The 127,140-nt window shown below is 46.0% G+C and overlaps 2 pseudogenes; one reads left to right on the top strand and one right to left on the bottom strand.

Moving 5' to 3' along the window:
* Window positions 1–29,685: 29,685 nt before the first annotated feature.
* LOC104565962 (ras GTPase-activating-like protein IQGAP2) lies at window positions 29,686–66,256 on the top strand (annotated as a pseudogene).
* On the bottom strand, window positions 41,951–44,714 carry LOC104565961 (proteinase-activated receptor 3-like; annotated as a pseudogene).
* Window positions 66,257–127,140: the final 60,884 nt, after the last annotated feature.

The raw sequence follows: 127,140 nt of genomic DNA, 5'->3' as shown, positions 1-127,140 counted from the left end.
GTCTCTTCCGAGCCCTGTTGGCATTTTCTGAACCTTCAACAGATCCATTCCTAAAAGGCTCACCTGCGAGCCCATTTCTGAAAGGATTCTCATTTGGGACAAACTAGACTTTATCAGAAACCAGTTATTTGATGACTGAATGCTTTAGGAAGGCCCCTTCCTCTCCCTTTGCTTGCTTTGGGAAGTTGCTGGGAGTATTTTAACTGCTTCTTGTAGCTACGATAGGCAATTTTTTTAAAGGAAAGGTCTGAAACAGTGAGAGAGTCTACTGATCTGCAAGGTCTATTGCATTCTGCCAAAGAGTTTCCAAAGGCAATGGGATCTTGTGTTAGCTCAAGGCACCTGAAACAGATTGATATCAGCTCTTATATATTGAAGAGAAAAGAGGCACTTTCTGTCAGAATTTAATAAACACCAAATTCTTATCTAAACATTTTAAATGAACATTTCCCAGAAATATTCATATTTTTGGCTACTTCTCCTTTTAAAAGGCTAGGTCATATAGTAGCAAGAGCAAGAATGTTGCATAAGCCAGTCTATGGAAAAATAATAAAATTTTGATACTGCATTAACAAAAGGGTTCGCTTAAAACCATCTCCAATAGCTTCTCTTGATAAAAGTGAGTTCTCTCTGGATTATGTTCTTGTCAAAGGTTTACAATATGAAATTACTGAGAAAGCATGTTTTTGACTGCTGTGATTTTAAATGTCAGAAATTTCATTTACCACTTAAAATAGAAAACATCTATGAAACAAAGAAGAAAAAGGGTTCACAAGCTTTCTGGGTGCCTTAAGTAAGTTGTGCAGGGCTATCTGGTCACCCCAAGGTCCACATAAATTGCTTTGCTCCTAAGGATAAAGGCCAAGCTCTCTCTTGCTGCCTGGTCACGCTGCAGGAGCTACCCTGACACCAGTGCTATAGGTGATTTACACCGATGCACAAAAGGCAAACTAGGACTCTGTGACTGCTGGAGGGTCTACATTAGTCTAATGCTTCCTTTGTAAAAGGCAATTCTGTTCAAAAGAATAAAATATATGGGTGAAATCTTGCTCTCCTTTGTCTTTTTATCACCTGGAGCTGAAGGGCAATTTCTCTAGCATAAAGGTAAAGACCTTGTGGCTATTTATATTGAAATTAAGAGCAGTACTTCAACAAGCTGTAGTAACTGAAATGTACAGGAAGGGCTGTAGGATTTGGTTTAGGATTGCAGGGACACAAGGTGAATCCCTGAAACAGGCATTCTCGCCTTGTGCAGCAACTACTAGCAGTTACAAAACTGATTCCTTCTTTTCTTAATCCAAGGGGAAATAAAATTGAGTGCAAGTAGGTGAAAATTGGTACTAAATTCTGCAGCAAGACACAAAATCTCTGGATCAGAGTTGCTATTTTTCATGCACTTGTACAACACCCTGAGGTATCCTGAGGTGCCTGGCTTCCATATACTATAAAAATGGTAGATAATATAGATGGTAGTGCAAATTATACATCAATTTACTATGAGTCAACTTGGCATTGAGTGTTGTGCATGGGAGTAAAAGCTGAAATCACAAAAAAACAAAACAAAAAGAAAGTTGAGGTTCTCATATTCTATTTTCATCCTCTCTACTAAAGGATTTCACACCATCTTAACTCCTTTGTAGGATAAATCCAGTTTGCAAACATCCTATGTGCAGTCGCGAGCCTGGGTTTCGACTACTTTATAGCAGGCCAGGAGAAGAGCACATCAGCTTGCAGTAAGTTATGAGCAAGCTATGAGTTGTGTAACACAGAACAATCTGAGACGCTCTGTACTTAAGGTCCAGGAGCTGAATGTGGATCCCACTGAAATGAGTGGAGCTTTTCCATTTTGGCAGGCAGGCATAGAGATGAACAACAAATCTGCTAAAGAGAAGGGGTTGCTCCATGGAAATAAGATGTTCCAAAGGATTGTATAATTTAAAATATAATCTTATTAAATATTTAAAAAATATAGTGAAGCTATGAGTACTTATACAGTCCATCCATTAAGTTTCTTTTGATTCAAAAATAAGATGTTTTTAATGATATATCTGAAGTTCTAGCTGAATCACCAACATAAATCCAAAATGTTCAAATATTCTCTGGTATAAAGCGATTGTGGCCATAACTGGAAAAGGATTAAGTCCAAATGCTGTCTTTTTTTTTTTTTTTTTTTTCCCAGAATTGTCTGGACCAGCTCTAGCAAACACCTCCACACAATGAGATGCCATTTTGGGGATTTATAAGCATTCAGCAGCCCACAATTATCATGTTCTTATTGAAGGTCCCCCTAGGAATGCTCAATACCTCCCCGTGATCAGTTTTGCACATATGGGGCTCTAATTAAATATATATGTGACTAACTGCTCACCAATGGTCATGACTAGATACGTCACTTCAGGTTTTTGAAGGACATTTATTTTCTACTCTTTTTACTTCTAATGATGTCCTGTTATGTCTGTATTCTAAAACCTCACCCAAATAATTGTCAAGACAAATACAGAAGTGCTCAATAAGCCTTTTCCAATGTCATATAATTAACATTATCACTAGTTCACGTGTTCACAGAAAGCCAGTTTGTTAAGATTAGTCTCTTTTCTGGGCAGTATCATTCATCTAATTTTTGTCTTGAATATTTTTTTCCAACTATACAGTTTTTCAATTAGTTTTCATTCTTTGATATTACCTTTTTAATGTTAGGAATGCTTAGTTTCCAGAATGGGAAAACTTGTATTAAAAAAACCTCCCGAAATCCAAATTATTTCTAATTTTGGAGTGCCGGAGCTTTTAGAACCAAAACTGATCAACTTGCAGTGGCGCTTCAGAGTTTTACACAGGTCTCTATTTTTAGAAAGCACATCAGAATACTAATGCAAATGAAAAACTGCGGACAGAACACACTGTATAGGAAACATCCTCCTAAAAGATCTCTGAATTCTGCTGTTTCATAAACATATCATTACAATGTGTGTCTTTAATTAAATATTACCTAGAAGCATAATAGGCATCTATTGTCTGTGACAATCTAACCCTAAAATGGACCTGGGTGTTCTACAAGAATTGACAGAATTTGATTTAAATTAATCTTTTTTTTTTTAATAATAAACATGTGTAGCTACAGTTGATTTTATCTTCCTCCTAATGATTTATGAATTATTGGACTAATTTTATTTATGCCTTAGATCAAATACATAAAATATAGGAGCATATATTGAAGGAGATGGTGGGAAGAAAGGATTCAGTTTTCTTCATCTAATGGTATTTTTCTGAATACAGATAATGGCCACAACCTCCAAACTGAGAATTTTGTTGCTATGAGCAACAACAAAAAAAGTATTCTCCCATTACAGTTCCAAGCCCACAGAGATCTCATCCAAATGGTAGTTTGGAAAGGTAGAAAATATCAGAATTCAGTTAATGCCAAATTTTGCTCCCTAGCACTGGACCCAGAAAATAGTACCTCCTTGCTTCCATTTGAAATTTTCTGGCTGATTTTAAATCCAAGTATTTTATTAGCTTCCATAGCCCCAGCATAACATTGGGATGTCCTACTCAGCTACCCAGCATCTTTATTGCTTTGCAAGTTCCAGTCCTTGATCATGGAAGTATGAGCTACATTTGTGGCTGACAGACGGATGGCCTTACTGTCCAGGTCTAGTCTGTCAGATTGACACCATTAATAGAGGTATCGCACAATAATGGGCCCCAAAACACAAGTTAGCTTGTCTGGGAAAGAGTTAAGGTTTTATGGAACATAGAATGGTGTGAAACCCGTTGTTCAATTTTCTCTTGTATGGCCTTTGACTCCTTTTCCAAAAAATGCTTGCATTTAATCCATATTAACTGTTGACATTTGCAAAATTATTTTTGCAAGGTAGGGAGCTCATTAAATTTTATAGTTATTGACAAGGCTACTAAAAGTAAACTGAAAAGGGATGTAGAATTATCTGAACGTGTATTTATATAGTTAACTTTGGGTAATAAAAACAGAATCCCCTCCTGACAGCAGTCAGATCAGGATTTCCAACACGTTTATTAGCAGGAGCTAAGCGTGATGACAAGGCAGGCGGAGGCAGCCACCTTGCCAACATGCAGCATGGGATCACGGGACCCAAACAAGGCCCAGGGGTAGTAGCGAGATCCAGCCCAGAATCCAGGTCGCCAGGCAAGACCATGGAGTGACACAAGTGGTGGCCAAACCAGGGAGTCAAGTCAGCAAGTGAGAGGATCAGGTCTGGGGACAGCATCCAGACCAGCCGTGGTCTGATGACAGCCAGCGTGGCCCACAGTGGCAGGTGTTGCAGTTCAAACGGCGCGGTGACCTGGTTCAGGGACGGCACAGCGACCACCCCCAAGCCGCTCGGACCATCAGCTCGCTGACACCAATGTGGTGGACGGCAAATGGCCTTTATTGATGGGTAACAAGGTGTTATATAGCTTGGTTTACAACATCACATCCGTCTGCTTACACCATAAACTAAACACTATTGGCTATTAGGGGCCCTATCTTTCCATACAGCACGATATCTTCCGGCCGCCGGACCCTAACTATCTGCAACAACTTCCCCCCTCCCTATGCATAACAAAACTAGCTAAAATACAACTATCTTATTCTTACTTATTCTTATTACTATCTTATTCTATTCTTATAGTGTATACCAATCTTAAAATTATATATCATAAACTTGACATAAAACCTAAGGCACAAAGAAGAAGGCGCGTAGAAGGTAGGGGATGACAGGTAATACCGGGGTGTAGGAATAGGGTGTACCTTGGGATAACTTGGGGGTAATACTGAGTGGATATATTCTTAAAGCAGTTGTCGGTGTTCTACTAACATGATGTTAACCTTCTCTAGCTGATTCTTGACAAACGGCATGAGCTTACTCAATATACAGGGTCCAAAGATTAGCGTCATCATGATCATTGTGATCGGCCCTATCAAGGTGGATATCAGGGTGGTTAACCACGGCGAACCGGTGAACAAATTTTCGTACCAGCTGCGTTTGGAACAGGGTTCAATGGGTGCTAGTTGGCAAGGCATGGCACTGAAAACTGGTGGCCCTGTAGTTATTTTTGTACTAATTGTTCGAGATTGTTCGATCTGTTCAAGCACCCCATTTAAAGGGCTGGTGTGACTCTACCTGTCCTATAGTGACAAGCTGCAAAATTAAGATAACGCAAAGGCATCGCGGCCCCCTCTTGCGGAGGCTGTTTTGTTGTTTTCTGGATTTGGTCAGCGTGGAACTCACAGGCTCGGGCGGGACGCTTGTCACCGGGGCATAGGGGTTATGGGGGTGTCCGATGATCCGGTCCTGTGAACAGAAACTCACAATTTTCATTAGTTTTATTTTGAAGGTAACAGCCACCTGAATTGGGGTCAGATGCTCTTCCTTTGCAACATGCTTAATCATGTCTGCCCCCGCCGGTTTTTCTTTAATTCGGATGGGAATATTTTGGCTCTTAGTACTGTTTACCTTCTTTTTCTCCTTCCTTAAGTTTGAATCAATTGTGAGCCACTCGTCCTGACTAGTGTCTGATCCGGAGTCAGAACTCGACTGACTGGTCACTTCCGGGCTCCAGTACTTTTTCGTTGGGCTCCGGCCCCGCCTACTTCCATTGCGGGTGGGCTGTTCTCTCCCTCTTGGGTCACCTCGCCTTCTACCCGCGGAGGCGCGTTTTTTGAAATGACCGCTCTGATTGGTTCTCGGCCCCTCACTCGGGCTTCCTCTCGGCCCCTCACTCGGGCTTCTCTGATTAGTTCTCGGCCCCTCACTCAGGCTTCCTCTCGGCCCCTCACTCGGGCTTGCTCTCCGCCCCTCACTCAGGCTTGCTCTCCGCCTCTCACTCGGGCTTGCTCTCCGCCCCTCACTCAGGCTTCCTCTCCGCCCCTCACTCGGGCTTCCCTCAGCTGTCCGGTCAGGCTCATTGGTTCTCAGCGCCTCACTCGCGCATCCCTCGCCTGTCCGGTCACTCCCATTGGTTCTCGGCGCCTCACTCGCGCCGGGGGCACCCTTGCCCCGCCCTACCCCTTGCGGCTCGGCGCCATTTTGAGGGGCATAGGGTGGTGGCCTGGCCCAGACGTCACCATGCTCTGACTTCTTTTCAATGTTCCTAGCTTCCTCAGCTAGCTCGCTCCAAACAGATTTCGGCTGTTTCTGCTCCTCTGTAAGCGGGACAGGGTTCGGGGATGGAGGGGATGTATCACCCTCTTGCAGACCTTTAGGCTCAGCAGAATTGCCATCATCTGGGGGGTGCAAAGTCTGTGCGGCTGCCCCGACTCCCGTTTTCGGGGTGGCCAACAAACAGTCCCTTACTGCCACCCAGGTCTCCTGCTCTTTTCTAGCTTTCTGCAAGGCTTGTACAACTTTTCCCCAAGCCTTAAGGTTTTTCCCACAACCCGAAGACATCATCTCCTCGGCTAACGCCTTAGTACATTTGTCCCACACTTCAGGGACACGCTTCAGGGACTTCAGAATATCCACCGGCTGGTCTATAACCTTAATTTTTAAAAGCCTTGCAACAGCGAGAGTAAAATCTTTTGGCTTACAATCAATCCCCCAATGCTTATGTAATTGCGATACGACCTTCACGAGGGCTTCCATCCTCCTTGTTGCTCTGGTAGCGTCCTCTCCGCCGGGCTGGTCCACTCGCTCCGGCCGCTGTTCACCCGTCCAGGTGATGACTTCCCGGGTTTCGACACCACTTGTTGCAGTTCAAACGGCGCGGTGACCTGGTTCAGGGACGGCACAGCGACCACCCCCAAGCCGCTCGGACCATCAGCTCGCTGACACCAATGTGGTGGACGGCAAATGGCCTTTATTGATGGGTAACAAGGTATTATATAGCTTGGTTTACAATGTCACATCCATCTGCTTACACCATAAACTAAACACTATTGGCTATTAGGGGCCCTATCTTTCCGTACAGCACGATATCTTCCGGCCGCCGGACCCTAACTATCTGCAACAGGCAGGTGGGAGACGAAGCCAGGATGGGGTCAGGGAGCTACCTGGCCAGAAACAGGCAGACTGCAGCTCATATGGAGCCCAGTGAGCAGCAGGAGCCTGGGGCTAAAACCAGCAGTACTCACACAGATCACAGAATCACAGAATGGTTAAGGTTGGAAGGGACCTCTAGAGATGATACATGCTGTCTGTATGCTCACTGTATTAAACACGCTGGCATATATTTATGTAAGCCCATATAAACACTCATACAAATACATACATATATGTATATATTTCACCTATAAACATGTATATGCGCGCGCGCACACACACACACACGCACACACATATGTACATGTGTAACCTGAAATAAATCCTATTCACATTAAGGATTATTCCTAGTATTACAAGTTGTTAAACGTTTGGATAACCTGAGAGACAATCCTTTGCCATGCAGAGGATACAAAGCAGTACAGGTAAGGGGGAGAAGAGGTCAGCCCAAGGTTAATTGCATTTCTTGACATTTCAGAGAAAATATGAGTTCCTTGCATAGTAAAAGTGCAAAGGAGCAGCTGGCAGTACTGGCAGACAACTACATAGCTGTGCAGAAACAATCGATACCCCATCAAAAGGGAGAAGCTCTCCTTTAAGCATCATTAGTAAAGCACTGTTGAAGAGTGGCAATGATATAATTGTAAGTACAACATTAGCTCTGTAACGATGAAAATAACCCAACTGTTTGCTTTGTCCAAGTGATCTTTTTTTTTCCCCTAAACGTGCTCTGTTTAGAAGCTAGAGGAGAGAAACAAAAGCATAATAAAAAAAGGATCACTGATGGCTTTCAAACTACTGTAAGATTCAAAAGCTTAACACATAAAAATACACGCAATTAAAACGGAATGCGTATTTAGAAGAAACTCTCCTATTAAAAATCTAATTTTGGTTACATGTTTGCAGTCTTCAGAGTAAGAAAGGGAGATGAATGGGAAGACTTGGGAACAGCTGGGAAATATGTTACAATAAAAAGCAGCAGTCACACTTTCTGGACTGAAGTAAAAACCACTGTCTCTTGAAGAATTAAGAAAAACATCACAGCCAACGGCACTTCAAAGGGAACACTAAATTCTAGCACATCCAATTTCATAAATAGCTGTCGCTAAGATTTCCTCTGTGTAAACTATATGCACCTCTGATGTTTCTAGATACTTTTTTATTATTTGGGCTCTATAACATGGACCTTCCCAAAGCAATAAGTCGTCTCTGTGCAGCCTGCTGCTTGTCAGGTGGACAGCGGTTATGAGAGCCACAGGAATCTTCTCAAACTAATCCTGATTTGGATGGTACGAGGCCTTCGAGCTGACCTTTAGGGGTTAGTGGAAAGGGTACACACAAATCCCTGAGAATCTCAAACATCAGGAAATGGAGTAACTTTTACTCTCATGCTAGATCCATGCATTGCTCTAAGAATTAATTCTGGGATCCAGGTTCAGAAGCACATTACAAAAGAATGGGTTGTATAAGACAGAAGATTTGAGGCCAAATTCTGATTGGTTTGTGCTGCCCTAAATACCTATTAGCCCCAGACAACTGTTGCATTCCCTCGTTACAAATTATGAATGATAGAGTATTGTGACTATGTTTAATGCACTAGGAAAGGTACAATAAGACACTATGGCCACTTCCAAATGCTCATAGACAGGGTACTATGCACAGTGAAGTACAGTGAAAATCCAGTCCTACTCTTCAGATCATTGGCAGCTTTGGTATTTGTAGTTGTGAAATTCTGAAGACTGCCCTTCTCATGTCTCCTACATATGATATTTTTTTTTTTTTCAAAACATTCTCATCTTCTCAGATACAATATATTACAAAGTATTTGAAAAAAAAATAAAGCCAGCAATAGCCTTCTTATATTCCCTCCCCCCCTTTTTTTGGATAATACCATATCCAGTTCACAGCAGAGTAATGAACTTACACTTTTGCTGACATAATGAACAGAATTTTGATAATTGCGCTCAGTTTTATTAGCTATAGTATATCATCCACAGGCACACTTAAATAAACATTAATGCAGACAGTACAAGGTGAGTTGGTGAATGGCACTACACAGTTGTCAATACAACTGCAGGCAAAAACAACAACAACAAAAAATATTGCAATAAAAGCAGTCTAGTAAAATCTTTAAAGAAAACCTGCAGTTTGCAGACATGGAATAAATGGTCTATGGAAAGATGGGCAGACCTATCCTCGTACCAGAGGAAAATACTGTCAGAAGCGTTCTGGGTAAGCCAGATATATTTTTGCCCGGATAACAGAACACTTGTGATCTTATTAAAAAAAAAGCAGGATAGAAAGAAGATTTGATTCTGTCATAAATGATAAGTTTATCTATCGTCAGGCATATGCTATGTTTACACATCTGCTGTGAGGTTACCCACACAGTGTAAGCATCAGGGATATTCAGATCGTATCATCTCGCCATCTTCTCTCAGAATGAGACTGCAGACAAAAGTCTGTTGTGTTACCAGCTAATCAGGTCAGAGCAGCCATGTTCATTAGGACCAGTAAGGTCTTGGATAACATGACTCTAATTACAAGCATAATAGCTGTTCATAATTTATTAAGCTTATCCTGAGGACTTTTCCTCCTGAAAACACAAACAACAGCTTATTAGGCAGTTCAGCCTATGAAGCTGATAGATAGCTGAGATTAGACTGGGAATAAAAATTAATAAATACACTCCTCTTTTCACCTTATGGTATTCCTTCAATCATGAAAAGCTACCTTCTATGTAGTATTTTTCACACCAGAGTACTTTTACACTTCAACTTTTAAATGTCATATTTTACGGAAGTTCAGCTAAGCTAATGTGCTACACCGAGGTGGAAAATCTGAGTCCTAAAATATACTCTTGGAAATAATACAATGGGATAACATATAACAGGGTAACATGTAGCATTGTGGGTCTCAAGATACTGTCTAAAGGATGTCTGTAGAGGAAGTAGAAAGATTTTATATTCTTGAAAATCAGAAATGGCCCAGCTAATCATGTACAACTTGAACCTCTTCTAAATAGTTTTGAAAAGCATAAATTTGTAAACAACTTAATACAATTTAAAATGGTATTACAAATTTGAAAAGTAAATATTTCACATTTGCAGTTGACTAAGCACAAACTGACAAGGTTCTGCTTCCACTGCACCAAGTCAAGTCCTTCCCAGCCTATGAGCACCGGCCATTGGAAGTCCTGAGCACGCGTGTTACTGGGTGGCATTTCTCAGGCCTCACTCAATGCAATCTGGTCATGTTTCCTTAACTATATGTAACCACAAATGCTTTGTCCACCCATAAATCATCTTTAATAATCAGAATGGCATTCAAAAAAGAACCACCTCGTACTGGATATAAATATTTGTGTATTGAAATAAGATAGAGGCCCAATGTACAAAAAGTACTGCACACTGAAATATTGGCACAACCAACTCATTAGACATTTTGAAAACCACAGTCTACATCTTAGAACCAGAAGCAGCTTTCATAGGAATTTTTGGAAGTTGGGTCATCTCAAGGCAAGCCTGAACAGCAGAAAGCAGCAAATATAATATCATCGCTTAGTATGAATCTTTAAACTAAACATGATTTTTTAAATTTCATAATGGGCAAAGTCATGGGAAGCATTTTAAGAGCGTATATATAGAGAGACAAGCAAGGTCACACTCATTTAATTTCTTTAATAGACAGAACTGCTAGTGCAGGCAGAGAATGGAGTAAACATCATGTCCTCCCTCATCCCAGTCTCATTGTTCCTTTTTTTGATTGTGAGTTACTGTCACTGAGTAACACTGTTACTGTTACTGTCACTATTTTGGAAAAGTTGTGCAAACTGGATACTGAAGACAGCAGTTAAGGTAACTCATCATAAACTAATTGCTAAAACTGTATTTCTGAATCTAAAAGGTCCCATTACTACTATTAGCCATTTACTAATGCTATTTACTGAGCTATTTAATGCTATTTATTTCATATAAATAAACCAAATACTTTCACTTGATCTACTTACTCAGCTCATAGTCTCCTTTTGCTTACAACATCACTATACAGAGCTTATTGTTCTTTTCTGTTATTTGAAAATACACTGATCAAATATTTGTGAATAATAATTCTGATTTTGAGATTTTTCACAAATACTACTCCATTGCCGAATTTGTAATACAAGTCATAGTGCACAGAGAAAGCATCATAAGCCCGTTCTGCCTCCTGGCAGACTGCAGGTATTCAGTGCCACATTTCTGGGAAGGTTATTTGAATTCAGACAATCTGAGTTTTGCCACTTTGCTTAGAATTTGCTGCTTTAATGAATATTTCTGCCAGAAAGTTTACTTGCTCTAATACTTGCAGAAGCAAATACAAAAACAGTTTAAACTTAAGAACAATTAGTTTAGCTTTAAAAAAATGAAAAATTGTGGAAATTTACTCAGCTCTATCATCACACCAGACTACAAATACAGGAAGAACAATTTATAGTAAAACAATATTAATGTATTGTAATACAAAAGCAGCTACATGATAATTGTATCAGTGTGATGAATTAAGAAAACAAAATTTATCCTGGTCTTTTTAGACTTACATATAATAAGATCTGAGGTATGGCAAAGCACTCGGGAAATAACTGGAAGCCGCTGACACTGGACTTTTAAAATTAGAGCATAAGCAGTATTGTTGGGCCGCGTGTTTAAATTACAAAAATATACCAGTCATAAAATCTACTCCAAATGTCAGGTCTTCAAATCAATGCGAGATTTAAGAATTATTTGGGTCATTCTTGTGCCCTTCTAATAATTCTTAATAAAGACTCTTCAAATCAAATGAAGTGTATGGTACTACATAGGCAAAGGCAGCATAGCACTATTTTAAGTCTGAAGGAGACTGTAGTCTTCCCACAAGCAGTATCAGAAGCAGTAGAAACATTCATGGCCATGTGACATAGTTGCTCTCTCTTCATTCACTAATGAATGCTCTCTCTTCTCATCACTAATGATGGACCTAAGCCCATGCAAAATTCAAGTGTATTTATATTCTTTACAAGGGGTTAAAAATGAAGAAAATAATAAATCACAGCCCAGTATATAAAGCCAGAAGTTCTAACCAAGAATACACAGAAGCAGCAGATTAGATGAGCTAATAAGCTGCCAATTCTATATAGTCACTATTTAATTGGATTTTATGCTTTTAAGTGTTAGGCAACAGCAGCACTGACGTAATGAATTGACCCAAGTATTATGAGAGCACTGATTAAATGGGACTACTATTCATCATGTGGTCCTGCATCTGGTTACTATTAAACCTTAAGCAGTGATTAGAGTCATGAACAGCACAATTTTGATGGGTTTCTACAAAGACAAAAGCTGAAAAAGTTGGCACTTGCTAATTATATTTTACAGGGAAAGAAGGGATGGAGCTTTTGGTGCTGACTCTAAGAGGGGAAATGTTGCATCATGAACTCAAAAAAGTAGGTCACTTGAGAGATCTGTCAAATTTGCTATTTGATAATAATAGAATTATCATTTGTGTTACTGGAAGACTGTTAGAGCCACACTTTTGTAACTTATTATAATAAAGTTGCATTCATGCAACAAGAGCTTCATTTACAGCGATGATACTTTATGAGAAAAAGATTATAGGAGGCTAGAGAAAACCTTCAGCATCTTTCACCAATTTTCACTGCTGAAATTTTGCTACATAGTTATCAGAGATACAGGAACTCAGTAGTCCATCTATATATAACTGTATGCACAATTTATGCATGGATGTTTCACCTTTATTAGTCTGTTTACTTTTAAAATGTCTATTTTTTCCCTCAGTATCTGATTATTGCAGTAGTAAACACAGATTTTGGTATTTTTCCAAAAAGCTGCTCTAAAACATGATTCCTGATAAGCTGATAGTGAACTTGACAAAAGAAAAATTAAAGAATTTGGTCTGTAAATCAGATGCAAGAGAGAAAAGGTTGGCATCGTAAATCACAGAGGCATCCAAGGTTAGGAAACACCTTGATAGATGAGATGCAAAGCTCTAGAGCTCTTCTACAGAAGACTCAGTAGAGCAGCAAATATCTTCTTTCTGTGAACACACCGAATTTTCTTTATCGGGCAAATGAAACTTCAACAAAACATACAAAAGCCACAACAGGTATTGTCTGAGCAAAGGTCCATTCAGCCCACTAATTTGGGCAGTGGTCAGAAGCAGATGCCTAGGCAGGATCCAACAAGGGGGCAAACGTACGACGATATTTCCTTTTAAGGTATCTTTCCTGCTCCCAGCAACTTGAGGCTGAGGAAACTTCTGAATTAGAAGTTGCCTCTATATGGATGGTTGCTTTGTTGGATGTTTCTCTCTTAAATCTGTCCAAACACATTTTGAAAACAAAGACCATATCAATGACTCAAACCTGGAAGTTGGAAATTGCTCCCAAATCATCTTAGATACATATCGAATGAATCATTAATCATAATATGAATCATTATAATTTTCCTCATCACTAAGGCTTTGCAGATCTTGCTGCTAATATTAACAAAACACTGTTTAAGAGAAGCTATGAAGAAGACTTTATAATTTCCCATATTGGATTTTTTACAAAAAAAAATATAATAAAATATCTAAATTGAATTTTCCAGTGTGCTTTTCTGAGCAAGCATGCACAAAGCAAAGTTGAAATTAACTCCGCTATGTCTTTGCCAGGTGCTCCTTTAAATAGATGCTTGGTAATGAAAATAGCAATGATATATGTAAATAGCCAGAGTTTATTTGGAGGAAACATTTAATCTTCTCAGAGCTATTTCACAAGCTATTCAAGTGCTGTAAAAGCTGTAAAAAGATTTAATTTCAAATTCTCTTCCTTCCAACAATTTAGATTATATATTTGCAGAGTCTCTGTGTCTAACTGAATACTGAGGTTGGTTCAGTAATTCCTGGAAATAAAAGGCTAACTTTAGCCTCTGACTAACTCTCTAGTTATCACCAGTATTCTATTATTTTTTATTATTATTAGAGAACACATTTATGGATCTAATTTAAATCAACATTTTGATTTCTATTCACTTCTCCAATTTGGCTGTACCTTCTATATGAACATTAATCCTTTCACAACTATCTTTTAAACATATTCAGAGAGCTCTGATTTTGCATGGATTTGGTTTAATCTTTATATATATGTGACAAATATGCTAATCTAACCCAACCATCCCTGAGAGATGGGAGAAGCATTCTTTCTTTTTATATACTGGAGCCTACAAGAAATGAAAAAAAAAAGAAAAAAAAAAGAAAAAAAAATAGAAAGTCTTACTCAGTTTATCACTGTTTTTCTAAGGGTTTTATTGGGCCTTCACTTGTGGAGGCCTGCTTCAGGGACAGTAGTATGGGACGCCTCGTTAGTAGATAACCAACCTCAAGGATGGCAGCGCAGGTGTTCTACCAGCAAACAAGGAGAAAAAGCAACTGTACGGCTGCTGCATGACCAAGAAGCTGATCGGATAGTCTCAGTGTAAGCCTTTAGACTATTGGCTTATTTAGTAACCGTGCTTCACATGCTCGTAGGCAAATAAGGTATTGTATCCAGGACAGCACGATATATAAGTTTTGTCTCATGCTCAATAAAATGTCTTCGGTGCATTACACTGGAGTCCGTTCCTTCATAAGTTGCAACAAATGGTGCCCAAGGTAGGGCCCGAAGACTAGCTGTCTGTCCGGTTGCACCACCCAGCTGAACTCTGGGATTCACGCTGAAAGGAAGCATCCTTTGTGCATGCACTCAAGTCCTTTGAAAGGAAAGAGGTAAGCAGCTGGGAACTATGGGGTCGCACCTAACGAAGGAACAGAAGGACATTTTAGAAGCTTTTCTCAAAATCCTGAAGCAGCAAAGAAAAAATTTAGGTGAAGAAGATCTGCAAAAGGTTTTTGTGTGGGCTTCTAAAAACGATTCCTCCTTATCCCACTTGTGGGATAAAGCGCTATGCATGCCCAGATCCGGACCTTACAGGATCTGACTCATCAATTGAGAGTTGATGATGATTGGAATCCATTCGGACAGTGGAAGTGGGGTTGGCCGTGGCTACAGAAACTGTTATTAAGGCTATTATTTCTATTCGCGATATTCATCTGTATTATGTGTTGTATCGCTTGTATGATGATGCTGACATGAGGTATGGTTGAAACTGCTATGAAAACGTTACCTGTTCAGGTGCTTCGCTACAATAGATTGACCTCTACAGATCACGGAGTGGCATGTATAGGAGGTGGAAATGTGTATGATCTGTAAGGTCATAAAATGATTGTGCAAAACCTTGAGAAAGATGTTTGCCTGCCTGGGCTGAGCGATAAGGAGCATGGAGGCAGCTGCTCAGCCAGGTTCCCAGCCGACCTCCTCCAAAAGCAGTTGAAGGCGGCTGCTCGACTGGGCTCATAGCCAACTTAACCGCAGATGTCCTCCAAACTAGCTTTGGAGGTCAAACACCTGAGAGGGAGGAAGAAGATGAGGAAGGCAGGACCCTCAAATTGAGGGCTGGGACCTTCCCTCCTGGTATGCGTGCCTGCGCACCCAGGAGGGAAGGTTATGTGACTGAAGGTGGAGTTTGTCCACCCCCCCCCGGCCTGCCTGCTGGCACATACTGGCCCTACATGGCAGGAGGTACTGAACGTAAAGAGACAGCGCGGAGAGAGGCAGGCGAGACTCCTAACACGGAGGCCTACGTTGTCTCCGCGGGGACGCCCGCCGAGTTAGGAGCCTGTCAGCAACCCTCTAATCCACCAGCTCAAGAGGATGTTCAGTCTCAGTATCCTGCCGGCAAGTATTACCTCGTGAGTAACTATCCGTACTTTGCTTCTCTGTTTATGTGTTTTCACCTGAATAAAGGCTCGACGTAGCCGCCTTGTTCTACGTGATTATTGGCAAAACCTGAGCCCATCCAGAACATAATTGGCGACAAGGATGGGATTCGGCAATTGAGACAGTGGAACTCACTAGTGGAGTGCACAGCTACATAAGGTCATGCTACTGGATAGAAATTGTTTGTGCTGTTTGTGTCTGTGGTCTTTATGTCTTTATTGTGTAATATATAAGCAGAGAGGGCTGAATAAGCCCAACAAGAAAGTGCAGAATTCGAAAGCAGGAAAGCAAGAAATAACTCAGATGGCGCCCCCCACCCCGCCCCCCGCAAGTGGATCAGAGGTTCCAGGAGAGGAGGAGGACTGGGAGCCGTACTCTGACTTGTACCCTTGAAAGGAGATTAGGAAAATAGCTCAGCATAGGAAACAAGAATGAAGCGATGGCCAAGCTCCAGTGCAAAGGGCATGGAAAGACCGGCGACCCCATGTAGAGCTTCAAATATTTTTAAAAAACAGTCCTCGTAAATTGTAAAAGCCTCAATTGCTACTGGAGTGGAGGCCTCCTTAATATATAGAAATCCCAAGAAATTTAACGGACAACCTGTAATTATTACTGGTTTGGGGGGGGAAAACAAATTGAAGCTGTGCAAACACAAATAGAAATGAAAATAGGGAACCTCCCAAAACAATTGCATTCAGTTATCATTGTTCCTGTCCCTGAATATATCATTGGAATTGATATTTTAAAGGGACTGACTTTGAATCTTTCTAATGGTTTGTACCAATTTGGAACAAAGAACTATATTAGTGCCCACACAATCTTAGTCGGAAAAGTAAAAATGCCCCCTGTGCAGATTCCTGCTGCAACTAAATTGATGGCCATGAAACAGTACAAGATTCTGGGGGGCCATGAAGACATTTCACAGACAATTAAAAACCTAGTGGATGAAGGAGTTTTAAACCCACTACCACAGCTTGGAATAACCCTGTCTGGCCCGTCAAAAAGAGTGATGAGTCATGGAGAATGACTGTGGATTTCAGAGAATTAAATTAACACACCTCACCTCTTACAACAGCTGTACCAGATATTGTCACCTTGATCGAAAAAATGCAGAAGCATTCCGGAACTTGGTATGCAGTAATTGATTTGGCTAAAGCTTTCTTTACCAGACCCATGGCTGAGGAGCATTGGGATCAGTTTGCCTTTACTTCACAGGGGCAACAATATACATTCACCTGATTACCCCAGGGATGGTTGCACAGTCCAACCATCTGTCATCAAAGAGTGGAACAAAATAACGTGTCCCTCACTCTTAGTTGCACCCAGGCCCAGATGTGGGTGCAGAGTGTTGTTGCAGGTATATGGAGAGACAGAGACAATGGAGTCCTCCCCACCGAGATCCAAAAAATCGTGTGGGACGCGGCCACGGAGAAAGAGCGACAGCTTCAAGCGTGGCAAAGACCTGTGACCTTCACCCACAACCAGGTCCTCAGTGCAGTCATCACCTGCATACTGACCATGGTGGATACCACCATGGAGAAGGTTTACCCCTTCTGGGAATTAGCACCAACGAATCTGTGTTCTACCCACTCCCCCCACCACCGAATGTGAGCAAGAGTGTCTGATGAAAAATGGCAATTGGTAGATCTAGTAGCCTGTATTTTAGAATGGGGGCTGGGGTTCAAATACGAAGATGATGCCCTTAAGGTGAGCGATGTTTGCCTTGATACCAAGGAAGGTGTGTGCATCATGATAGCAGCTTTCTACTGGATGAGGCAGGTGAGACACTACCTTGATGACCAATTGAAGAGTCTGGGTCTGGCTAAGCACCTCCTACCATAGTCAAGGGCAAGACTGGGTTGGCCTCTGTGTTTGCCACCAAGAAGAACCTTGAGCTCCGCTGTTGGCTGCAACCCATTAGGTGTTGAGCGGTGGGGACACATGCCATGCCAGTCCTTGATGTGAGTGATGGCCACCTCTCTCTGAGGGCCATCTAGGAGGCGAATGTAGGCTAAGCGGCCTGCTGCTGACATGAGTGACAGTTAGCATAAGTAACTGGTGATTGAACATCTCAGCCCCAAATCATCAGAAGATGATGCTGCTCTTGTATGCTTATATGATTTAAGATTCCTTAACCAGGGCAGAAAGGGCCCAAGGAAAGTCGAGGACCGTGTCTTTGGAAGGAAAGAGAAAGGAATTTAACACTATCTTGATTAAAAAAAAAAGGAGGGGGGAAGGGTAAGAAATCATACAAAGTGCATTGTTGAATGCTTAGCCATGGTATAGGATTTTGTCTTGTAGAACCTGCATGGCTGAATCTACCTGTTTACTGCCACGGCTCCTTCAGAAAAGGATATTATCCACGACATCTGGTCTGAAAAATCAACTTTTGTGAATGGACTTTATCTTTGGGTTTAGACTGTGGGACCCTCAATTACCTCCTTATGATTGTTATTCCTTCTTTAGTTGCTTGTGGTGTACAATTAATTAAGCGTGCAATATAGGGAATGCGGGTGGCAATCATGTCTGAAGAAATGGATCAACCAACAATATATGCCACACTTGTGAAACAGCCGTGATTCACCTAAGTACACAGAGCTCCCCTGTAAATTGCTTATGCTAACTCGCACGTAGGCCTGCCAGACTGCTTACGCCACCCTGCACGGTAGGGCGCACCTTACCCCAAGTCCTCTGGAACCTCAGAATATCAGTCTGCTGGGGTCCTTGCGGATGGATTACTGTGTATATTTTAACTATTCTGGTAAAAAGCAGTCCTGAGTCCAGAACATTAATTCATCGCTGCCCGCCTATCAGAACAACACTATGTGGTGTAATCACACAAGTAAAAATGCATCGGTATCAACTAACGCCCCAATAGCCTTACCGTCTGAGGTATCTCTTATCTGCGGTGATAGAGCGTGGGGTGCTATTCCCTCCCACTTGTGTGGGGGGCCTTGTAGTCTGGGACGCTTGACGCTCCTGACGCCAAACACCCATGATATCAATTCATACAAGGGTACATCACTGCCACAGGGCAAAAAGATCGGTGCATGCATTTAGGGACCAGCGTAGTGACGAGGTAACATTTTGGAACCCTGGTGAAATAATCGCTGCATCCTTTTTCGTGCCAGGGGTTGCTGCTGTGGCCGCTCATAATCACCTTGCTAAGCTTGGATGCTGGCTTGCTAAACAAAATAACACAACGTCGCTCGCTCTCTCCGGCCTATCAATGGACGCGGACTCGGTCTGACATGCCACTCTGCGAAACGGGGCGGCTATTGACTTTCTGCTTTTAGCTCAAGGACACGGGTGTGAGGATTTCAACGGCCTGTGCTGCATGAACCTATCTGATCTCTCAAAGTCAATCCACAAAAGCATCTAAGGGCTGCAACAGCTAACAAAAAGGCTCAAAATGACAGACGGGTGGAACCCCTTTGAAGGACTCTTCCCTGATCTGGGCCCTTGGCTAAAAAGACGGTTGGTTGTTGCCACAATGCTATTCTTACTCTTTTTCAGGGTTATGCTTTGTGTTCCATGCTTGTTACGGTTAATGCAATCCATTGTTAACCGTGCTCTGAAGCAAGTATTGCCAGTGCAAATGCAAAACAAAAAAGAGGGAGATGTGGGCGAAGACGTCAAGATGATGGTTTTAATATTTTTGGGAATCTTGGGGAATTTAGGATTAGCTGTGTGGATTAAGGGAATATTGCAGATAAGGTTGATATGTTTGATAATCTTTGTTTGCCTTTTAATTTGTATCCCATGCTTGTTAAAAACAATTCAATGTTTAATAGACCATGCCTTGAAGCAAACCTTCTTTATAAATAAAGAAAAGAGGGTTTCAGGAGCAGATTCCAATGTGCCAGTGGATCAAGAATGACCTTGAGAAAAGAACACTGTTATGCTTGTAAGAATCAAACCATGGAAGTAAACGCGACAAACTAAATAACCATTTCTTTAGCCATGTTAATGCAAGTTGCAACACTTCGAATCAATGTACTAACTGTATTTTGTTTATTGTTAATGTGTATTGTTAGTGTTAGCATTGATTCTTATTATGTGTTCAATAATTGATTGATTGCTCATTTAACTGAGTTATGGCTGGTCATTTAAAAATAGCTATAGCAATACAGTAATTAAATAAAGAAGGGGGAGATGTGGGGCCTGCTTCGAGGACAGTAGTACAGGACGCCTCGTTAGTAGATAACCAACCTCAAGGACGGCAGCACAGGTGTTCTACCAACAAACAAGGAGCAAAAGCAACTGTACGGCTGCTGCGTGACCAAGAAGCTGATCGGATAGTCTCAGTGTAAGCCTTTAGACTATTGGCTTATTTAGTAACTGTGCTTCGCATGCTCGTAGGCAAATAAGGTACTGTATCCAGGACAGCACGATATATAAGTTTTGTCTCATGCTCAATAAAGTGTCTTTGGTGCATTACACTGGAGTCCATTCCTTCATAAGTTGCAACATTCACTGTGGCTTATCCCCATGGAAACAGAGGTCATAGGTCATCCAAGCCTAAAAGTCCTTTCAGAATTAAAGGACTGTAATCAGCAACATGTTGAGAAATAAGTGGCTGCAGCAAATGTTAACTGAAATCTGAAGTGCACCACTTCAGGAACTTAATTTTATCCCTATTGTGATTATAGAAGTTGGACACTAAGTATGCCAAAACTCTCTGAAAACTGAATAAGCTAGCAAAATCAAAGCTGAGGATATGGTCTTTATCTGTGCTACTTTCTTTCTGCTAATGGACTGACAAATTTCATGTAACTTATATATACAAATACAGCAAAATCAATAGTTAAGAGGAGAAAGAATTGATAAGTTCTGCTCTTCTTGTGTATCACAATCAACCTATATAATTGCCTGACTTTAGTTTGAAAATACAGCATATAGGCAGAAATTAATGACTTTCATATATGCAATGCAAAATACAGTAGGCAAGGATTATAGATGCTATGTTTATTACTGAACCGCTATTGCTGACCAAGATCTGCACGTTGTTTTTAATCTTCCTAAAGTACATTCTGCCATTATCCTGCAAATACATACATTGAAACTGTGGCATACATTAGGAAAATTTCAGTAAGCCATGGACACAGCAGAGATCAGGCCACCCAGCAGCACCCTAGGAATGGAACATCATTAGTGTCAATGTAAATGGTCTTCAGATTAATGGCACTAGGTTTTTTAAAGTACTGCCTTCCAGCGCTTCATCTGTGCCCGCCCCACTCACTGAATATCTCAGGCATGTTTTGTTAGGCACACTGACCACCACACTGTATCTACATGGCATTTTGACATTATCTGCAACGTGACACAGATATCTGGAAGATTTTCTGCTGGGCAACAAGGGATTAGGATAACTATCAGACAGGAGGAGTAGCTATTTCACAGGTTCCTTCCTACAGCCACAATACATCCTAAGGAGCACCTGGCACTAGAGGTACACGGCATTTTTGATTCTGAACAAGCAAAGCTTTGCAGTCATTCCTTCATTCTCACCAAGTAAGATCCAGTTTCTGCATGTCCAGGCCTTATCCTTTGAGGCAGCTCCCTTCATTCCTAAGGAGAATGGCTGTTGTTCCACATCTCTATTGTAAATCTATTTATTTGTGCATTGTCCAGACTGTAACACAGCAACCCGTGTACAAGAATATTGTCATACAGAGTATTGAAAGTTGTATTAAAAGATTTGTGTTGCTCTCTACTTACATCATTAATTTTAAAAACGATATACAAATGATGATGTTTTCCAGGATAAAGTTATAAGATAAACCACCAGAGATCAGCAGCCTTTGCCTGCCTTATGGGTTTGAACTTTCCTGCTTTCTATTTTTTTTGTTTGTTTTGTTTTTGCTTTATATTTCCATGAGCTACCTTAAAATTTGGTGGAGGCTAGGATCATAGAATCATAGAATCATAGAATGCTTAAGGTTGGAAGGGACCTCTAGAGGTCATCTAGTCCAACCCCCCTGCACACGCGGGGTCACCTAGAGCACGTGGCACAGGACTGCATCCAGGTGGGTTTGGAAGATCTCCAGAGAAGGAGACTCCACAACCTCTCTGGGCAGCCTGTTCCAGTGCTCTGTCACCCTCACTGTTAAGAAATTTTTCCTTAACTTCCTGTGGAACTTTTGGTGCTTCAGTTTGTGGCCATTACCTCTAGTTCTGTCGGTGGCCACCACTGAAAAGAGGCCAGCACCATCCTCCTCACTCCCTCCCTTGAGGTACTTATAGACACTGATCGGATCCCCTCTCAGCCTTCTCTTCTCCAGGCTGAACAGACCCAGCTCCCTCAGCCTCTCCTCATAGGGCAGATGTTCCAGGCCCCTGATCATGCTCGTAGCCCTGCGCTGGACTCTCTCCAGCAGCTCCACATCCCTCTTGTACTGTGGGGCCCAGAACTGGACACAATACTCCAGATGCAGCCTCACCAGGGCTGAGTAGAGGGGCAGGATCACCTCCCTCGACCTGCTGGAGACCCTCTTCTTAATGCACCCCAGGATCCCATTGGCCTTCTTGGCCACGAGAGCACACTGCTGCCTCATGGTCAACTTGTCGTCCACCATGACACCCAGGTCCCTCTCTGCAGAGCTGCTCTCCAGAAGGTCAGTCCCCAGCCTGTCCTGGTGTCTGGGGTTATTCCTCCCCAGGTGCAGGACCTTGCACTTGGCCTTGTTGAATTGCATGAGGTTTTTCACCGCCCAGTTGTCCAGTCTGTCCAGGTCCCTCTGGATGGCAGCGCAGCCCTCTGGGGTATCAGCTACTCCTCCCAGTTTGGTATCATCAGCAAACTTGCTGAGGGAGCACTCTGTGCCTTCATCCAGGTCATTGATGAATAAATTGAACAGGACTGGACCAAGGACTGACCCCTGGGGGACCCCGCTAGCTACAGGCCTCCAACTAGACTCGGCACCGCTGATCACCACCCTCTGAGCTCTGCCATCCAGCCAATTCCTAATCCACCTCACTGTGCACTCATCTATCCCACACTTCCGGAGCTTGCCCAGGAGGATGTTGTGAGGGACGGTGTCAAAAGCCTTGGTGAAGTCGAGATAGACGACATCCACTGCTCTCCCCTCGTCTATCCAGCCGGTCATTTCATCATAGAAGGCTATCAGGTGAGTCAAGCAAGATTTCCCCTTGGTGAATCCATGCTGACTACTCTTGAGCACCTTCTTGTCCTCCATGTGCCCGGAGACAACGGCCAGTATGAGCCGTTCCATCACTTTTCCGGGGATGGAGGTTGTTGCACCTTGCGAAAGAACGGACTCAGTCTGGGATGCAGAGTGAGACAACTTTATTCTCAAATCAACTTCTTTTATACTCTCTTAACACACGTGTTGCTAAAATTACAATCAATCAGCATCCTGCCAGCTGTGCAGTTGTGTTTATCTTCTTTTCCTTGCTTTGTTCCTCATCTGCTGACAAGACATTCCACATGCGATTGTAGTCCTCCTCCTTTTCCTGCTTTGCTCCTTGCTGATAAGACATTCGTCCTTGCAGTCAACCATCCACTACCAAGGCATTCAGCACTACCGTCTCCAAGGCGGGCCTCCACATCTCCCCCTTCTTTATTTGTTTGTTGTATTGCCATAGCTGTTTTTAGCTGAACAGCCATAACTTGGTTAAAGGATCAATCAATCATTGAACACATAATAAGAAACAAGGCAGATACACTAACAATAAGCAAAATACAGTTAGTACAAAATACAGGTAGTACAAATGAACAAAATACAGTTAATACAATAATTAGAAACTTTGCGTTAATATGGCTAAGCAAAAGATTGTTTAGCTTGCTGTATTTACTCCCATGGTTTGATTCCAACAAGCATAACAGTGTCCTTTTCCCAAGGTCTCTCCACCAACACTCTCGAGTCTGTCCTTGAGATCCCCAGATCTCCCCCTTCTTTATTTATGAAGAATGCTTGTTTCAAGGCACGGTCTATTAAACACTGAATTGTTTTTAACAAACATGGGATACAAATTAAAAGGCAAGCAAAGATTATCAAGCACATCAAACCTATTTGCAATGTTCCCTTAATCCACGCAGCTAATCCTAAATTCCCCAAAAGATTCCCAAAAGTTTTTGAAGACCATTTAAAGTCTTTATGTCTGTCTTTAGAGTCAATAATTGTGGTCAAATTTGGTGATCAGAAATTCTCCATCCTAAATATCGCCAAGGCGGAGTTTCCTGTACTTTATCTTCTGCAATTTTTAATCCTGCAGCCGATGCTGCTCGCGTAATCTGACGCAGAGCCTCTTGTGCCATTTCCTTTTGCTCTGCAGCAATCAATATGTCATCCATATAGTGATAGATGAGGACGTTGTCGAAATACTTCCATACTGGACTTAAGACTGCTGCCACAAATTGTTGACATAATGTAGGACTATTTTTCATGCCTTGTGGCAAAACTTTCCAATGATATCTGTTATGAGGTTCCATAGCATTGATGGAAGGTACAGAAAATGCAAACCGAGGTGCATCCTGTGGTGCAAGTGGAATGGTAAAGAAACAGTCTTTCAAATCAATTACGATCAAAGTCCATGTTTGAGGTAACATCGCTGGAGAAGGGAGTCCAGGTTGTAAGGTTCCCATATCTTCAATGACCTCATTGATTTTTCTAAGGTCATGTAACAATCTTCAGGAATTATTTTTCTTTTGCATTACAAAAACTGGTGTATTCCAGGGGCTTGTAGTAGGAACTATATGTCCAGCTTGCAATTGTTCCTCTACTAACTTGTGTAACTGCAGCAGTTTATTTCGTGGAAGGGGCCACTGATCCACCCATACCGGCTTGTCTGTTTTCCAGATCAAGGGTTGGACCTGCTGCTGGATAGTAGCCCCTAAGAAAAATCCGTACTTAACTGCATGCCCCATTGACTCAAACAGTCTCTCCCCCACAGGGTAACGGATCCAGGCAATATAAATGGTCTAATGGTTGCGGTTCTCCCTTCCGGACCAATAATATTTATCAGGCTTTTGCTTTGCATTGGGATACTCTGCCCACCAATTCCCGAAAGCGATGTATGCGCATTCACTAGGGGTAAACTGTTTGGCCATTGCGAGGCAGCGATGACTGTAACGTCCGCTCCGCTATCTAAAATTCCTTGTACATTAAACTTTATCACTCCTGATTGTAGCGTACAGGATATCTGTGGGCGGTTCATAGTTATCTGTTGAGTCCAGAAAATCTCTGGTTGTCCCATGGACCCAAAAGAGCCTATGCCGCGTTTAGTTTTTGCAGCATTTGATGTCTGTGGCAAAAAGTATACTAATTGTGCTATTCAGCTCCCCGCTGGCACAGTACAGGGTGGTATCGGAGTCCATACCATTATCTTTATTTCTCCTTTGAAATCTGCATTGATAACTGCAGGTAACACAAACAGCCCTTGTCTCGTTGTTGAAGATCGCCCAATCAATAGTGCTGCCATTCCTCGCCCCAGGGGGCCGTGGACACCAGTTGGAATTAGCACAACTGATGTATCAGTAATTAGCACTTCTATTGTGGTGGCCAGGTCCACCCCGGCGCTGCCGCCTGTGCTGGCGCACAAGCAGCGGCTGCTTCCCGGTGAGGCCACTCTGAAGGGTGATTTGTTGTCATGGCGCGACCCCTTGCTGCGCTGCGCTTGAAGTTTCCCAAAAGGGCTAATGGTTGACCTTCCTTATCAAATTTTGATCGACACTGATTAGCATAGTGTCGTCCTTTGTGACAGCGCGGACATATTCCAGGCGCTCCTCTGTTTGCTTGCGTTTTTGGACAGTATTTACGGATATGACCAAATTGGCCACAAGCAAAGCATGGATTTTTCATAGACATTGTTGCAAATGCCTCAGCCATCAGAGAGCGTTCATACAGTTTAGAGCCGACATTAATGCACGCCTTCAGCATGTCATCAATAGTAGGATCCTTTGGGGGCCGCAAAACTCTCTGGCAATCAGGGTTAGCATTCTCAATTGCTAGTTGTTTAAAAATGTAGCTTCGTGCTTGTTCATTATCAATTTGTTTCTCCAGAGCCTCATTAAGCCGATCCAAAAACTTCATGTAAGGCTCATTTGCATCTTGTCTTATGCTAACAAAAGGCTGTCCTTGTTTACCAGCCTCTGGGACAGCCTTAAGGGCGCGGAGAGCAAGTGCCTTAACTTGTTGCAGGCCCTCAGGGGGAATTCCTGCTTGTGCTGTTGTGGCACTGTGGTCACCCTCTCCCATTAGCACGTCTACAGTAACAGCCCGTAATGGACCTTTTTTCGACAGCCGCTGGTTTTCCTCCCCCTGTGCTTGAGCAAGCTGTCTCATTTTTGACTCCCACATCGTATATTGCATATCAGTCATAATCAGGCGAAACAAAGTTTTAAAATCGTGAGGAGTAAAAACCAAAGTATCACAAAGAGATTGTATAAGGTGGGTGGTATATGGTGCGCCAAGGCCATGATCTGTCACCGTGCGCCGCATGTCCTTAATAAGATAGTATGACAATCCTTCCCAGCGCGGATTCTGTCTGGCGCATAGATAACGGGGAAGGCTTTCAGCATGCCCACATCCCCTGCCTGTTTTGCTCCTTGTTTTACTGAGGCCCATTTATCATGCAGCTGCAGGGAGTATAGGTCTGGCTCCTTCTCAGGGTTAATAGGACCCGGGTCAAAAGGATCATCGTCCTGGTCATCAGGTGGCTGTACCGTGAAGGCTTTTGCAGCACATTTTGTTTCCTGATTCTCATCAGGACATGATTGAGGTAATGGAGGCGCAGAGGGGATGGCAGGAGCCCTGACTCCGTCATTTGTGTTCAACTGCGACCCACTGTGAGATTTCAGTGTTTCGAATACAACTCGCCATTGTGGCAACAGGCCAGCAGCAGCCTTATCACCGCGAGTGGCACAGTCCCATAATCGGACCCCAATTTGGTCCCACTTCTCCATATCAAATACGTTCTTACTGTTCACGGAGGGATCGTTTTTAGAAGCCCATGGAAGAACATTTTGTAGATCTTCCTCATCTAATTTCTTGCCCTGTTGTTTTAAGATCTTAGAAAAGACTTCTAAAACATCTTTTTGTTCCTTCGTTAAGTGTAACCCCACAGTCCCCAGCTGCTTACCTCTTTCCTTTCAAGAGGTGTTGGTGTGCGCACAAAGGACGCTTCCTTTCAGCGTGATCCTTACACTTCCTTTCAGCGTGAATCCCGGGAGTTCAGCTGGGCGGTGCAACCGGAGAGACAGCTAGTCTTCGAGCCCCACGTTGGGCGCCATTTGTTGCACCTTGCGAAAGAACGGACTCAGTCTGGGATGCAGAGTGAGACAACTTTATTCTCAAATCAACTTCTTTTATACTCTCTTAACACACGTGTTGCTAAAATTACAATCAATCAGCATCCTGCCAGCCGTGCAGTTGTGTTTATCTTCTTTTCCTTGCTTTGTTCCTCATCTGCTGACAAGACATTCCACATGCGGTTGTAGTCCTCCTCCTTTTCCTGCTTTGCTCCTTGCTGATAAGACATTCGTCCTTGCGGTCAACCATCCACTACCAAAGCATTCAGCACTACCGTCTCCAAGGCGGTTCATTTTCGTGAACCTTCAAATCTTTTAATCTGCAGAGACGTGCAGATTACCAGCAGCAGTCTCACCAATAACATACAGAGGTAGAAGTCACTGCCCTTCTTCCTGATGCTACGGTATCATCCTAGGAGTCCATATGAAGGTCCACTATATGTCCTAAATTCCCCAAATAGAGACCTCATAGCATGCAGAAATCTCATTCCTTGTCTCCAGATCCAATGTCATTGGGATAGGGTGCATGAAGCCACACTTGGTTTAAGAAGAACAACTTTACCAAATGATGCAGGTCACTATTTTTGCTATTTACTCTCCCACTCACTTTAAATAATTCCATAATGTCAAGTTTAGAGTATTTATAATCACCTTCCAGATTACTGATAAAAACGTTAAAAAGAAACAGAATCCTTTTGATGATGAATTTCCAACAAATTTTTGAGATTCATCAGTCAATTCCTAATATTCTTTGATGTTTGCTCTCTTGACCTTAAAGAAGAGTAAAATTTTTAAACAGGATTCTATGCAATAATGAATTAGGCTTTTATGAAAGCTTAAAGTTATTACAACTGTACCCTTATTTATATTAATTTAACTTGCAGTTAAATCATGCTTCATTAGATTTTTTTCATTAAACTAAATAAAATATTCAAATTCTAATCCTGTCAGCCAAATGCTGTGGCAGTTTTCATGTTATTTAGCCTCAGACTAGTAGACACCAACTGTCTTATATAGTTATCGAGATTATTATTGTGTTCTCCTGAAACCCTGGTAACACCTTCACTTACAGTCTTCAGTAGTGACTCCAGTATTCAAGCTCAGCCAGATTTTTGGGACATGTAGGTGTAAGTTTCCAGAAATGCTAATACTTATGTATATATCAACATAGTCAGAAATCCTGTATAGTCATTCTATGGATAGTACTTGATTGATAGATCACTTGCTGAGTATGGAGGACAGCAGCTTATTTAAAGCAGAAACTGTGTCTATCCTTTATGGGTGTGCCTTACATACAACATATAAAAATGATAATCATTGACCACTCAACTCTCCAAAGTTGGCATGGAGGATGAAAATATAATTAGTAGTCAAATCAACGGATGCTGTTTTTTAATAACAAATTAGCGTGTTTTTATTGTTTGCTTTTAATACTCTAGAAAATCACCTGAAAAAAGGCATTGCGCGTGTGTACATACACGCACTGATTCCACTTTATAACTTCTGGCACTGGAATCATGACTTCAGTATTCTATTAACATTAAAGTCCTTCAGTTTATGAAATTATAATCATGAAAAAAAATGACTGTCTTAAAGACCCCAGTTGGGATACAATTATGATTAGAAATCACAACAGCCAAGTAATTGAAATGCATGGCTGGGAAGGCCTAGTTATGGTCATATTAAAATGCTTCCACTAAACATTCACTGCTCTGATTAATATTTTGTATCACTAAAATTACAGTTATTCTTTCTGCAAATACGGTATGTTTATATTGTGTATATGTATTTTATTCAGCACTGTACTGAAGGATGCTAACCTATAATAGGTATGTAATATCATTGGTTTTGTGAAACTATTGATAAAAACCACTACTTGTTACAATGCCTTTGATATGCATGGAGAAAGATAAGACTGCTTAGCTCATTTTTTCCCTGTTTTTTGCTGTGTATTCTTTTTATTTATTAATGTAAATTAATCATTTATTTGTTAATACCACAGCACAAGGACTAGTGCTATATTTTTATAAAAGAAAAATATGGGGATACTGATTACAACTTCCATATTTTAGGCATGAGAATACATTGCTCACACATCTAAGCTTTTCAGGCATGTTTCCTTGATTTTACCAGCTTCTCTACTGAATTACAATAAGCCATGCACAGAGTCATTCCAAAATATCTCAAGAAAGCATCTCAAGAAGTCTAGTGATTGCGGATCCTTCAGCCTTCTATGCATAAGTCATATCTTAAAATATGGCTTCATCTTCACACCCACCTGCTACTGCACTCCCCACTCACAATCACAGAGCACCTCCATGATGCTTACAACAACTGTTTAAATGAAATATTTTTAGAAAACATAATGTATTTCCCCCCAAATTGCAATTCTATCTTGCAGGTGCAAAGAAAAAGCATTAAGGCCATGTTCTCCACATCTGTAACATGATAGTCAGGGACGTCAAGAGCACTCAAGTTTTAGAGCATCTCAAACACTAGAAGATCCATTTCCCAGGATAACATTTACTGCAAAAATGTAAAAAAAAAATACACTAAAAGCAAATTGTGTACCACTGTTTCCTTAAATGTGTTCAATATTAGCATCTGCACTGACAGTAAGTAAGGCCAAGTGCAGGGTCCTGCACCTGGGGAGGAATAACCCCAGACACCAGTACAAGTTGGGGACTGACCTTCTGGAGAGCAGCTCTGCAGAGAGGGACCTGGGCGTCATGGTGGATGACAAGTTGACCATGAGGCAGCAGTGTGCCCTCGTGGCCAAGAAGGCCAATGGGATCCTGGGGTGCATTAAGAAGAGTGTCTCCAGCAGGTTGAGAGAGGGGATCCTGCCCCTCTACTCAGCCCTGGTGAGGCCGCATCTGGAGTATTGTGTCCAGTTCTGGGCCCCACAGTACAAGAGGGATGTGGAGCTGCTGGAGAGAGTCCAGCGCAGGGCCACAAGGATGATCAGGGGCCTGGAACATCTGCCCTATGAGGAGAGGCTGAGGGAGCTGGGCCTGTTCAGCCTGGAGAAGAGAAGGCTGAGAGGGGATCTGATCAGTGTCTATAAGTACCTCAAGGGAGGCAGTGAAGAGGATGGTGCTGGCCTCTTTTCACTGGTGGCCACTGATGGAACTAGAGGAAACAGCTGGAAACTAAAGCATCAAAAGTTCCCCAGGAACTTGAGGAAAAATTTCTTGACAGTGAGGGTGACAGAGCACTGGACCAGGCTGCCCAGAGAGGTTGTGGAGTCTCCTTCTCTGGAGATCTTCAAAACCCGCTTGGATGCAGTCCTGTGCCACGTGCTCTAGGTGACCCTGCGTGTGCAGGGGGGTTGGACTAGATGACCTCTAGAGGTCCCTTCCAACCTTAAGCATTCTATGATTCTATGTGCATGGGACAGCTGTACAAAGGAGCATGTATTTGACAAGTTGCTGCTAAGTTGCTCACATGATCATACATGCATAGATACTGTAGTTGTGGTTCTTTCTCTTACCCTTAGTATAATTATTCTATTGTCTTGTAACAGCTGCTAAATGATTTCTAGTTGCTCTACAATTTTTTCCCATATCTAATTAAGAAACATACATCTCAATAGCATGTTACTGTCTCTTAAAGAGAGGAGAAGAATCAGAAGGGCTTGAATTGAGTGTTTTTATTACTTCCTGAAATATTGGATTCTGCTTTTTATTTTAGTGAACGCTGCAGTAATAGCAATTAATGAAGCTATTGAGAAGGGAAGAGCAGAACAAACCATTACAACTCTGATGAACTCAAATGCACTGTTGCTAAATGTGTATGAGGAAGTTGCACAGGAATATCAGAATGAACTCTTTCTCACTAAAAGGAGGAGAGAGTCAAATGCAAGGCTTAAGGTAGTATTTTATTAGTACTCACAGTATATGTGCTCATTCATGTTTTTCACACTATTTTTACATAGATATTTACAGGGAGCAGAAATGCTTTAAATATTGCTTAGTGAACTACCACAAAGTACAAATTTTGGTTCATGTCAACAAATATTAATTTACAAGTAAATGGGTAAATATTTCAGTTGACTTGGTTTTAATGGCTACACTAATTACTGTTACAGCTGCAAGCTTTTTATTTACTAGCAAATATTTTTTTTTTAGAATGGCACAATCTCAGAAGAGGAAAGAGATGTCTATGAAGAGCTGCTGACACAAGTGGAGGCTCAAGGCAATATTAATAAGATCAACAGTAAGCCATTCTGGATCCTTATGAAAGTGTGGTTGTACAATCTTTTCCCAAATTTTCCAAGCTTAGGTTGACTTGAATTTCACAGGAATAAGTCAAATTTCTGTGGAAACCTATAACATGTACCAAAGTAGCTAATGTATGTTTATAATTGTGTGTGTGTGTGTATAGTTTTGTTTTTGTTTTTCTCCTCGTTGCTCTTTTGCTAGTCTTTTGGGGACTGCTGTCTTTTTGCGCTGAAAGGACTCCTCAGTTCAGGATCAAATCTTTTCCTGCTTTGTTTCCTTATGTTCATGTTGTGTGCAGAAATCTGTAAATTTTGACCCCCTCTTCTATTTAGAACCAAAAATAATTCATAATGATACATTCATTAGCACTATCTGTGGGTAAACTGCTCCCGTGTGAGCTCATACTGAACTAGAAACTCCTTTAGTAGAATTAGTCTTGAAATGTAATCCTCTGCTGGATAAAACCCTCTAGTTAACCTTTACAAAAAGTGAGATGCTGACAGCAATGGATTATATATTGCAAAGCTTACTTGCTGTTTGTAAGCATTATTTTCTTTTCAGTTCACATAGCTTTAGTCCAAGCAAATTAGGCTATTGACTGGCAAGATGAAGTGGTGCTGATGGCAGGTTTGAACAGTCCTGCTCTGAGCCTACTTGAAGTTCTGCTGCAAAATTCCTCATGGTACCTACTGCAATTGTGTATTTCTAAAGAACAGAAACTGCAGGTAATTGAATGGTACTACCTTGGCATGTCAGTCTTTTTTCCTCCCCTGATTTAATCAAGATAGTAATTACCTTGCTCTGTATTCAGCATCACTTATGGAACAATTTTCTAATGAATTAAAAATGGCCGATTTACTAATCAATGCCAAGCTAGATGCATTTGCAGTAAAAAGCATGATGCACTCAAAAGTTAAGGTTGAAAAAGAAAACTTGTTTTTTAAACTTGAGTACAACTAAAGTTATTGAAGCAGTAACACTGGAGGAAGAGTATTGGAAAAACTGAATTTTTAGTAGAAAATTCATTTCAAATAATGCCAAAATAAAAAAAAATGTGGGGAAAAATAATGCTGTGTTTAAATGTGCCTTTGTATTTGGTATTTGGCCAACACTGCTGTGTTCCCCCAAAGGGTATTATTCTTCCCTAATACACTTGAAAGCATAATTGAATTTTTCTGATCTGTTAAATAGCAGGGTTTCCAAATATGCTCAACAAAAGTGAAATACAGAAAGAAGTTAGTGTTGCCAATGTGGAAGCTGAGGCTCACAAGCTTAGTAACTGTCTTAAATTGGGATGGTAAAAATGAATATTAATTTGTTAATTAAGCCGATTAATTGAATCTGCAATTCCTTGCATGTAAACAGAGTTTCTGAAACTATGAATTGCATTTTTTTTTGTTAGTGTCACAATTGCCAAGTCAGAGAACAGTATCTGCTGTGTTGGATATTATTTTATCTGAGGTAGCTAACACTTTTTTCTTTGAATTATTTCAGCTACTGAAACACATTGGCTAAAACTGAGCACAATGCATAGCTTGAACAAATACTTATCTGTGCAGTGCTAAGCCCCACTTGGGAGTGACCACAAAAATATTTTGCATTCACATAGAGGAAAATTATTCCCACTTCTAGATACATATCTCTAATCTGTTCTTAGCCTGATAAAGTCACAGTACAAATGCCAAAATACTAAAGGTAGCATTCAAAAATATGGTTAAGGGGATCTAAATTTGCAGTGTGTGTATTGGCAGTTGCTTCTTTTGACTGGAAGCTTCTTTGCTAGGCCATTCAGTTTTGGTTAAATTGCTGTCATTTCATGCTACATCTAGCATGGCTAGTGGCTATTGTCTCTGGCATTCAGTGCTTTGGATCCAGGCTGATTGCTTTTGTAATAGGTCTTAATGGTAGTACTGTGAGACAAGCTTAAGCCAGAAGATAAGCTTGACGATGTAGCAAATGTTAGCCTAGGATAGGCATGGTGTGCAGGACTTTCCTGTGAAAGAATGTCTCCTTAGTAAAGGAAATGGGAAAGAAAACGGTCACATAAGTAATTTGGAAAGGGATTTACTAATTTCTTATGATTAGTTAAAAAGGAACAATAGCATTTGTTGTTGGAGGGTGAGGAATTGAAATATCTTGGTTTGCAAGTTGCATGTCTTAAGTTGGAAGTTAATGGCTTAGCTACTGACTCCACAGTCTAATTCTATCTTCTTTCCTCTTTTCTCTAAGAAAGCATGCATGCAGTAGCTCCAAGACCCTTTTACTTTCTCTAACCTCAAGAATAGCAAAAAGAGCTGTCAAGAACAACATATGACCGTGCTTCAGAACAACTGTAAGAGCTTATTTAGGTGGACCTGATTACTTAGGCTTTCAAAGTTTGCATGTTGTATAATATGATCTGAGTGCTGCTGCATATGCAAAATGTGGATGGTGGTGGCTGTACAAGCAGTCTTGTACAGGCTTCAGCATTTAGTGATGGCTAAAAACATGCTCTAGATAAAAGTAAAGCTATAAGATAAGGTGGAGGAGATAAGAATTATTTTGCTGATGGAAATGACACAATTGTCATTATTCTGTCATATGTGCTCTAACCTTCAAGACTCTTCCCCTTTCTACAAGACTGAAGTAGCATCTTAATGCAACTTGTTCCTGGGTGTACCCTGGGCAGGGCTTCTCCAGTATTAGCTCTTCCAGCAGCACAATTACAGAGGCTGTGACTAAGCTAAGGGGTGTTGTAAGGTTTCTGTCCAGGTGCAAAGCTTTCAGCATTTTCTGCTGGGGTTCAAAGGTCTGCTGAAGTCAGTCCAGCAGAGAGCAAAACAGACAAACTGTTTGCACTGGGAAGGCAACATTTGTACTTAATGGTGGTCTGCTTAATACAAAGTCTGAGCTGTGGAGAACAGGATGATTTCTAGATGGCTGTGCTTGAGGACTGAAGTTTCAGGCAGATAAAGGGTTAGGCAATGGCGCACAAATTAAAAGTTGTAGCAGGTGTTTTCCTCAGTTTAGCTATAGACTAGCTAATTCCAGACTAAATTTCAACCCTTCTGATCCTTGGCTGATTTTTATAAGGCCTCCCAAAATCCTGACAGTAGAAATGTCATTGATGTTGCAGGATAGACTTGTTCTAGATCCTAACTTGCTGAGTTAGGTCCTCCTCAAGGTAGAGGAGGAGAGGGAGGAATGAACATAGATAGGAGGGGAGTATTTGAGGTGAGGTGACACTGGGTCACTTAAGCTGACATGCCAAGTGTTACTGTCATAAACAAACACAAGAGGAGCATTTTATCTTTTTAGTGGGAGAGATGTCGTTGTTAGATACAATATAGACACAAGGTTGTCTATAATACCTAAAAATCAAGAAACCTTAAAGTCCTCTAGTTTTTATGTACTTCATGCTTCTGAAGAGACATTATTTTTGCAACATTGGGCAGATCGTGTCTCGAAGAACCTTATTTGTGTACCTTTACTTTTGCCAATGACAGCAAATGATGTTTTTGGATAATGGAATTATCCTCTACATTATATAATTTTCACATGCCATTTGCTCTTTTAATGGGCTTTTCTTTCCCTGCTGTTCTCTAGAACTTATAGCAGTTGACAATATCATTCTGCAATTTGTAACTGATCCTAGTAAAACACTGGTTGCACTGATGAAACCAGAGGCCCTGTTGCCTGTTGTTCACTCATTTGCTGCTGCTGTCTATCAAGCTGAGCTGTTCAACCTTCAACAACAGAATGTTGGGGTAAGAGTGAAAAAGCTTGTGACCTGCTCTCTGATGTTGCATAGTCAAGCCATGACAGAGCACAAACATAGCACGTTGTCATGTAAAATATCTTAACTCTTGCCATGGTTATGTATCGCATGACTATTTTGGTTGGAATAAGCAGTATTGAATTATAGCACTTGTTTCTTGACACACTTCACTCTGCTGAGCTCTTGTATTGCAATAAATTGGCAGACCTTTTTTGGACTGTTGCATGCTCTTATTCTGAGGACTAGCTCTGTTTTATGTGTTGTATAGAAAATAGTATCCTGATAAAAGGAGAAGGTTAGAATGTATGGGACCAGGGCAAAAAAAAGCTGATAAGAACTATGTGTAGCAAACTGAGTAAGCTCTCTACCCACAGTGGTGTGTTAATGTGACACTACTATGATTAGGAAGTTGGCTTCACACTTGACATTTCTTAAATCAAGTCTTATCTCCTTGGTGGTACCTGGATTGTGTAACTCAAATGTGTTACACTGCTTGTTTAGCTTCCTGACTGAGGCACATTATTGTCCTACAGAATTACCTGGCACATGATGAACTCTCTATTGCTGTGGAAATGTTATCAGCCGTTGTGTTGTTAAACTAGGCCTCGGAAAATAAGGACATCCTAACAGTAAAGAGTCACTTCAGAAATCCATGTATTGGCTTCAATCTTCTGGAAGAAGAAAACTTTCAATGGTAAAAGTTATCTTGTTTTCTCTGGATGAGATTTGGCAACTTGTGCAAAAGGATAAGTAGACATTTTACTAGGAAGGCTGTCCTCTGTGGTTGTCAAGTTAAAAGGATAAACATCTGTCTAATGGTAATTAGAAAATTCTCCAATTGTCAAACTAGTATCTGTAAATACAAGCAATCACATGGCCTCAGATCTTTGAGGGCAGAGGAATATGTGAGGTGGAAGAGAGGTTTTTGGGAAGTAAACATTAAGATCTGACAATTTTTGCAGGCACTAATATGTGAATTGTAGCTGGGAACTGTTAATCAGTAACCTGTGATACTGAAAGATCTTTGGAATGACATAATGTGCTTAGTGCCTGGAGGTCCAGCAGGGCCCCTTAAAGCAAGGTCAACCTTGTATGCTGCAAAAGTCTGAAGAAATGCTGCATAATCCTGCCTGCTAACTAGCTGGGCACGATGCTGCGGCATACGTGCATATTCACCACTAAACTGAAGCCTTTGCTGTGAGGCCAACAGCCACCCACTGTCCCAGCCATGTATCTGACTTGTCGCAGCCAGCTGCTACCTGGGTGCTCTGCTTTTCTCCTATGCTGCCCCTCTGCAAACAGAGCCATGTAAGGCACATGTGGGAGCGCATGGGCATGTGGACCAGGCTGCCCCCTATCACAGCTGGTGTAGCCATGTGCAGTGCTGGAAAGCATCATGGGGCAACCCCTAGAACAGCAGTCTGGATGCTGAAGCTCTCCTAGGCTGCTGAGGGATGTTAATCTAGGAAGGCCACCTGTAATATGTCTCAGAGCTCAAGGGAGAGCAGTAATGATAGGAATAGGTCAGTATTTTGGACAGAGGGAGACTTCCTTCCAACAGGCAAAAAGTGTCTGTGCTGACCTGGAAGAGGGGGCAGGAGAACAGGTACAGCAGAGCCTTTGCCTCTGCTGATGTGAGGTTGGGACCTGAGGTTGGGCAGGAGATTAATTTTTATGTGAAATTTGCTGAGAAAAACGATATTCCCTAAATAATAGACAATACATCTGACTGACTTTATATGACTTCCTGTATATGAAATACATTTATGTATTTTATATCTTCTTGTAGTTATGCTGATACACTATTTTCTATTAAGTCAGAGGCTTCATCTCAAGGCCAAGATTATTTAAGCTGGAATGATATCCAGAACTGCATTGACATGGTTAATATGCAAATTCAAGAAGATAATGAAAGTAATTAACGTTCTCTACCTTGCAGGCAGAGATGATAGTCTGGTCCATGGTGCATTAATTTCTGTGCTGAATGGTCTTATACAGATCAAGAAAAAAAAAAGAAATAATTTCAAATACCTGCCAGTGTTTAAATTTCCTTGAAGTGCTCCTAGCTATTTTTTTTTGTCTGGCTGAAGGATGTCACAGGATGTCAGCTGCCAGTGATATGGTCAGTGCCATGGTGCTGTGCATGTGGCAGCAGCACAAATATCCTCTGGCATTTGTGCTGGATCACAGGATCACAGACTGGTTGAGGTTGGAAGGGGCCTCTACAGATCTAGTGGTCCTAGATCTAGGATGACCGCTCAAGGTCATCTGGAGCACATTGCACAGATTGTGCCCATGCAGGCTTTGACTATTTCCAGAGAAGGAGAGTTCACAAACTCTCTGGGTATCCAGTCCAGTGTTCTGGCACCCTCACAGTCAGTCTTTTTTCCTCAAATTCAGATGGATGGTCTTACAGTGGGGATTTTGCTGAATTTGCAAGCACAACATATCAGGAGGCAAGGATGAATTTCTGGCAGTGTCCTGTGTAAAATAGTTCTCGCCTTTAACTATCTCAGAGCCCATCTTTTCAGCAAGAGAGCTGGTAGGAAGCTGTGCAGTGCAGCTACCCTTACTGCTCATTTTAAATGATTTTCTGTCTAAAGGAGTCCCCGTGCCCACTCTTTTCAATGGAAATGGTTTCTGAGTTTTTCTAAACTTTTTGAGGCTGAATGTGCAGGACTTAAGCAGCCACCCTAGGTCAGGGGGATCAGCAGAGTGGCTGCAGTGGGGTTCAGCAATGCCTCTCCCCACACTGTGGGGGGACAGGATGGATGGAAGGAGATGCTGTTCCCCTAGAAGAGCCAGTTCTGAGCAATTGTGAGGTCACATGTGTGACTGCACTGGTGGCATCAGAGTTGGTGCTGGCAGGGATGCTGTCAGTCTCAGGTAAGGGCAAAGCCCTTGTTCCAACTCACTGCCCACTCTGTCACAGCTCTTGAGAGCTGGGATCCAGTGCAGAGCACTTTGACACTTTGCACGGGGAGGACATAGCGGTTTTAAAATGCTGGTAGCTGTTGTCACAACCGAACAAGGTTGCAGGGGGGTGTTAAGTGATGCTTGCTGGCTGAAATACTGAGCGTCAGTGGTCTGAAAACTTGAGGGATTTGTCCAAAGGAAAACAGCTTTGGCTTAGTTAGCTAAGGTAGAATCTAAAGACATGAGGCTAAGCTGGTATGTCATGCCATCGTTCAGAGATCACGAGGTGCATATTTGTGCAGATGAGGGTTCCATGTAATCAGGTCTGAAATCACCCTAAATGAACCTTTCAACACTGTAAACCAACTTGTAGTTGCACATCTTTACAAACAGCCTCATACCTTATGTTAAGGCTCATGTGGATTGTCCTGTCTTGCCTGTAAAAGTCCATTTTCTTTGACCAGGATAAATGTGGATTTTAGGAAAAGGCAAATTCAACTGACTAGATAACTAAAGGAGCAAGGAAAACTGTCTAACTTAATAGCTTCATATGAATATTTGAGCAAAGATCTTTAATTTAGCTGCTGTTGCTGCCTCTGATTTCATGTAACTTGTTTTTTTCCTGTCTTCTGCTGCTGTGTGTTTGTATTTCCCATGTGGTAAGCTGTATCTTTTTGATAACTACATTTTTAATAACTTTTCCATTGTATAGAAATTATTGCCATTGGTCACATTAATGAAACAATTGACCAAGGAAATCCTGAGAGAACTCTAGAAACTGTTACCCACAGCTAAACTGCAAGATGTGAAGCCAATGAATGTAAGGCATTATCAGGATGTCCTGCACCAAACCAAAGCATAGAAATGCAAGGTGAGAGCTTTAAACACTGCTGTCCGTTGGAATGTCACAATATGGATTCTTTTTATTTATGTGCACATCCCTGTCCTGGTACCCCTGGTGTTTGAGTTAGTTGTACAAATGAGGTGGTGAATAAGCCTATGATGGCAAAACTTTCCACTATCTCTTATCTTGTGAACAGCACAAGGGATTTATATTAAGACTAAGATATATTCTGCATGTTTGCCACTACTGACTTAATGTAACCTTGATTTTATTGTTACTTCTATGAAGCTGCTGCAGCAGTTGCAAAACATGTGGATAGTTGTCCTGCTGCAGTTGTGAATTTGTACCATGGTCTAGTTAGCAGGTTTAGTGTCAGGTAGGTAGCTACAAAATGAATGAGATCTCAGGTTTTTGCTAGAAGTGTAGAGCTGAAGGAATCCCTGTTTCCACTCTCAGGTTTCTGAACTGTTTCACTGAGGGGCCTCAGTTGCTTCAATTTGGTGGTTTAATCACACAATGGTTTGTGTATTTTTATCTTGCTATTGTCATGTAGCAACATTCTGCCTTCCTTATATGTGCCTGCAGATTAAACATGTCCCAGCAGGATGCTGGGATTTGCTTCTGTAGAAGCAGTGCCCTCATCAGCCCCAACATAAACAAAGAGCAGGCAAGCAGCTTGCAGGATGTGATTGAGTGCAAGGTTGGGCAGAGCTGTGAGCACAGCATGTAAAGCCCAGTACTTGGAAAAGACACCCAAAGTTCATGTGGCATGTTTCTAAGGTAAATGTTCAGCTGGAAAAGCCCTTGTGCTTTGGCATGTAGAAATGCTTTCCTGCTGCTTTGCTACCTCACCTGCAGCTTGGGCTGTGAGAACAGTGTTTGCAACCATAGCCAGAGCCTTGGAAAGAGATTGCACAAGTCTGTTCCTTATGCAGGAGCAGGGTTGGCCCACCTGGATCCTGCAAACCTCCTCCCTCATGCTGTCCCTGGGGGCGTTCAGTGCATACCAGTTACTTTGCATGGTTTGGGAAGATATTTGGGATGTTCTTGGGCACTTCACCTGACCTCTCTCCCCAGGTTTGCTTTTGGCTTTTGTAGCCTTTTTACGACTACTTTAAATGTCCTCTTTCCCCCCCTCACCATAAAGCCATCCTCTTTTGAAAGAACAAGTTACTGTTCTGTATGTGTTCCCAAAAGACGCCAAAACACTTCCATCATAGATGTTATGAGAGTTACTCTATATACTTTCTAATGATATCACCGTAGTCCTCAGACAAAGGTTGTATTTAGATTGAGCCTACTAAAAGCAATAAATAGAACTGAAAGGGTTATGCCACAACTGTAAAAATCCATCCCCCCTCTTCTGATACCTGTTTTTAAAGCACATCTGTGTTCAATTTTTTTGGCATGTTTTTAGAGTGGACTGCAGAGGAAGGAAGTGTTTGATTTTACAAGGCTGATAGGTCTGCCTGTGCACTTCCTGTGTTCCCTGCATCTGGAAAACCATGTGGGTCACAACTGAGTCCTGCTTCCATCTGTTCTCCTGTCACATCCCTGCCTGTAACTGTGGTGGCTTTTGGTAAATGCAATCTGCACCCAAATCTCCTGCTTCCATTGTAAGGCTTCATCTCAGTTCCCACCTAGTTGTTCCTTGCCTGAAAATGAAAATACAAACATGGAGCTTGTTTATTCCCATAATTTTACACAATAGCTTGTAGCAGTTCTCAAAACCATGTCAAATCAAGTGCATCTGAGTCCTAAGGAAGTGAAACTGGTCAGTTTCATTATCAGTACCTGAAATGTCAAGCAAATGCACCAGACTTTGAAATGGTTCCCATATTTTTAACAATAGAGATGTAGGCTGTTGGCTTTTACAGTCAAATTGGCATTTTTATCATGCTTACAGTAATTGTAACATTTGTTTTAAAGGTAACTTCAATATTGGTCCTTCTTTATTTTGCAAAAATAAGATAAATGCTTCAAACTAGGAACCAAGAACCTTACCAGTCTCCAATCTCTTGGAGATACTTTCAGTTTTCCAGTACAAATAACTTTATTTTGAAGTAATGCTTCTTAAAATGCTATACAAAACTAATTAATCCCCCTTTTTATTGTCACAGCCTTATACACTGCCATTATTACAAATATGAACACCAGCTAGTGATTTCATTTTGTAGGAACCTGCACTCAGAACTTGCAGATTCTGAGTTTCTATAAATGTGCAAGTGAATGCTTTGCTTTATTAATGTGGATATTTAATTATAAGTGTCCTCAGCTGTTTGTAACACTCTAGGTCTTTCCTGTGAAGATGTGGAAATTGAGGGAATACTAGGGAAACAATCTTCCTGTTTTGCTTACCAAGCAAGAGCAAAGCATGCCTGGATTGCTGCTGATAAGGGTTAGCCTCAAGTAGTGCTCATGGGCTGCAGGTGTGCAGAGCTGGCAAAGTGGAAGAACAAGTCTGCAGTGCAAAGCTGCTGAAGTTGCCTCTAATGGTAACTTGGAAGTGCATCAGGTTCTGCATATGGCTGGGGACTTGTTGCTTTTGGAAGCTGAAGGGACCCTGGCTCTCTATTTTCATCATCCTGGGCAATATTTGCTCTTGGCTCTATTGGTGTGCGTAAGTAGAAAGCTTCTGCAAAGTTATGTTGTCCCTGGACACAGAGAAAGTGCTTTTATTTGTTCCCATTTCCACGGGTGCCAAAAGGTGTTTTGGCATCAGCCTTCCTGCAGTGCTGAGAGCTCATCTGAAGGTTTTAGAAATCATGAATGGTCCTCAAAGTGCTGTTCAGGAATTGCTTTGTCCTCTAGTGTTTGGAGGCTGTGGTTGTTGATATTTACTTTCCTATGGCCATAAAAGGGAGCTTTTTAGAAGAAAATGGAGGTGCTTAGCTACTTCCCCGAGTCTAAGTACACCGGTTACTGTAATATGCCTGATATACTTTGCTAATTCCGAAATTTTATTTCGGAAGACACTTCTCATGGCGCTTGGAAGGAAGTAAATTTTATTGAGCATTGTGTTTCTTAATGTGTTTTGTTTTTTGCACCTCAGGTTTACTGCTCTCTGGCTTAATACTGTACAAAATTCCAACAAAAATATAGAGCTAAATTTATTTTTCCCTAGATACCTTAACCATTGTTAGGTAAGTCTTGGACTGACTCCTAATTTTGGACATCAGAAAGTAAAGGAAAGGAATGAGGCAGCTGTTTAAGCTGCTAAGACGTAAAGCAATTAGATAATAAACCTATCTGTGTTAAAATAGTAATATTTGATGTGATGGACAATGAGGATAATGTTGCTTGGTACAAAGCAAATAGCAAAGATGGTCAGGATCAGAAGACTGACTTTAACATACCAGAACCATTCATGAGTCTTGAGTGTTTGTATGATGGAGATGTAGCAGAAAATGATAATTGCAGGAGGTATTAAAAATCCAGAGATAGCCAAGGAAATGTAGTAGTAGAACTGGAAGGCTGATAGCATTTCCCAGGCATTGTGCATGTCGTGGCAGGTGAAAATGTCCAGTTGCTTCACGTAATAGCTCTGCTTCATGAGGCAGAGTGGCAGCATGTAGAAGAAGACGATGGCACAGACGGCTGTAGCGTAGGTGTGCTTGGGCAGGTTCTTATATGTGAAGGGGTGCACGATGGCCATGTAACGGCTGATGCATGTGAGTAGCAGGATGGAACAGTGCATGTTGCCATAAAACACAGCCGTGGTAGTCCAGCACATTCTTTTGCCAAAAATCTAGTTGTTCCCATTGAGATGATAGGCTATTTTGAAAGGCAAAATGATGCAAAAAAGCAGGTCTGAAATGGCCAAGTTTGTGTAGAGGATGGCAGCGCACATGGATCGGTTTTAGAAGAGCAGCATCCACAGAATAATGGTATTAGATGGCATGCCTAATAGGATAGACGGTGGGGATTAGCTTGGTGCTAAGAGAACTAGTCAGGTACTCCAAGGTTCTTCTGTTAAAGTTGAGTCATTTGGCTTTTTTGAGGAGCACTTGTGCTCTCTGGTGCAAGCAGTTGTTGTCTCCCCTTCTATAGCGTAAGGGGGAATATAATCGTAGTCTGCTGGAATATCCATGAAAAGTCTTGACTAAGAGACACAGTTTGAATTGCAGAGTTATTGTGGGAAGATTCTGAAGCTTAAAAAAGTTAAAATTGTTAGACTTATTGAATTATCAGTATAGTCAGCTACAGGTAAGGAGAAAGGTAAATCTTTCCATGTGAGAAGTGATTTGTGACTTTTTGTTTATCAAATGTGCTCATGGACAGTCTCCTTTTTTGTCATCTAACATGCAACCTGAAAACTTTGCATGAATTGAATGTTAAGCCAAGTTTTCTGCATTTCACATGTTTTCAGTAAACTTTGCTAGCAAAGTTATTGAAGGCATCTATGTAACACTTTCACATGTGGAGGGTTTTGACTGGTTGTACCAGTTCTGGTAATTCTTCAGGTAGCTTGGTCTGGGCTTCATCATGATTTTTAAAGGGAAGAGGATTAAAGTTCTTGTCATGCATTTCCCATGTTAAATGACATCAGAAGATGGAGGAGGAGAGAAAAAACTCAAAACGACAACAAAAATTTAACTCTATGCTACAATTTTCCAGTTAGAAAATCCAAATAACTCATTTTTGGACTTACAAGTCAAATTAATGTTACTGTTCCATGTTCTTCAGCTTTAGACTCTAAAACCATATCTTTTCAATTTTTCATACATGAGGTGGGCCAGTTCAGTTAAGAACTGAATAAAAGTGTTTGAATTGATATTAGACCACATTTATTTGTAAGCAAGTAAAACTTGTTTCTCCAGCCAAGAAATCCTTAATTGGTAAATACTGTTAGCATAGGGGTAAAGCCTAATAATGCTGGTTGCTTAAGATGCCTGTTCCTCGGTACCTGATAAAGAACTTAGAAATGTCAGTATGCTCTGACAAAAATGAAGCACCTATGTTTGCAACAAGTGGCCTCGGAAAGGAGCTTATAAAAGAGATTCTGGGGAATAAGCAACAGTGTCTGTGAGATTAATTTTTGTCATTTAAAAATTCTTGGCTATCTTGAAATTGGAATTCACAGAAAGTGAACTACAACTTGAACTGAAACAGGGATTTTTTTACCCTTCTCTACTGGAGTAAAATATGAAAACCAGTTTTATCCAGGCTTAGTTTTGAAACTATCAAACTTGTGATAGTGGTTTGAAATAATGTAATTAGTAGACTGTATACCTTTTAATATTTTTTAGATGATTAGTCAAAAATGAACTTCAATCACTAAGATGTGTGTGCAATATATTTTATAGCTTGTTTGATATATAAAACACATCTTATACAGATGAACTTAGTTTGAAAGCAGCTTTAATTGTAGTGAGGAGAAATTGGCTTACTTCATTTCCTTCATTTATTTTTGTCAAAAGAGCTACTGGAGCATTTCCCTGTAATGACACCATCTGTGAAGTTGTAATGCTGTTCAACTCTTTAAAGCAGAGGCAACATGACTCTACATGTCTAACATTACCATAACACACTGCAAATATAGGCAAAGGTGAGCCTGGGAGATGTGCTTTCTGTATGCTCCATTAAAAGGGTTTTTTTTAAATTCTTACTGAGAGTGATTGGGCTAAAGAGGAGGAAACTCAAGGTGTCACTGAAAAGGAAGTATAAAGATGTGTACACGTAAAAATGTGTAGCTGAAAAAGCAAAAGCTGTCAACTAAAATATAGAACACAAAGGAGGACTTACCTGCTGCAAAAAAACTCGAGGTAAGAGAACACTCCGGTTAAAACCAGTATCTTCATTGTAGTATGTTAGAACCAGCCTGCAAAAATCCAGCGCTGCTGTAACTCATTTCAAGAGGCTTCTTAAGGGGATTTATTTCTTGGCAAACGACTGAAGTGCGATAGCTATGTTGCCCGGAAGCATCCTATGGGCATGGGGTTTATGGCCAAAGCTAGTTTGTTTTGTCTACTACAGTAAGGAGGGTGTGATGTATCCAAATATGCACACATGCATACATGACAGTTCAGCCCCTGCCCAGTACAGTTTACTGCAGCAACTTAACTCCTAATTTACCAAGAGCCTAATTTACCAAGAGTGATGTGGGGGCTCTGTTTTCTGCTGGGATTTGTGTGTACAGGTATTTGGAGGAAAATATTTTTCTGCAAGAATCCAAGGAGGGTTTAGTGAATCCTTAAAGGTCTCATCCACAGACTGAAATACCATACAATTAAATCCTGTGCTATTGAGGAAGAAGTCGGACTGAGGAACAGAGTGGTGATCTTGGCTCAGTAAATGTATTTTTCAGTCTGTCTTCTCTTTTACATCTTACAAAGTGTGTGCTGCCCAGTGTAGCAAATATGAGCTGTCTGTGCTCCTTGGGCTATCTGTCCCTCTGTCCATCAGCAATATCCATCCTGACAGGCTGCTGCCTTTACCTCATGTTTATTCACTGTTTTGCTGTTCTCCTCTGTCTGAAATACTTCATCTGCTTGAATGCCAGGTAATAGGGGTTTACCTTCAGCCAACCAAACTAGAGCAAGTCTTGGTCTGGCTTCCAAACTGAGTGAGGACTGGAATAAGTGGTGTTTGGCTTTGTAACAATGTTTGTATTTGTCCTTGTATGAAACTTGTACAAACTGGAATGCAGATTCATCTCCATTTCACAATCTTATTCTGGAAACTCTTGTTTCATTTTTGTATGTGCTCTCCCAAGTGTTAAGTCCAATTTATTGCACTACACTTGTGTTGTGTGTCCTGCTATTACATCAATGCTTGATAATGCTTAATTTGATCTAAGCATTTTTGTTGCTTCATTTACATATACTATGAAACCAGGAGAGTTTTTTGATTTTTATTTCTTCTCCCCCTGTTTACTCTCCTTAATATTTGTGGACCACAGATCTATTGGATTTTGGCCTGCAGTTGAGCCCTGTTAAGCCATTGTGAAGCTGGTTGTTTGCACACATAAACTATTAGTGCTATATGGTGCTTTCCTGACATTTATTTTCTAAAATACTTCTCTAAAATGTTTTCTGAAATAACTTTCTGAAATGTGCATATACACTTCTTTATCCAATCAGTATATTTCAGTTCCTCTCATAATTAGTGTCTTATGTATCTGGCGCTTTTATTCTTTGGAAACCTTTGGTTCCCCCATCTGTTGCTAATGTCTCTTCAGCTCCCAAATCTCTGTTTTTGGGCTGAAGTGGCTGCTGTCCATGACTGGCAGAGGAGCACGATGGCTCTCGGGGCTGCCGTGTTGCAGGTTGGTTGGGTGGCCCTGGCCCCAGCACTGTTCTGGCCAGTGCTCAGTGAGGTTCTGGCTCTCTCTGCTTGCTGGCCGCTTTCTTGCAGACATCCAACTTCAGGTTCATGTTTTAGAAATTAGCTTCTCTGTAGAGCTCCAAATTGCAGCTTGTGCAAACTTCTTAATGATGCTCAAAAATGGTCGGAATTTTTCTTGGGCTAGTGCCTAGGTGTTGTACCTCCCTCATGCCCCTGACTTTTCATGTAAATTTGTGCCTGTAGCTTTTTAAGCTGCTTAATGTTTGCTTCAGGACATTGGCTCTGTCCATTGTAGCCTTAGGTTGAAGCTTTAGCAGGAAGGGAGGATTATCTTGTACAGAGCACTCTTTCACATCAGATATAGTGTCATGAACTGTGAAACCTGCTCTGCTGCTTAATTCCTGAAATGTTTGCTATCTAATGTCATCATTACTAAACCTGAGCTGTCATTTTATGCCAGTTACTGCTGGTATTTTCTCATGTGAACTTTACTCTGTGTGTGTGTGTGTGTGTGTGTGTGTAACTTTTCCAAATAGGGAATTCTGAAAGAAAATTAACTTTCTATAATCTTTCATTCTGCTGTTTTTGCTACTATCACTGTAGTGTTCGGTCATGTTTGATTTTACTTAATGCTCCAATTATTTTGCTTACATGTTATGGAAATTAAGCAGATTGTTCCTACCTCTGCTCATAGCTTTCCTTTACCTTTGCTAGGATGGTACCTTCTACAAATAAAAGCTTTGAGGTCTTGGTGTTTGAACATGCCTTTATTCAAGTCAGTAAATGGAATATAAGCTGGAGCCTTTGTTTTATTGCTGCTTTCAAGTGGTCAAATTATTTTTAGTGCCCAAGGGAGCTTGTGTACTAGAGCTCTATCAGTATGTTAGGACAGATTTTTTTATAATATTTGTAGTTCTTTTATGAAAGAGCTGAAGGAATTAATTGCAAAGCATTTCTCTATCCTTTTTTCCAGGAGTCCCAGGATGACTCAGTGGTTTTGTGGCTGGATGAAATACAAAATGGGATCAATGATGTCAATAGGAATATAAAAGAAGCAGAAATCTGTAAGCATTGACATACCTTTATATTGTCCTTGTTCTTAGTCTTGAAAAACTGTTGAATTACTAATCCATCTTCCGAGATGTGTGAATGACCTTTAAACACATGAGAAGAAATGAGTGTGTAATCTGTGAAGAAATCCTTTTCCATGAAATTGGGATCATTTAAATCTCAGGGATGGTGTTAATTTTATCTAGGGTTTTAGTCTTTAAGGCTTGCCTAATAGCTTAGTGGTTTCTCTTTCAAAGGTTAATGAGGTGACTAAAGTTTCTAATGTCGGTGTATTTCAGAGCTGGTGAAACACTGCTATGTTACTGTATTTCACCTCTGGTATGAAAACAGCAGGAAATGAGAAAATATAGGTTTATTTAAGAGCTTTTGCTTTTATAAGACTAAAATCTTGATGCATGCTAATTCTTAAGTGGATATAGCTTTGCTTAATCTTATAATGCCTCTTATTAATAATAAATAAAAAATAAGACCATGTTCTTAAGTAGTATAAGAAGGGCACTCTTTTTTTGGAGAAGTGCATGAGCTTCCAATCTGAAGAAGCAGGAAAAACCTGTACAGAAAAGCCTGAGGTTTGTTCTGTGACAGTCTACTGGATATACCTAATACTGTCTTGTGTTAAAAGTTTTGATTAAATATAATTTAGGAAATGTAACTAAAATATAATCAAGTGACAAGTAATGTAAAAAAAAAAGAATCATGGGGTAGGTGTGGCATGCTGGAAAGCCTGGTAGATGCTCTGAGGGGTTTGGCCTGGGCTAGCTGAGGTGTTTAGTTGAAAGACTAAGCGAGCTGGGCCTGTTTAGCCTAGAGAAGAGAAGGCTGAGAGGGGATCTGATCAATATGTATAAGTACCTGAGGGGAGAATGTAGGGAAGATGGAGCCAAAGTCTTCTTGGTGGTGGCCAGTGATAGGACAAGGGATAATGGATACAGGTTGAAACCCAGGCAGTTCCACCTCCATGTGAGGAAGAACTTCTTTCCTGTCATGGGGACAGAGCCCTGGACCAGGCTGCCCAGAGAGGTGGTGGAGTCAAAACCTGTCTGGATACCACCCTGTGCTATGTGCCCACATGCTCTGGGTGTCCCTGCTGGAGCAGGGGAGTTGGACTAGATGAGCTCTAGAGGTCCCTTCCAACCTCAACTGTTCTGTGACTCTAGATTGGGATTTGATATTGGTTTGGCTGTGCCGCAGTTGGCTTTGGGGGGGATCTGCCCGCATGAGTCAGATGCGCTGCATTTAGCATGCTCAGAGCTTGTGAATACAGCTGCTGAACTCAATGCATTCTTGCAATGCTGCTTTCAGCCTCTATTAATACAGTGCTGCAGCCTGTTTGCTTATAGGCAGTCAAGAGTCAGAAGTGTTTTGAATGGTGTGGGTAGAATAAAAGTAACAGGGCTAGTGCTTACAATATTTAATTTTCTATCCCTGTTGCAGAAACTGTATTGTGTGTTGCTGTTACACTAGAATTGATTTTCAATATTTAACTAGGTAGATATACTAAAGACCTGTGCAGTAATTTCATAGGTCACATGTCTGTAAAGCTTATTTTGTAAGGTGGGGTCAGAAGTGCGTAGCCATCCAAATCGCACTCTTAGACTTGGGACACAGATGCCTTCTTGTAAGAGCAAAAATACCTTCCAATCAATTGTAACCAGAGGCATGAGGAAACATCTGGGCACAAAGAAGGGAAGGAAATTTGTAACTTGTCAGTTAAAGCTAAAAAGTGACAGGGGAAACAAGCTAGGTTGTGGCCCCTGCTCTAAGAGCACCATGAATGTCACAAAAGTGGCTTCGAGAACCTAGCACAGTGACTCATGCCAATTTGTGAAAGATAGGCATCTGCTCCATCTACTAGTCATTTGTTATGGTAATTTTTTTTTATAGCCTGTGTCACCATGTTTGCACTAAACACATAGTTTTGCATAATCAATTATGATTAGCAATATCTTTCTTACTAGCAGCTTGTTAGAATACTTTTGTTGATTGTTGCAGATAGTTAGGGAACGGCGGCCGGAAGATATCGTGCTGTACGGAAAGATAGGGCCCCTAGTAGCCAATAGTGTTTAGTCTATGGTGTAAGCAGACGGATGTGACGTTGTAAACCTAGATATATAACACCTTGTTTCCCATCAATAAACGCCATTTGCCGTCCACCACGTTTGTGTCAACTAGCTGATAGCCCGAGTGGCTTGGGGGTGGTCGCCGTGCCGTCCCTGAACCAGGTCGCTGCAGCCATTTGAACTGCAACAGTGGTGCCGAAACCCGGGAACGTCATCGCCTGGATGAGCGAGCAGCGTGAGCAGCAGCCAGAGCAAGTGGACCACCCCGGCGAAGGGGACACTACTGAATCAACAAGGAGGATGGAAGCCCTCATAAAGGTCGTATCGCAATTACATAAGTACTGGGGGATTGATTGTAAGCCAAAAGATTTTACTCTTGCAGTTACAAGGCTTTTGAAAATTAAGGCTATAGACCAGCCGGTGGATATTCTCCACCCTGAACTGTGGGACAAATGTACTATGGCATTAGCTGAGGAGACAATGTTCTCAGGTTGTGGGAAAAACCTTAAGGCTTGGGGAAAAGTTGTACAAGCCTTACAGAAAGCTATGAAAGAGCAGGAGACTTGGGTAGCAGTAAAAGACTGTTTATTGGCCACGTCCAAAGTGGGAATCGGGACAACTGCGCAGACTTTGGACCCCCCAGATGATGGCAATTCTGCTGAGCCTAAAGGTCAGCAAGAGGGTGAAACATCCCCTCCATCCCCGAGCCCCGCCCCGCTTACAGAGGAGCAGAAACAGCCGAAATCTGTTTGGAGCGAGGTAGCCGAGGAAGCTAGGAACATTGAAAAGAAGTCAGAGCATGGTGACGTCTGGGCCAGGCCACCACCCTATGCCCCTCAAAATGGCGCCGAGCCACAAGGGGAAGGGCGGGGCGAGGGTGCCCCCGGTGCGAGTGAGGCGCCGGAAACCAATGGGAGTGACCGGACAGCTGAGGGCGGCCCGAGGGAGGGGCGAAGAGAAGACCCGAGGGAGGGGTCGAGAGCAAGTCCGAGGGAGGGGCGGAGAGAAGACCCGAGGGAGGGGTCAGAGCATAATGACGTCTGGGCCAGGCCACCACCCTATGCCCCTCAAAATGGCGCCGAGCCACAAGGGGAAGGGCAGGGCGAGGGTGCCCCCGGCGCGAGCGAGGCGCCGGAAATCAATGGGAGTGACCGGAGCCCGGAAGTGACCAGTCAGTCGAGTTCCGACTCCGGATCAGCCACTAGTCAGGACGAGTGGCTCACAACTGATTCAAACTTAAGGAAGGAGAAAAAGAAGGTAAACATCCGAATTAAAGAAAAACCAGCGGGAGCATTCATGATTAAGCATGTTGCAAAGGAAGAGCATCTGACCCCAATTCAGGTGGCTGTTACCTTCAAAATAAAACTAATGAAAATTGTGAGTTTCTGTTCACAGGACCGGATCATCGGACACCCCCGTAACCCGTACACCCCGGTGACAAGCGTCCCGCCCGAGCCTGCGAGTTCCATGCTGACCGAATCCAGAAAACAACAAAACAGCCTCCGCAAGAGGGGGCCGCGATGCCTTTGCGTTATCTTAATTTTGCAGCTTGTCACTATAGGACAGGTAGAGTCACACCAGCCCTTTAAATGGGGTACTTGAACAGATCGAACAATCTCAAGCAATTAGTACAAAAATAACTACAGGGCCACCAGTTTTCAGTGCCATGCCTTGCCAACTAGCACCCATTGAACCCTGTTCCAAACGCAGCCGGTACGAAAATTTGTTCACCGGTTCGCCGTGGTTAACCACCCTGATATCCACCTTGATAGGGCCGATCACAATGATCATGATGACGCTAATCTTTGGACCCTGTATATTGAATAAGCTCATGCCATTTGTCAAGAATCAGCTAGAGAAGGTTAACATCATGTTAGTAGAACACCAACTGCTTTAAGAATATATCCACTCAGTATTACCCCCAAGTTATCCCAAGGTACACCCTATTCCTACACCCTGGTATTACCTGTCATCCCCTACCTTCTACGCGCCTTCTTCTTTGTGCCTTATGTTTTATGTCAAGTTTATGATATGTAATTTTAAGATTGGTATAACTATAAGAATAGAATAAGATAGTAATAAGAATAAGATAGTTGTATTTTAGCTAGTTTTGTTATGCATAGGGAGGGGGGAAGTTGTTGCAGATAGTTAGGGAACGGCGGCCGGAAGATATCGTGCTGTACGGAAAGATAGGGCCCCTAGTAGCCAATAGTGTTTAGTCTATGGTGTAAGCAGACGGATGTGACGTTGTAAACCTAGATATATAACACCTTGTTTCCCATCAATAAACGCCATTTGCCGTCCACCGCATTTGTGTCAACTAGCTGATAGCCCGAGTGGCTTGGGGGTGGTCGCCGTGCCGTCCCTGAACCAGGTCGCTGCAGCCATTTGAACTGCAACAGTTGATCTCCCATGTTCTCTCATGGGTTGAAACCAGTTGCTTGTCAGCACAGCATCATTCATGTTCTTTAAATGGAGGCAAAGATTTTTGCAGCTAAATACTGAATTTAAAATTTTCCCACAGCACAGAACCTGATATTTCTTATAACAGATACTTCCTGCTTCAGGAAGTAAGCAGGCTGTGTTTGCACAGTCTAAACTTAGAAAGTTCAATTTAATTAACTTACAAATCAACCCTTAGCTTTTTTGAGTTAGATGGGCCAAAATACCTTTTGAATTCTGCCTCTGCCAAGAATTTCATACAAAAATAAAGCGTGTCAACACTCAGAGCAAACTGTCTCAGACTGCTGTGGTGATAGCAGTAAGATAAGAGAAGGTACTTTGACAACTCTGCTGGAACACTCTTGAGTAACTCTTCTACCTTAAATAAGCCAGTGGTATGAAAAAGCAAAGCAAAATGTTAAGTATTTTATCTGTTACAATTTAAAAAGGCCTTTAGGCAAACTGTTCCCAGTCAACAAAGAATTCTGCTCCCTGTATGTTCGCTTAGGGAGAAGTGCTCAGGAAGCACTTGTGTGCTTTAGGTGTATTCCCAAATTCTTTGGGTAATTGCAGTGCAATTTGCAACATGTTGCTCCAGGTCTTGAACCAGTGCAGGCTATTCTACTTTTTATCCAAGTGGAGAACAAAATGAGATTAGCTGCAAGTGTGACAGCCTTCAAGAAGAGATACTGGTATAGACCTTCTGTTCTGTTTAAGAAGGCTGTCTGTCAGGAAAATCTCTTGAGAGTGCCCATGTTATGGGAAAGAGTTGATCTTTGGCCCTGCTGGGGGCTCAGGCTTATCAGAGAGGACAGCTGTGTGTTTGTATCTTAGCTGTGTGAAGGAAGGATGGGTGTGGAAAAGAGCCCTTCAGTGGGTGGGTACTGAGATTTGAAGTGCTGCTGGAGCAGAATGGGTGTATTTAGACTACAGATCTCTCCTGCAGCTGGGGATGGATGTACTGAGCTCATTTTATAGGGGGTCCCATGGTCCTTTAGAGCAGCAATGTTAGTGTCAACACTTATCGCAAATGAATCATTTCTGTTGAATTTGGGTGCCTGCCATCCTTAGGCCTTCTCTGTCAGTGTCATCTGTGATGTTGGTTGATGAGGGAGCAGCTATGCCCACAGACCACTCTTGACCATGCTTTGACTGCTTCCAAGTCTATGTGGAGCCCACCTTTTTTATTCTACGAGCTTGCTTTTGTCTGAAATACTTGTCCTTGCACACATGCAAGACTGCAAAGGACAGAGGTGCTGTGAGTTTTCATGTATACCATAAAAACATCTGATTTTCTATGTCATTATTTTATCCTAGTGGCTCTTGGGACATTGATGATTAACAAGAGCTTGGAGAAGGGTGATTCACACCTGATTCTGATGATATTGCGGTCTAAGTTTGGACTACGAGTCATTCCAGAGTGTTCTGAACGCTATTTCAAGACCCTTTCAGAAGCCAAGAAGCTAGAACTTAAAGGTAAAAACCTACCTCAGTAGAAAACGTCTATATTTACATCACTGAAACATCTGGAAAAACAGCACGGCAGGCTTATTTAAAAGCTGCATGACAGGACTGCTGTTTGGTAATCTTATTTGAGAAATATATTTGCACAAGTCCCCTTTACATAGGGCTGGATTGTTGCATCTGTTCAGATAACAGTGCAGGCTCAAGTATGGCTCTAGTTATTTCTAGAGGCTAACTAGGGTCATATTAGCTTTGTGTCAAGTTAGGGCAGCTTCTTTATGAGGGACGTCAAGCAAGACTTCAGAGCCCTAGGGATGGCCATCAAAGGTACAGGTGCCCAGGTGGTGTTCTCCTCCATTCTGCCAACGAGGGGAATGGACTCAAGGAGGAGAAGGCGGATATGGCAGCTTAACAACTGGCTGCGCCGCTGGGCCTGGCAACAGGGTTTTGGCTTCTATGACCATGGGTCTCTGTTTGATGACCAACAGCTAGTGGGGAATGATGGGACTCATCTTAGCAAGAGGGGCACACATCTCTCTGCCAAAAGGCTGGCCAACCTGGTTAGGAGGGCTTTAAACTAGGCAAGAAGGGGGAAGGGGAGTGGCACACTGACACGGCAAGCAGTACCGCACAGCCCAGGTCAGATGGCGCCCAGCGGGAGTATGGTAGTGGGGAAGTGAGGATAGGAAATGATCCCGGAGTGTCCTCTTTCACCCCTCCTGGGAAACCTGTGGCCTCTGTTGCTTCCCTGAAATGCCTGTATACCAATGCGCGAAGCATGGGGAATAAGCAGGATGAACTGGAGATCTGTGTGCGGTCCCAGCGTCATGATCTCATCGGAATCACAGAGACGTGGTGGGATAGCTCGCACGACTGGAGCGCTGCCATGGAAGGCTATGTGCTCTTTAGGAAGGACAGGCTGGGAAGGCGAGGTGGTGGAGTTGCTCTTTATGTGAGAGAGCAACTGGAATGCATGGAGCTCAACCTGGGAGTCGAGGATGAGGGAGTTGAGAGCTTGTGGGTAAGGATTAGAGGGCAGGCTAATGTGGGAGACACTGTGGTGGGTGTCTGCTACAGGCCACCTGACCAAGACGAGGAGGTTGATGAGGCCTTCTATAGGCAGCTGGATGTTGCCTCATGGTCACAGGCCCTGGTTCTCATGGGGGACTTCAACTACCCCGACATCAACTGGGAGGACAACACAGCCAGGCATAAGCAGTCCTGGAGGTTCCTGCAGAGCGTCGACAATAACTTTTTGATGCAGGTTGTGGAGGAGCCGACGAGGAGAGGTGGGCTACTGGACCTTGTGCTATCAAATAGGGAGGGCCTAGTAGGAGATGTTAAGGTGGGGGGTAGCCTCGGCTGCAGTGACCATGAGTTGGTGGAGTTCAGGATTCAACGAGGAGGAGGCAGGGCTGTAAGTAGCCTTGCGACGATGGACTTCAGGAGGGCCAACTTTAGCCTCTTCAGAGACCTCCTCGGTAGAATCCCATGGGCTAGTGCCCTAGAAGAAAGGGGGGCCCAAGAGAGCTGGTTAGTTTTCAAGCGGCACTTCCTCCACGTCCAGCAACAGTGCATCCCTGTGTGTAGGAAGGGAGGCAGAGGGGGCAGGCGACCTGCGTGGATGAGCCGGGAGCTTGTGGCAATGCTCAAGCAGAAGGCAGCGGTATACAGAATGTGGAAAAAAGGACAGGCCCCCTGGGAGAAATACAGGAACGTAGTCAGGGAATGCAGAGATGCGACAAGGAAAGCTAAGGCACGTCTGGAAGGCAAGCTGGCAAGGGACGTTAAAAATAACAAAAAAAATTTCTTCAAATACATTAACAGCAAAAGGAAGATCAGGGAAAACGTGGGTCTGCTGGAGGACGGGATGGGCACCTTGGTTACAAATAACACAGAAAAAGCAGAGTTGCTCAATGCCTTCTTTGCTTCGGTGTTTACCAAGGGCAGCCCTTTAGAGCCCCAGGCCCTAGAGACAAGAGAAGAAGCTGGTGGAGAGGAAGACTTGCCCTGGGTAGAGGAAGATTGGGTCAGAGAGCACCTAAGGAACCTCGATACCCACAAATCCATGGGCCCTGATGGGATGCACCCCAGAGTGCTGCGGGAGCTGGCAGATGCCATAGCTAAGCCGCTCTCCATCATCTTTGAAAGATCCTGGAGAACGGGGGAGGTGCCGGAAGACTGGAAGAAGGCCAATGTCACGCCAGTCTTCAAAAAAGGCAAGAAGGAGGACCAAGGCAACTACAGGCCAGTCAGCCTCACCTCCGTCCCCGGAAAAGTGATGGAACGGCTCATACTGGCCGTTGTTTCCAGGCACATGGAGGACAAGAAGGTGCTCAAGAGTAGTCAGCATGGATTCACCAAGGGGAAATCTTGCCTGCCTAACCTGATAGCCTTCTATGATGAAATGACCGGCTGGATAGACGAGGGGAGAGCGGTGGATGTCGTCTATCTCGACTTCACCAAGGCTTTTGACACCGTCCCTCACAACATCCTCCTGGGCAAGCTCCGGAAGTGTGGGATAGATGAGTGGACAGTGAGATGGATTAGGAACTGGCTGGATGGCAGGGCCCAGAGAGTGGTGATCAGCGGTGCAGAGTCTAGTTGGAGGCCTGTGGCTAGTGGGGTCCCCCAGGGGTCAGTCCTTGGTCCAGTCCTGTTCAATTTATTCATCAATGACCTGGATGAAGGCACAGAGTGCTCCCTCAGCAAGTTTGCTGATGACACGAAACTGGGAGGAGTAGCCGATACCCCAGAGGGCTGTGCTGCCATCCAGAGGGACCTGGACAGACTGGACAACTGGGCGGTGAAAAACCTCATGCAATTCAACAAGGCCAAGTGCAAGGTCCTGCACCTGGGGAGGAATAACCCCAGACACCAGTACAGGCTGGGGACCGACCTTGTGGAGAGCAGCTCTGCAGAGAAGGACCTGGGTGTCATGGTGGATGATAAGTTGACCATGAGGCAGCAGTGTGCCCTCGTGGCCAAGAAGGCCAATGGAATCCTGGGCTGCATTAAGAAGAGCATCTCTAGCAGGTCGAGGGAGGTGATCCTGCCCCTCTACTCAGCCCTGGTGAGGCCGCATCTGGAGTACTGTGTCCAGTTCTGGGCTCCACAGTACAAGAGGGATGTGGAGCTGCTGGAGAGAGTCCAGCGCAGGGCTACAAGGATGATCAGGGGCCTGGAACATCTGCCCTATGAGGAGAGGCTGAGGGAGCTGGGCCTGTTCAGCCTGGAGAAGAGAAGGCTGAGAGGGGATCTAATCAATGTATATAAATACCTCAAGGGAGGGAGTGCAGAGGACGGGGATGGTCTCTTTTCAGTGGTGGCCACTGATAGGACTAGAGGAAATGGCCGGAAACTGAAACATCAAAAATTCCATAGGAACTTAAGGAAAAATTTCTTAACAGTGAGGGTGACAGAGCACTGGAACAGGCTGCCCAGAGAGGTTGTAGAGTCTCCTTCTCTGGAGATCTTCAAAACCCGCTTGGATGCAGTCCTGTGCCACGTGCTCTAGGTGTCCCTGCGTATGCAGGGGGGTTGGACTAGATGATCTCTAGAGGTCCCTTCCAACCCTAAGCATTCTATGATTCTATGATTCTCTGTGACTGCCAATAGACTAGTCCACACTCTTGGAAAACAACACTACTAGTTTTTCCTGCCTGCTAGCTGGAGCATGCATTACACTGCATGATTACTTACACTGCATGCTTCAGCCTCATGGGCATTTGCCAAGGGCTAGGCTAGGCTCTGCTGATGTGCCCATGACTCATTCCAGGTCCCCATGCCATGCTGGAGCAGTATGTGTCAGCAGTGCCTGGGGCCAGACTCTGCCCATAGCACAGATGATGGGATCCTTTGGCATGTTAAATTGCCATCGGATCATTGCTAACGCAGCCAGGCTTAGCTACCAATCTAAAATATGCACTACTGTCAATGTAGTGCACTTTTTTAGAGCAGATGCACGTATCATCGTGCAGTGTGAGTTTCAAAAGGGCATCTTGCACAACTGACCCTGTCAGCTTTACCTTGGAGCCTTTCTTCCATGAGGAAATTAAGCTTTTCCTGCCCTTTGGGATACAGCCTTGTTTACCAAAGCTGATTGCAGCAAGCAGAGCTGTGGATTGGCTATAGGAAATCTGAGAGCTAAGTGTCAATAAGGCCTGGAGTCAGGCAGGAATAAAATCAAGAAAAAAGCTTTTATTACAAACACTGTTTTTGTTTCACTTATGGGAGTGATGATAGAATATGTGGCAAAAGCTGTTTCAGCGGTCAGCACCAAGTTGATCTTCCAGTTTTAAGAATCTGGTAGCACCTCTGCATCAACCTTCTTAATTCTTCTGGGACAGAATAGCTATCTGAATTGATGTAATAGGATATCTTGAAAATGTACTTTTTGCAAAATGGCCCAAGGTGTATGGCAATTTGGCAAAGAAAATAGATAGCTAGTGGTGTAACAGATGTAGAGATGGGGAAGATAGGAGGAGCTATAACTTTTCCCTGTAACAGGATTCCAAAATGCGTGCTAATAATAGTATGTATTGCTTTCAGATTCTAATGTAAGTCCATGGATTAAGCTTGTAATGCAAGATGTATATGATTGCTATTACAATGTGGAAACTGAACAAGGTGCCTGTGTTGCCCCCAAAGGAGTTGTACCAAAAACTTCATGGTTAACTGGTCAAGAAATCCAGGTAGGTTGCGGAGATGTTGTATGCAATTGCACCAAACTGCAGCATAACATTGGATAGATGTGCCAATGTCAAGACAATAAGAGACTGTACTGAGGAGAGACCAAAAACTTTTAACTCAGTATTTTTTTTTTCTCTGACAATACAGCAGCATCTTCCAGTGCATCCTCCTGTCCTATGTCTGACAATGATATAGGGACCTCCTAAGTGGAGGTTGCAACTAGAGCATCATTTTTCATGGCCATCAGTAGAAACATTGATGGAAAAAAGTCAAATTATTTTTATCCTCATGTTTTGGTTTCAACTGTCCTATGATGAGTTTCATAATGTACTTGGGGTGGTGAGGAGACACTTCTGTGTTTAATAATCTGTCAGCATACTTATATTTCCAAACATAATAGGATGAGCCTGGTACTTCAAACACTTTACTGTAGAGACTTTTTTTTTTTTTTAGTGTAAAATGCCTTGCAACAAAGATCACACAAGCTTCTGTGCAAGCTGGTGTTCATATTCATGCAGCCCATCTGGTTTATGGGTTTAATATGCTGCACAAAAATTCATGTCAGGGTAGAAACATTAATGGGGCAACTGAAGTAGGTACTTCTATGTACAGATCTCCTAGATTCAATTTTAGATTCATGTTTTCAGACTTCTGTTTTTTTTTTTTTTTTTTTTTTTAAATAAAAAAAATAAAAAGCTTGGAAGCATTAAGAAAGGAGAACTCTCAACCTTGCTGTCTATATTAAAAACTCGGGAATATGTTCCGGATGGGCTCGGGAGTGGGCAATAATCACACAGAACGAGGTGACTACATAGACATTTATTCAAGTGAAAGCACATAAAAGCAGCAAAGTATGGATAACTACTCACGAGGTGATACCTGCCCGTGGGATACTGGACCCGGACATCTTCTCAAGCTGGCAGATGAGAGCGAGAGAGTTGTTGACTGTCTCCCATGGAGACAGCGTAGGCCTCAGTGAGGAGTTTCTCCTCTCCCCTACTCTCTCCGCACTGTCCTCTCTATGCCCGGTGCATCCTGGCATGTAGGGTCAGTCTGACCCAGGAGGCAGGCCAAAGGGTAGACAAACTCCACTTTCTGGGTGTGCAGGTGTATACACCACTCAGGGGTCCCAGCCCTCAATTTGAGGGTCCTGCCTTCCTCCTCTTCCTCATTTCCAGGTGTTTGGCCTCCAAAGCTAGTTTGGAGGACATCTGCAGTTAAGTTGGCTATAAGCCCAGCTAAGCAGTGCCTTCAACTGTTTTTTGGAGGGGGCTGCCTGTGAATGGGGCTGAGCAGCTGCATCTGTGCTCCTTATTGCTCAGCCTAGGCAGGCAAACATCTTCTTTCTCAAGGTCTAGCCTCTGCTTCCCATGGGAGATTTTTATGACTCTACAGATCATAGAAATTTCCATCTCCAATACATGCCACCCAGTGATTTGTAGAGGTCAATCTATCGTAGCCAAGCACCTGAACAAATAACGTTTTCATAGCAGTCCCAACCATGCCTTGTCAGCATCATTATGCAAGGAATGCAGCATATAATAGAGGAATATTGCAAATAGAAATAATAGCACTAATAACAGTTTCTGTACACAAGGCCAACTCATGTTCATTGCTTGAAAGGATTCCAGTTGCCATCCACTCTCAATGGCTGAGTCAGATCCTGTAACGTCCGGACCTGGGTATGCATAGATGTGGCGTGGTTGCTTAGTCATGCAGCATATGCCCCTGCCTCCTCACACCTGTGGCCATGCAGAAGCATATCTGTCGCAGCGAGATTGTGTGCTGAGCCAAGTCTACATCTACCATCAGCGATGGCAAAACTGTCGTCGTAGCATTGCAGGATTTTGCTAGCCAGCATCCCAGTGTGTGTAGTGTGGTCAATGCTCGCATGGCAGCGATCCCTGGAGCCAATGCCTTCAAGCAATGATCTTGCATCTCTCTTGGTACAGACCACAAAAAAGGTAAGTTGCCGTACTGTGCAGGGTGGTGTAAGCAGTCCAGGGGGCCTATGTGCAAGTTAGCAGAGTTAGCATAAGCCATTTTCAGGCAAGTTCTGTGTACTTAGTCACAAGTTAATTACTCTAGCTGTCACTCATGCCAGCAGCAGGCTGCTTGGCCTGCATTTGCCTCCTAGATGGCCCTCAGAGAGAGAGAGGCGGCCATCACTCACATCAAGGTCTGGCATGGCATGTGTCCCCACTGCTCAACACCTAATGGGTTGCAGCCAACAGAGGAGCTCAAGGTTCTTCTTGGTGGCAAACAGAGGCCAACCCAGTCTTGCCCTTGACTATGGTAGGAGGTGCTTAGACTTTTCAGCTGGTCATCAAGGTAGTGTCTCACTTGCCTCATGCAGTAGCAAGCTGCTATTATGGTGACACAGATTCTCATTAAACATGGGTAACACACAAAATCACAGCCTCTAACTACATTGTGAGCACACATATTAGTCATTGAACACAGTCTGGTTATAACTTTTGTTACTTAGCATGTATTTACGTGTTCTAGAACACATGCATCCTTTCCCTACATAAGGTAATATGGTTTTATTATTACTCTGTGGACTGATCCCAAAATGGCATCCGCCCTCTTTAGTATCAAAGGAAACATTGCTTGCCTTAAGGGCATCATCTTTGCGGGTAGAGCACAGATAGACCTCTCAATGGTGGCATCTGCCATGGTCAGTATGTAGGTGATAACTGCGTTGAGGACCTGGTCGTGGGTGAAGTTTGCAGGTCACCATCACGCTTGAAGCTGTCACTCTTTCTCTGTGGCCATGTCCCACGATTTTTTCAGATCTCAGCAGGGAGGATTCCGTTGTCTCTGTCTCTCACAATATACCTGCAACGACACTCTGCACCCACGTCTGGGCCTGGGTGCAACTCAAAACAAGGGACACATTGTTTTGTTCAATTCCCAGTGCATGCAGCACACCTAGTGATCTCTACATGGGGTCGCTGGCCCTTCTGTGCCCCTCATACTGGAGCTTGGCTGTCACTTCATTCTTATATTCTATACTGAAGTTATGTCCCTAGTCTCTCTGCAAGGATACAAGTCAGAGTAGGGCGCTTAATCCTCCTCCTCCCCTGGAACATCTGGCCCACTCATGGAGGAAGGAGGAGGGGGAGGGGGCAGGTTTGCCTTAGTTTTTGAGAAATCCTATTTTTGCCATTTCGGGGATTATTTCGATTCTTGGCCCCTTTCTTTCAACACCGTCTCCCAATCTTCCTTCTCCCCTGGAACATCTGATCCATTTTTGGTGGGGGGCAGGAAATGAGTTGGGGGGGGGGGGGTGGGAAATGAGTGGAGGGGGCGGGCCTTAATTTTTGAGAAATCCTCCCCTGGGATCCCATTCAAGTATTCCTCTATGGTTTAATACCAACCCTTCCCTAGCAGGGAAGAGACTAGAGTTTGCTCCAGATTCATATGCTACAGTTGAGGTGGCTACCGCATGATTCACACGGGGTATCCCTCTCATCAGGGTGAGGGGTGGCCACTCTTTGGTCAACTCTTTCTTGTTGAGCACTCTGATTGGATCACCTGGACCTTCCCTGGTCACAGCACCCCAGCAGCTTCAAGAGTCTGGTGTATGGCTTGATGGCAGTCAGTCACAAGTTTTCCCTTGACAGGCTGGTCCCTCAAACCCCAAACAGGGGTTACTTCACCTCTGTGCTTCTCTGGGTTCCCGTGCACTACTGTGACCTCTGCTCCCGTGTCCACCAAGGCATTAACAGTTTGTCTATTTTGTTCTGACCAATAAATGGCATGTGTAACGAACAGTCGATTGTCTCGGTGAGCGATGTTACATTGGAACCCTTCGGACACTGGAGCTTGGCCACGCCCCTATTCTTGTTTCAGGCGTCCAAGCCCCTCCTGAGGGGGAAAAACTGGTTCCAGTTCTTTCTTCGGTCTGAATTGTAACACCATCTGCTGAGCGGTCGGCTTCAACTGGTTTCTGGAGGGGGGCTGCCTGTGAACTGGGCTGAGCAGCTGCATCAGTGCTCCTTATCGCTCAGCCCAGGCAGGCAAACATTTTCTTTATCAAGGTCTGGTCTCTGCTTCCCATGGGAGATTTTTGTGACTCTACAGATCATAGAAATTTCCATCTCCAATACAGAATGGCATGTCTATCTGGTTAATTGAAAGGAGTTCAGTTACCCTTTATATGAAAATCATTGATTAAAGTAGCTCATCATTCTTATTGATTAAACCTATGGATAAATTGGAAGAGCTTGGATATGGTAGACATAAGCTATACAGATGGAGAGAATACAAGCCAATTTCCAGAATGGTTTTGACTACTTTTCCTAGTTCTTTTTAAATGACCTTTTTCCATGATCTCCTAACAGAGCATTGTTGGGCAAGTTATAGCAGATTACAATTGAGAGCAGCTGTGGCTTGCTAATGAAAATCTGATTGTTCAGCTGCAAGCCAAAGCAAGGGGGTTCTTGGTCAGAAAAATTTATGAAGCATGAAAAGCCTACCTGCAAAGCTAGGAACTGTCTGCTGTCAAAATACAGGTATTGTGCTGGAACAAGAGGGTCACCTTCCTGGGGATGAAGGGTGGTATGTGACAGATGGTGGATAAGTAGTGCTGGCACAGATCTCATATGTCTGCCAACCTGGCTTTGTTAGCAGCGCCTCAAACATCTGTTTCTGCAAATGTATCCCTCTCTCCACTAGAGTGAGCTTTTTAAAGAGTAGATTCCAATTTTAAAAGAACAGTAGGTCGCACACACCTATGATCTAAGTTTCTTCAGTCATGTATGATGTGCCTAATTATACATGGTACAGAACTGGAAGAAGTTCATCGAGTATTGAAGCAAACATTCCTTGGTAAAGCATGGTGTAGGAAGTGCATTCCTTTCCAGACATTCACTAATGGGAATCTGTGCTTGTCCCTGCTTTGTGAAGCAGCCACAAGTGGGTAGGGAGTGGCTTGGGCTCCACTTCCAGTGGTATTACTTGGATGTGCTCAGCTTGCTGTATGCCAGAAGTAGTGCAAAGGAAACTCTGCTGAGTGTTAACACTGACAAATGCAGACAGCTGATTTTAGTTAGTTAAATTAAAACCTCTTGTTTTGTTTTTGTTTTTGTTTTTTCTTTTTATTCATTTTCTTCCCTAGAAACCCTAGTCTTGATCTAGATACCTATATTCATTATCTTACACAAAACATGAACTGTAGTTTAGAGGTTTCTTGATTCTTTGTGCCTAATTTTGGTCCCTTCCAGAATGACGAAATTGCGAAGATACAAGTGTTTCTCAGAGCAAATAAAGCTAGGGAGGACTACAGAACACTAAGTAAGTGGTAATAGTTAAACTTTGTCTGAAGAGATGTATGTTACTGTTCAGTCAGTTTTAAAACTCTAATGTAGGATTTTCAAGTTCCCCCTTCCTCTTCAAAAGCATCTCCAAATATTTGCAAACAAATTGTTTTGCAGCTACAACAATTTTACAAAGCTTGCACAGGATGAGAAAAATCTTTTACCCTTGTCCTGAGGGGTATGAACTTCTCTAGAGTTGAGGGTTTTTCTGTAGCAACCAGTTCTCTGACTGTTCTGTGTTCGCTGTTATGTCTATTAACAAGCCTATTTACTTTGACTATAGTTGGTGCTGAAAATCCACCCTTGACTGTCTTGCACAAATCTGCCTACCTCTTGGACCAAAGTGACTTAGACTTTCAAGGGGAACTAGAAGTAACAAGGTTAAGGGAGGAAGTGGTTACAAAAATCCGATGCAATCAGCAACTGGAGAAAGACTTGGACTTAATGAATGTTAAGATTGGACTGCTGATAAAAAACAGAATCACTCTTCAGGTCAGCAGACTGTTCAAGCACCCTTAGTAGCATGCACTGAGCAGTTTGCTGTGTTCAAGCAATGCTGGATTAGGTTTAGTTAAAATACACCTGGGATATAAGGCACTTGGCTTGTTTTAAGATATCTGAATAGTTGAATGTGGCTTGCGTTACAGGTTACTCTCTTCCAAGTATGTCAGTTTACTAAATGTCACTATTTTGCTAATAATAAACAAGAGTAATTTCACAGAATCTCAGAATGGTTGAGGTTGGAAGGGACCTCTAGAGATCATCTAGTCCAATCCCCCTGCTCAAGCAGGGAATTTCTTGTTAGGTTTTAAGCACATTTGCTATGGTAGAATGGAATAGACCTCAAAATATTTGAGAGCTTGCTCATTGCAAATAAGTGAGTCTGTACATAAGATCAGGTTTCTTCGTCATTGCTAGCAAGCCATAATGGTGATGAGATAGTCAAACACATTCTAAACACTGGTTAGTAAATAGAGAAAAACATAAAATTGCTAATAAAGGACCTTGTGGAAATAAAACACCAAAATGGTTGAAAACTGTTAATTTTCCATTTTATATTTTTGTGAATAGAGGACCTAAACCTTTGGTCATTGTGTCTGCAGGATGTGGTACTGCACAGTAAGAAACTTAACAAAAAGAGCAAAAGTCAACTGGAAGAGATGGTTATGGTTGACAAACAGGGTATCAAAGGCTTGAGCAAGGAGAGAAGGAAAAAACTGGAGGCTTATCAACATTTATTCTACCTTTTGCAGGTAAGTTAAAACACAAGTTGTTGAAGACAAACTATATTGCTTGCTTTGTTGTAGTGCTTTTAGTGGTGATCACAAAGATCTCCAAAGGACTGTAGTACACAGACCACAGTAAATGCCATCGTCATGTTCTAATATTCCTGTATTTGAGAATATCCTTGTTGTCTTTAAATTGTGCTAAAAAACCTATTTTTTCTTCAGATTAAATTCAGTCTATAATGAAGCCAAAACGAGGTTTTTGTGTACTAAAAGATACATAGAAAATTAACGTTATCTTTACATTGTATATGGGGGAAAAGAAAGCTGTCTTAGGCAGCTGACAGCATATAATGCATCTGGCTTTGTATTTTTTATTAATCTTACCTTAGATGAGTTATTTTAGAGGAATTTCAGATATTCATGGACAGATGCCTTCTAAAACTTAAGTATGTATGTAGTATGCATTGTCTTTTTGGTAGATATTGCCTACACTTAGCATTGAATTCATAGAGTTAATGCACTATTGTGTACCTTAACACTATAGCTAAGGTACTGTGTTAAGAGACTTCCAGTGAAATCGTCATCTATGCCATCTGTTTAGTGCAGTATTCAGTGTTTCTTATGCATTAATATTTGGAAAAAAGTAAAGCTCGTGCAGAAAAATGATATATGTGGTAATCAGTGTAAATGCTTTTAGAGTTAATGGAAGCAGTGCTGTCCCTAAAGTGTGGATAGTTTGTCCCAGAAAATAGAATTTGAGTCATTTGTTTATTTTGTAGACTAATCCCACGTATTTGGCGAAGCTGATTTTCCAGATGCCTCAAAACAAATCAACTAATTTTATGGATACAGTTATCTTCACTCTGTATAACTATGCCTCCAATCAGCAAGAAGAATATCTGCTTCTCAAACTCTTTAAGACTGCTCTAGAAGAAGAAATAAAGTATGTACACTTACTAGAAGACTTCAGTTAACTTGTCTTCCAGATAGGCCAATGAATTTTTTGAATATATCCTATCTTAAAGAATTTGGCTATAACTTTGTTATAAAAATACACGTGTAATTGTCGCAAGAGAAATTTGTGTTTTCAGAGTGGTGTGATTCTAGCTCAAACTATTTTAGATTCAGATAAATCTTTCTATGGTGGAGACATCTTCATGTGATAGATCCCTTGAAAGTAAATACTGCAATTTGTTCTGATTGAGTATGAAAGGTTAGGGTGTGTCTTGTTTTCCTTGTTTCAATATGTATTCTCTAAGTGTAGAGTTCATGCTTTCTCCTGAAATAATAAACTCTAAATTTATGTACTTAATAGATATCTGCTGATCAGCTATTTGGGCCTGAAATAGATATTGATTAGCAGCCACTCACAAAATACCCTGTTCCAGGGACATTATCTCAAATTATAATTCAGCAAGTAACACTTATAATCTTGCCTTTTATAAAAGTCTAATATATAGGCTGTATAAACATCCTTCATCATGTAAAAAAAAAAAAAAAGCTAGTTAGGATACTGAAAAGATGCTTTCAAAAATGTGGTTTTGAAAAATATACTTAGAAAATATGGGCAACTTGAGTACATAAGTTGGATCCGAGAAGTGTTCTGCTTTTGCTACGGCTCTAAGGTGGATCAGATACAGGATATTGTCACTGGAAACTCCACTGTCATTAAGATGGTTGTCAGCTTCAATTGAGGTGCTTGAGGGCAGAACACCCTGCACCAGCTCCTGGCCCTAGGGGTGAAGGACATCATGGATGACAAGTCCCTCATAATCAACACTAGCCCTGTGGATGTGTACAAGGCACGGGTAAAACAGTTAGAAATGCGAACTGGTGAGGCCAGGTGAGTGAGGATACTCGTAAAACTAGAGTTATCCCTCAGTTCAACTCATTTCCTGACAAATTTTGCTTTGTCCATACTGTATGTCCACCCATTTCCCTCATGTCCTTATAACATGGTAGGATTTTGGAGAGTGCAGAGGAGTGATTGAAATACTATACTCTGAACAGGAAGATCACTTTACTGGCCATGAATTTTGAGGCATTTCCATCATAATCTTTACTGGTGTGGTAAGCTATGCCATGGAAGAAGGTGTGACCTTAGGTCCAGGGTTTGTAACAACATCTGTTAGGAGTGTCCTGTGCTTTTGAGGAGCTACACTAGGATGTGTAGAAATCCATGTGTGGGACTTTTAAAATCTGATTTGTTAAAATTGACTTTCGGTAAGTAGGGAGGGCACATGATGGCATGTTGTACCTCTGCAAAAAAAAAAAAAAAAAAAAAAAAAAAAAAGTGGATCTGAGAATTGTGTTATTGAAACAAGCTCAGTTGTATTTACCTTGCTTAATGTGTTTCTTTTTCTGTTCGCTGATGACCTTACAAAGCCAAACAAAGTGTGTTTTACTCTCAAATAGGTTCAGGCTTATTTAATGTTTATTTGCTTTGCAGCAAATTGCACCTCACTGTCCACTCATCTATCCCATACTTTCAGAGCTTGCCCAGGAGGATGTTGTGAGGGACGGTGTCAAAAGCCTTGGTGAAGTCGAGATAAACGACATCCACTGCTCTCCCCTCATCTATCCAGCTGGTCATTCCATCATAGAAGGCTATCAGGTTAGTCAAGCAAGATTTCCCCTTGGTGAATCCCTGCTGACTACTCTTGAGCACCTTCTTGTCCCCCATGTGCCCTGAGACAACAGCCAGTATGAGCTGTTCCATCACTTCTCCGAGGACAGAGGTGAGGCTCACTGGCCTGTAGTTGCCTGGGTCCTCCTTCTTGCCTTTTTTGAAGACTGGCGTGACATTGGCTTTCTTCCAGTCCTCTGGCACCTCCCCTGTTCTCCAGGATCTTTCAAAGATGATGGAGAGCGGCTTAGCTATGACATCCGCCAGCTCACGCAGAACTCTGGGGTGCATCCCATCAGGGCCCATGGATTTGTGGGTGTCAAGTTTCCTTAGGTGCTCTCTGCCCCAATCTTCCTCTACCCAGGGCGAGTCTTCCTCTCTCCAGGCTTCTCCCCTTGTCCCTAGGGCCTGGGGCTCTAAAGGGCTGCCCTTGGTAAACACCGAAGCCAAGAAGGCATTCGGCAACTCTGCTTTTTCTGTGTTCTTTGTAACCAGGGTACCCATCCCGTTCACCAGCGGACCCCCTTTTTCCCTGATCTTCCTTTTGCTGCTAATATATTTGAATAAGTTTTTCTTGTTATTTTTAACATCCCTTGCCAGATTGCGTTCCAACCGCACCTTAGCTTTCCTTGTCGCATCTCTGCATTCCCTGACTACGTTCCTGTATTTCTCCCAGGGGGCCTGTCCTTTTTTCCACATTCTGTATACCGTCGCCTTCTGCTTGAGCATTGCCACAAGCTCCTTGCTCATCCACGCAGGTCTCCTGCCCTCTCTGCCTGACTTCTTACACACAGGGATGCACTATTGCTGGGCATGGAGGAAGTGCTGCTTGAAAACTAACCAGCTCTCTTGGGCCCCCCTACCTTCTAGAGCTCTAGCCCATGGGATTCTTCCGAGGAGGTCCCTGAAGAGGCTAAAGTTGGCCCTCCTGAAGTCCATCATTGCAAGGCTACTTACAGCCCTGCCACCTCCTCGTTGGGTCCTGAACTCCACCAACTCATGGTCACTGCAGCCGAGGCTACTCCCCACCTTCACATCTCCTACAAGTCCCTCTCTATTTGTTAGCACAAGGTCCAGTAGCCCACCTCTCCTCGTTGGCTCCTCCACAACCTGCATCAAAAAGTTATCGTCGACGCTCTGCAGGAACCTCCAGGACTGTTTGTGCCTGGCTGTGTTGTCCTTCCAGTTGATATCTGGGTAGTTGAAGCCCCCATGAGAACCAGGGCCTGTGACCATGAGGCAACATCCAGCTGACTGTAGAAGGCCTCATCAACTTCCTCATCCTGGTCAGGTGGCTTGTAGCAGACACCCACCACAGTGTCTCCCACCGCCTGCCCTTTAACCCTTACCCACAAGCTCTCAACTCCCTCATCCTCCACTCCCAGGTTGAGCTCCATGCATTCCAGTTGCTCTCTCACATAAAGAGCAACTCCACCACCTCGCCTTCCCAGCCTGTCCTTCCTAAAGAGCACATAGCCTTCCATGGCAGCGCTCCAGTCGTGTGAGCTATCCCACCAGGTCTCTGTGATTCCAATGAGATCATGACGCTGGGACCACACACAGATCTCCAGTTCGTCCTGCTTATTCCCCATGCTTCATGCATTGGTGTACAGGCATTTCAGGGAAGTAACCGAGCCTGCAGGTTTCCCAGGAAGGGTGAAAGAGGACCCTCTATAATCATCTCCTATCCTCACTTCCCCACCACCATACTCCCGCTGGAAGCTATCTGACCTTGTCTGTGTGGTACTGTTCGCTGTGTCTGTGTGACACTCCCCTTCCCCCTTCTTGCCTAGTTTAAAGCCCTCCTAACCAGGTTGGCCAGCCTTTTGGCAGAGAGATGTGTGCCCCTCTTGCTGAGATGGATCCCATCATTCCCCACTAGCTGGTGGTCATAAAAAAAGAGTCCCATGGTCATAGAAGCCAAAACCCTGTTGCCAAGCCCAGGGGCGCAGCCAGTTGTCAATCTGCCATATCTGCCTTCTCCTTGAATTCATTCCCCTCGTTGACAGGATAGAGGAGAATACTACCTGGGCTCCCGTACCTTTGATGGCCATCCCTAGGGCTCTGAAGTCACGGTTGATGTTTCTCAGTTTCCCCGTGGTATCATTTGTGCCTATGTGAAACAGTACCAGTGGGTAATAGTCGGACTCCTGGACAAGCCTTGGGAGCCTTTCTGTAACATCCTTTATTCGGGCCCCTGGCAAGGAGCAGACCTCTCTGAATAAGGGGTCAGTTCTACGTATCGGTGCCTCCGTGCCCTGCAGCAGGGAGTCACCCACAACGATCACCCGCTGCTTCTTCCGGGTGCTCCTTTTCTCCTTAGGGGGAGCAGCCTCAGAGCGTGGACCTGACTGCCTCTCTGTAGACAGCCCCCTAGATGGGCCTTGGTTCAAGGCCTCCTCTATCTCATCCCCAAGTTCCAGGGCCTCGTACCTGTTGGACATGGTCACTGGTGGAGGTGAGGCAGGCCGTGGAAGGGTTCTCCTGCCCCCTCGAGTAGGGACCTGTTTCCATTGTTGTTCATCCCTTGATAATTTGAACACAATGAAATATGTGAAAATTTATGAATATGTGAAAATATATGAAAGCCTTTTAAAAGCAATTAGTGGTTGCATGGTGCATTTGCATGCTGCTTAATCCCTAATGCTCAGTTTCGCAGAGACCTTCCCCGGTACCTGATCCACTGTGATGTTTTCAATTCATAAAAGCTAGTGGCAAAAATCCCATTAACCAGGTTCAACTCATACTTTCAACAAGGTTATGATGAATTGAGATCCTTTGGATTTCAGGAAACCCAGATGATGGCAATTATTTGCTAACTTCAGTTGTAACCTTGCTTTTGTTATGGCAAAAATTGTGAAATAATCTTTAAGGATAACATTACAAAAGGAATTGTTTATTTAAATCTGGGAATGGAAAAAAACATGAATAAAAGTGCTGCCTAGCATGCATAGTTTAGATCTATTTTACTTTTGAAAAGCATAGGAAAGTGTGGATAAAGCTGGGTAGTTGGGCACAGGCTTGCTGGCTGGGCTAAGGGAACATGAGTCTTCTCCAGTAGCATGGTCCAGTGCAGCAGGAATCCTACATCCTGTGCCAGGGACGGACTGCATTCCTTATCACCTAACACAGTATTTGCCCTCACAGACCTTCTCGCATGTAGGTGGGGAACAGAAAGCAGAAAGTTGTACCCAGAAACTCCGAAGTGCTTTCTGTGCCTCGTGTGTTGTTCTGCCCTGTGCCATTATCGGACACACGGCTGGCATTGCTCCCAGCTGCTTCCTTGCTTCTCTCTAGGCTTCTTCCTTCTAGTGAGCAGAACAAGTGCTTTGACAGCACCTAGAAAACTCCAACAAAGCACCTGCTGAGTAAGCCCTTGTGCAATCCTTGCCCTTGAGAGCTGATAATTGCAAATCCAGGAGGTTTTATTATGGGGCTAATAATTAGCACTCTTAAAGTTCCAGTGCTAGACTCAGTTACATGTGAATCCACTTCTGTTTTTTTTTTTTTTTTTAAAAAAAAAGGAAAAAAAATAAGTTATATATTTCCCACAGAAAAATCATCCTTTAAAAATAGTACTTGTGTCTGTTCTAATGGCTCTGGTTATAGATGTCATATCGAAAGTTGATGTTTATGAGTTGTACAGTAGTATGGATCTGGGCAGGGACAGTCAGCACATTATTTTTAATCTTTGAATGCAGAAATGCTGTTACCACTGTCCAGTTTTCAATAGAATTTTTTTTTCAGTTGTCTGATATGCGGTAGCTTTTTAGGAAGCGGAGAGGCTTAAGAAAAAGGAACATACAAGCCAGCTAAAAAGCCATAAACTATCAATTTGAAATGAAAGTAATTATATTACAAAAGTCCATGGTGAAATGGGGGTATGCATTGCTCTTGAATACCTCTTGGGTATCTCGTCAAGTTTTGCTGCACATCAATTGCTCATTTCAGTGCTGGAGATGCTGCAAAGGAGGAAAGCAATGCATAGATCTTCCCTTGGCTTTTTCATTTCGTGTTTTTAAGATCAATGTTTATGTCACATCCCACCTTATAAGTGCTCCTTCTCTGGATTTTCTTTGCAAAGGCTCCTGCAAAGTGGAGCCGCTGGACCGCTTCGGCCCCACCATCTGCTTGTACAGCTTGTCCTGGCCTCTGTTGTCCCACACAAATATCCACATAACTTCCAGGAAGGCCAGGTAAGCTGCCCTTCCCAGGGCCACAAACACGTGCGGCCACGTTCCCTGGAGCTGCATCCCTAATGCCCTGCACTGGTCCCCACTCCCAGGTCTTGAACAGGCCCTACTCCCTCTGTCCGGCCTCGGGGCTGGCAAGGAGATCTGTTCCTTTCCTTGCCAGAAACTGGGAGCCAGACACCAAGATTTTTAGCTCTGTGGAACAGGTCTTCACCCAAAACCACCTAATTACTTAAATACTTCAAATCTTCATACAGTACTCTTGTTGTAGTTGCTGGTGACCTGTACCAAATATTAATTATATTTTTAAAATGTAATGCATACCTCTAAAGGTAATTGAGTCATATTTCAATCATTTTTGTGAGTAGCCCATGAAATATATGCTGTAAAAATAAATAAATAAACACATATTGATCTTTCACCAGGTCAGGAATGGTAATACAGTAATGACTCCATCCTAGAAAAAACAGATCAACCACCTTTTCTGTCAAGCCATAAACAAACCTAAACACAGTGGGGAGAAAATTTCTTTGGTTCAAAGAAACCCAAGAAGGCAGACAGAGGTAGATAGAGCTCGGAGCTGCTGTTGGCAAAAAATGACTTGATTCAATTACTCACTACGCAATGAGGATACTATTGCAGCTGTCATCACCAGGTGATATGTTGAATTAAATAAGGGGAATTAACCTTTGCAATGCTGGGAATCTAGCTTTCACTGATCAAATAGTTGTGGAACATTTAGATTTTTCTTAATTCTTACTCCCACGTTCCTAATTAATTTGCCATCAAACCTAGTAACAAGAGCTAATACACTGAGTACTAGGAAGAGCCACGCAGAATTTTTGCACAATTTAAATGCAAGAGCTGCTGCTCTTGCATTTCAGCCTTTTAGACTTTTGCAAAAAGATATTTAATAGCTGCTAGAAGGTTATGCAGAGGTAAGACTACCTGGTTTAAATGTGCAGTTATTAACTATAAGGTAAAAGATGACACGGAGGGTGTCAACGATGACTAAAATTCAGCACGTAAGGCAGGGGGACCTACATGTCACATCATGCATATAAAAGTTTTTGCTTACGTGGTTTTGGGCTGTGCAATGCTACCACGGGCTGGGAGGAAGCGGGGTGATCAACACTGAAACACTCCTCTGGGTCTGGGTCACTGTCAGTGACCTTCCAAACACCTTTCTTTTCTAGTGCAGTTATGCCCAGTCAATTACTGTATGTGACACATTTGACCATGAGGGGAGTGAGGGGGTGACTGCTTGGAGCTGGTGAGGCAGGAGACAGACAGGCCTGCTCAGGAGTTACTCAGAGGCAGTCTCGAGGGCTGGGAGAAAGCTTTGCTGTCCCCAAAGCAGCATTGCATGGCCACCATAGGTGTGGAAACCCCCTGGGACTAGTGCAGTCCAGCAGTTCTCTCACAAGTGCCCCAGGAGATGCTAGCAGTGAATTTGGCTGCCTATGCTCATGCAGTAATTGGCTTCTGCCATTTGACACTTCTGCAAATGTTAACAGCTCTGTTCACTTTCTAAACACACATTAACTGTTTTAAGATTTGGCAGCTAAATACTTGCAGATTATTGCATACTTAGGGTTTAAATATTTGTCAACTTCCAGCTAAATAGAAGTAATTTTCTAAACCTGGATAATAATAATGGCTGTAGTTTTCATTAAACTTAAACAAAAAAAATCGCAAATTATTCCATCTCAGTCGTTTTACAGAGCCACAGCTTCCTGCCAAGAAAGTGATAACAGAATAAACAAATTGTTTTTGTTTAGAACTATAGCTTTGTGTGTGTGTGTGTGTGTGTGTGTGAATCCTCAAGTTTTGGTCAGATGACTGCATTGGATCTAATGAAGAGTTTGTGTTTTTTTCCTGACTGTGCTGACAGTGGAAGGTGAGGAGGAAACCTGCAACACTGAACGGACATGGAGGGGATGCAGCCCAGCAGGTTGCATCTCCTCCTCTCTTCCTTTCTCAGCAAAGGCCATTTCCAAATTATGTTCTGGAGCCCTGGCTGGACAGCATGCTTGTTCCATTAAACTCACTTCTTTGGGGACACTGTGCTTTGCTTCTAGGCAGACTGCAACCCTACTGTTAAAACACTTACATAAATGGGTCATAGTTCTGTGCTTTTTAACCAGTAACCCTAAGCAGGGTGAGAGCACTCAGTGACAATGACATAGGAAGTCCCCAAAAAACATTTGCAAACAACTTGTACTACATTGAAATGACATTTGTTAAAGCTTGAGAGTTGCACTGAAACTATCGAAAGCTATATGTGCTCAAACACAGATACATGCCTTTCCTATTATAGAGGAGGGAAATGCCCAGTCTCTACAGAACATATCCTTTCTAATTCAGCTTTTCTAATTTTCCCTTCCTTAAACTGCAATTTGCTAAACTCAAGTACATCCCACTAGCCATCTTTATTTCAGACAGAAATGCTCCTGCCTAATTCGTTATGTCACATACAGAAGTTCAATACATTTAGTTTTGTCCCATATATATTGCTGAACTGTGATGGGGCCTAAATTGTTAATGTGACACTGTCTATTATTCCTAGCTCTACACAGTAACTTGGATCTAGTTCAACTGAGCTTTAGAGAGGCATTTGTATGCCTGTTGCTTAAGCTCCTTTATATTAATTTAGCAGAATAAAACTACAACAGACAAGGTAGCAGACTCTGCCAAATCTGGCAATCACATAATAATACTTTCTTTCTTCTATTTGCTATGCTCCATTATGGACTTCGATACTATTTAAATTGTCATAAGCCAGGACTGCAGCCAGAAAAAACACCACAACCTCTCAGCGTCTTTGGACATTTGTGCATGTCTCTAAACACTCCCTTTTTAACAGTGTCGCAGCCACGTAACCAGATGGGAGAACAGATATTGTTAAAATTGTACCTTTCTTTGGATCACTTTCGTGCTATCCCTGTATGGCTGTACCAGCCTATGGGCCAGCACACGTGAGGGGACAGACCACAAAAAAGGGGGATACTGCTAGTTCATATACATGCTGAGAGAAGAGTAAGCTGTGATCCCACAAGTATCTGTTTTTCCCTTACTCCTACCAGGTGGCTATTCCAATATTTCACTGCTATGATGACTAGAAACATTGCAATTTCCATCTCATACTTTTTCATGCCTTATTTAACTCACCGATAAATTAAGAACATATGGATATAACATGATAAGACCCCAGAACAGATCACAGATACTGACAGATTGGCTACATGGTCAGATCATATGCTTAAAATGGAATTCATAGCTGGAAGTTAATAAATGAATGACTTTTAGTCAAAAGGAAGATTTCTATGATTAATCAGGAAATGTGGTCAAAATGCAGCATTTCAGGTATATAATTCCAACTAACCGCATATCAGCACAGCATAATAGAGAATGCAGAATAAAAAAAAATACATTGATCTATTGCACAAGCCTTGGATTAAGTTCACTTTTCCATTTAAGCAGCAACACAACATGGTATTATGGTTCAATGAATTATATTTCCTCATCTCTTAAAGCAGTTGTGCCTCTCATTAGTCATTACAAAAATCAAAGTTCAGTGAAGAGTGAGACCTGCCCTAAAAAAAAAAATAGGGTTTTGATTAAGAATTCAAAAACACTCCTTAATGGGAGAGGATTTTTTAAATCTAGATATAAAAAAAATAATCTAGATTCCAGTGTTGTTAAAATGCTGGAGTAATTCAAGCTATTTTGGTATGTCAACTGCTTTGCATGAGTATCCCCATGTCCATCTATTAAACTGAACTATAAGCTTGACAAAAAAAAAAAACTTTCTATCATTTGGAAATTAAAAATACTCTCTGATTAGATAGACCCAAGTATTAGCAGCTATTAATGGCAGAGACAGAATCTCACTGCCATCATTAAATGACTTCTCAGGTCCAGACTCTTGGTATCCCCTTCCTATTGAAAATAACACTACTGCTTGGGCAACTCCAAGCTCCTCGGGAGTCATCAACACCTCCAAGACTGTGTTCACTGTGACAGCTGCCCCAGGCCTTATCTTCACCAAGGTGTTTAGATAAGGTCAGTAAAACTGACCTGCTTGAAACCAACACCTGCTGAAACTACCTGGGGCTGGACACTGTGTCCTGGCCAAGCCAAAGCCCCAGTACTGCAGCCTTCTCCGTGCTGCTGTTCAGCACGGGTGAAAGCTCCTGCCTCCACTACCTGTGGTGGGGCCAGAGGATGCCTACAGCTCTAGCTTGGGGGATGTTACATGAGCCTCTGTTTGGATGACCTGCCGTGGTTATAGGGGCAGGTTATAGTTTGGCGACACCACAGTCCCTGTGTCCATCAGGACATTTTATTTGCTCCCTTGGGCTCCCTGTTTCTTTCATGGAGAGCATTTGGCATTTACCAAATGCTGTCTCTGCTGTCTTTGCACTGTTTTGGAGCTCTTGGGAAGCTGACTTGCTACTCATCAGCACTACTCTTTGTCTCAATAAATTACTGATCTACTTGCTCTTAGAAGGGCCCAAAAAAATGCCATCAGCAGCACAAGGGACCATGTAGCTAGGAGACAGTTCTTCCTCTGACTGCTGATCTAGGAAGCTTTAGATTCCCAGAGCCATCATCTGAAAGTCTCATCTTGCTTATTCTCCTGAAAGCTCATCCTCAGCCACTGTTCTCTCTTCTTGCTCAGAGTTTGAGTGCTTGCTTTCACACAGCCATCCCTCACATCCCTCCCTAAATTTCCACATCCATACAGATTCTGGATTTACTAAAACATTTCACAGCACGTTGTAATTCTGGTAAGGTCTCAACAGATAAAGGGATGATAAAAAAAAAAAAAAAGTATTTTTCCAGGACACTACTCAAAACACTGGTTCTTTCCTTGGTTTGTGGCTTCACTTTCCATAGGCTTCCTGTAGTTTGAGATAGGTGGGGAATTGGAAAAAAAAAAAAAAAGATAAAAAGATCCTCTCTTGAGGGCACTTTGGGGAGTGGTAGAAGGTGTAGTAGTTCTATGTTAAAAATAACAGAGAAAGAGCACTGAAAACACATGCATGCTTCTACTAAATTGGAAGATGTGGAAGGCGGATGCAAATGGCAGGCAAAGGTAGGCAATGCCATTGTGCAGGCTGGCAGCAGCAGAACTAATGTGAATGGGAGTGAGGGCAGTAGGGAAGACAGCAAGTGCATTAGTGTATCTGTAGGTTATTTCTGCTGTGGGTTATTGCTACTACAGATTGCTACTAATCTGAGACATATGCCCACAAGGTAGAGAAAGAATAAGTTCAAAAAGGTCATGAGAAAACCAGAAAAACATGTCATACTCCAGTATGCTTGTCTGGTGCCTCCCAACATCTGTTAGGTCAACACAGACAGTATGACCATCCTTTGATATTGTTTATAAACTCTGTGCTTAATTTAAAAATCATTTGTCCATTTATTCTTACCACCCAGAAAGAGAGGGAAGAAGATACAGTATCCCTTAAGTGCCCTAAAAATCACCTTCTTATTTAAGTGTCTTTTAAATACAAATAGGGTAAAATAAACACACTAAGCCAAACCAAACCAAAGTAAATACTCTCCATAGCCCTCTGCGGATATACACAGCTATGATGGCACCTTGTTTTGTACACAGGACTAGTATTTCTAAGAGCTCCTCGTGACAGACACCCCAGCAGCTGGCTGTGATTCCGTGAGCTGGCAAGTCTCTGAGCTTGTGTCTCAATGCTCTCTTTGAAGGTGACAGGGTTGATGGTTCAGTGTCCCTCTCTCCCTGCTCTTTATCTCAGGCTCACTAAGCACAGTTCTCCCAGCATGCACAAAAATTGGGGGTTCTGGACTGGCAATTTCCATGCATATTATCCAGCTCTTCGAAATGGGTACAAACCCCATGGGGTTTCCCAGAGGTCTGGTGTTTCCCCTGGTGTTTGTTTCCCTCAGGCTTTTTCATAACTCTCTCACCATGCTTCTGCTCCTTCATTTGGTCAGAGAAGTGCTGGCACAGCTGTGTGGTGGGGAAGCAAGAATGCAGGTGGGCTTGAAAAGATCCTCTTTCTAGAGCATAAAACATCAGGGATCACAGCAGGAGACTGTGCTGTTGCCTGAGTCATCGTTGCTCAGAAATGACGAGCATGACCTAAAGATCTGAACTCTTCCCGAGCTAGAATCAGATAAGATGGGTCCTGGAGGATGTTCAACAGTATTTGATGAGAGCAGAGGTACACAAGTGTAAACCAATGTGCCTTGCTACCATTTCAGCCTACACAGTGAGCGTGGAGTATGTGCCGCAGCTGCGGACATACTTTAAGGATGCTATCATGTCTGTGGTCTGATCAAAACGAATTCCCCCAAGCATTCTTTAGACCTTGTTTACATCTTCTCTGGACTTTGTCCAGTTTTGTTTTAGGAAGATACAGACCAAGCGTGCACCAACAAAGTCCCCGAATGAATGATTCCTTCGCATACATTACAGACATCCTCTGCTACAGCACAATATGTTTGACCGTTGTTGCAGTCGTGGCAGCCAAAAACACAAACAACTGGGGTAGATGCAACGCAAACTACGCTTTATTGTTTTCCAAGTACATTATTTATACTGAGCTTTCCTCGTCGTGGCTGCTGCTTATTGGTGAGGACTACAAAGGACAGTAGCTAGTGACAGAGTTATGATTGGATGATCCTTAGGTTGGCCAGTTTCTGCTCCGTGGCCAAAACCTCCTTAAACTTGTTATTAACTTTCTGCTGTCTCTGTGTGAACTCCCCATCTCATAGATACACTCTAATCTTTTCAAGGTTAACGTTCTCTGCTAAGGGAGCCAGGGATTCCACAGCCAGCTGTAATCCCTGACAGACCATCATTGTGTTTGTAATTCATTGCAAAGATTCAGTTAATTTTAACCAGAGTTGCTTTGTTATACACTCCACCCTTCCCTACTCCTTCCAGCACAGGTGTAGAAACATAATACAAGACTTGGCATAGATCCTTGCTGAAAATATCTTTCAGACCATTTCAAAGCAGAGTTTTCTTAAACAGTACTGGAGAGGAGAGGAGAGGAGAGGAGAGGAGAGGAGAGGAGAGGAGAGGAGAGGAGAGGAGAGGAGAGGGGATGTCTTTCCTCTGTTTGGTCGATGTATCCTGACGTTCCTTGCATTCATTTGCAGGAGATAAATCTGCTTACCCATCTTAACCTGTAGGATCAACAGTTCTCAATATTCATCATCCATTGCAACTTTTTTTCTGGTATCAGAAAGGTTTTTTGTTGTAAAATTTAAGTTAAAAGTTAAAGGGGGTTCCAGCCCTTTGAAACTGGTCTCAATAGACTGCTAAAACAGCAGAAATGATCCAAGAAGTATTATGGGACAATATTAGCCACTTTTAGTGGTTATATAATAAAGAACTAACAGCTGATTGAGTGTTTGGATAGTACCGTAGTATCACTAAAAACTTAGTTATCTTTGTGGTAAGCCATGAATAAACTTCCTATGTGAGATGGACCAACAGGATTCTGAAAGAAGCAGAAAATCCTTATCCAGCTCATCCTAATTAACACGTTGTCTTTAGTATTTTTCCATCACAACCCTCCCCATTATATTCCCACTGCAAACAGTTTCTATGTCTAAGAATACAATTATAATACTCTTGCTCTCATTGTCATAATACTGACTTTATTTTAAATTCCAGGCGTTGATGTAAGTTCAAATTTATCATTGTTTGCTTTCAGCTGATTCACTCAAGAGACTAGGTAGCTGTTACAAAGGACTAGAGTAACACCCACACTATCAAACCTGCCAATATAATAACAAGGTTTCTTTTTGTTGAGCTATTACATATTTTTCCCAAGCTTCATAATGATCCATTGTTTCATTTACTCAGCACAGATAGAAGAGTGGCATTATGTACAGCTTGCAGATGCAGACTCACTGAGCTAGTGGTTGCACGAATCTAATGAGTTGCAAGCAATCTCAGCATCCCTTTCTGTGAGTTCCTGTCTATGCAAAGAGCATCAATCATACTTCTCTAACTTACAACAGTAGCATGATAATAAGTCGATGTTACTTAAATATTAGTATCTTGAGTATAAATATACTTGTAAGTACAGATGTTAAGCACACTCCATCCTGTGCACCATGGAGCACATAATGTTATAATTAAGCCTGTTTCATACATAAGCATAAGCAGGTTGAATTAAAACTGTAGGAAGCCCAAATTCGAGCATTTCCTATTTTTGACCACCTTGATTTTGGCTCACTGCATGCTGTTTCAGAACATGTGATTTGTAGGCACATCTGCACACAAATGTTAGCAGCCATCAACTCAAGTGGAACAGCAGTGCTTTGCATTCTGCATATCTGGAGCAGTTGCATTTCATTTGCATGTCTGCTCTTTCTGCAAGGTCACAGGGAGCAGAAGCCACAACTCTGCTTTCACGTCCATGTGGAGTCAGGTCTGGTCCCTCTACATTAGCATCCACCAGGCATACTCAACATTTTGTTCTAGATCTTTGCCACTTCTCTCTGTCCCACCTCCAACCCAAGTTGTATCTCCTTGCTTTCTGGGAAAGGTGAAAGTAGGGGAAGCTTTGAAGGCCAGACATCTGGAAAGAACATGGGAACTGTGACAGAAAGCCCGAAAAACCAGCAATATCCATTAAATGACCACCTTATCAACCCATACTACCAGAGTGACCCCAAAATGACATTAATTAATATGTTCTCCCACACTGGCACCCACAGTAGTAACAACACAACAGGACACCAACATGACATGCTCATAAAACACTTTCATCATGGCCACTATTTCCAAAGACTACAAGAAACCTGGAGGAGATGGGGTGAGACAGGAGTGACTTCCCAGATGTGGAGAAATAAAATAGATCTTTGTTATCAAGGAGGAAGCACAATATAAAGCAGCTGCCCATTTTTTTTTCTTGTTTTGTAACAACCTTGCTGGAGGCATGCAGCATGTCAAGGCCATTGGTGAAAGCTGTCACTTAGTACCTAACAACCTAACAGCTCTGACAGCAAAGCTGGCCAGAATAGCCTGAAATGCTCAGAGACCTGTTCAAATGTTCTGGGTTAAAAAAAAAAAAAAAAAGGGAAAAAACCATGACTTAAAATGACTCCGGGTTTTTTAATAAATGAAAAGGACAAGAAGGAAAGATAGGGAACTTTCCTGCATTTAAATGAGTTAATTAAAAAGTTTCTTACGTCCACTGCATTATGTATGTACTTGAACAAAGCAAAACCTTGCTGTAATTCAGGGGGCCACAGAACTGGATGAGAAAATGCAGAGGGTACTTGGGGCTACAAGGAGCGGAACATCCCTGGTACCTTCCTTATCTCCCAGATGCCAGCTGGCAGTTGAGGATAAGCTCAACAAGAGATGACACATGAGCTTGTTTGGGATCAGAAACTAAATATATTTTTAAACCAATTCTTGTTGTTTCAATCAAACCAAACTTTCTCCTCCCTCCTTGACCCCTTTGCACTAACTGCACAGTTTGAAGGGTATTTAAGTAATTGTGCTGTCATGACAAGACAGATTTTGAATGTTAGAAGATTTTTATTTCATCTCCCTTCCAAAAACAAAGTCTTTTAGCACAGGGTCAACTTAAAAAATAAATATTTAAGGCACACAGCACGAACAGCCATTCTCTTACATTCTTCCTCAGTAGTTACAGTAAGCCACACACAGAAAACACACTTGCCATCTGAATTCAGAAATCCATAGGATGACACAAAGCACACAGGGCAAGCTCTTTATATTGAAAAATGCTCCCACCCATTTATTTAAGAACAAACAACTGTTCTAGTACTGACAGGCACCTTGCAGTGAAACCACATCCACTTTTCATTTAATAAAGGTGTACCAAGCATGTTTGACAAAGCCACATATCTTCATGATTATTCACACTCCTTATGTTGTTAAAAACCAGTAAAGACCTGCAGGGTATGGCTCCCAATCCTGGCAGAACTAGACGTCTCCTTCCCAGCTCCCAAACCGTAACGCGTTAATGCCACCACACCCAAAGGCACTCAAAGAGCGAGGGAGAGCAGATTTCTGACCTTTGACCAAAAGTGCACAAGGCTTTCCCGATAACATGTCCTGCCAGCCACTGCTGCATCAGGAAATTATGAGCTACTACTCACTATCACTTTTTAGTGTGCTCTAACAACCAATACTGGTCCAGCACCAATGACACCTGCATGTTCAAATCTCCCTGCAAGCCATTGAAAGCAGCAAGGTGAAACTTCCAGGCTTATTAAAGTGTTAATCCTTACTATAGCAGGAAAAGTAGGAAGCTACCAGGTTGTAATGAAGGACTGAGGACTTGTTTGTAATGGAGGACTTAATAACCATCTACAGTCACCCACTTATTCCTCCTATGGCAGTTAGTTTATTATAGCTGTTCTGTTTTTTGATTATAAATGGTTGTGAATTAGAACCTAATAGTCTGTGCTTAGTTAGCATTTCCTAAATTTTCCTTCCAAACTGATAAAATGGCATACCAGGACTGCAAATAGGCTTAACAAATGAGTTGTCCTCAACAAGGATAAGTATGAATAACGAAGGCTTGATGCTGCCCTGTACAACGTCCCAGTGATTTGAATAGGAGTAAGACCACATCTACCTTCTCTCAAACATTGTTAAGTCCTGAGGCAGTCCTAATGTGCAGACTTCAAAATGGGAACCTTCCTAACGAATATTACGCCTGCTGAAAATGTCAGCTTGGAACATTGACTCCTAGCTAAAAGTAAATGAACAGAAAAAAAAAGTAGCTGTTCAGGAAAAAATAAAAAGAAAGAAAAAACAAAGATACACATTAACTAACTGGCAGCCTTTCCATGGTTGTTAGTCAAGCTCAGATGGAGCACCAGGACTTACTGTGTGTGAGTGCTAAAAAACCACTAGCTTGTTCCAAGGCAGGCTGATAAAACTGTCTGGTATTAAAGCTGCTTAACCTTCCCTCTTGGAAGACCCTACTTTAATTGCTTTTTAATTGCATAGGAATTCCAGAGGGAGATGATCTTTATGTCAGTTATGAGTTTCTGATATCCTTATGAAAATCTTGCCAAGTTATGAACTTTTAACTCATAGTTCCCATAGTTTCCTTAGTTACTGGAGGCTAAGTTCAAGGCTGTGTTGTGTAAAGATGGGTCTGCAGTGCTGCCTGCTCCTGCACCCAGCTGCGGGACCTGGACCTGTTTCGGGGCAGGCCAGGGCAGATTTTGTTCAGTGGCAGAAAGGGGTCCCTTTCCTTTGTTTCTCTCCCTTCCCATCCTTGCTGGATTCAGGCAAAATGGGGAAGGAGCTCAAAGCTGCCTGCTTTGGATGCAAAGGGAAACAAAAGCCAGACTGCATGGAATAAATCTGCAGAAAATAAGCAGTGAAAACCAGGACTGAGCTGTGGCAGACAGCGGTGTGCGGAAAATCTCGCTGTCAAGAACTGAATGTCCAAAAAGGAGACAGAGGAGTCCTAAAACTTTATTCAAATAAAGGGAGAGTCCACCGGGCATAGCCCTGTGGGGTCTCTCAAATTGCTGGGGGACGCAGCCCCCCTTTTATCCTAATTTCCCGACCGAGGGACGCCCTCTCCTTTTCCCCATTGGCCAAGGTACTCAGAAGTTACAGCCTTCTCGGCCCGCCTACACCGAACTCCGGCCTCCCGCCTTCTGTTCTCACCTGAGGTCACCTGACTCCTTTGTCCCCCTTGCTGAAGAATGTGGGGGAATTGCCCTATTTCCCTCCTTTGTAAAGGCCCCCATTTCGTTGCAGATGGCTCTTTTTGTCCCACTCCCTCATGGCTCCACTCAGTCTCCCCTCCCTTTGTCCTGCTCTTCAGCCAAACTGTGGAGAAACCCCCTTATTGATGAATACAGAAACTTGAGCATTCCGCTCAATCCCTCCTCTTTTTCTTTTTTTTTTTTTTTTCCTCCTTTGGACAATATTTGTTTTTACAAACTAGCTTATTAACTAACAACCTGCGTTCAGTATGTCTAGTACCCATGAGTAGTCTTCATATCCTCCTGGACTCCCACAGACCCAGCAACCCAGAGTTTATTTTCCAGACCCACTCCCAGCCAGCGGTACAGATCAACTGAGAAGTCCGGACTTCTGGAGTCTTGGAAATAGTCCATCCATGCTCAGCTGTCTTGATTGATGTTTCTGTGGTTACCAAGACCCAATCCCCTGATTGGATATCATGGACTGCAAAATCCAAGGGGAGGGTCTGTGCAAGCTGGTCTTCCTGTCGGAGAGACTTCACGAGAGAATGTATTCTGGCCACATATTGCTTTAAATATATCTTCCCACAGTTTTCCAAACATATGTGCCACCCCATATGAATAAAGATATTCAATAGCTTGCCTTGATGTAATTCACAGGCTCTTATTAGAGAATACAGTTCTGCGGTTTGGGCTGACCAGGTAGATGGCAGCTTTCCTCTTTCTAGCAGCTCCCTCCCCTTAATGATCATCCATTCAGAAGCCCCTTCAGGTAGCAACGCCCTGACCAGGTATGGGACCTTGACAACATGGGATCCCCCGTGGTCAGTTTTCGGACCTCAGTTACCATTTGGGCTGTACCTGCGCAATTCTGCAGACAATAAGGCCACCCCTTAGCCACTGGGTCTAACATTTTAGAAAAATAAGCTATTGGTATTCGCATGCCTCGATGCCTTTGCACTAAAATTCCCTTGCCATGGCTCTGTTCTCCTTCTCATGTCCATACCACAACATTGGGGCTGTTTTGGGTTAAACCCCCAGCCAAAATATGCCCCATATATATATATAATATACATATACATATATATATATATATTTTCCCGACACCCTAAACCCTTTTTGGGCCAAGAAATTGAGTAACTTCACAGCAGTTTCCTTCACCATCCTCTCTTGTTCACCTGATAGGGGCAAGTCATGCTGCAATAACCTGGCTCCTGGGGGTGGGATAAATTCCTTCAGTATTTTCTACAAGGCTTGTCCAAATAGGACCAGTGCCTTGGTGTATCCTTGCAGGAGGACTGTCCATGTCAATTGCTGTTTTATCATTTTCCTGGAACTGCCCACACTTCTGAGTTCACTTCAGCCTAGCTTTATATCCAGCCATCAACTCCAACCCCTCAGCAGATTGCCTCTCTCTTTTGTTACATGGATTCCTCTAGATGTTGCCCTTAACCGTATTGACACACATTCTTTCTCGATGAGACCCTTCTCAATATCACTGAGATACTGGCACAAAACCTGACAAAGACTAGGATCATCGTCCGACCCTACAGGGGGCCACCTAAATCCCCCTGGTAACTTATATTCTGGCCAAACAAAACAACAATATTTTATCATTAGTTCCTTAATTACTTCTGGGGGAATGCACAAGTTATCCCAAACCCTCAAAAGTCTTCCCAAGGGACTATATAGGTATAAGTCGAGGTCATCATACCTTTTTCCAGCACCCTCTTTTGGCTTCCCTTTGCTGCCCTCCCTGGATGTCCATATCGGGGTCGTCACCCCTTTTGTTCCCCAGTCCCATAGTACTCACCAGTGAGATTTCGATGGTCCTTTCCGTCAAACCTGGTCCTTTCCGTCAGACTTTAGCGCTACCCGGAGGTCCTTTCCGTCAGACCTAGTCCTTTCCGTCGGGCTTAGCGCTACCCGGAGGTCCTTTCCGTCAGACCTAGTCCTTTCCATCAGACTATAGCGCTACCCGGAGGTCCTTTCCGTCAGACCTAGTCCTTTCCCTTCCGTCAGACCTACTCCCTTCCGTCAGACCCCTTGAGGACCCCCTCCCGGACCTACCTGCGGATCCCCCTGATCCGCTTCTCGTCTGTCTCCGGACAGTCTCGGGAACCCAATCGGTCGTCCAGTGCAGGCTGCCGTCGAAGGGAGTCGATCACCAAAAGCTATGGTGAGGCGCGCCGTCGACTCCAATCGCCGTCTGCCGTTCCCAGAAGGTGGAAGGATCCCGGATGAGCCCCCAATTGTGCGGAAAATCTCGCTGTCAAGAACTGAATGTCCAAAAGGAGACAGAGGAGTCCTAAAACTTTATTCGAATAAAGGGAGAGTCCACCGGGCATATCCCTGTGGGGTCTCTCAAATTGCTGGGGGACGCAGCCCCCCTTTTATCCTAGTTTCCCGACCGAGGGACGCCCTCTCCTTTTCCCCATTGGCCAAGGTACTCAGAAGTTACAACCTTCCCGGCCCGCCTACACCGAACTCCGGCCTCCCGCCTTCTGTTCTCACCTGAGGTCACCTGACTCCTTTGTCCCCCTTGCTGAAGAATGTGGGGGAATTGCCCTATTTCCCTCCTTTGTAAAGGCCCCCATTTTGTTGCAGATGGCTCTTTTTGTCCCACTCCCTCATGGCTCCACTCAGTCTCCCCTCCCTTTGTCCTGCTCTTCAGCCAAACTGTGGAGAAACCCCCTTATTGATGAATACAGAAACTTGAGCATTCCGTTCAGCGGGGAAGCACTGGTCAGAGTAGGAGCAGGAGGACTGAATACTTTTCAGGACTGAAGGTCTAAGAGGGAAAACACTGCATATATGTATATGTCTGTCTGAACTGGAGATTAGATAAGAGCCAGGTGGGAAGACGAGGACAGGAGATCAGGGGCAGGAGGCTGAGCGTGTGTGGAGTGGCTGGTAGCAGAGCCACGTTGCAAGTGAGTGCCGGAGAAAGAGAGTGGCAGGGCTAGAGGAGACGCGTGACAGGGAGGCAAGGCAAGCACACAGCCCCACTTGCGCGTGTGCTGCTCCCTCCACCTCCACACCTACCACTGACTCTGTACCCAAAACACATGGTGTTCACTTAGCTTGCTGGTTTTAATCGTTTTTTTTTTCATTTTTGCATGAACTGCAGACCATATATATGTCTAGAGGTGTGAACTAGGGTGGAAGGTGGAATTCACTAACTTGTGTGCTTGATTTTACACACCTAAAACCCTTTTAAAAATTCTTAGTTGTGTGCGCAACTGAGCGCAATGCTGAATTTTATTATTCCTGGAATTGGTGTTTGCACAGATTAAAGGGTACAAAAGGCTGGTGTGTGCACTGTGTTTAAGAGAGGCTGACAAGTGAGAATACCTGATTCTTACATTGTGCCACCAATACAGCACCATAAATGCATTCAGGGTTAAACAAGTGTTAAACATTTTCCTGCTGTCTTACATAGGACAACATGGTGAACAAAGTACAAAGGATAGGTAATGCAAGGTAACACCCTGAGGCAGCAGGAACACATCTGTCTTATGAAATATCCCTCCAGTCCTTTTCTGAACTACTTTGTACATCCTAGGACTAGTTTGCTAAATTCAAAGAGAAATTTTACATATATCATGACAGCCTCTGGCTACACAACCATTCAAACAACACTTTTGTTGACTTTACTTGACACTGATCTGATTTTTAAAAAAATTTATATGCATAGTTAGGGTTTTTCTTGGCATTTAAGAATCAGCATAATAAATAGCATTAATGGAACACAATGGAGGTGACTTTTTAATGGATTTTTCTTCTTGAAATCTCAGACATTACTCACAGTAAGAAGTCATACTGTAAACAGAGTCATATTGTAAATATGACCTATTACTATACAGTGTGTGTGTGTATATATATATATATATTATTTTTTCCCATGCAGCGGATGAACTGGAGGAGTGTGGCGCAAAACACACCAGCTTCCAGCTCCACAGAAGAGTCTGGGGGGACATGGTGTCAAAGTAGTAATATATAATAATAATAAAATCCAAGGCCACAACCCCCGTCGCTCACCCCTCGGCCAGCACTCCCACCATTTCGTGGCAGCCAAGCGCTCCCTGGGGTGTGGCTCCTCCCGCCATTTCGCGGACCCCCCTAGTGCGTGGTGGTGGTGGTCCTCAGGGCGGCAGGTGACGAGTCCGGGGCTGGCCCCGTCTAGCACCGGGCCGGTAGCGGAGACCGCGCCCATCGGCCCACTTCTTGCTCAGGTATCAGACGAAACTGGTCGGGCGCGCGGCAGAAGTGGGAGCGCGGCGGGGATGGCGGGAGCATGGCTAGATGCCGTGGGCTGTGTCTGCGGCTGCTGTGCGCGCTGCTGGGAGATGCCGTGGCCGCAGGTGAGAGGCGGGGCCGGCCGCATCCCCGCGGGTTTGGGAGCCGGGGTCCCCCAAGGACCTGCGGCGGCTGAAGGCTCGGCTGCCGGCGGAGCTCCGCGCTGGGTGAGCGGGGCAAGGGGGGCGTCGGATTCGGCGCCAAATGGGAGGGAAAATAAATAAATAAATAAATAAAACGATCAAGCCGCGACTGGGAGAGCTCAGAGTTAACTCCTGCCCAGTGCAACTCGCCTGGAGCCTTTGGCTGGTTGCCCCCTCCCCCTGGGGAGGTGTCGGTCTGCCCGGCTTCCCGCGCGGGACAGCGGTAGCAGCCTCGAAATTATCCCCGAAATTAATTAATTAATTGCGTCGAAATCATCTCTCTTCGAAATTACTTCCAACTCCCCAAAGTTAGGATGTCCTCTTAATCCTACTGCTTATCTCTGCTAGTTTTTGTTATTGCATAATGTGCATAAGTGTTTTTAAGAGGAGACAGCCTTTCATATTGAGCAGACTGCTCAAGTTTGTGTATTCACCAATAAGGGGATTTCCCCACAGTCTGGCTGAAGAGCAGGACAAAGGGAGGGGTGGGGGCCTTTACAAAGGAGGGAAATAAGGGAATTCCCCCACATTCTTCAGCAAGGGGGACAAAGGAGTAGGTGAGCTCAGGTGAGAACAGATGGAAGGAGGCAGGGAATTTGGTATAGGCAGGCCGGGAAGGCTGTAACTTCTGAGTACCTTGGCCAATGGGGAAAAGGAGAGGGACGTCCCTAGGTCGGGAAATTAGGATAAAAGAGGGGCTGCGTCCTCCAGCAATTGGAGAGACCCCACTGGGATATGCCTGGTGGACTCTCCCTTTATTTGAATAAAGTTTTAGGACTCCTCTGTCTCCTTTTTGGACATTCACTTATTGACAGCGAGATTTTTCCGCACAATATTTAACTGCTTTAAGGGTTGTGCCTTGCTACCTTTAATAAAACCTGTTGCCATCTGCACACATGCTCTTTGCACCATGTCCTCCTGTATTTGTTCCTGCTGTATGTTAGTGCTTATTTGCATAATAAATGTATGGGGAAAGGTCATGTAAATAACGGAGATGAGCTTATGGTGTTTAAAAAAAAAAAAAAAACAGACGCCAGATTTTTACCATATATGGTCATCACCTGTGGGCAAGTGCATGCCAAGAGTAGATACTCTTTTCTTAGTTTATTGAGTGATATGTTTTGATTCAAAGGCTTAAAAATAAATTGATAATAAACGGGCTTAAGACAGTGTAGGACCCTGTGCAAAGAGGGGCCATATAAGAAGTTAATAAGGTTGAGGTGACTAGGTACCTAATTTCGCTATTTGCTTCCGTGAACATAGCTTGCTACTTATGCTGAGCCACCCTGCTCTTGCTGCAACCATGAGATAAGATATCAGCCGTGAAGAACTGGTAACTGCAAATAACGTATGAAGGAGTTGCAGCTGTCTATAAAAACACGGACTTTTTCCTAAGACGGCGTGGATCTCAGGCAAACTGTAAGAGGTCCCCCGCCGGCCGGCTAATAAAACCTTCTTTTCAACCCACCAGGTTGAGTGTGCGGGTGATAATTGAGATTACGGACTAACATTTTGGGGGCTTGTCCGGGATCTTAGTAATTGCCAGGCCCTCCCTGGTTGGGAAGGGCCGCCCGACTTTGCCGGGGGAACGCTTCCAGGGTGAGCGCTACCTGATGACGTTCCAGGTCCCCGGATCTCGAAAAACCTCGAGGTAAGGTATTGTACGATTCAGGAGGTTAAGGGGTCCCCTGATTTCTGGTGTGGTGGACTGTGGGAGGTCTGACGAGACAATAACTCCCCGCCACCGGCACGCGTGGGACGCCACTGCGTTGCCCTGGGTAAAAGGTTGGAATAGGTTGGAACATTCCGCAAGTAGTATCGTGGTCATTGTTATTTGTGTCGGTTGTCGTGCTAATTGTTATTTGTGTCATTTGTGTTGTGTTCTAAATCGCTTTGATCCAGACAGAATGGGACAATCGAGTTCTGTTCCCGAAGGACCCCTTAATTGTTTTTTGTCAAATTTTCAAAATTTTAGGAGATGGACCCTCCTAAATTATGGGTTTAATATTAAGTCAGATCAATTGAAAATCTTTTGTAAAAGTGAACGGCCAACTTTTGGAGTGGGTTGGCCTCCCGAGGAGTCTTTCGACCCCGACATAGTCCAAAGAGTACTTTTTATCGTTATGGGGGATCCTGGCCACCCCAATCAGATTCCTTATATTGTTCCGTGGAATGATATCCTAAAAGAACCCCCCATTTGGCTACAAATGTGTATGGTAAAATGTGGAAATGGGCACAAAGTACTAGCAATGAGAATGGGGGGAGAGAAGCCCCCCATTCCATCTGCGCCAAAATTCCCTGTCCTCCAGGAACTACCCGAAGATCCGATTTTACCACCCTATAGCCCCCAAGAAGCACAAAGCCCCCTGTGGTGCCGGATCAACACGGTGGTCCTGTCCAGGACGACCCTTTATCCCCACCCACACCAGAAGGGGTCAAACTTACTTATGGCCCGGTGGGAACTGGTGAAGCCATCTCTCCTGACTCCACCAGCTCCCTGGTATCAGTTTTACCGCTAAGGCAGGTCCCTGGAGGAAGTGGGAGCGCGCCCTTCTCCACCACGGACCTGTATAACTGGAAGCAACAAAACCCTTCCTTCTCAAAAGATTGTGGGAGCATGATATCCCTTCTTAAATTTGTAATGTATAGTTATCAACCCACATGGGATGATTGTCAGCAGCTCCTCCATGCTCTATTTACATTGAAAGAGAGGGAGAAAATATTAAGAAGAGCTAGAGAATCGATACCAGGTATAGAAGACCTGGCCGAACATGGTCGTAGAAACATTCAAGATGAACGTGTGCCCCTCCAACGGCCGGAGTGGGATGACCATACAGTGGGTGGGTGAAGGTCCACTGAGTTGTATCGGCAGTTTCTGATACAAGGGCTTAAAAAAAAAAAAAAAAAAAAAAAACCCACCAGGCAGAAAACCTACGAATTTGTCAAAAGTAGCAGAAGTTAAACAGGGATCCTCTGAATCCCCAAGTGCATTCTTGGAATGCCTGCTAGAGGCATATCGAATTTATACCCCTATTGATCCAGAGGACCCTGCAAACCAAAAAGCTATAAATCTGGCCTTTGTGTCTCAATCAACCCCAGAAAAAAGATACAAAAACAAGATGGGTTTGCAGGAAAAAAATAAAACTAAACTGAACTAGTAGAAATTGCTCAGAAAAAAAAAATCACCAAGGCAACGATAGCAACAGTGGCAGCTTCACAAGCCACTCCACCCCATTGTCCTATAGATAGGAAGCTTCCCCAAGGAAGGGAAAGAGGGGATAATATGGGGAACCACCTCAGACTATCCATTCTTGACCAAGATCAGTGCGCAATTTGTAAAAAGAAAGCACATTGGAAAAATGAATGTCCTTACCAAAATGAGCCACCAAACTCGCAAGAAATTCTATTTATGAAAAAAAGAAAACAACTGCCGGGGCCGGGGCTCTGACAGCTCCAAGAGCCCAGGGTAACTTTGAAGGTTCGGGGTAACCTGTGTCATTCGTTATTGGCACCGGAGCGTCACACTCAGTACTTAAAGAACCATTAGGCCCCCTGTCCCAAGAAACAACTAGGGTACAGAGTGCCACCGAACAGATGGCAGCAGTTACGTAAAAGACGGAGTCCGGTATGCAGGGGCCGCAGTGGTAACACAAGAAGGCCGAGTAATATGGGCCCAATCGTTGCCACGTGGTAGTTGGGCACAAAGAAAGAGCTGAACTCATTGCTTTGACACGAGCACTGCGATGGGCAAGAGGAAAGGCGGTAAACATCTGTACTGATAGCTGGTAACGCCTTTGCCACTGCCCATGTGCATGGGCAGATATACAAAGAAAGGGGACTATTAACATCAGAAGGAAAAGGCATAAAAAATAAAGAAAAGATCTCAGCCCTACTGGAAGCTGTGTGGGCCCCCCCAAGCAGTAGCTATTATCCATTGGCCAGCACACCAAAAGGGAAATAGTCCCCAGATACAGGGCAATGCTCTAGCCGATAGAGAAGCAAAACAGGTGGCTCAACAGCCAGTGGGGCCACTACAAATATTAACATTAATGCCTCAGACTCAGTGGCCTGAAATACCCCCCTGAATATAATGAAGCCGAGAAAGATTTATATAAAGGACCATCAAGGGGAAGAGGAAGATGCAGGATGGTGGTAGCTGCCAGGAGGAATACTGTGTTTACCCGAACAGATGGCAGAAACCTGGCTATGAGACTTCCACTCCAGCATGCACCTCTCCCCTAAAAAGGCACTTGAGTTGGTATGACCTCACCTCTGGACATCAGGTCTACGTCAGAAGTTGGAGAGGATCTCTGCCCGATGTGCTACATGTTCTCAAGTGAACCCCAAAATATCCTCACCAAACCAGGGGACTAAAGAAGTGGGGGACGCACCGGGGGGTTACTGGGAACGACTTTACTGAGATAAAACCCGTAAAGTTAGGATATAAGTATCTACTGGTATTCGTGGACACATACTCGGGATGGGTGGAGGCTTACCCAACAAAAGCAGAAACCGCCGCTATAACTGCGAAAAAGCTCATGCAAGAAATAATTCCTCAGTTTGGTTTACTACACAGTTAGTAGCAAAAGCCTTGGAAATCACCTGGAAATTGAGGTGTATCTACCACCCCCAGAGCTCAGGAAAGGTAGAAAGAATGAACTGTACCTTAAAGGAAACACTTACTAAATGGAATATTGAAACAGAGGCTAACTGGGTCGATTTACTCCCAATGGCGCTTTTACGAGCACGGTGCACCCCATATAAGATAGGACTATCCCCCTATGAAATACTCTGTGGGAGACCCCCGCCTTTGTTCCCCAAAACCGTGAGCATTACTAACAGCTCTCCAAGTGTTCCTCCAGGCATTACAAAAGGTACGAGAGCAGATACACCGAGGCTTGCGAGATCACTACGAGAGCCAGAAGCCTCTACAAGAGCCAGTTCACCCATACCAACCGGGAGACTTGGCGTACATCAAAAGGTTCTGAACAGCATCATTGGAACCTCGGTGGACAGGGCCACACCAAGTGATACTTCACACTCCAACAGCGGTAAAGGTTGCCGGAAAAACTGCGTGAATTCATCACTCCCACGTGAAACCACCTCCTCCTCAACTGAATCCAGATTCAGATAAGTGGACTATTTCCAAGGACCCTAGTAACCCATTAAGGGTCACAATATGGAGAAAATGAGTAGACAGATATGGGGAGCCTGGTTAATTTTAACAGTGTGTATGCAAACTTTGGGATTAAGATATGAGCACAGTCCTTATCGCCCCATTAACTGGAAATGGGAAATTAGGGATACTGTAATGGGAAGCACAATCCAGTCAATAAGCACTAGTGACGCCCCTGAAATAACAATTGAATTATGCAAAATAGGGATACCCATATGACAAGCCTCCGCAACAGGAGGAACAGGATGCCAAACAGGGGGTCACGGGCAGCAGTGGCTCAGGGATGTGGTCCCCATTGTGGGGGAGGAATTACTACAGGAGGTACAATACTACGTATGTCCTGCTATAGGAAATCCTGGGTGTCAAGGGGATGGCCAGTTTCACTGTGCCCAATGGGGTTGTGAAACAGAATCCTCCTGTGGGCATCATGACCCTTTCATAAGAATAGAGCAGGGTCCGAAGGGTAAATGCAGTATACCCGGAACCTGCAAACCGATCCTTTTTAAACCCCAGTATTGGGGCCGATACGGAACAACCTGGGATACGAGCAGGACGTGGGGACTACGGTGTATGTCCACGGGCCTGACCCAGGGGTCTCCATAACAATACAGAGGCATTCCCCTACTTTTGAGAAAGATTGCTGGCTATGCCTAGATCCGAGACCCCCTTACTATATAGGCGTAGCTACTGAAGGAGCATCTACTCCCAGGAAGCACTCAGACAAGTGTACATGGGATCACCCCAGATTCACCCTTGGGGATGTGCAGGGAGCAGGACTATGCTTGATCGCTGCAGGGCGAGAGATACCCCCTTTGTACCAGAAAATCTGTAACGGAACATTAAGAGTTAATGTTATGAGAACCAGGTATTATGAGGCCCTGACAAGGGCGTGGTGGGCCTGTATGAGCGGGCTGACTGACTATGTAAACACCCAGCAATTTGAATCCTTGGGCGCAGGGCCTGATCTCTGTGCATTATTATATATTCTACCCCAAGTGTATTTGTATGGCGGGGATAACGGAAGGGCCCACCTGAGCTACATTGAACACCATCATGGGAGAGAGAAAAGAGCAGCCCCTATCTTAATTCCATTACTGGTTGGGGCAGGAATAGCTGGCTCCACCGCGGTCAGGCCTTCTGTGTTAATCACTCAAAAACAGGGATTGCAGGGCTTAAGCTCACGTGTAGCCCAAGATATGGGATATATGGAAGAGACAGTGGGAAGATTGGAAAATCAAGTAGACTCTTTAGCTGAAATAGTCCTCCAAAATAGAAGGGGACTTGACCTTCTCTTTATGAAGTGAGGAGGCCTATGTGTAGCTCTTGGAGAAACGTGCTGCCTTTATGCAAACCAGTCAGGAGTCATTAGGGAAACATTAGCTATAGTGTGCAGAAATCTAAAAAAAATATATATATATTACCATGGGACACAAGAACAGAATCTGTTCCAGTCGTGGTATAACTGGTCCCCATGGGTCACCACCCTAATGTCCGCAGTAGCTGGTCCCGTAATATTAATTCTTATTTTTATGATCATTATCCCTTGCATTTTAAAATGCATCCGCACTCATATTGCTAGTACAATTTCACAGGCAAAAATAATGGTCACGAGGACATACTATAACCCACTCCCAGGAGAAGAGTATTACCTCAATGGTTTGAGGTAGGGGACAACAGCCAGTGGGGAAATGTAGGACCCTGTGCAAAGAGGGGCCATGTAAGAGGTTAATAAGGTTGAGGTGACTAGGTACCTAATTTCGCTATTTGCTTCTGTGAACATTGCTTGTTACTTATGCTGAGTCACCCTGCTCTTGCTGCAACCATGAGATATCAGCCATAAAGAACTGGTAACTGCAAATAACATATGAAGGAGTTGCAGCTGTCTATAAAAACATGAACTTTTCCCAAGACGGCGCGGATCTCAGGCAAACTGTAAGAGGTCTGTCTCCGGCCGGCTAATAAAAGCTTGCTTTTCAACCCACCAGGTTGAGTGTGCGGGTGATTATTGAGATTACGGACTAACACAACACAGGGAAGGTAGTGAGTACGTGTTCTGGATACAGAGGGACTTGCACCAAGTACACTGACAATTAATTTATGAGTAAAGACAACACAAAGTGTGGCACAATCCCTTAATTTGTGATTTTAAAAAAAATGGAATTTGGAAAAGGCAGTGATGTTCATGCACGTGTCCCTAGTGTGGAAGGGGGCAACTGCTGAAGCTGCAGTGAGAAGAACAACTCTGCGTAACAGCCCTTAAACCTGCCCCAGTGGGACTGCGAGAGGACTTTATGGGCCCCTCCAGCTGTGGTGTTCCCTCTTTGTAGGCAGGCTTGTCATTCCATGAGGCAGAGGCAGATGCAAAATTCCTTATATGCAGGAAAAGCCTTGAAGAAACACATAGCTATTTTAATGCTTAGTGTCAGAGCTATGGTGATTAGTAGTATATAACAGGGACTTCTATTTGTGCCATTCAAACTCCTTTGTTAGTTAAGAGTTTTTATTAAACCCCTCTGATTCTGGTAAAAATAGTTCACATCCTTCAGTATCATTCTACAGTTATAGACTCTTCATATGCTAAACTTGGCTTCATGCTGCCATTTGAAAACACTCCCTGAGGGGGAAAGTCGAGGTAATACCTGGGAATTGGAGATGGGTAATCCCAGTAAGTGGAGTGACATCCCATACTGATGCTCAAGGAGAGCACTGGTTTAGGTGTTCTCTTTTCAGGGAGTGCTACCCAACTAGACAAGCTGGCTGCAAAGCAGGGGATGGGCTTGGAGCACTAATGGGGCCCATAGCCAAAGGGGCAGCCCCAGCTTCATATGAGTGGGCAAAGCATCTCCTGTGCACTTACTGCTGGGTATGCTTGCCCTCTGGTTTGTATAACTTGTCACAACCCAGAAGAGATTAGAGGGCAGGGGGGGAGACATGTGAATGAAAGGATAAAAAGGATACCGGGAGATAGCAGAGCATAGGTGGTGATTGAACAAGACCTCAGGTTGTGCCTTTACTCCTGTAAAGGGTCAGCAGATCTCAGCATAGCCTGAGCAGAAGAGTTGAAGAGTCCTAAATTTTCTTCTCCAGCCCCTGAAGGATGGGAGCTGGCCTGGCCCTAGCACATGAGCCCTTTGGTGCTAGTATGGAGTTAGGGGATGGATGAAGCGGAGAGCCCCGTTTGGAGTGAGGCTGCAAAGCGCATGCCAAGGGAAGTGTTCTGCTGTGCCAAGACTCGTGCTGCGCACGCTTTGTGGTTGGAGTGAGAAACAGGTTCCTTGGTGTTTTCTGCGAAACGCTTTAGCAGTCCTTTGGTGCTAGTATGGAGTCAGGGGATGGATGAAGCGGAGAGCCCCGTTTGGAGTGAGGCTGCAAAGGGCATGCCAAGGGAAGTGTTCTGCTGTGCCAAGACTCGTGCTGCGCACGCTTTGTGGTTGGAGTGAGAAACAGGTTCCTTGGTGTTTTCCGCGAAACGCCTTAGCAGCCCCTTGCTGCTAGTATGGAGTTAGGGGATGGATGAAGCGGAGAGCCCCGTTTGGAGTGAGGCTGCAAAGGGCATGCCAAGGGAAGTGTTCTGCTGTGCCAAGACTCGTGCTGCGCACGCTTTGTGGTTGGAGTGAGAAACAGGTTCCTTGGTGTTTTCTGCGAAACGCTTTAGCAGTCCTTTGGTGCTAGTATGGAGTCAGGGGATGGATGAAGCGGAGAGCCCCGTTTGGAGTGAGGCTGCAAAGGACATGCCAAGGGAAGTGTTCTGCTGTGCCAAGTCTCGTGCTGCGCACGCTTTGTGGTTGGAGTGAGAAACAGGTTCCTTGGTGTTTTCCGCGAAACGCTTTAGCAGCCCTTTGGTGCTAGTATGGAGTCAGGGGATGGATGAAGCGGAGAGCCCCGTTTGGAGAGAGGCTGCAAAGGGCATGCCAAGGGAAGTGTTCTGCTGTGCCAAGACTCGTGCTGCGCACGCTTTGTGCTTGGAGTGAGAAACAGGTTCCTTGGTGTTTTCTGCGAAACGCTTTAGCAGCCCGTTGGTGCTAGTATGGAGTTAGGGGATGGATGAAGCGGAGAGCCCCGTTTGGAGTGAGGCTGCAAAGGGCATGCCAAGGGAAGTGTTCTGCTGTGCCAAGACTCGTGCTGCGCACGCTTTGTGGTTGGAGTGAGAAACAGGTTCCTTGGTGTTTTCCGCGAAACGCCTTAGCAGCCCCTTGGTGCTAGTATGGAGTTAGGGGATGGATGAAGCGGAGAGCCCCGTTTGGAGTGAGGCTGCAAAGCGCATGCCAAGGGAAGTGTTCTGCTGTGCCAAGACTCGTGCTGCGCACGCTTTGTGGTTGGAGTGAGAAACAGGTTCCTTGGTGTTTTCTGCGAAACGCTTTAGCAGCCCGTTGGTGCTAGTATGGAGTTAGGGGATGGATGAAGCGGAGAGCCTCGTTTGGAGTGAGGCTGCAAAGGGCATGCCAAGGGAAGTGGTCTGCTGTGCCATGTCTCGTGCTGCGCACGCTTTGTGGTTGGAGTGAGAAACAGGTTCCTTGGTGTTTTCCGCGAAACGCTTTAGCAGCCCTTTGGTGCTAGTATGGAGTCAGGGGATGGATGAAGCGGAGAGCCCCGTTTGGAGTGAGGCTGCAAAGGGCATGCCAAGGGAAGTGTTCTGCTGTGCCAAGACTCGTGCTGCGCACGCTTTGTGGTTGGAGTGAGAAACAGGTTCCTTGGTGTTTTCCGCGAAATGCCTTAGCAGCCCCTTGGTGCTAGTATGGAGTTAGGGGATGGATGAAGCGGAGAGCCCCGTTTGGAGTGAGGCTGCAAAGGGCATGCCAAGGGAAATGTTCTGCTGTGCCAAGACTCGTGCTGCGCACTCTTTGTGGTTGGAGTGAGAAACAGGTTCCTTGGTGTTTTCTGTGAAACGCTTTAGCAGCCCGTTGGTGCTAATATGGAGTTAGGGGATGGATGAAGAGGAGAGCCCCGTTTGGAGTGAGGCTGCAAAGGGCATGCCAAGGGAAGTGTTCTGCTGTGCCAAGACTCGTGCTGCGCACGCTTTGTGGTTGGAGTGAGAAACAGGTTCCTTGGTGTTTTCCGCGAAACGCTTTAGCAGCCCGTTGGTGCTAGTATGGAGTCAGGGGATGGATGAAGCGGAGAGCCCCGTTTGGAGTGAGGCTGCAAAGGGCATGCCAAGGGAAGTGTTCTGCTGTGCCAAGACTCGTGCTGCACACGCTTTGTGGTTGGAGTGAGAAACAGGTTCCTTGGTGTTTTCCGCGAAACGCCTTAGCAGCCCCTTGGTGCTAGTCTGGAGTTAGGGGATGGATGAAGCGGAGAGCCCCGTTTGGAGTGAGGCTGCAAAGCGCATGCCAAGGGAAGTGTTCTGCTGTGCCAAGACTCGTGCTGCGCACGCTTTGTGGTTGGAGTGAGAAACAGGTTCCTTGGTGTTTTCTGCGAAACGCTTTAGCAGTCCTTTGGTGCTAGTATGGAGTTAGGGGATGGATGAAGCGGAGAGCCCCGTTTGGAGTGAGGCTGCAAAGGGCATGCCAAGGGAAGTGGTCTGCTGTGCCATGTCTCGTGCTGCGCACGCTTTGTGGTTGGAGTGAGAAACAGGTTCCTTGGTGTTTTCCGCGAAACGCTTTAGCAGCCCTTTGGTGCTAGTATGGAGTCAGGGGATGGATGAAGCGGAGAGCCCCGTTTGGAGTGAGGCTGCAAAGGACATGCCAAGGGAAGTGTTCTGCTGTGCCAAGTCTCGTGCTGCGCACGCTTTGTGGTTGGAGTGAGAAACAGGTTCCTTGGTGTTTTCCGCGAAACGCTTTAGCAGCCCTTTGGTGCTAGTATGGAGTCAGGGGATGGATGAAGCGGAGAGCCCCGTTTGGAGTGAGGCTGCAAAGGGCATGCCAAGGGAAGTGTTCTGCTGTGCCAAGACTCGTGCTGCGCACGCTTTGTGGTTGGAGTGAGAAACAGGTTCCTTGGTGTTTTCCGCGAAACGCCTTAGCAGCCCCTTGGTGCTAGTATGGAGTTAGGGGATGGATGAAGCGGAGAGCCCCGTTTGGAGTGAGGCTGCAAAGGGCATGCCAAGGGAAATGTTCTGCTGTGCCAAGACTCGTGCTGCGCACTCTTTGTGGTTGGAGTGAGAAACAGGTTCCTTGGTGTTTTCCGCGAAACGCTTTAGCAGCCCGTTGGTGCTAGTATGGAGTCAGGGGATGGATGAAGTGGAGAGCCCCGTTTGGAGTGAGGCTGCAAAGGGCATGCCAAGGGAAGTGTTCTGCTGTGCCAAGACTCGTGCTGCGCACGCTTTGTGGTTGGAGTGAGAAACAGGTTCCTTGGTGTTTTCTGTGAAATGCTTTAGCAGCCCGTTGGTGCTAATATGGAGTTAGGGGATGGATGAAGAGGAGAGCCCCGTTTGGAGTGAGGCTGCAAAGGGCATGCCAAGGGAAGTGTTCTGCTGTGCCAAGACTCGTGCTGCGCACGCTTTGTGGTTGGAGTGAGAAACAGGTTCCTTGGTGTTTTCCGCGAAACGCTTTAGCAGCCCGTTGGTGCTAGTATGGAGTCAGGGGATGGATGAAGCGGAGAGCCCCGTTTGGAGTGAGGCTGAAAAGGACATGCCAAGGGAAGTGTTCTGCTGTGCCAAGACTCGTGCTGCGCACGCTTTGTGGTTGGAGTGAGAAACAGGTTCCCTGGTGTTTTCCGCGAAATGCTTTAGCAGCCCGTTGGTGCTAGTAAGGAGTCAGGGGATGGATGAAGCGGAGAGCCCCGTTTGGAGTGAGGCTGCAAAGGGCATGCCAAGGGAAGTGTTCTGCTGTGCCAAGACTCGTGCTGCGCACGCTTTGTGGTTGGAGTGAGAAACAGGTTCCTTGGTGTTTTCCGCGAAACGCCTTAGCAGCCCCTTGGTGCTAGTATGGAGTTAGGGGATGGATGAAGCGGAGAGCCCCGTTTGGAGTGAGGCTGCAAAGGGCATGCCAAGGGAAATGTTCTGCTGTGCCAAGACTCGTGCTGCGCACTCTTTGTGGTTGGAGTGAGAAACAGGTTCCTTGGTGTTTTCTGCGAAACGCTTTAGCAGCCCTTTGGTGCTAGTATGGAGTCAGGGGATGGATGAAGCGGAGAGCCCCGTTTGGAGTGAGGCTGAAAAGGACATGCCAAGGGAAGTGTTCTGCTGTGCCAAGTCTCGTGCTGCGCACGCTTTGTGGTTGGAGTGAGAAACAGGTTCCTTGGTGTTTTCCGCGAAACGCTTTAGCAGCCCTTTGGTGCTAGTATGGAGTCAGGGGATGGATGAAGCGGAGAGCCCCGTTTGGAGTGAGGCTGCAAAGGGCATGCCAAGGGAAGTGTTCTGCTGTGCCAAGACTCGTGCTGCGCACGCTTTGTGGTTGGAGTGAGAAACAGGTTCCCTGGTGTTTTCCGCGAAATGCTTTAGCAGCCCGTTGGTGCTAGTAAGGAGTCAGGGGATGGATGAAGCGGAGAGCCCCGTTTGGAGTGAGGCTGCAAAGGGCATGCCAAGGGAAGTGTTCTGCTGTGCCAAGACTCGTGCTGCGCACGCTTTGTGGTTGGAGTGAGAAACAGGTTCCTTGGTGTTTTCCGCGAAACGCCTTAGCAGCCCCTTGGTGCTAGTATGGAGTTAGGGGATGGATGAAGCGGAGAGCCCCGTTTGGAGTGAGGCTGCAAAGGGCATGCCAAGGGAAATGTTCTGCTGTGCCAAGACTCGTGCTGCGCACTCTTTGTGGTTGGAGTGAGAAACAGGTTCCTTGGTGTTTTCTGCGAAACGCTTTAGCAGCCCTTTGGTGCTTGTATGGAGTCAGGGGATGGATGAAGCGGAGAGCCCCGTTTGGAGTGAGGCTGCAAAGGGCATGCCAAGGGAAGTGTTCTGCTGTGCCAAGACTCGTGCTGCGCATGCTTTGTGGTTGGAGTGAGAAACAGGTTCCTTGGTGTTTTCTGCGAAACGCTTTAGCAGCCCGTTGGTGCTAATATGGAGTTAGGGGATGGATGAAGAGGAGAGCCCCGTTTGGAGTGAGGCTGCAAAGGGCATGCCAAGGGAAGTGTTCTGCTGTGCCAAGACTCGTGCTGCGCACGCTTTGTGGTTGGAGTGAGAAACAGGTTCCTTGGTGTTTTCCGCGAAACGCTTTAGCAGCCCGTTGGTGCTAGTATGGAGTCAGGGGATGGATGAAGCGGAGAGCCCCGTTTGGAGTGAGGCTGAAAAGGACATGCCAAGGGAAGTGTTCTGCTGTGCCAAGTCTCGTGCTGCGCACGCTTTGTGGTTGGAGTGAGAAACAGGTTCCTTGGTGTTTTCCGCGAAACGCTTTAGCAGCCCTTTGGTGCTAGTATGGAGTCAGGGGATGGATGAAGCGGAGAGCCCCGTTTGGAGTGAGGCTGCAAAGGGCATGCCAAGGGAAGTGTTCTGCTGTGCCAAGACTCGTGCTGCGCACGCTTTGTGGTTGGAGTGAGAAACAGGTTCCCTGGTGTTTTCCGCGAAATGCTTTAGCAGCCCGTTGGTGCTAGTAAGGAGTCAGGGGATGGATGAAGCGGAGAGCCCCGTTTGGAGTGAGGCTGCAAAGGGCATGCCAAGGGAAGTGTTCTGCTGTGCCAAGACTCGTGCTGCGCACGCTTTGTGGTTGGAGTGAGAAACAGGTTCCTTGGTGTTTTCCGCGAAACGCTTTAGCAGCCCGTTGGTGCTAGTATGGAGTCAGGGGATGGATGAAGCGGAGAGCCCCGTTTGGAGTGAGGCTGAAAAGGACATGCCAAGGGAAGTGTTCTGCTGTGCCAAGACTCGTGCTGCGCACGCTTTGTGGTTGGAGTGAGAAACAGGTTCCCTGGTGTTTTCCGCGAAATGCTTTAGCAGCCCGTTGGTGCTAGTAAGGAGTCAGGGGATGGATGAAGCGGAGAGCCCCGTTTGGAGTGAGGCTGCAAAGGGCATGCCAAGGGAAGTGTTCTGCTGTGCCAAGACTCGTGCTGCGCACGCTTTGTGGTTGGAGTGAGAAACAGGTTCCTTGGTGTTTTCCGCGAAACGCCTTAGCAGCCCCTTGGTGCTAGTATGGAGTTAGGGGATGGATGAAGCGGAGAGCCCCGTTTGGAGTGAGGCTGCAAAGGGCATGCCAAGGGAAATGTTCTGCTGTGCCAAGACTCGTGCTGCGCACTCTTTGTGGTTGGAGTGAGAAACAGGTTCCTTGGTGTTTTCTGCGAAACGCTTTAGCAGCCCTTTGGTGCTAGTATGGAGTCAGGGGATGGATGAAGCGGAGAGCCCCGTTTGGAGTGAGGCTGAAAAGGACATGCCAAGGGAAGTGTTCTGCTGTGCCAAGTCTCGTGCTGCGCACGCTTTGTGGTTGGAGTGAGAAACAGGTTCCTTGGTGTTTTCCGCGAAACGCTTTAGCAGCCCTTTGGTGCTAGTATGGAGTCAGGGGATGGATGAAGCGGAGAGCCCCGTTTGGAGTGAGGCTGCAAAGGGCATGCCAAGGGAAGTGTTCTGCTGTGCCAAGACTCGTGCTGCGCACGCTTTGTGGTTGGAGTGAGAAACAGGTTCCCTGGTGTTTTCCGCGAAATGCTTTAGCAGCCCGTTGGTGCTAGTAAGGAGTCAGGGGATGGATGAAGCGGAGAGCCCCGTTTGGAGTGAGGCTGCAAAGGGCATGCCAAGGGAAGTGTTCTGCTGTGCCAAGACTCGTGCTGCGCACGCTTTGTGGTTGGAGTGAGAAACAGGTTCCTTGGTGTTTTCCGCGAAACGCCTTAGCAGCCCCTTGGTGCTAGTATGGAGTTAGGGGATGGATGAAGCGGAGAGCCCCGTTTGGAGTGAGGCTGCAAAGGGCATGCCAAGGGAAATGTTCTGCTGTGCCAAGACTCGTGCTGCGCACTCTTTGTGGTTGGAGTGAGAAACAGGTTCCTTGGTGTTTTCTGCGAAACGCTTTAGCAGCCCTTTGGTGCTTGTATGGAGTCAGGGGATGGATGAAGCGGAGAGCCCCGTTTGGAGTGAGGCTGCAAAGGGCATGCCAAGGGAAGTGTTCTGCTGTGCCAAGACTCGTGCTGCGCATGCTTTGTGGTTGGAGTGAGAAACAGGTTCCTTGGTGTTTTCTGCGAAACGCTTTAGCAGCCCGTTGGTGCTAATATGGAGTTAGGGGATGGATGAAGAGGAGAGCCCCGTTTGGAGTGAGGCTGCAAAGGGCATGCCAAGGGAAGTGTTCTGCTGTGCCAAGACTCGTGCTGCGCACGCTTTGTGGTTGGAGTGAGAAACAGGTTCCTTGGTGTTTTCCGCGAAACGCTTTAGCAGCCCGTTGGTGCTAGTATGGAGTCAGGGGATGGATGAAGCGGAGAGCCCCGTTTGGAGTGAGGCTGAAAAGGACATGCCAAGGGAAGTGTTCTGCTGTGCCAAGTCTCGTGCTGCGCACGCTTTGTGGTTGGAGTGAGAAACAGGTTCCTTGGTGTTTTCCGCGAAACGCTTTAGCAGCCCTTTGGTGCTAGTATGGAGTCAGGGGATGGATGAAGCGGAGAGCCCCGTTTGGAGTGAGGCTGCAAAGGGCATGCCAAGGGAAGTGTTCTGCTGTGCCAAGACTCGTGCTGCGCACGCTTTGTGGTTGGAGTGAGAAACAGGTTCCCTGGTGTTTTCCGCGAAATGCTTTAGCAGCCCGTTGGTGCTAGTAAGGAGTCAGGGGATGGATGAAGCGGAGAGCCCCGTTTGGAGTGAGGCTGCAAAGGGCATGCCAAGGGAAGTGTTCTGCTGTGCCAAGACTCGTGCTGCGCACGCTTTGTGGTTGGAGTGAGAAACAGGTTCCTTGGTGTTTTCCGCGAAACGCCTTAGCAGCCCCTTGGTGCTAGTATGGAGTCAGGGGATGGATGAAGCGGAGAGCCCCGTTTGGAGTGAGGCTGCAAAGGGCATGCCAAGGGAAGTGTTCTGCTGTGCCAAGACTCGTGCTGCGCACGCTTTGTGGTTGGAGTGAGAAACAGGTTCCTTGGTGTTTTCTGCGAAACGCTTTAGCAGCCCGTTGGTGCTAGTATGGAGTCAGGGGATGGATGAAGCGGAGAGCCCCGTTTGGAGTGAGGCTGCAAAGCGCATGCCAAGGGAAGTGTTCTGCTGTGCCAAGACTCGTTCTGCGCACGCTTTGTGGTTGGAGTGAGAAACAGGTTCCTTGGTGTTTTCTGCGAAACGCTTTAGCAGCCCGTTGGTGCTAGTATGGAGTCAGGGGATGGATGAAGCGGAGAGCCCCGTTTGGAGTGAGGCTGCAAAGGGCAGGCCAAGGGAAGTGTTCTGCTGTGCCAAGACTCGTGCTGCGCACGCTTTGTGGTTGGAGTGAGAAACAGGTTCCTTGGTGTTTTCTGCGAAACGCTTTTGAAGGCCGTTGGTGCTAGTATGGAGTTAGGGGATGGATGAAGCGGAGAGCCCCGTTTGGAGTGAGGCTGCAAAGGGCATGCCAAGGGAAGTGTTCTGCTGTGCCAAGACTGGTGCTGCGCACGCTTTGTGGTTGGAGTGAGAAACAGGTTCCTTGGTGTTTTCTGCGAAGCGCTTTTGAAGGCCGTTGTTGCTAGTATGGAGTCAGGGGATGGATGAAGCGGAGAGCCCCGTTTGGAGTGAGGCTGCAAAGGGCATGCCAAGGGAAGTGTTCTGCTGTGCCAAGACTCGTGCTGCGCACGCTTTGTGGTTGGAGTGAGAAACAGGTTCCTTGGTGTTTTCTGCGAAACGCTTTAGCAGCCCGTTGGTGCTAGTATGGAGTCAGGGGATGGATGAAGCGGAGAGCCCCGTTTGGAGTGAGGCTGCAAAGGGCATGCCAAGGGAAGTGTTCTGCTGTGCCAGGACTCGTGCTGCGCACGCTTTGTGGTTGGAGTGAGAAACAGGTTCCTTGGTGTTTTCTGCGAAACGCTTTAGCAGCCCGTTGGTGCTAGTATGGAGTCAGGGGATGGATGAAGCGGAGAGCCCCGTTTGGAGTGAGGCTGCAAAGGGCATGCCAAGGGAAGTGTTCTGCTGTGCCAAGACTCGTGCTGCGCACGCTTTGTGGTTGGAGTGAGAAACAGGTTCCTTGGTGTTTTCCGCGAAACGCTTTAGCAGCCCTTTGGTGCTAGTATGGAGTCAGGGGATGGATGAAGCGGAGAGCCCCGTTTGGAGTGCGGCTGCAAAGGGCATGCCAAGGGAAGTGTTCTGCTGTGCCAAGACTCGTGCTGCGCACGCTTTGTGGTTGGAGTGAGAAACAGGTTCCTTGGTGTTTTCCGCGAAACGCCTTAGCAGCCCCTTGGTGCTAGTATGGAGTTAGGGGATGGATGAAGCGGAGAGCCCCGTTTGGAGTGAGGCTGCAAAGGGCATGCCAAGGGAAATGTTCTGCTGTGCCAAGACTCGTGCTGCGCACGCTTTGTGGTTGGAGTGAGAAACAGGTTCCTTGGTGTTTTCCGCGAAACGCCTTAGCAGCCCCTTGGTGCTAGTATGGAGTTAGGGGATGGATGAAGCGGAGAGCCCCGTTTGGAGTGAGGCTGCAAAGGGCATGCCAAGGGAAATGTTCTGCTGTGCCAAGACTCGTGCTGCGCACTCTTTGTGGTTGGAGTGAGAAACAGGTTCCTTGGTGTTTTCCGCGAAACGCTTTAGCAGCCCGTTGGTGCTAGTATGGAGTCAGGGGATGGATGAAGCGGAGAGCCCCGTTTGGAGTGAGGCTGCAAAGGGCATGCCAAGGGAAGTGTTCTGCTGTGCCAAGACTCGTGCTGCGCACGCTTTGTGGTTGGAGTGAGAAACAGGTTCCTTGGTGTTTTCTGTGAAATGCTTTAGCAGCCCGTTGGTGCTAATATGGAGTCAGGGGATGGATGAAGAGGAGAGCCCCGTTTGGAGTGAGGCTGCAAAGGGCATGCCAAGGGAAGTGTTCTGCTGTGCCAAGACTCGTGCTGCGCACGCTTTGTGGTTGGAGTGAGAAACAGGTTCCTTGGTGTTTTCCGCGAAACGCTTTAGCAATCCGTTGGTGCTAGTATGGAGTCAGGGGATGGATGAAGCGGAGAGCCCCGTTTGGAGTGAGGCTGAAAAGGACATGCCAAGGGAAGTGTTCTGCTGTGCCAAGACTCGTGCTGCGCACGCTTTGTGGTTGGAGTGAGAAACAGGTTCCCTGGTGTTTTCCGCGAAATGCTTTAGCAGCCCGTTGGTGCTAGTAAGGAGTCAGGGGATGGATGAAGCGGAGAGCCCCGTTTGGAGTGAGGCTGCAAAGGGCATGCCAAGGGAAGTGTTCTGCTGTGCCAAGACTCGTGCTGCGCACGCTTTGTGGTTGGAGTGAGAAACAGGTTCCTTGGTGTTTTCCGCGAAACGCCTTAGCAGCCCCTTGGTGCTAGTATGGAGTTAGGGGATGGATGAAGCGGAGAGCCCCGTTTGGAGTGAGGCTGCAAAGGGCATGCCAAGGGAAATGTTCTGCTGTGCCAAGACTCGTGCTGCGCACTCTTTGTGGTTGGAGTGAGAAACAGGTTCCTTGGTGTTTTCTGCGAAACGCTTTAGCAGCCCTTTGGTGCTTGTATGGAGTCAGGGGATGGATGAAGCGGAGAGCCCCGTTTGGAGTGAGGCTGCAAAGGGCATGCCAAGGGAAGTGTTCTGCTGTGCCAAGACTCGTGCTGCGCACGCTTTGTGGTTGGAGTGAGAAACAGGTTCCTTGGTGTTTTCTGCGAAACGCTTTAGCAGCCCGTTGGTGCTAATATGGAGTTAGGGGATGGATGAAGAGGAGAGCCCCGTTTGGAGTGAGGCTGCAAAGGGCATGCCAAAGGAAGTGTTCTGCTGTGCCAAGACTCGTGCTGCGCACGCTTTGTGGTTGGAGTGAGAAACAGGTTCCTTGGTGTTTTCCGCGAAACGCTTTAGCAGCCCGTTGGTGCTAGTATGGAGTCAGGGGATGGATGAAGCGGAGAGCCCCGTTTGGAGTGAGGCTGAAAAGGACATGCCAAGGGAAGTGTTCTGCTGTGCCAAGTCTCGTGCTGCGCACGCTTTGTGGTTGGAGTGAGAAACAGGTTCCTTGGTGTTTTCCGCGAAACGCTTTAGCAGCCCTTTGGTGCTAGTATGGAGTCAGGGGATGGATGAAGCGGAGAGCCCCGTTTGGAGTGAGGCTGCAAAGGGCATGCCAAGGGAAGTGTTCTGCTGTGCCAAGACTCGTGCTGCGCACGCTTTGTGGTTGGAGTGAGAAACAGGTTCCCTGGTGTTTTCCGCGAAATGCTTTAGCAGCCCGTTGGTGCTAGTAAGGAGTCAGGGGATGGATGAAGCGGAGAGCCCCGTTTGGAGTGAGGCTGCAAAGGGCATGCCAAGGGAAGTGTTCTGCTGTGCCAAGACTCGTGCTGCGCACGCTTTGTGGTTGGAGTGAGAAACAGGTTCCTTGGTGTTTTCCGCGAAACGCTTTAGCAGCCCGTGGGTGCTAGTATGGAGTCAGGGGATGGATGAAGCGGAGAGCCCCGTTTGGAGTGAGGCTGCAAAGGGCATGCCAAGGGAAGTGTTCTGCTGTGCCAAGACTCGTGCTGCTCACGCTTTGTGGTTGGAGTGAGAAACAGGTTCCTTGGTGTTTTCTGCGAAACGCTTTAGCAGCCCGTTGGTGCTAGTATGGAGTCAGGGGATGGATGAAGCGGAGAGCCCCGTTTGGAGTGAGGCTGCAAAGCGCATGCCAAGGGAAGTGTTCTGCTGTGCCAAGACTCGTTCTGCGCACGCTTTGTGGTTGGAGTGAGAAACAGGTTCCTTGGTGTTTTCTGCGAAACGCTTTAGCAGCCCGTTGGTGCTAGTATGGAGTCAGGGGATGGATGAAGCGGAGAGCCCCGTTTGGAGTGAGGCTGCAAAGGGCAGGCCAAGGGAAGTGTTCTGCTGTGCCAAGACTCGTGCTGCGCACGCTTTGTGGTTGGAGTGAGAAACAGGTTCCTTGGTGTTTTCTGCGAAACGCTTTTGAAGGCCGTTGGTGCTAGTATGGAGTTAGGGGATGGATGAAGCGGAGAGCCCCGTTTGGAGTGAGGCTGCAAAGGGCATGCCAAGGGAAGTGTTCTGCTGTGCCAAGACTCGTGCTGCGCACGCTTTGTGGTTGGAGTGAGAAACAGGTTCCTTGGTGTTTTCTGCGAAACGCTTTTGAAGGCCGTTGTTGCTAGTATGGAGTCAGGGGATGGATGAAGCGGAGAGCCCCGTTTGGAGTGAGGCTGCAAAGGGCATGCCAAGGGAAGTGTTCTGCTGTGCCAAGACTCGTGCTGCGCACGCTTTGTGGTTGGAGTGAGAAACAGGTTCCTTGGTGTTTTCTGCGAAACGCTTTAGCAGCCCGTTGGTGCTAGTATGGAGTCAGGGGATGGATGAAGCGGAGAGCCCCGTTTGGAGTGAGGCTGCAAAGGGCATGCCAAGGGAAGTGTTCTGCTGTGCCAAGACTCGTGCTGCGCACGCTTTGTGGTTGGAGTGAGAAACAGGTTCCTTGGTGTTTTCTGCGAAACGCTTTAGCAGCCCGTTGGTGCTAGTATGGAGTCAGGGGATGGATGAAGCGGAGAGCCCCGTTTGGAGTGAGGCTGCAAAGGGCATGCCAAGGGAAGTGTTCTGCTGTGCCAGGACTCGTGCTGCGCACGCTTTGTGGTTGGAGTGAGAAACAGGTTCCTTGGTGTTTTCTGCGAAACGCTTTAGCAGCCCGTTGGTGCTAGTATGGAGTCAGGGGATGGATGAAGCGGAGAGCCCCGTTTGGAGTGAGGCTGCAAAGGGCATGCCAAGGGAAGTGTTCTGCTGTGCCAGGACTCGTGCTGCGCACGCTTTGTGGTTGGAGTGAGAAACAGGTTCCTTGGTGTTTTCTGCGAAACGCTTTAGCAGCCCGTTGGTGCTAGTATGGAGTCAGGGGATGGATGAAGCGGAGAGCCCCGTTTGGAGTGAGGCTGCAAAGGGCATGCCAAGGGAAGTGTTCTGCTGTGCCAAGACTCGTGCTGCGCACGCTTTGTGGTTGGAGTGAGAAACAGGTTCCTTGGTGTTTTCTGCGAAACGCTTTTGAAGGCCGTTGTTGCTAGTATGGAGTCAGGGGATGGATGAAGCGGAGAGCCCCGTTTGGAGTGAGGCTGCAAAGGGCATGCCAAGGGAAGTGTTCTGCTGTGCCAAGACTCGTGCTGCGCACGCTTTGTGGTTGGAGTGAGAAACAGGTTCCTTGGTGTTTTCTGCGAAACGCTTTAGCAGCCCGTTGGTGCTAGTATGGAGTTAGGGGATGGATGAAGCGGAGAGCCCTGTTTGGAGTGAGGCTGCAAAGCGCATGCCAAGGGAAGTGTTCTGCTGTGCCAAGACTCGTGCTGCGCACGCTTTGTGGTTGGAGTGAGAAACAGGTTCCTTGGTGTTTTCTGCGAAACGCTTTAGCAGCCCGTGGGTGCTAGTATGGAGTTAGGGGATGGATGAAGCGGAGAGCCCCGTTTGGAGTGAGGCTGCAAAGGGCATGCCAAGGGAAGTGTTCTGCTGTGCCAAGACTCGTGCTGCGCACGCTTTGTGGTGGGAGTGAGAAACAGGTTCCTTCGTGTTTTCCGCGAAACGCTTTAGCAGCCCGTTGGTGCTAGTATGGAGTCAGGGGATGGATGAAGCGGAGAGCCCCGTTTGGAGTGAGGCTGCAAAGGGCATGCCAAGGGAAGTGTTCTGCTGTGCCAAGACTCGTGCTGCGCACGCTTTGTGGTTGGAGTGAGAAACAGGTTCCTTGGTGTTTTCTGCGAAACGCTTTAGCAGCCCGTTGGTGCTAGTATGGAGTCAGGGGATGGATGAAGCGGAGAGCCCCGTTTGGAGTGAGGCTGGAAAGGGCATGCCAAGGGAAGTGTTCTGCTGTGCCAAGACTCGTGCTGCGCACGCTTTGTGGTTGGAGTGAGAAACAGGTTCGTTGGTGTTTTCTGCGAAACGCTTCTGAAGGCCGTTGGTGCTAGTATGGAGTCAGGGGATGGATGAAGCGGAGAGCCCCGTTTGGAGTGAGGCTGCAAAGGGCATGCCAAGGGAAGTGTTCTGCTGTGCCAAGACTCGTGCTGCGCACGCTTTGTGGTTGGAGTGAGAAACAGGTTCGTTGGTGTTTTCCGCGAAACGCTTTAGCAGCCCGTTGGTGCTAGTATGGAGTCAGGGGATGGATGAAGCGGAGAGCCCCGTTTGGAGTGAGGCTGCAAAGCGCATGCCAAGGGAAGTGTTCTGCTATGCCAAGACTCGTGCTGCGCACGCTTTGTGGTTGGAGTGAGAAACAGGTTCCTTGGTGTTTTCTGCGAAACGCTTTAGCAGCCCGTTGGTGCTAGTATGGAGTCAGGGGATGGATGAAGCGGAGAGCCCCGTTTGGAGTGAAGCTGCAAAGGGCATGCCAAGGGAAGTGTTCTGCTGTGCCAAGACTCGTGCGGCGCACGCTTTGTGGTTGGAGTGAGAAACAGGTTCCTTGGTTTTTTTCTGCGAAACGCTTTAGCAGCCCGTTGGTGCTAGTATGGAGTCAGGGGATGGATGAAGCGGAGAGCCCCGTTTGGAGTAAGGCTGCAAAGCGCATGCCAAGGGAAGTGTTCTGCTGTGCCAAGACTCGTGCTGCGCACGCTTTGTGGTTGGAGTGAGAAACAGGTTCCTTGGTGTTTTCTGCGAAACGCTTTAGCAGGCCGTTGGTGCTAGTATGGAGTCAGGGGATGGATGAAGCGGAGAGCCCCGTTTGGAGTGAGGCTGCAAAGGGCATGCCAAGGGAAGTGTTCTGCTGTGCCAAGACTCGTGCTGCGCACGCTTTGTGGTTGGAGTGAGAAACAGGTTCCTTGGGGTTTTCTGCGAAACGCTTTAGCAGCCCGTTGGTGCTAGTATGGAGTCAGGGGATGGATGAAGCGGAGAGCCCCGTTTGGAGTGAGGCTGCAAAGCGCATGCCAAGGGAAGTGTTCTGCTGTGCCAAGACTCGTGCTGCGCACGCTTTGTGGTTGGAGTGAGAAACAGGTTCCTTGGTGTTTTCTGCGAAACGCTTTTGAAGGCGGTTGGTGCTAGTATGGAGTCAGGGGATGGATGAAGCGGAGAGCCCCGTTTGGAGTGAGGCTGCAAAGGGCATGCCAAGGGAAGTGTTCTGCTGTGCCAAGACTCGTGCGGCGCACGCTTTGTGGTTGGAGTGAGAAACAGGTTCCTTGGTGTTTTCTGCGAAACGCTTTAGCAACCCGTTGGTGCTAGTATGGAGTCAGGGGATGGATGAAGCGGAGAGCCCCGTTTGGAGTGAGGCTGCAAAGCGCATGCCAAGGGAAGTGTTCTGCTGTGCCAAGACTCGTGCTGCGCACGCTTTGTGGTTGGAGTGAGAAACAGGTTCCTTGGTGTTTTCTGCGAAACGCTTTAGCAGCCCGTTGGTGCTAGTATGGCGTCAGGGGATGGATGAAGCGGAGAGCCCTGTTTGGAGTGAGGCTGCAAAGGGCATGCTAAGGGAAGTGTTCTGCTGTGCCAAGACTCGTGCTGCGCACGCTTTGTGGTTGGAGTGAGAAACAGGTTCGTTAGTGTTTTCTGCGAAACGCTTTTGAAGGCCGTTGGTGCTAGTATGGAGTCAGGGGATGGATGAAGCGGAGAGCCCCGTTTGGAGTGAGACTGCAAAGGGCATGCCAAGGGAAGTGTTCTGCTGTGCCAAGACTCGTGCTGCGCACGCTTTGTGCTTGGAGTGAGAAACAGGTTCCTTGGTGTTTTCTGCGAAACGCTTTAGCAGCCCGTTGGAGCTAGTATGGAGTCAGGGGATGGATGAAGCGGAGAGCCCCGTTTGGAGTGAGGCTGCAAAGGGCATGCCAAGGGAAGTGTTCTGCTGTGCCAAGACTCGTGCTGCGCACGCTTTGTGCTTGGAGTGAGAAACAGGTTCCTTGGTGTTTTCTGCGAAAGGCTTTAGCAGCCCGTTGGTGCTAGTATGGAGTCAGGGGATGGATGAAGCGGAGAGCCCCGTTTGGAGTGAGGCTGCAAAGGGCATGCCAAGGGAAGTGTTCTGCTGTGCCAAGACTCGTGCTGCGCACGCTTTGTGGTTGGAGTGAGAAACAGGTTCCTTGGGGTTTTCCGCGAAACGCTTTAGCAGCCCGTTGGTGCTAGTATGGAGTCAGGGGATGGATGAAGCGGAGAGCCCCGTTTGGAGTGAGGCTGCAAAGCGCATGCCAAGGGAAGTGTTCTGCTGTGCCAAGACTCGTGCTGCGCACGCTTTGTGGTTGGAGTGAGAAACAGGTTCCTTGGTGTTTTCCGCGAAACGCTTTAGCAGCCCGTTGGTGCTAGTATGGAGTCAGGGGATGGATGAAGCGGAGAGCCCCGTTTGGAGTGAGGCTGCAAAGGGCATGCTAAGGGAAGTGTTCTGCTGTGCCAAGACTCGTGCTGCGCACGCTTTGTGGTTGGAGTGAGAAACAGGTTCGTTAGTGTTTTCTGCGAAACGCTTTTGAAGGCCGTTGGTGCTAGTATGGAGTCAGGGGATGGATGAAGCGGAGAGCCCCGTTTGGAGTGAGACTGCAAAGGGCATGCCAAGGGAAGTGTTCTGCTGTGCCAAGACTCGTGCTGCGCACGCTTTGTGGTTGGAGTGAGAAACAGGTTCCTTGGTGTTTTCTGCGAAACGCTTTAGCAACCCGTTGGTGCTAGTATGGCGTCAGGGGATGGATGAAGCGGAGAGCCCCGTTTGGAGTGAGGCTGCAAAGCGCATGCCAAGGGAAGTGTTCTGCTGTGCCAAGACTCGTGCGGCGCACGCTTTGTGGTTGGAGTGAGAAACAGGTTCCTTGGTGTTTTCCGCGAAACGCTTTAGCAGCCCGTTGGTGCTAGTATGGAGTCAGGGGATGGATGAAGCGGAGAGCCCCGTTTGGAGTGAGGCTGCAAAGGGCATGCCAAGGGAAGTGTTCTGCTGTGCCAAGACTCATGCTGCGCACGCTTTGTGCTTGGAGTGAGAAACAGGTTCCTTGGTGTTTTCCGCGAAACGCTTTAGCAGCCCGTTGGTGCTAGTATGGAGTCAGGGGATGGATGAAGCGGAGAGCCCCGTTTGGAGTGAGGCTGCAAAGGGCATGCCAAGGGAAGTGTTCTGCTGTGCCAAGACTCGTGCTGCGCACGCTTTGTGATTGGAATGAGAAACAGGTTCGTTGGTGTTTTCTGCGAAACGCTTTAGCAGCCCGTTGGTGCTAGTATGGAGTCAGGGGATGGATGAAGCGGAGAGCCCCGTTTGGAGTGAGGCTACAAAGCGCATGCCAAGGGAAGTGTTCTGCTGTGCCAAGACTCGTGCTGCGCACGCTTTGTGGTTGGAGTGAGAAACAGGTTCCTTGGTGTTTTCTGCGAAACGCTTTAGCAGCCCGTTGGTGCTAGTATGGAGTCAGGGGATGGATGAAGTGGAGAGCCCCGTTTGGAGTGAGGCTGCAAAGGGCATGCCAAGGGAAGTGTTCTGCTGTCCCAAGACTCGTGCTGCGCACGCTTTGTGGTTGCAGTGAGAAACAGGTTCCTTGGTGTTTTCTGCGAAACGCTTTAGCAGCCCGTTGGTGCTAGTATGGAGTCAGGGGATGGATGAAGCGGAGAGCCCCGTTTGGAGTGAGGCTGCAAAGGGCATGCCAAGGGAAGTGTTCTGCTGTGCCAAGACTCGTGCTGTGCATGCTTTGTGGTTGGAGTGAGAAACAGGTTCGTTGGTGTTTTCCGCGAAACACTTTAGCAGCCCGTTGGTGCTAGTATGGAGTCAGGGGATGGATGAAGCGGAGAGCCCCGTTTGGAGTGAGGCTGCAAAGGGCATGCCAAGGGAAGTGTTCTGCTGTGCCAAGACTCGTGCTGCGCACGCTTTGTGGTTGGAGTGAGAAACAGGTTCCTTGGTGTTTTCTGCGAAACGCTTTAGCAGCCCGTTGGTGCTAGTATGGAGTCAGGGGATGGATGAAGCGGAGAGCCCCGTTTGGAGTGAGGCTGCAAAGGGCATGCCAAGGGAAGTGTTCTGCTGTGCCAAGACTCGTGCTGCGCACGCTTTGTGGTTGGAGTGAGAAACAGGTTCCTTGGTGTTTTCTGCGAAACGCTTTAGCAGCCCGTTGGTGCTAGTATGGAGTCAGGGGATGGATGAAGTGGAGAGCCCCGTTTGGAGTGAGGCTGCAAAGGGCATGCCAAGGGAAGTGTTCTGCTGTGCCAAGACTCGTGCTGCGCACGCTTTGTGGTTGCAGTGAGAAACAGGTTCCTTGGTGTTTTCTGCGAAACGCTTTAGCAGCCCGTTGGTGCTAGTATGGAGTCAGGGGATGGATGAAGCGGAGAGCCCCGTTTGGAGTGAGGCTGCAAAGGGCATGCCAAGGGAAGTGTTCTGCTGTGCCAAGACTCGTGCTGCGCACGCTTTGTGCTTGGAGTGAGAAACAGGTTCCTTGGTGTTTTCTGCGAAAGGCTTTAGCAGCCCGTTGGTGCTAGTATGGAGTCAGGGGATGGATGAAGCGGAGAGCCCCGTTTGGAGTGAGGCTGCAAAGGGCATGCCAAGGGAAGTGTTCTGCTGTGCCAAGACTCGTGCTGCGCACGCTTTGTGGTTGGAGTGAGAAACAGGTTCCTTGGGGTTTTCCGCGAAACGCTTTAGCAGCCCGTTGGTGCTAGTATGGAGTCAGGGGATGGATGAAGCGGAGAGCCCCGTTTGGAGTGAGGCTGCAAAGCGCATGCCAAGGGAAGTGTTCTGCTGTGCCAAGACTCGTGCTGCGCACGCTTTGTGGTTGGAGTGAGAAACAGGTTCCTTGGTGTTTTCCGCGAAACGCTTTAGCAGCCCGTTGGTGCTAGTATGGAGTCAGGGGATGGATGAAGCGGAGAGCCCCGTTTGGAGTGAGGCTGCAAAGGGCATGCTAAGGGAAGTGTTCTGCTGTGCCAAGACTCGTGCTGCGCACGCTTTGTGGTTGGAGTGAGAAACAGGTTCGTTAGTGTTTTCTGCGAAACGCTTTTGAAGGCCGTTGGTGCTAGTATGGAGTCAGGGGATGGATGAAGCGGAGAGCCCCGTTTGGAGTGAGACTGCAAAGGGCATGCCAAGGGAAGTGTTCTGCTGTGCCAAGACTCGTGCTGCGCACGCTTTGTGGTTGGAGTGAGAAACAGGTTCCTTGGTGTTTTCTGCGAAACGCTTTAGCAACCCGTTGGTGCTAGTATGGCGTCAGGGGATGGATGAAGCGGAGAGCCCCGTTTGGAGTGAGGCTGCAAAGCGCATGCCAAGGGAAGTGTTCTGCTGTGCCAAGACTCGTGCGGCGCACGCTTTGTGGTTGGAGTGAGAAACAGGTTCCTTGGTGTTTTCCGCGAAACGCTTTAGCAGCCCGTTGGTGCTAGTATGGAGTCAGGGGATGGATGAAGCGGAGAGCCCCGTTTGGAGTGAGGCTGCAAAGGGCATGCCAAGGGAAGTGTTCTGCTGTGCCAAGACTCATGCTGCGCACGCTTTGTGCTTGGAGTGAGAAACAGGTTCCTTGGTGTTTTCCGCGAAACGCTTTAGCAGCCCGTTGGTGCTAGTATGGAGTCAGGGGATGGATGAAGCGGAGAGCCCCGTTTGGAGTGAGGCTGCAAAGGGCATGCCAAGGGAAGTGTTCTGCTGTGCCAAGACTCGTGCTGCGCACGCTTTGTGATTGGAATGAGAAACAGGTTCCTTGGTGTTTTCTGCGAAACGCTTTAGCAGCCCGTTGGTGCTAGTATGGAGTCAGGGGATGGATGAAGCGGAGAGCCCCGTTTGGAGTGAGGCTGCAAAGGGCATGCCAAGGGAAGTGTTCTGCTGTGCCAAGACTCGTGCTGCGCACACTCTGTGGTGGGAGTGAGAAACAGGTTCGTTGGTGTTTTCTGCAAAACGCTTTAGCAGCCCGTTGGTGCTAGTATGGAGTCAGGGGATGGATGAAGCGGAGAGCCCCGTTTGGAGTGAGGCTACAAAGCGCATGCCAAGGGAAGTGTTCTGCTGTGCCAAGACTCGTGCTGCGCACGCTTTGTGGTTGGAGTGAGAAACAGGTTCCTTGGTGTTTTCTGCGAAACGCTTTAGCAGCCCGTTGGTGCTAGTATGGAGTCAGGGGATGGATGAAGTGGAGAGCCCCGTTTGGAGTGAGGCTGCAAAGGGCATGCCAAGGGAAGTGTTCTGCTGTCCCAAGACTCGTGCTGCGCACGCTTTGTGGTTGCAGTGAGAAACAGGTTCCTTGGTGTTTTCTGCGAAACGCTTTAGCAGCCCGTTGGTGCTAGTATGGAGTCAGGGGATGGATGAAGCGGAGAGCCCCGTTTGGAGTGAGGCTGCAAAGGGCATGCCAAGGGAAGTGTTCTGCTGTGCCAAGACTCATGCTGCGCACGCTTTGTGGTTGGAGTGACAAACAGGTTCCTTGGTGTTTTCTGCGAAACGCTTTAGCAGCCCGTTGGTGCTAGTATGGAGTTAGGGGATGGATGAAGCGGAGAGCCCCGTTTGGAGTGAGGCTGCAAAGGGCATGCCAAGGGAAGTGTTCTGCTGTGCCAAGACTCGTGCTGTGCATGCTTTGTGGTTGGAGTGAGAAACAGGTTCGTTGGTGTTTTCCGCGAAACGCTTTAGCAGCCCGTTGGTGCTAGTATGGAGTTAGGGGATGGATGAAGCGGAGAGCCCCGTTTGGAGTGAGGCTGCAAAGGGCATGCCAAGGGAAGTGTTCTGCTGTGCCAAGACTCGTGCTGCGCACGCTTTGTGGTTGGAGTGAGAAACAGGTTCCTTGGTGTTTTCTGCGAAACGCTTTAGCAGCCCGTTGGTGCTAGTATGGAGTCAGGGGATGGATGAAGCGGAGAGCCCCGTTTGGAGTGAGGCTGCAAAGGGCATGCCAAGGGAAGTGTTCTGCTGTGCCAAGACTCGTGCTGCGCACGCTTTGTGGTTGGAGTGAGAAACAGGTTCCTTGGTGTTTTCTGCGAAACGCTTTAGCAGCCCGTTGGTGCTAGTATGGAGTCAGGGGATGGATGAAGTGGAGAGCCCCGTTTGGAGTGAGGCTGCAAAGGGCATGCCAAGGGAAGTGTTCTGCTGTCCCAAGACTCGTGCTGCGCACGCTTTGTGGTTGCAGTGAGAAACAGGTTCCTTGGTGTTTTCTGCGAAACGCTTTAGCAGCCCGTTGGTGCTAGTATGGAGTCAGGGGATGGATGAAGCGGAGAGCCCCGTTTGGAGTGAGGCTGCAAAGGGCATGCCAAGGGAAGTGTTCTGCTGTGCCAAGACTCATGCTGCGCACGCTTTGTGGTTGGAGTGAGAAACAGGTTCCTTGGTGTTTTCTGCGAAACGCTTTAGCAGCCCGTTGGTGCTAGTATGGAGTCAGGGGATGGATGAAGCGGAGAGCCCCGTTTGGAGTGAGGCTGCAAAGGGCATGCCAAGGGAAGTGTTCTGCTGTGCCAAGACTCGTGCTGCGCACGCTTTGTGGTTGGAGTGAGAAACAGGTTCCTTGGTGTTTTCTGCGAAACGCTTTAGCAGCCCGTTGGTGCTAGTATGGAGTCAGGGGATGGATGAAGCGGAGAGCCCCGTTTGGAGTGAGGCTGGAAAGGGCATGCCAAGGGAAGTGTTCTGCTGTGCCAAGACTCGTGCTGCGCACGCTTTGTGGTTGGAGTGAGAAACAGGTTCGTTGGTGTTTTCTGCGAAACGCTTCTGAAGGCCGTTGGTGCTAGTATGGAGTCAGGGGATGGATGAAGCGGAGAGCCCCGTTTGGAGTGAGGCTGCAAAGGGCATGCCAAGGGAAGTGTTCTGCTGTGCCAAGACTCGTGCTGCGCACGCTTTGTGGTTGGAGTGAGAAACAGGTTCGTTGGTGTTTTCCGCGAAACGCTTTAGCAGCCCGTTGGTGCTAGTATGGAGTCAGGGGATGGATGAAGCGGAGAGCCCCGTTTGGAGTGAGGCTGCAAAGCGCATGCCAAGGGAAGTGTTCTGCTATGCCAAGACTCGTGCTGCGCACGCTTTGTGGTTGGAGTGAGAAACAGGTTCCTTGGTGTTTTCTGCGAAACGCTTTAGCAGCCCGTTGGTGCTAGTATGGAGTCAGGGGATGGATGAAGCGGAGAGCCCCGTTTGGAGTGAAGCTGCAAAGGGCATGCCAAGGGAAGTGTTCTGCTGTGCCAAGACTCGTGCGGCGCACGCTTTGTGGTTGGAGTGAGAAACAGGTTCCTTGGTTTTTTTCTGCGAAACGCTTTAGCAGCCCGTTGGTGCTAGTATGGAGTCAGGGGATGGATGAAGCGGAGAGCCCCGTTTGGAGTAAGGCTGCAAAGCGCATGCCAAGGGAAGTGTTCTGCTGTGCCAAGACTCGTGCTGCGCACGCTTTGTGGTTGGAGTGAGAAACAGGTTCCTTGGTGTTTTCTGCGAAACGCTTTAGCAGGCCGTTGGTGCTAGTATGGAGTCAGGGGATGGATGAAGCGGAGAGCCCCGTTTGGAGTGAGGCTGCAAAGGGCATGCCAAGGGAAGTGTTCTGCTGTGCCAAGACTCGTGCTGCGCACGCTTTGTGGTTGGAGTGAGAAACAGGTTCCTTGGGGTTTTCTGCGAAACGCTTTAGCAGCCCGTTGGTGCTAGTATGGAGTCAGGGGATGGATGAAGCGGAGAGCCCCGTTTGGAGTGAGGCTGCAAAGCGCATGCCAAGGGAAGTGTTCTGCTGTGCCAAGACTCGTGCTGCGCACGCTTTGTGCTTGGAGTGAGAAACAGGTTCCTTGGTGTTTTCTGCGAAACGCTTTTGAAGGCGGTTGGTGCTAGTATGGAGTCAGGGGATGGATGAAGCGGAGAGCCCCGTTTGGAGTGAGGCTGCAAAGGGCATGCCAAGGGAAGTGTTCTGCTGTGCCAAGACTCGTGCGGCGCACGCTTTGTGGTTGGAGTGAGAAACAGGTTCCTTGGTGTTTTCTGCGAAACGCTTTAGCAACCCGTTGGTGCTAGTATGGAGTCAGGGGATGGATGAAGCGGAGAGCCCCGTTTGGAGTGAGGCTGCAAAGCGCATGCCAAGGGAAGTGTTCTGCTGTGCCAAGACTCGTGCTGCGCACGCTTTGTGGTTGGAGTGAGAAACAGGTTCCTTGGTGTTTTCCGCGAAACGCTTTAGCAGCCCGTTGGTGCTAGTATGGCGTCAGGGGATGGATGAAGCGGAGAGCCCTGTTTGGAGTGAGGCTGCAAAGGGCATGCTAAGGGAAGTGTTCTGCTGTGCCAAGACTCGTGCTGCGCACGCTTTGTGGTTGGAGTGAGAAACAGGTTCGTTAGTGTTTTCTGCGAAACGCTTTTGAAGGCCGTTGGTGCTAGTATGGAGTCAGGGGATGGATGAAGCGGAGAGCCCCGTTTGGAGTGAGACTGCAAAGGGCATGCCAAGGGAAGTGTTCTGCTGTGCCAAGACTCGTGCTGCGCACGCTTTGTGCTTGGAGTGAGAAACAGGTTCCTTGGTGTTTTCTGCGAAACGCTTTAGCAGCCCGTTGGAGCTAGTATGGAGTCAGGGGATGGATGAAGCGGAGAGCCCCGTTTGGAGTGAGGCTGCAAAGGGCATGCCAAGGGAAGTGTTCTGCTGTGCCAAGACTCGTGCTGCGCACGCTTTGTGCTTGGAGTGAGAAACAGGTTCCTTGGTGTTTTCTGCGAAAGGCTTTAGCAGCCCGTTGGTGCTAGTATGGAGTCAGGGGATGGATGAAGCGGAGAGCCCTTGGAGTGAGGCTGCAAAGGGCATGCCAAGGGAAGTGTTCTGCTGTGCCAAGACTCGTGCTGCGCACGCTTTGTGGTTGGAGTGAGAAACAGGTTCGTTGGTGTTTTCTGCGAAACGCTTCTGAAGCCGTTGGTGCTAGTATGGAGTCAGGGGATGGATGAAGCGGAGAGCCCCGTTTGGAGTGAGGCTGCAAAGGGCATGCCAAGGGAAGTGTTCTGCTAGTGCCAAGACTCGTGCTGCGCACGCTTTGTGGTTGGAGTGAGAAACAGGTTCGTTGGTGTTTTCGCGAAACGCTTTAGCAGCCCGTTGGTGCTAGTATGGTAGGAGGATGAGCAGCCCGTTGATGGATGCCCCGTTTGGAGTGAGGCTGCAAAGCGCATGCCAAGGGAAGTGTTCTGCTATGCCAAGACTCGTGCTGCGCACGCTTTGTGGTTGGAGTGAGAAACAGGTTCCTTGGTGTTTTCTGCGAAACGCTTTAGCAGCCCGTTGGTGCTAGTATGGAGTCAGGGGATGGATGAAGCGGAGAGCCCCGTTTGGAGTGAAGCTGCAAAGGGCATGCCAAGGGAAGTGTTCTGCTGTGCCAAGACTCGTGCGGCGCACGCTTTGTGGTTGGAGTGAGAAACAGGTTCCTTGGTTTTTTTCTGCGAAACGCTTTAGCAGCCCGTTGGTGCTAGTATGGAGTCAGGGGATGGATGAAGCGGAGAGCCCCGTTTGGAGTAAGGCTGCAAAGCGCATGCCAAGGGAAGTGTTCTGCTGTGCCAAGACTCGTGCTGCGCACGCTTTGTGGTTGGAGTGAGAAACAGGTTCCTTGGTGTTTTCTGCGAAACGCTTTAGCAGGCCGTTGGTGCTAGTATGGAGTCAGGGGATGGATGAAGCGGAGAGCCCCGTTTGGAGTGAGGCTGCAAAGGGCATGCCAAGGGAAGTGTTCTGCTGTGCCAAGACTCGTGCTGCGCACGCTTTGTGGTTGGAGTGAGAAACAGGTTCCTTGGGGTTTTCTGCGAAACGCTTTAGCAGCCCGTTGGTGCTAGTATGGAGTCAGGGGATGGATGAAGCGGAGAGCCCCGTTTGGAGTGAGGCTGCAAAGCGCATGCCAAGGGAAGTGTTCTGCTGTGCCAAGACTCGTGCTGCGCACGCTTTGTGCTTGGAGTGAGAAACAGGTTCCTTGGTGTTTTCTGCGAAACGCTTTTGAAGGCGGTTGGTGCTAGTATGGAGTCAGGGGATGGATGAAGCGGAGAGCCCCGTTTGGAGTGAGGCTGCAAAGGGCATGCCAAGGGAAGTGTTCTGCTGTGCCAAGACTCGTGCGGCGCACGCTTTGTGGTTGGAGTGAGAAACAGGTTCCTTGGTGTTTTCTGCGAAACGCTTTAGCAACCCGTTGGTGCTAGTATGGAGTCAGGGGATGGATGAAGCGGAGAGCCCCGTTTGGAGTGAGGCTGCAAAGCGCATGCCAAGGGAAGTGTTCTGCTGTGCCAAGACTCGTGCTGCGCACGCTTTGTGGTTGGAGTGAGAAACAGGTTCCTTGGTGTTTTCCGCGAAACGCTTTAGCAGCCCGTTGGTGCTAGTATGGCGTCAGGGGATGGATGAAGCGGAGAGCCCTGTTTGGAGTGAGGCTGCAAAGGGCATGCTAAGGGAAGTGTTCTGCTGTGCCAAGACTCGTGCTGCGCACGCTTTGTGGTTGGAGTGAGAAACAGGTTCGTTAGTGTTTTCTGCGAAACGCTTTGAAGGCCGTTGGTGCTAGTATGGAGTCAGGGGATGGATGAAGCGGAGAGCCCCGTTTGGAGTGAGACTGCAAAGGGCATGCCAAGGGAAGTGTTCTGCTGTGCCAAGACTCGTGCTGCGCACGCTTTGTGCTTGGAGTGAGAAACAGGTTCCTTGGTGTTTTCTGCGAAACGCTTTAGCAGCCCGTTGGAGCTAGTATGGAGTCAGGGGATGGATGAAGCGGAGAGCCCCGTTTGGAGTGAGGCTGCAAAGGGCATGCCAAGGGAAGTGTTCTGCTGTGCCAAGACTCGTGCTGCGCACGCTTTGTGCTTGGAGTGAGAAACAGGTTCCTTGGTGTTTTCTGCGAAAGGCTTTAGCAGCCCGTTGGTGCTAGTATGGAGTCAGGGGATGGATGAAGCGGAGAGCCCCGTTTGGAGTGAGGCTGCAAAGGGCATGCAAGGGAAGTGTTCTGCTGTGCCAAGACTCGTGCTGCGCACGCTTTGTGGTTGGAGTGAGAAACAGGTTCCTTGGGGTTTTCCGCGAAACGCTTTAGCAGCCCGTTGGTGCTAGTATGGAGTCAGGGGATGGATGAAGCGGAGAGCCCCGTTTGGAGTGAGGCTGCAAAGCGCATGCCAAGGGAAGTGTTCTGCTGTGCCAAGACTCGTGCTGCGCACGCTTTGTGGTTGGAGTGAGAAACAGGTTCCTTGGTGTTTTCCGCGAAACGCTTTAGCAGCCCGTTGGTGCTAGTATGGAGTCAGGGGATGGATGAAGCGGAGAGCCCCGTTTGGAGTGAGGCTGCAAAGGGCATGCTAAGGGAAGTGTTCTGCTGTGCCAAGACTCGTGCTGCGCACGCTTTGTGGTTGGAGTGAGAAACAGGTTCGTTAGTGTTTTCTGCGAAACGCTTTTGAAGGCCGTTGGTGCTAGTATGGAGTCAGGGGATGGATGAAGCGGAGAGCCCCGTTTGGAGTGAGACTGCAAAGGGCATGCCAAGGGAAGTGTTCTGCTGTGCCAAGACTCGTGCTGCGCACGCTTTGTGGTTGGAGTGAGAAACAGGTTCCTTGGTGTTTTCTGCGAAACGCTTTAGCAACCCGTTGGTGCTAGTATGGCGTCAGGGGATGGATGAAGCGGAGAGCCCCGTTTGGAGTGAGGCTGCAAAGCGCATGCCAAGGGAAGTGTTCTGCTGTGCCAAGACTCGTGCGGCGCACGCTTTGTGGTTGGAGTGAGAAACAGGTTCCTTGGTGTTTTCCGCGAAACGCTTTAGCAGCCCGTTGGTGCTAGTATGGAGTCAGGGGATGGATGAAGCGGAGAGCCCCGTTTGGAGTGAGGCTGCGCAAAGGGCATGCCAAGGGAAGTGTTCTGCTGTGCCAAGACTCATGCTGCGCACGCTTTGTGCTTGGAGTGAGAAACAGGTTCCTTGGTGTTTTCCGCGAAACGCTTTAGCAGCCCGTTGGTGCTAGTATGGAGTCAGGGGATGGATGAAGCGGAGAGCCCCGTTTGGAGTGAGGCTGCAAAGGGCATGCCAAGGGAAGTGTTCTGCTGTGCCAAGACTCGTGCTGCGCACGCTTTGTGATTGGAATGAGAAACAGGTTCCTTGGTGTTTTCTGCGAAACGCTTTAGCAGCCCGTTGGTGCTAGTATGGAGTCAGGGGATGGATGAAGCGGAGAGCCCCGTTTGGAGTGAGGCTGCAAAGGGCATGCCAAGGGAAGTGTTCTGCTGTGCCAAGACTCGTGCTGCGCACACTCTGTGGTGGGAGTGAGAAACAGGTTCGTTGGTGTTTTCTGCAAAACGCTTTAGCAGCCCGTTGGTGCTAGTATGGAGTCAGGGGATGGATGAAGCGGAGAGCCCCGTTTGGAGTGAGGCTACAAAGCGCATGCCAAGGGAAGTGTTCTGCTGTGCCAAGACTCGTGCTGCGCACGCTTTGTGGTTGGAGTGAGAAACAGGTTCCTTGGTGTTTTCTGCGAAACGCTTTAGCAGCCCGTTGGTGCTAGTATGGAGTCAGGGGATGGATGAAGTGGAGAGCCCCGTTTGGAGTGAGGCTGCAAAGGGCATGCCAAGGGAAGTGTTCTGCTGTCCCAAGACTCGTGCTGCGCACGCTTTGTGGTTGCAGTGAGAAACAGGTTCCTTGGTGTTTTCTGCGAAACGCTTTAGCAGCCCGTTGGTGCTAGTATGGAGTCAGGGGATGGATGAAGCGGAGAGCCCCATTTGGAGTGAGGCTGCAAAGGGCATGCCAAGGGAAGTGTTCTGCTGTGCCAAGACTCATGCTGCGCACGCTTTGTGGTTGGAGTGACAAACAGGTTCCTTGGTGTTTTCTGCGAAACGCTTTAGCAGCCCGTTGGTGCTAGTATGGAGTTAGGGGATGGATGAAGCGGAGAGCCCCGTTTGGAGTGAGGCTGCAAAGGGCATGCCAAGGGAAGTGTTCTGCTGTGCCAAGACTCGTGCTGTGCATGCTTTGTGGTTGGAGTGAGAAACAGGTTCGTTGGTGTTTTCCGCGAAACACTTTAGCAGCCCGTTGGTGCTAGTATGGCGTCAGGGGATGGATGAAGCGGAGAGCCCCGTTTGGAGTGAGGCTGCAAAGGGCATGCCAAGGGAAGTGTTCTGCTGTGCCAAGACTCGTGCTGCGCACGCTTTGTGGTTGGAGTGAGAAACAGGTTCCTTGGTGTTTTCTGCGAAACGCTTTAGCAGCCCGTTGGTGCTAGTATGGAGTCAGGGGATGGATGAAGCGGAGAGCCCCGTTTGGAGTGAGGCTGCAAAGGGCATGCCAAGGGAAGTGTTCTGCTGTGCCAAGACTCGTGCTGCGCACGCTTTGTGGTTGGAGTGAGAAACAGGTTCCTTGGTGTTTTCTGCGAAACGCTTTAGCAGCCCGTTGGTGCTAGTATGGAGTCAGGGGATGGATGAAGTGGAGAGCCCCGTTTGGAGTGAGGCTGCAAAGGGCATGCCAAGGGAAGTGTTCTGCTGTCCCAAGACTCGTGCTGCGCACGCTTTGTGGTTGCAGTGAGAAACAGGTTCCTTGGTGTTTTCTGCGAAACGCTTTAGCAGCCCGTTGGTGCTAGTATGGAGTCAGGGGATGGATGAAGCGGAGAGCCCCGTTTGGAGTGAGGCTGCAAAGGGCATGCCAAGGGAAGTGTTCTGCTGTGCCAAGACTCATGCTGCGCACGCTTTGTGGTTGGAGTGACAAACAGGTTCCTTGGTGTTTTCTGCGAAACGCTTTAGCAGCCCGTTGGTGCTAGTATGGAGTTAGGTTATGGATGAAGCGGAGAGCCCCGTTTGGAGTGAGGCTGCAAAGGGCATGCCAAGGGAAGTGTTCTGCTGTGCCAAGACTCGTGCTGCGCACGCTTTGTGGTTGGAGTGTGTAGAGGGATGCTGTGCTGAGAATCTGCACTGTGCTAGGAATCTGCACCACCTGCGCCTTGCTGATAATGTACTGGGGAGTGTTAGTGAGTTGTCCTTGGCCGGCTGGGAATGGGGAGCTATGTGGGAAAAGAGTAGTTAGCCGTTTCGGGTAAACAACTTTGCAGAGCTGGGAAAGAGCCTATGCGGCCGGGACATAGCAACCTCCTTAGCAACCAATCATGAGCTCAAGCCTTGCAATATGCATGAACCTAATTAAGTTGTGTATAAGAGTGCACACTGAATGCTCAATAAACGAGTCTTCTCGATGACCATATGGTGTCGCAGTCTCCCTTTCTCCTACAAATGGTGACCCCGACGTGATATAGCAAAGGACTGAATCCTCCCGGACTGAAAAGAAAAAAGGAGGACGCTCCACGGTGGAGAAAGTAGGAGTTGGGTCCTCTGCAGCCAGGACGGTGCAAATCCGCCGAGCAAACGCTGGAAAGACGGCACCCCCGAAGATCATATAGGTGGTTTCGGGCCATACGCGCCACCGGAGCCTGGAGAGCTGCAACAGCGCTGACGTCAGGAATGGATAGGCAAGTGGCGTATGAATTATTTACCCGTACCTTACAGCAGTGTAATGTTCAGGGGATCGACTTAAAGAAAGAGTTACCAGGGTTGCTAGCATGGGGCTATGCGAAAGGTTGCTTTATTGTTCCGCATACGGTGCACGAATTATCGGAATGGCGTAAATTGGGTGATAAGTTATGGGAGGCAATATTGGATGATGATAAGACAGCAAAAAAGCTGGGGAAACAATGGAGGGTGGTGCATAACGCGCTATTACAACGGGTAGTGGAGAAAAAGGCAGCAGACCAGGCAATTGAAGCCCATGAAAAGAATTTACATTATGGAACGGACGATGAGCAGCCGCGAGCTCCAGCGGTTAGAACAGTCATAATTCCGCCTGTGGGAGCAATTGCTGAGGGGGATGGCGCACTCTTGCAAGCCTCTGGCCCCTTGGCGTTTCCAGCCATTTTTACTCCCATATATGACCCACAAGGCAATCCAGCTGGCCTGCGGGGTGAGTTTCACCCATTAGATTGGAAATTACTAATGCAATTGCGACAAACAGTTAGTCAATTTGGCCCTAAAAGCGAGCCCGTTAAACAAATGTTGGACTACCTGTTTGATACGCAAGTATTGTTGCCAAATGATTTACGAGGAATATCACGTCTCATGCTTACGGAGCATCAACAGTTACTCTTTGGTGCACATTGGCAGACTCTTGTCAATGAGTCGGTGGCCACACTAAGACAGCCTGGAAATCCATTACATGGAATCACTGCAGATGAACTAATGGGGCTGGGTAATTACCTGAGGACTGAAGCGCAGGTGTTAATGGGGCCGGAGAAAGCAAGGGAAGCCATGAGATTGTTTAGAATTGCTCTAGATAGAGTGAAAGAACCAGGAGGAGTACCACCGTATATGGGCATAAAGCAAGGCAGAGAGGAGCCTCTCGGCACGTTTGTTGACCGGGTAGCAGCAGCAATAGAAAAGGCAGGGGCTCCGAACTGGATGAAAGGGACGCTTTTAAAACAATGCGCACTGCAAAATAGTAATTCCACCATACAAAGGCTGATTGCCACATTACCTGGGAATTGGGCAATAGAGGAGTTGCTGGAGTGGGCGGCAAATATACCAGCGGGGTCTCAGGTATTATTGGTGGAGGCTATAAGAGATCTTGGGGAAGGGCTAAAAAAGCAGGCGGAAGCCTCACAAACACAGGCGTTAGCTGCTCTTGCACCTCTCCAAGCTGCTGTACTTGCGCCTGGCGGCCCGCCTAAAATCTATCCCGGCGCTAAATGCTATCGCTGTGGAAAAGGAGGCCACATGCGTAAAACGTGCCGAGCCACCGGGGTCTGGTGTCAGACTTGCCAGTCCGATTCGCATAATTCAGCTGCCTGCCGTCGCAAGTCGGGAAACCGCCAGCGGAGCGCGTCCGGTCGCGCTATGACACAAATGACCGGAGGAAGAGCAACAGCGCCGCCTCCTGTCTCCAACCAGCAACAGCAGGGTCCCTCGGCTTGGACCTGGCAGCCGCAGTAGACGTCACCCTGTATACCGATCGACCTACCAAGATACCTACAGGAACCAGAGGACCTATAGTAATCGACGGACACACGTTCGGAGCCTTGTTGTTGGGGCGCTCCTCAGCCTCTATAATGGGACTCTTTGTGCTCCCTGGAGTAATAGATGCCGATTATACTGGAGAAATACAAATCATGGCCCACACCCCTTACCCACCACTAAAGATTGAACAAGGTCAACGTATAGCTCAGCTTGTTCCACTACCGCAAATTACTGCAGGACTTGTACCAGAAGGAATGGACTCCCGAGGTACCAAAGCCTTTGGGTCAACGGAACTTACTTTACTGACCCTGGATTTGAAAGATCGACCGCGGAGAACTGTTAAGATTACTTATAAAGGGGAAGGGATCGCTATCACTGCACTTCTTGATACCGGAGCGGACACCAGCATAGTGAGCCCTGACGCCTGGCCTAACCATTGGCCTTCATATACATCTACGCAGACAGTGACTGGGGTTGGAGGATACACCTTGGCCAGAAAAACGCCAATGGTGAGCCTACAACTTGATGAACAGCAATTAACCGTAGTGTTCTCCATCGTGCCACTCCCCCCTTCAGTGTCTTGTCTAATCGGCCGTGATGTACTGGCTCAACTAGGGGTGGTATTAACGAATGCTCACCCTTTAGGATAACTGCCATTGCTTGGACTTTCCCATTACCACTCACATGGACCACCCAAGAACCAGTGATGGTTAAGCAATGGCCGTTAAAAAGGGAAAGTCTTGAACAAGCTCATCAGTTAGTGCAAGAACAGTTTCAACAAGGACATTTAAAACTATCCACAAGCCCTTGGAATACGCCCATTTTTGTAATAAAGAAAAAGTCAGGAAAATATCGGCTGTTACACGATCTAAGAGCAGTGAATAATCAGATGGAACCAATGGGAGCCCTCCAGCCGGGCCTGCCCAATCCAGCCATGATACCAGAAAATTGGCCAATTGTGATTATTGATCTTAAGGACTGTTTTTTCACCATCAATCTGCACCCTGATGATACGAAGCGTTTTGCCTTTACGCTCCCAGCTATAAATAGA

Source organism: Tinamus guttatus, unplaced genomic scaffold (genome assembly GCF_059628265.1).
Source record: "Tinamus guttatus ecotype Peru unplaced genomic scaffold, ASM5962826v1 Tinamus_guttatus_pri_ptg001861l, whole genome shotgun sequence".
In the NCBI taxonomy this organism is placed as follows: domain Eukaryota; kingdom Metazoa; phylum Chordata; class Aves; order Tinamiformes; family Tinamidae; genus Tinamus; species Tinamus guttatus.
This window is presented reverse-complemented; position numbering and strand designations above follow the sequence as displayed.